The sequence below is a fragment of the Python bivittatus genome, unplaced genomic scaffold, assembly GCF_059951505.1.
Source record: "Python bivittatus isolate LINGU-HERP-01145 unplaced genomic scaffold, Pbiv_v1 ctg000700_np1212, whole genome shotgun sequence".
Classification (NCBI taxonomy): domain Eukaryota; kingdom Metazoa; phylum Chordata; class Lepidosauria; order Squamata; family Pythonidae; genus Python; species Python bivittatus.
This window is the reverse complement of record NW_028277098.1, coordinates 70,507,754-70,631,371: the sequence shown is the minus strand read 5'-3', so window position 1 is coordinate 70,631,371 and position 123,618 is coordinate 70,507,754. Positions and strand designations below refer to the sequence as shown.

Sequence of the window (123,618 nt, the reverse complement as noted above, 5' to 3'; positions counted from 1 at the left end):
TAACCAGGCTTTCTACTCTGCATTTTTCCTATATTATATGCTCTGAAAGGAGTTACTAATTAGGAATCAGTTGCTGGAACACTAACTCACAAAATAATTTCAGGCATATTGTTAGCAGAGGAAAACAAAACCAAAGGAGAACTGATATTAAGCCAACAGAGGCTGCCTATTAATTCTGTGATATAGATGGTTTCTGTGTATCTCAAAACAAGCTTATTTCCATGTAGCTCAGCATTCCTTCTACGGTGGGCCTCTGTCAAATGTCAGAAGGAGAGCATGCTAGTAAGATCTACACTTACCAGTCGTCTGCAGCTGCCTCATGTAAAATCCTCATTCAGGTTAGGATCCCAGAGGATCATCAGGAAGCCTGGAATAGCCAGAAAGAATTAGGCAGCACAGCAAGTTGTAGAAGAAGATGGCACTCTCTATAGCTGACGATTAAAACTCATCATGTCTGAAAAAGCAAGATCTGGTGATAGCAGCTTTTACTAGAAGGCTCTTAAGCCTTGTTCCCAGTAATGAGAGGTGGGGAGGCAGTGGGGGAGAAATGGACAGCTTTAAGTGCTATGACTGAGCATGCTCAGTAGCCTCAAAGAAAAATGGGTATGGAGAAGTTAAAGAATCTAGAATATTGGAGAAAAATGTGGAACAAGAAGCCACATTTTTCTTTTAATTCAAAACATAAAATCTCCACAAAATACACCAGATATTCCTCATTTCAGAATGCTCCAATCCCATAGCAGACTTTAAAACTTTATGATCTCAGAAGCTATGAGTTGATGAGCTTAACTCTGTGTATATTGGCACTTAATATCTCAGTAAGCATTTTTCAAAAACACAAAATAACTGTCTCCAGTTTCAGTCTTTTATCTCATTCCTTTTAATGAACAAAAGAAGTTCCCTACTGCTTAGGAGTGGTTTGTTTTCTCACTAAATAGACTTGGAAAAAATAAGGATGTGTATTCAGGAAAAAAATCAGATCATAAAACAAAATAAAACGGAAGGTCATAAACCATTAGGGAGATATTGATATATGAGTCTCTGCTTTCTATCACAGTCTTTAAAATTTAAATAATGTGCTCTTAACTTAGCAGTTTTCCCTTCATGTGTTATTGTTTGTTTGTGTATATACAAGAAATGGTATAATTCAGTATCTTTAGGGGAAGAGTTCAGTCATCAACTCTAATCCGCTGCTCAGTGCAGGAATTCAAATTAAAGCATCAAAAACAGATGGCTGTCCAGCCATTTACTAAACATGTGCAATGAAGGGAAGCTGACTGCTACCCTCAGATTATAGTGAACTATAACTTCCCATTATTTGGAAACTACACTTTTACTGGAAGACCCTAACATTGCATTTATCTTTTTAGCAGCCATATCACATTGCTGACTCATATTCAGCTTGTGATCAATTACACTTCAAATTACAACTAAGGTATTTCCCCATCTTATTTTATTTCTTTTTCCTAAATGCAGAACTTTACAATTCTCTTATTTTCAGCCCTTTTCCCTAACCTATCAAGATAATTTGTGATTTTGTTTCTGTCTTTTAGCTGACCCATCCATCTTCAGATCTGATCACTGTTTCCTCCATCTCTTCATCTGTGTGATAGATTAAATAAAAATGTTGAAGAATACCAGGCCCAGAACTGGACCCAGTCTGATAAAGAACCATTGATAAGCACTCTTTGAATATGATTTTGGGTATAATTTGGCCACCATCTATACAGTCACATAATTGTATTGCCTCTAGCCCAAGGTTAACTATCTTGCTAATCACAATGTCATGACCTACTTTGTCAATCACTTTGCTGAAATCAAGATATATCACATTTACACATTTTCCACAATCTACTAAGTGAATTACCTAATCAAAAAGATGAAAGAAGTTACTTTAGCAAGACTTCTCATTAAAAAATCTGTGCTAACATGCATTAATTACCACATTGTTTTCAGAGTGATAATTATTATTTTCAAGGTACAGAGTGATTAGAAGCTTCCCAGGTATTGATGTCAGCCTTTGTCTATAGGTCCCTGGATCCTTCTGTCTTCCCTTTGAAAATATTTGCTCACCTCCAGCCACTTCAGTATTTTCCAGAATTGCTCAGAGATAAGCCACAGTGGATGTTTATGTTTGCCATATTTTTGCCATCTTTCTTGAGCAACCGATATGTGATTCTTTCCCTTTATTTTGAACCTATTTGCTGTTCTTAGCATCCTTTGCCAACCTCAGTTCATTCTGAGCTTTATTCTTTCTGATACCATCCATACAATTCCAGGTTATCTGGATGTACAATTCCTTGGTGATCAGTCCCTCTTTTTTAGATCTGTTTGTTTTTAAATCATCACTAACCCTTTATTCAATTACACTGAGTTATTCTACTTCCATAATGTTTTCAGTATCTTCTCTTTTAGGAATTCCCCCTCATCTTGAACTTCTTTTCACATGAGTTTCTCTTGCCATAGAATCCTGATCACTTTTTTTCATCACTTCTTTGAAGTTCAAGATACATGTTCAACTTCACTCATGTGAAATCAAGAACTTGAGTACTACTTCTTCACTTTCATTTAATGTTCTTTGCTATTTCTTTGGCTCCTCACAGATGTTGACGTAATTAAAGTCCCATGTTGTTATTACTTCCTACTCTTTGGAAGATCTGCAATTTCCTTTTGGGAAGCATCTTCTGTATCTTCTTGGTTGAAGAGATGCAAGTAATGCAGGTAAATAGCACTGCTTTAATTCATTCTTCCACTTATTTAACACCTTGATTACAGCAGCTTTCCCATACTTTTTTATGGTCATGAGTTTTATTTGAAGTTCATACTTCAGAGATTTCATCTCCCATCCACCCAGGATTCAGCTAAAACTTCCTAGCACATTTCAGTCAAATGCCTTTTGGCTAGTTTTTGTGAGGTGCAAACCATTTCCTCATCCAAAATAGTTTCAAAAATAATCTTACCTATCTCCAGCATTTATGTTCCACAATTTATCTGTAACATTTTTCTTTCCTTTCTCATCCTCTTCTATGGAATAGAAAGATGGATGAGAACACGACCTGAATGCTTACATTTTGAACTTCTCATTTCCAGTTGTCACTCTTGTCTATTGGACTTGCTCCTTTATGTGGTTCTCTCATGGAAAGCTGCTATGAACTCCTGTAGTAGTGCTTCTCTATTTGATCTGATAAATGTATCTTCTTTCTTATGAGCTGAAGTGTGCCAAGCCATTACTCCAATCCTATTACTTTTTTCTTCAAGCCTTACTACTAGTTTGCATTTGCTGCAATATATCAGGCTGTTTTCAGGCAGGAATGCAAACATACAGCAAGTATTGTGACTGCAGAATCATGTCTGTTCATTGTTGCTTCTGTTTCTTAAGGCAACATGAGTAAAAAGGTTTTTTATTTCTTCTTACTGCCTTCTCAGGCTCTCAGGTTAGCCAAATACTTTTGGGTAAAATCCTGTTGGGGATAAACTCTCCCTCCAAACTCTATTGCCAAGTTCCTGATAGCAATCCCTCTTTGCTCACTCATTTCACTCCCTCCCTAATAAAGAGTATGTGACTGAAAGTCTAAATGTAGAGTGCAAAGGTATAACCCATACTGAAAATGTCACATTTTAGAAATAAGGCATCTTAAGGAAATAATATGTAACATACTGATACTAATATAGCTCAATATAAAACAAGTAAAAATCCAATGTTATAACCAAAATGTTATAATCTACATTAATTTAGAGACATTAAGACAAACATTATTTAAATACAGTTTTTAGGATTAAAAAAGGGGAAAAAAATCTGCAGTTCAGAAGAAGGTTAAATTGTTAAAATGACTGGAGAGATAGCCAATCAAATTTTTTATGTAGCTCCTGAACATAGTTTCTAGGAAGTTTGTAGACACTTCTTCTCTTTCCACCTTCAAAAGAATCTCAAAACAAGTTCTGGAAGAACATCAGAATTAGCCTGGGAATTAGACTTGGATGTCAAAGAACTAGTGAATGTTGTACGTGGGAATACGTAACAAGGGAGTTGCTACAGTGATATTACAGGTGCATTGAAGAGTGGAAAACAAAATAGGAAATGACTTTATTTTCCTGACTCTTGGCTGGTCTATTTGTCTGTTTACTTGATATTCTTTTTTACTTGAATCTTAATGTTTCCATTATAATGTTGCTGTTTAATTTTACTAGTGACAATCCACTGACAACAGAGTGACAGTCTAATGAATTTCTGATGTTCTGCAGAAATGTGATACTGGCAATCTTTCCTATTTCATAATCTCAGCAAAACAATCACTCACCAATAGTAAAGAGGGATTTCAGTGGATGAACAGGCAGAGAATATAAGTTACATCAGTAAATGGATTAACTACAAGAGATGCAAAGCTGTGTCAGTCTATCAATCACACAAACAAACAAACAAATTATATTGTGGGGGGAAATCCATCAAAATCCTGGAATAATAAAGCTAAGAGGTTTACCACTAGCTGCACTGGAGGGAGAAACTTACCAGGCACATCATATTATTTCCCTCTCCAAGGCTCAGGAAAGGAAAGACTACATGAATGCATCCATATAGGGTTCTTTTGGTAACAATTCAGAAATATTTAGTATTGCCTTTTTCTAGATCTTTTTTACTTCCAAAAATTTTAAAAAATGTATTTCTGGGTGGGCTTCCATCCAAGTTTCAACCAATCCTTCTTAGCTTTTCAAATTCAGCCCAAGTCAGCTGTACTAGGATCAGTTTAAAGCAGTGTTTGTCAACCTTAGCAACTTTAAGCTGTGTGGACTTCAGCTCCCAGAATTCCGCAGCCAGCATTGCTGGCTGGGGAATTCTGGGAGTTGAAGTCCACACAGCTTAGTTGCAAAGATTGAGAAAGACGGGTTTAAAAAGTAGGTTTTCACAAGAACTAGATCAATTGATTCTTATGAGCAGTGATCCAGCATATCCAGTTTCACAGTAAAACTTTCCCTCCATCAACAACAAAACAACAAATTGTGAAGTAAAGGGATTTTCCAGTCCCTTCAAAGTCTTTAATTAAAAGATTGCTTTGAGATCTGAAAGGAATCACAGGATAGTCCAGCCCTCCCGAACTGGGGGGATTTTGGTGTATTGGACAGCAAACACTATCATTCCTCAGCATTTATTCATGTGTATCTTTTCCTAGTAGAGGCTGCTATCACCTTTTCAGCATCTATACTTATACAACCATGCAAATCTTCAGATTTGAAAAAAAAGGAGGGAAAATTAGTAGTGTCCAGGCATCTAGAATATTGAGGTGGATTTCAAGAGTTTTAAACATTAGTCTACTTAAGTTGTATCGCATTTTCAATTTGGAAATGATGCCAACCCACTAAAATGATATGTAAACACACCCATATCTCACGCTCAAGACATAATCAAAAAAGGAAAACAGACATAAGTAGATTGAAACATGGAACTTGAGGCTCTCTCAGTCTCATGAAACGCTGGGATCTAAACAGGCAGTGCTTAAAGTGGAAATTCAAAGAGTTTGTTTCCAGCCTTTTTTGAAAAGCAGCATTAAAACATTCAGCTGTACTAATAGTGAAAGAGCAGTTGGAGGAATTTGGAAGCCACAGTTCAGGTGCTCAGTTTTACACACGCAGCATGTTGTGCACTCAGTACAACATGATAATGCAATGAGTCATAGTGCACACCTTGAAAACTGGGGACACACCCTGAGTGCTGAGCTTGTTCAAAGCATTTTTGTTCTGTTTCTGGGGGCCCTGCCAAAGCATTGATTGCAATCACAGGTCTTGCTGGTCCTACTTTGTTGCCAAGATGCTTGGGATCTTTAGTTGGAACTTGTCAAAACTTTTCCAGTTGGTGGAATTGAAACATTCTTGTTCACAATCTCTTCCAGGATGGGGTTTATGTTTGGGCAAATAATAGGATATTTTAAGATAGTTGGCTGTGTCACCAAAGTATCCAACTCAATGCAGTCCTACTCATTGAAGAGAAGAGATTGTAAGTGGGATAGATATTAGACATAGATATGCTCCAGCTGCAGAAAGATACTTCAAAACACACCCCTAATTTTTTTTTAAAAAAGAGGAAGTTGCAAGAAAAGAACTTTAACAAATGACTACATTGGGAGGCAAATCGATAATCTCCAAACCTTCAAGCGACACATGAATACATTCTTATTTGAAATACACAGTGTCTAAATACTGTCAAAGCTATTGGTGAGCTACCCTCCCTTCATTCTTTTTCAGAGGAATGCATTGGGAAACAGCAGGAAAGAAAAGAAAATTAAGTTGGGCCAGGAAACATTTTAATAGAAATTTTCCTCAAGGAAGAATTTTTTTAAAAAAACTTCAAAACAACAAAAGGGTATGCGTGAGAGATTTTAAATAAATTCAAAGAAATTTCAGGTCTTTCTAGTTAATTTTTTAAAAGCAGAATTTTAGCTGGACAACCATAATTTTGCTAAGCCTGATCCAATAACAATAGTAAAATTCCCATTTGGAATCCTATGAACATTATGCTAAATCCACAAGATTTACTTCTGAGTAAACATTGTTTACATTTATGTACTTTGGTAAGAGCGCTAGATGAATACAAAAACTGACTACTATCTCAAAGTGGATATTACTCTGGGTATAAAAGGACAATCAAAAGTATTAAAGGATGAGAACAAAACCAAATCAACAACTGTTGACCAAAATCAACAACTGTTAGGGGTTTTTAGCATATTGTATATAGATGCAAGTGAGCAAAATGATTACTAAAATCTTTTTGAGGATTTTCAGGATTATGGGTTGCTGTAACAGAATTCACACATTGCACTATGTGGTTTGTTTAGATTTGTCTTGATGTGTTGTATGAGCACATATATCATGGTTTTCAAATTATTTATGATCACAGATTAGCAATAGAAACAACCAAATAAAATCAAATGGTTAAAAGAAAAGGAAAGAGAAAAGTTTGTCAAGTTAGGTTTGATGTTACAGACAGTCCTCGGCTTACATCCATTCATTCAGCAACCTTCAAAGTTAGGGCAGTGCTGAAAAAATGGATGTATGACCAGTCCTTGAAGTTCTAGCCATTGCAGTACCCCCGTGGTCATGTGTGCATGTGAGTGCAGGGAGGCCAAGGGAAGGAGGGTGCAGTGCAGTGTGCAGAAAGGCCAGGTGGGTGGAGTGGGACTTACCAGAGCAACTTGTGACCTTCCTTACCAACTTCCCCATTGACTTTGCTTGTGGGAAGCTGGCAGGGAAGGTTGCAAATGATGAGGACGTGACTGGGGGATGCTGCAACCATCGTAAATGAGAGCTGGTTTCCAAGCACCCAAATTGCGATCACATGACTTCGGGGGTGCTGCGAAGGCTGGAACATCAAGGACTGGTCATAAGTACCACTCATTCAGCACCATTGCAACTTTGAATGGTTGCTGAATGACTGGTCTCTAAGCAAGGACTACCTGTAGATGGTTTCATGGACATATCGTGGTTTGTAAACTAGGGCTCAAAGTTTAGTGCAATATGTGAAGCCAATCAATTGTGGTTTAGTCAACAAATCATAATTAAACAATGTTTGATGTAATGTGTGAACCCTTCCTTGTTAGCTCATCTCAATTTCTTATGGCACTGTATAGCCCATAGATTCAAAGGGAATAAGCAACTATAATGAGACTTAACGATTCATGCTGGAACGCAACTGATAACCTGCTTCCATCAGGCTGATGAAAGATTAATCCCTGCCTTGTCCTGCAGTCCCTACATGCAGGTCAATCTGTTCTGGAGGTTTAGGAGCCACTTAAAGCAGATCTGAGGAGCTCTGGGAGCTGTAAAACAAGGTGAAGAGAAGAAAGTTCTGTTACAGGAGCAGAAGTCTATTGGTACAGCAATGGATTGTGTCCTAATAGATTTATTGTAGTCCAGAATTCATTCTATCAGAAGCCCCAAGTATTGTCATGGGTGTTTAGATTATATCTACAGCCACTTATCGGAAGAAAGGACAAGCATTATTACAAAGTGAGGCCAGAGGCCTAGGAATGCAAGAAGTAGGTGTGTCACATTACCATGCAGAGTAATGTACTCACAAGTGCTCTGCATAGTAATGTGGCACTCCTATCTCTTGCATTGCTGCCTTGCTTTTAAGTAACACCCCCTCCCTTTCATAATTACCTTTACCAGTACCAGTGTATACACCTATATTGCAGCCAAGTGACAATAACACCTCATGCATCAGACAAAGCCTTTTCTTTAAGGAGTCCACAGGATGTTTATATGGTGATAATGATGGTATGATGAGGTTTTCCATTATATGGGTTAATTTAAGCGAGATGGGCAAGAGGGTGAATAGATAGAGTCTGGCCTATTTCACTCTGGTCCCTTGCCTTATTGATTTCAGAAGCTAAGCAAGCTTAGAGTGGTTAGTACTTCCTTGGGAGGGTGGCTGCTTGGGAACTCCAGGGTTGTTGACTAGAGTTAGAACTTAAAAGAATATCTGTGAAGAAGGCTGGGACAATCTACTTCTCTACACTGCTACAAAGGGTGGGGGGCGGGAACTAGATAGATGCAGTTATGAAGACCCCGTTACTGAATGTGGAAGGTATGTTGGAGTAATCATCTAGCTACTGACCTGCCAGAGCAGGAGTCCATTACCATAGCATCCAGCCTCTGTCTAACACTGTATATTGACCTCTTAGGCATCAGCAAACACAAATGGGCTAGAATATGCTGAATACAAATTGAGGGAAGCTGGATTGGGAGAAGATCAGTGAGATTTTAGGGTCAAGTAATGGATGTCAAGGAGCACAGGGACTAAGATTAAATATAAAGAACACCAAAGTAATGACAACAGGTACAGCAAGCAGCTTCAGATTGACCATGAAGACATTGAAGTGGTGGATAGTTTCTGGTTTTTAGGATCAACTATCAATAGTAAAGGAACCAGCAATGAAGAAATATACTATAGGCTAGCTCTTAGTTGGCTAGCAATGAAGACCCTGGAAAATATATTCAAAGCTGTGAAATGTCTATGCCTGCAAAGGTTAGAATCCTTCAGGCAATAATTTTCTCTGTGGCATTCTATGGATGTGAAAGTTGGACTTCGAAGAAGCAGGATAGTATTGACACTTTTGAACTTTGGTTTTGGAGAACACTCCTGAGAATACAAGGGATAGCCAAGAAAACAAATAAATTGATATTCTGGACACATTATATAGAGACCCAACTCCCTTGAGAACTCAATAATGCTGAAAAAGGTGGAAGGAAAGAGCAAAGGAAGACCATCAGCAAGTTGAATACACTTAATTAGAGCCATGAGGGGTGCACCATTAAGGAGACCTAAACGACCAGGTTGGGGACAGATAATCCTGGAGAACTTCTATCTATGTGATCACTAAGAATTGGTACTGACTTGATAGTACATCAATCAATCAATCAATCAATCAATCAATCAATCAATTTATATTATTTATAGTGAAGCCAACTTGGTTGAGAATGAAAATTTTCATGATTTAACTTTATATTGCTCTAACCAGATATAGCCCTGTTTGTGTAGTGCATTCAAAAACATGAGAAGCATAGTGAAACTTCCCTGTTCTCCCTCAACACAGAAACATTTTCTTGTATTTCCTTTATTCTAAGACAACCTGAGATCCCAGAGGTACCTGCATCCCCAAAAGCCTGATATGTGTACCCTTAAGACTTATACATTGGTAATTTTCAGGGTAATAGGAAGGAATTAAGAAATACATTACTGTACAGTAATTATGTTATGTATATTTAATTTACATTGTGTGCTTTTTCCTATCTTTGCAATTTTAATTGTGTGTGTATTTCTGACTTTACTGCAAGAGCAACTTAAATGTTCCTCCTCTTGCTCAGTTTCCCTTGGTCAATAACATACTGAAAATGTAATGCCAGAGTGAGTTTTGAGTATTTATAATATTTTCATTTATTTATTAATCAAATTTGTATAGCTGCCCATCTCACAAAATGCAACTCCAGGTGGCTTACAACAATCCAATAAAAACAACACATATATAAACAATCAGTATAACAAATATAGAAATCAATATTAAAAGATAAATATGGTAAAAAAGAAATATACAAACCCTAAGCAAGAGAGAATAAGGATAGCTAACTCAGCAATGGAGCCATCTATGCATGTCTCCGGTTCTCTGGGAGCTCCAGGCCTGATGACATAACCAGGTCTTGAGGGACTTCCAGAAGGTCAAAAGGGAGGGGGCTAATCTAATATCAGTGGAAGAATGTTCCACAAGGCGGGCACCACAGCACAGAAGGTCCAATGCCCGGGACCCACCAAATATACATCCCTCAGCATGACTTCCCTGCTAGATCTGATGGGGTGGGCTGATATAATTGGAGAGATGTGGTCCCTCAGATAACCAGGTTCCATGCCCTGAAGGGCTTTAAAGGTCAAAAACAGCAAATTGGTAACCAATGCAGCTCGCGGAGCTGAGGTGTAACTTGTGCTGTTCTAGGAGCATGCGTAACTGCCTGTGCTGCTGCATTCTACACCAGCTGAAGCTTCCAGATACTCTTCAAGGGCAGCCCCATGTACAGCACATTACAGTAGTCCAATCTGGAAGTGACTAAGGTATGAGTGACTGTAAGCAGGACCTGCTGGTCCAGGAACGGGTGCAACTTTTTTTCTGGTGCAGCACTTTATCCATGATACAACACTGGGCTGCTCGCAGCATGTGTAATATTTATATTAAACCCAGTTATTGTTGTGAGATGTGAAATACATTCATTTTCTTGTTTCACAATTCTTGCTCCATACTTTTTGGGTACTTTTCATAATGACAGAAGGTAATATATTTAAATGTGTTATTAGTATTCATACCGTAAATCATAACAATCTATGAATCACACTTTTTCTGGTTCTCTTCACTGCTTTACACATATTAGGGCAGATAAAGGAGATCAAACATATGCTATAAAAATCTGCAGTTGTTGATCTTTGCAGATGCCTTCACCACACATGCTAGCATTATACATACCGTATCTGATACTTGTGAGACATTTCCAGTTTTCAGACTCTGAATAGCAGTCCAGCTGGAGATCTAAAACAAGGAAAATGTTCAGGACTCTTTTTTGTTTTTGAAAGAGGCTGGATAGCTTCTGCACAATCTTACCACCTCCTCCCTGAAACTTTGAGCTCTTTCCATATCAGAGCGCCTTTCTCTGTGGCTTCCCTCTCGGTCCTGACTCTCCACTTCCTCCTCCACCATTGCTTCTTCTTTCTATCTTCTTTGGTCCTTCTCCTCTGCTTGGACTCAGCCATTGTGCTCCTCATGAACCCTTGTTAACTTTCTTAGTTAGGTATAATTATTATTATTATCATCACCATTATTATTAATACAGGGGATGGGCAGGGAAGAGAGGAGAATGTTCATGAGGAGCACAGTGGAAGATAGGAATGAGATGGGTAAATGTCTATAACTAAGTGCTGTATGTGCAAAACTGTGCATTTGTAGGTGGCAGAGTGAATGTGTGGGACTTTGACCAGGGAGAGCTAGATTAAAGTCTCCAACTGACAACAGAGATCACTAGGTGCCTTTGGCTAGTCACCCCTCTCAGCCCAAACTACACAGGGTTGTTGTTGTGGAGATACACTGGGGATAGCTTCCATATAAGCCACCTTGAACTCTCAAAGAAAAGGCAGGTTATACATGCAAATGTAAATACATTTTTTGTGCTCTGCTACCTGCAATATATTAAGTAAAAATTACCTTTCCGAAGTGTTTTCTTTTTTTGATGTCCCAGTATGGTAACCCTACATGTATGCAGGGACACAAAACATACAATACATGCATATACATCTAGGCAGCCCGTGCATGTATAAACCAAAGCCCAAAAAGTGTTTTGCAAGAGGTGTGGGCATGTGTGTCATACTTGTTGGCACTGTGTCTTTTTCTGGGCTCTCACAGTAGCTATGTGATAACATGCATGAGAGTTAAGGAGGCACCAATAGGGTGTGACAAAGCGCTTTGGAATGGGTGTGTAGATGTGATATCGGCACCTTCTTAAATGAAGGCATATTTTCCTGGGATCATGAAGCTACTCTGTGATCCCAGGAAAAGACACCCTTTCTGTAAGGAAGCACTGACTGAGGCAGTACGTGCGCTCACCTGCGTCTTTTCAGCTTGGGATTTGCTGCGCAACACATTCCTAGTGTCCTCCATATAACAACATCAGTTGTTCAGCTGGGTGGCTATAGAACTCAAATATATAAGTAAAGAAATGTATGTATCACATCTGCTTATGCTGGCTATGGATAATGGGAGTTGAAGTCTAAAACATTTAGAGTGCATCTAATTATCTGCTGCAATATAGTCCAATAACCATAATATTTATCTTCCTCTTGATCTTTGTATACACCTGATGCAGTCTTTGAAATATATATATATATACGGTATACAGAAATACACTTATACAGTGTGTGTGTGCACGTGTGTGTATTATGCCTTTTCCCCAGCTTTTCGTTTCTATAGATGTATCTTAGACTCTGAAAAGTTCAGTGAAATGCACATACGTAGCTTCAGATGAGGTGCTCATAGAACTGCCCCCAGTTTATTCACTGGGTTGGTTTGGCTCATGAAACCTTCCTTCCAGCCATAAGGGAAGCACTTGGGAGAGGTGAACATGGCAATGGTTAGCTATTAGGCCTCAGCAGCACATAAATAGGTAGAAGAGCATTGCAGGGGGCCATGCAATGTAAGAACTTCTGCAATAGCACATAGGGTGGTGGCGCATTGCTCTTGTGAGGAAATGTACAGGCGGAAATGTAAGCTGTGCTTAGGTAAGCAACAATTCAAAATAATAAGGTAGGTGTTTAGGCAGTACCCCAGTGTGATGGACTCATGGTGATTGTGGCTCAGTAAATATGGGGAGGACACTTGCTTGTTTGCTCTCTTCTTAACAGCAACAATATTGACTCCTACAGATAGTTGTGCGTCAGCTATTTCTTTAGTATGATGAATCTGTAGCTTAGCTAAGTAGAAGCCTCCCAAACCGAGTTAGGATATCCTGAGGCTTCAATGAGTGTGTTGACCTTTCTGAGTGTGCCTGCAACTGCCTCTCTCCCCACAATCAACATTCAACTTGGATTGCCCCAGGATGGGAAGATGAGTGCAGGACTGGGAATGTAACTTAATTTTGTCCAAAGGTGAAAGAGGTGCGCACGTAGTCTTAAACACACGCACACACATACACACACACACAAACAAAATTTGAAAGAGCCTAGCTTTAAAATCCTTACCCTTATTCTGCTATAATTTATCAGATATCATAGTGACGGGCACTGCTTTGTTGGTGTAAACATTGCATATCATAATATAGAATTCATTGAGCTTTTTCCCATCTTCTCTTCCAATAAATTTGTAAAGACACTTTTTATACACACACACACACACAGAGATGCACACAGCCCTAAACCCTGTACTTACCCAGAATGAAATTCAATAGGCTAAATTACAGAGGAAGCAAGCAAAATGCAACTTATTCTATTACAGAAACTTTATTATTTTTCAGAATGCAAATGAATCTAACTCCAAACTCCTGCCTTATTTCTCTAGGTTCCTGGTTCCCTCTCTAGCCAATGGAAAAGGTGTTGAAAATCAGTGGCACATTTTCCCACCATTTTGAGATCATAAACATATGGAAACTAATAAAGCCTAAAATAGTCTTAACCTAGGTAGGTAGGTAGGTAGGTAGGTAGGTAAGGAAGGAAGGAAGGAAGGAAGGAAGGAAGGAAGGAAGGAAGGAAGGAAGGAAGGAAGGAAGGAAGGAAGGAAGGAAATCCCTAAAACTTCCTGAAAAAATTAAAAATGTTTCCTTCATTCCCATATGGCCTGATTCCCACAGTTGATCCCTGTGGGTATGAGAATCAAAGGAAAAGGATTCCATTTAGAAAAAACTATTTTTAAATGAGCTAGAATTCTGGTTTGATTCAGTGATTATGATCTTTCACAGCAGTATATTGGGAAATTTAATCTGTGCAAGTTCTGTCCTGATACATTCAACTATTTCTTCCTGGGATCTACAATTTCCAGTGCCAGGAATGTTAGAAGCTTTCCAGATCACTAACTTATTTATTTTCCAAGCATGTATGATGCATGTGTAAATGAATCTGGAATATTTCCATGCTCCCTTTAATTTTATCAGATGTATGGTGATATGATTACCATACCATCAAGTCATGTCTATATTTTTGTGATTTTGCACAGAACTTCAAATAGCTAATAGTTGCCTTCAAACAGCTAATAGATGAGTTTCCACCACACATTCTTCTCCCTGGCTGTGAATCCAGAAAAAATCTGCATAGACATGTACTGTATTTGTGTATATTTGTCTGGAGATTTCACATACACAAAAAACCCACTTCTAACAGATTGCTCTAATGAACATTATTGATGAGGCAAGATAGACTGTAAAAAATGTAAATGTGCCCTAGAATGTAGCAGCTCCACAGCCATAGTTGTAGAGCAGCAAATGTGCATCCAGAACCCCTTCTGAGTCACTGCAATCATGGTGGCATGGAAGCATCATGACAAATCTTCATCTGGAAGTCTTTTTGGTGATATGACTCTGGGCCTGCACTACAGAAGCATTTCTAAGTAGTCCTGGAGGGAGGGCAAAGAATGGTGAAGGAAAATCAAGACATTAGAAGAACCAGGAACAAGCTAGTAAACCTTTGGGTGGACGCCAGATGAGAAGATGCTGCATCTACCCTGGTTTAAGTTGAGCAAAGGAACTGGGAGACATGGGGCATAGCATGAATTGCCTCCAGTGAAATCTTTGCCAAAGAAACAGTGCTTGTTCTCAAGATCTGGCTATGAAAATCATGCAATTGATAAGATTTACATTGAGAATAGTTAGTATTCTAAAACCATGTGATTTAGAGTTCCTGATGCATAAAATCTCATTGTATCCTGAGCTGCGGAAGTTTTGAAGAAAATTATTGTTTTTGCATAAACTGAGCAGTCTGAACTAGATGTATTCATATTTCAGACAAGACAAACAGGAACTAGGGTGACACAACTAACTGGAGAACTAGTTGTTTGCAGTAACTGACCATATGCTAAGCAGATTTTTGCCATTTTCAGTTTCCTGAATTTCTGATTGAGTAATAACAGGGATGGATGGATCAGCAAATTTCAGCTTTTCTCTGTTTCTAATTTTTATAAATCTGGCAATTTCAGTTTCTCTCAATAACTCAGTCTTCCATTTATAATTTTGTCCCATTCCTCCACTTGCCTGAGGTTTTTAAAGTATGTTTATTTGTGCACATTTCTCCAAACAAATGCATTTTTGTTTGTGTTTTCCTAAGGGTTACCTTGGGCCAGTCGCTTTCTCTCAGCCCTAGGAAGAAGGCAATGGTAAACCACTTCTGAAAAACCTTGCCAAGAAAACTTCAGGGACTTGTCCAGGCAGTTTCCAAGAATTGGACATGATTGAATGGATTAAAAAAAAAAAAGGATTTTGGTACAATATAGACTTTATTATAAACAACTTCTTCTTCTTCTTCTTTTATTATTATTATTATTATTATTATTATTATTATTATTATGGTTGGTTGCACAGTCAGCCAGATGTTCAGACCAGACCTGGCACTTTCATCCACCCATCAAGTCCTTCCCAAGGACCTGGGATAGGCAGATGTTGTTGTTTGATGGTGTTAAAGGTATTGTCGCAGGATATAAGCTGTTCCAAGTAAAGGTGCCTTTTGTAATGGACTGATGGTGATTTTGTCAATGCCATGGTGTTCAAGTGGTGCTCCAGATGTTTTGGGATTGCACCTAAGGCACCTATAACTATTGGTACTATCTTTGCTTTCTTTTGCCTTGGTTGTTCAGGCCTTTATATTTTGTGATTTTCTCCAGTTCTTTCTATTCTATTCTGCTGTCTCGAGTTATTCCAATGTCCACTATCCAAACTTTTTTGTCTTGCTTATCAACAATTGTTAAATCGGGGGGGGGGGGGGGGGTTGTGTGGCAGGTGCTTGTCTGTTTGAATTCTAAAGTCCCAGAGCACTTTAGCTTCTTCATTTTCTTCATTTGTCTGTTCTGCGGTCCCACCAGTTCTTGCTCGCAGGCAAATAGTATTTCTTGCAGATATTCCAATGTATTATGGTTGCTACTTTGTCATGCTGTTGTCTGTAATCAGTCTGTGCAATCTTCTTGCAGCAGCTAATTAGGTGGTCCACCGTTTCTTCAGCTTCTTTGCAGAGATGGCATTTGCTATCTGTTGCTGTCTTCTCAATTCTGGCTTTATATGCATTTGTTCTTAAGGTTTGGTCTTGTGTAGCCAGAATTAGCCCCTCTGTCTCTTTCTTCAACTTTCCTGTTCTTAGCCATTGCCAGGTCTTGTTGTTATCTGTTTTACCTGCTATTTGTGTGTGTGTGTGTGTGTGTGTGTGCGCGCGCGCTGGCCATGTAATACTTTGCCTTGCCATGTTGCTTTTCTATTCTTCATTTGCTCTTTCTTATAGAGCAGTTTGGTTTCTTTGGTATTCAGTAAGCCTTCATGGTGTACTAGCTTCAGTGCATCTTCTTCACTGTCCTTCAGATATTCTTCCAATGCCCTTTTTTCTTCTCCAACTGTCTGGTGTACTTGTAACATTCCATGCCCACCTATGCTCCTTGGTAAGTAGAGTCTGTCAATGTTGCTGAGTGGATGAAGGGCATGATTCACTGTCATTATTTTTCTGGTATTCCTATCCAAGACTTTTAGTTCTACTTTAGTCCAGTCCACTATTCCAGTTGTATATCTTATGACTGGAATCACCCAGGTGTTAATCGGCTTGATGGTATTTCTGCCACTGAGTTTGGACTTTAAAATCTTCACTCTTCTGATGTATTCACTACTAACCTTTTTCTTGACTTCATTGTGCTTGATGTTGTGAACCTGAAGGATGCCCAGGTATTTGCAGTGATCTTCTTCATCCAGACTCTTGATGTTATTTCCATTGGGCATTCTGATTCCTTCACTTTTCACTATTTTTCTTCTGTTGATGGTAAGGGTGGCACATTTGTCCAGTGCAAACTCCATTGCAATATCTTGGCTGTATATTTGGACAGAGTTGAGCAGTGATTCCATTTCAGATGGTGTTTTTCCATACAACTTCAGATCGTCCATGTAAAGGAGGTGGGATAAACTGGCAGATGTTTTTGATGTTTGATAGCCATGGCCTGACTTGCTGAGTATTGTTGACAGAGCAATCAATGCAATGACAAACAGTAGTGGTGATAGTGAGTCTCCTTAAAAGATTCCTCTCTTGATGTTAACCTCTTCCAGTCTATCACCATTGATTAGCAACTGTATCTTCCATTGTGCCATTGATCTTTGCACAAAGCTTCTGATATTTCTACTGACTTCTGTTATTTCTAGTCACTTGATTATCCAATCATGTGGCAGGGAGTTGAATGCCTTCTTGTAATCAATTGAAGCTGCATTCAAGCTGGTCTTCCTTTTCTTGCAGTTTTCCAAAATCATCTTGTCAATTAGGAGCTGATCTTTTGGTCCTCCGCTGTTTGGTTGGTTTCCTTTCTGCTCAAGTGGAAAGAGCTTGTTTTCAATTAGCAGCTGTTGGACTGCATCAGCTACCACACCAGTTAGCAATTTGAAAGTTGTTGGCAAGCAGGTAATTGGTCTGTAGTTGCCTGGTGCTGCCCCTTTTGCTGGATCTTTCATTATCAGGTAGGTTTTGCCAGATGTTAACCAATCTTCAATTTCAACTCCAACTCCTTGCAGTATGCTGTTAAACTGCTTGGCAATGAGTGGGTGCAGAGCAGTCAGATGTTTCAACCAAAAACCATGCAGTTCATCTTCACCTGGTGCTGACCAATTCGTGATTTTCCTTGCCTTTTTCTCCACCATTTCTGCTGTTATTACAAGTTCTTTTATTTCAGCTTTTTAAAAATTATTATCCACCTCCTTTATCCAAGCTGCATTCTTGTTGTATTTCTTTGGGTTGTCCCATAGCTGCAACCAGAACTGCACTGTTTCTTCTTTGTCAGGTGTTGACTGGTTCATTGCAGTCTCTCCATTGATGGATTGGTAGAAATGTTTCTGATTCAGCTGAAATTGGAGATTCTGCCTATATTGTGCAATTCGGCCTTTGTATCTGCTGATATTCTTGGCTACCCCTGTTATTTGCTGCTTTATTACTTCCAGTGTTTCCTTGATCTTCCTTGTTTCTAGGTGATATTTCTTGATCAGGTATTCTTTGGTCTTTTTGTTCTTCAGCTTCTTTTCTTTCATCTGTTCTAGCTTCCTTGCGTCTGATCTTGGCATGCTGATCTTATTTTCCAACCTGATCTTCCATTTTGGTGGTGCACTGTTTGTCTTTTTTTCTTGTTTGTTGATTTTGCATCCAAGGTATTCAATTATAACTGCAGCCATGCTGTACTTCAGTTGATTTATTTCTTGTGGTGAGCTGGTGCTTATATTTGATATTACACTATTGGCATTGTTTAATACTTGTGCTAGCTTTTTCTTTGTAACAAGCTTCAATGCAGGCAACCTTATTCTGTTGTTTTTGTGCTGTTCTAGATGCTCAGTTATTCTTTGTTTCAATTCCTGTTGTTTTTTAGTTAGAGGGCTTTGTTCTTTCTGAGGAGAAGGCTCTACTGTCTGAGCTACTTCTGACAAGGTTTCAATTTCTTTGCCCTGGGTTGACCTTTGAAGTTCTTCCAATTCTACTTCTATTAATACTTTATTTTGTATTATAAATCAACGCTGATCTGCTAGCCTCTGTTCTGTTATTTCTGATTGTGGATGTTGTTCTTTCCAGAAATGGTTCATTCTTTTCTGATATCTCCTTCTTGTTGGACTTGATTTTTAATAGCAAAACATTATTTCTTTGTTTTCAGTCTTTGTATATTTGCAACAGGTAAACAACTTTTCTTCCATTAGTTCTGTAGCTGCTAGCCCTAGTTGCTGAGCCAACAGTCCTGAGTCTCGTAGCCCTCTTGTCACCAGATGTCCAGGAACTAGAACACCTAGTGTAATCCTTGTTGACTCGGGAGATGATGATGATGATGATGATGTTGATGATGATGATGATGATGATTTAGTGGCACAATGCATTGCAAAAGTTGGAGCTTTGTAACTTTCACACAATTTCAGTTTGTGTATTGGTTTAAAAATGTGAAATTAGAAATATCACAGAGATTAGAATTAGAATTAAACAAACAAACAAATATGTGTGTACTGTACTGTATTCTGCAAAATACTTGCTTCCCATTTAGTTTCATACTCACTGCAATAAGTTAACAAGGGAGTTCATGTTTGGCTTCTATAAATTAAGTCCCCAAAGTCAGTAGTCTTTTCTGATCTTTACCACAAGATTTGGTGCAGCTGCTTGGCCTGTATACATAAACAGAATTCCATCAGAATCAATCTACATTTTTTACAGCACATCTCTTCAGTATATCCTTAACCTCATTCTGGTTTGATTTCTTCAATGGTTTGAAATGAAGTTAAAATATTTGTTTTGCATTTGTCATCTCTTTTTTCAGTATATGCATAATTGTGTGCATGCGTGTGTTGTGTGTGTGTGTGTGTAAATTTCACTTTCAGCAACATGTTAACGCATGTAAATTTGGGATATCATAAAGAAAGATGCTATGAATCACAAAAACAATCTCAATACCTTAGGTAATGAAACTAAACAGACTGCTTGTGCTTGAACTACGCCTGCTGGTTGATTATTACATCATTACTTGTTCATCTTATGTTAATGAAAATGAAGAGATAGGAGCATGGTGACTCTGTGCCACTGGTGATGCGATTTGGGCATCAGATGAAAAATTGCCAGAATGCATGTGACAGGAAAAAAAAAAAGGTTTAGTTGTTTGGCTTATTGCTTTAAGATTATACCTGCAAGAGCAGTGGTACATACTAAACTTTCACTGATTTCATAGAGAACTTCAAACAACTGCTCTCTCTTCTTATCTCTTCCTATTCTCCCTGCAGCCAAAAATGGAAGGTATCCAACTAATTATGTAACCAGGCACTCAGCTCCACAAAGAAATGTGGTTAACACTGTGCTGTCTGACCCTTGGGATGAAAAGTTTGCTGAAAGGATATTTCCAAAGGAGTAATAACAAAGTAGGAAGGACATGCTGCTATGTAGCATTCACTAGTAAAGAATGGAAACATATTTATGTTATCTGATAGAATGATGCTCCTTTTAACTGAAAATCTCCTGCTTGGTTCTGGTTGTTTGCCTGTCAGAAGGGCAATGATTAAACAGGAACCAGTCTCACAGCTGGGGCTGCCTAATATTCAGATTTCTGTCTGGCGGGAAGGCCAGGAGCTTGAGATTGCAAAAGTATATTGCTAATGCCCTTCTCTCCACTGTGTCATGCATCTTGATCATGGCTATTCCTGAGCAAGTCATGATCTTGGTAACTATGCAACAGAGCCAACAGTCAGTCTTTCAAACTTTGAAGTAACATTTCAGCTTCAATATTTAGGGCTGGGTACTGGCCCAAAGTCACCAGTGAGCTTCCATGACTGAGCTTTGACTTGGACACGAGTCTCTCCATTCCTAGTCCAAAAACTTAACTTCTGCACTACATTAGGCTCAGTTGTCTATTCTTATGCCATGCAGAAAAATAATCCTAACAGCTCTTATTCAGTCTGATGACAATTTGTTTTCAGAATTTTTTTTTCAAAGAAGAGATGGTTGTAAAATTCTCATGGGTGGGATAAAGTTTTCAATTTATTTTCAATTTATTCAATTTTGAGGTGGCCACAAGGTTTTCATTGCATCATCATCTGCCCAGCAATCTGCAGCCTCCATGGCATCCCACATTTCAACTAAATCCCACAGGAAGAATTTATATGGGAATTCCTCCCACAGCCAGAGAGCCTGAAGAGTGAAGAAAAGTTACATAAAAAAAAAAAAAAAACAATTTGGCAAAAGTATACTGTGCTATCCCTAACAACAATGTTAGCTGAAAAAAATCCACTAAGAAAGAAACTCTCAAGCATTCTGAGAATAGGATACAAAAACAGAAGCCTCTTTCACAGGTAAAGAAAATTTGCAAGTCAGGTCTTGATATAGCTCCTCTTTCTGAAGCTTAAGCTCCAGATATTCTGCCTGCCTGATGCTAGTGTTGCTGCTTAGGAATACAAAATCTTCGCTTTTATTTTTCTTTTTAGAACATGGGCACAACTCATAAAATGATTTCAGCCAAAGAAAATAACACTGCAAAGTACAGAAGGGGGAAAAAAAAAACCTGCTTACATTGTTAACCTGCCCTGCCTTTCTGAAAACAAACCAGATTCCCTGACATTGGGAAACAGCATCCTTTCATTGTTTTCAAAGTTGGGAAAAATTAAAATAATGATGTACAGGCCCTTCCTTGTCTCTAAAAGGCATACCACCTATCCCAGTACCAGTAATTGCCCTGTGTGTATTTATGAATGCATTTACTTTCTTGCATGTCTCTGAATGTTTCATCACCATTATACTGTAACCCTATGACTTTCCACATGTAGTGAATGGTGTATCAGAAAGATTGTCTTGCTGTTTTGCATAGATGATGCAGCCCAAGCCTCAACCATTACTGACCAGCATTTAAAGTTGCTTGAATGATAACAAACAAGTACTGCACCACTCTAGCTTTTTGTTATTTTTCACGCATGAAAAGATGTCCAATTAGCACACATCTGAAGATGTCCAGTTAGTACTGACTAATCAGGGACTGAAGTGGGAGTCTATCTCTATCTATCTATCTATCTATCTATCTATCTATCTATCTATCTATCTATCTATCTATCATCATCTATCTTTCTACATGACCAATCCAAATAATGATTGCCTCCCTATGTAAAATATGACCCACATATAATATAAAAAAGCTATCACAAAAAATAAAACACAGATGTGCATCAAAAACACTCTAGGACCCAAGGGCTTGCTGAAATAAAAATAATTTTGAGGGTCTTTTAGAATGTAAGGAGGACAGGAACCAATCGCTCTCCCAGGGGAGGGTATTCCATATAGCAGGGTGCTAACATCAAATCTCCTGATCCAAGTCCCTTTAACCTCCAATGGTGGGGGGAACCTGGAGCATCCTCTCCCTCAGTACTTGTACCAGATGGGCAGAACTGTGTTGAGCAAGGTGTCCTCTGATGTTTCCTGGTGCCTCATCATAACTATTCATGACCCTAATTTTGGTGGCATCAATAATTTCAAACCATTTTATTTTACAATGGTCTCTAGTGTATCTCTTAGGAGAATGGATTATCTCTCAGAATCACTTGACTGCTAGTGACCCATATATGTTAGATAAGTATTTTATTTTATGCGACTTTTGTGCTTGGCCCCAAGTAACAAATGATGGACATAAGGCATTGAAGCATGAAAAAAGGCATAGGTTGAGAAAGCTGTAATATCTTATTGTTTATTATATAGGAAAAAGACAACTTACTAGTAGCACAAAATAAACCACTCTGTATCCACATATTACAATTAAAACTTCATAAAAAAGATAAATGGCATAATAAAATAATGGAGGGGGCAGCCTTTTTCAACACTGTGTCCCCTGGTGTGTTACACATCCACTCCTAAAATTCCCAGCTATCACACCTAGAGGGCACAACTGCAGGAGGCTAGGCTAGGCTAATAAATTAAGATTGTAAATTACCATGCAAACTGGTATTCCAAAAATTGATAAATGAAGATTGTCAATTTATTCCCACATCTGAAGCACACAGTATGGTCATCTAAAATCTGTAAACTTCATTAGTAAAGCTGTCTAAGGAGTCTTTAAGCTTTTCAGTGTCTTTCATACTATATATACTGTATACAGAAATATATGCTGTATGTATAGTTTTCCAATTAAGAATTATGCCTAATTCTTGTGGTTACCAGTACATTAAATATTAATTAATACTATTATTTCCTTCAACAGATAAATAGATTCTTTTAAGTTCAGAATAAAGATAATATCCACTAAGTGTATAGATTTTAAATAGAATATATTTCCTATATTTTTCAGTATATGGACAATCAAAATAAATGCATTCAGATGAATGTGCTTGATATCTCCCATAGACATCAGTGACATCCTCATTTCCTCTGTGTCCATTGTTCAGACTTTATTACCCTTAATCTTGCAGCCAAATTTGTTCTACAAGCAATAAATATATCAACAGACTTGCAGGAACCATAAGGATTTTAGAATTCTGTAAAAAAGACTGGAAACCCACTAAATGGCTCAGTGGGAACAGAGTATATGCAGCAACTGTGGAAGGGTGACTTACTGGGAATGAAACATTTGAACAAGGTAGGATGGAGAATGGAATCGATGAACATTTTGAAGGAGTGCATGGATGGCTGGAATATTAAACTGATACTCTCTACGCAGCTGAATTTTGTTACAGATCTCACTGGTACATGCTAATAGGGAATTAAATTGTCTTTGTGTTGTGGGCAAACTAATAGCAAACAGACACAAAAGGTTAGCAAGCCCAGAAAAAAAGACCCCTGAGATGTTCAGACATTCCAAACATCTTTAGCTAGAAGCCACTCAGTGGGGCAGACAAAACAGTATTAGGAAGGTTCTATGGGCACCAAATGCTGATAGAATGCTTGAAAAATGGTGAACCAATCAGAAGCAGAATGGGATGAGAGTATTCTAAACACCAATGCTCCATATCACAACATATTGTTGTGTTCCAGTGGGAGTGTTGATAAATTGTTTTAAATAAATATTCCTTCATGTTATAAACAATCATTTTTGTTTATTGGGGGTATATGAATATTCAGTTTGGAGAGTTGATGCCAATACAATCAAATCACCAAATTAAACTGGATTTCTCAATAGAATTGGATGCCTCCAAATTGTGGGCAACTTGGATGACTTCACACATGTGTAGAAAGTGTTTGATTTTACTTGAAGCCTGCACTGTTGTAGTTAATTTCAGTGATTTGGATCCAACTTTTATTTATTTATCAAATTTATAAGCCACCCATCTCACTGAACAAGTGACTCTAGGCGGCTTACACATAAAAAAATGATAAAAACAACACCAAATCTTCGCACAAATATATACGTATGTATATATATACAGGGTTAAAAGACAAGGAAAGCATCATCAAACCACCAACCACCCCCAGTGCTGCAGGACCCCATTCGATCCTCATGCCAGGTGGCAGAGCCAGGTCTTCATGTACTGGAAAGCCAGGAGAGTGGGGGCCAGCCTCACCTCAGGGGTCAAGATGTTCCACAGGGCAGGCGCAACGACAGAAAAGGCTCTCCTCCTCGACCTCTCTAGTCGGAATTCTTTAGCTGACGGAGTCTGCAACATGCCCTTCCACTGATTTTCCATTCTGAGTTGGAAGCCAGAATTAAATCACAAATCTGAACCAAATTGCCAGTTTAAATATGATTTGGCTGATTTGCTTACCTCTATTTTTTTTTTAATATATAACATAATTTAAATATCTCTTCCACTTTTAAAAAGCAAAAAGAAAATTTACAAGGAAAGTTCCCCCCCCCCCAAATTTCACTGTCGGTTTAAATATATACAAGTGTATTTTACTAAAAGCGAATCTACTGTATGTTACAATAAATTTAACTTGTAAATTGAAAGTGTTAATTAGCAAATCATAAAATAAAATAAAATTTCGTAGTAGTTATCAGCTACTAGATCTTGGCTATTTGTGTTTTATTCTGCTATATCCATTATCTATTCATATAAAAAACTGGTTTCAAGAAGAATAAACCTGGGTTAAATAATAATTTAAATGTCTGTCAGGTAAATTAAAGATCCAGAATCTTGTATTATATCTTGTTTTTGGATCCAGGCTCAGTCATATAAAATTGTCCAGCTTATACTAATCATAAGCATAGCCCAATTTCACTGCAGAATAGCACTGGGCAATGTTTTATATTCCAGGACCTTTTCTTATTTATTTATTGCTTTAATAAACACTGAAGCAATCTTCTGTGATGAACCTTGCAAATTTTATACCATCTTGAAGTGCTCAAAATCATACTATTGACTCTGTAGGCCCATGTGGAACTTCATGCAACCACTTTTTTTTCTGACTAGAATGCGGTTTCTCTGCTTCTCTGCAGGTACCTGCACATCTTGCTGGGTCTTGCCCTTACACACTCCAGCAAAACTGTGAGGATCAGCTGGTATGTGATATATTCCATCCTAGAATTCCTAAGATAGTGCTATGTAGTGCTTCTTCCTAGGAATGTGATTTTGCTCATTCGCTTCCTCTATTCCTTAGTTACTAGAATCAGAGTGCTCAGATCTGTTATGTGCATAGTTTATATGGATTTGTTTGGAGCGTCCTAACTTCCTAGCCCTAAGAGCGAAGTGCAGGCAGATTGTCCTCTGATTGAGCAATTCAGCCTTGCTCTGAAATCTTGGTGGCTTTCAGGAATTATTAGATACATTACACAGAATCAGCTCCGTAAACATTGCTATATCTGTACTGGCTTGTTGTATTCTGCCCTTCTGAGCTCATATCTCTGGAGCTCTGCTGCTTGTATAGGCTTGGTCCTCCTTCCCATGCAACCAACAGTAGCAAAAGCTGGCACACTGAGCAGCAAGAGAAACTAACATTACAGTAATAAGATTTATGGCCTTTCTCCACTTGCAGTTATAGCATCTTTTTTCTATCATGCTGTCATGACACTGACTTCATTTTCTCTCCAGCCCAGGAACTGAGACAGGCTTTAGCACTATCTGTATTTTCACCCTTTCTCTGTCATGGTGCAAAGGTAGTCTCAGGGTATATAAAACCTGGCATTTGGAAGGAAGTGAGGCGGCTGCGGGGACTTGAAACAGAAGCAATAGAGGCAGGAGAGGGATCTGCAGTGGGAACAGAAAATTTCATAGTTCTCTGCTCACACCACGACAGGTGGAGAAGAATGGCCCACTCGCCATCATGTAGCTCACCCAGGGAGCTTGGAAGCACCTGAGGACAGGAAAATGAAGCACAGAGGCAAATGTGGTGTTTTTATCACAGATTAGTTATGTATCAGCTTTCTAGCTTGTCTCATTCTGAATTAACGCAAGATTAATTGTGCGTTAACTTGACATTATTGGGTAACCCAGGCAAGTGGTATACAAAACTGCTAAAAGCATGGTTAGTTGTCTACATGCCTTCTGTGTTCTGCCATGCCATTAACAAATGGTAGGGTCTTGTTTGTAAAGATTGGCTAGAAGAAGATATTGCTATTTTATACACTCTAATGCAACCTAAACGTTCATCAGGTTTTCCTGGATATTCTTTGCATCTGCATCTGTTCTGCTTTATGTTTATTTCACTGTGATTTCATGCCAATGGTTTTATTACTGTATATTATTAGATGCTGCCATGAATAGCCTATATAATAAATAAACAAACAAACAAATAAATAAGCAAAATAGGATATATATGGTGGGCTATGTGCCAAATAAATACATGAACAATTATTAACCATCTTTCACTATATTAATTATATTGTTGTAACATCTCCTCTGACAGTAACAGACCAGAATCAGTGGGCATACACAATCACTTTATTAGGTCAGTATCTAATATTGTATCAGGGAGTAACAGGGAGGGAAAGAGAACAATATTAGCATTGCTGCCCATCAGAATCAATGATGATGTCAACATGAAGTCATGTGGGCCCTGACATGGTGACATTGTGATGCAAATTATGCACTTACATCATGATGCAAGTGCTGAATTGGCATCATGATGCATGAGATGTCACTTGCCCTCCCCCTGCGCATAGCCACAAATATTAGGAAGGGAAAAGACAGAAGCATCTTCAAAAATGTTAACTGTGAAAATGAAGAAGAACAAAGGGAGAACTGGTTTTTGATACGTTTGTTGCTTAGACCTGCCATTCGTCTGACAGCATTTGGGCCAAAGCTTTTTTTATCTCTAACCTGCACAATTTGGATGACTCTGTTAAAGGAGTGTTCTAATTTCCAGTAGAGTATAAATTGGGAGAAAAGAAAGATACTCCTTTTCCTAGCTTGTTAAACATAACAAGACAGTATTCATTGCTATTTGGGACAAAATCATTAAAACAATGAACAGATTCTGTTTTTCTCTTTCAAAAAGTAAAATTGCATAATAAATCTGCCTGTATTTTATGTTCACTTATTATATGCAAAATTAGAACCATGAAATGGCTTGAATTTGAACAAACTAATATTTCAATAGCATTTTGATTTTATAATTAGAAAAGCATAAGGCTCTCGTCTCCCATATATCAGACTTGAGAAAGGAGAAGTAGCTGATCTAAACCTTGCTCTTGATTAGGGTGCCACCCTTTTCATGATATTGATGTTCACATTCTTCTTTAAGTAGATGCTGCAATATGTATTGTTTATGAGGATGTTGCACCATTCCTGGGACGCAGTCACTTGGAATTCACATCCCTTTGTCATAAACCAAACAGCAGGATCTGTGATTTCTTTGGGAGTGGAAAATCTTTTGGCCAATCAGTAATTAAGAACTGCTCTTCTTTTATACATTGGTATAAAGGAGAGTCCAAAACACTAAATAATGGTTTCTGAAATAGGGAAAGAAGAGATAGTATCGGCCTAAGTTTTTTGATTAGCAGGGGACATCTGAAAATGATAGGTCACTCTAGGAAGTACAAAATAATGATGACAACCAGCTTTCTAATCACTAGAACACAGAATTATATGAAAGATATCTTGAGTTCCATCTAGATCAGCATCCTCATCAGAAAAAGGTTATAAAAACTTCACAACCGAATGAAAGAACAGGCCCAAATAAATTTTGCATAAGACATTTTCCATGTGAAGCCTCAAATAAATTTTATTCCTGATTTTTTAATTACATTTGATGCATTGACCCCATACTGCATAATTATTTACCATTAGCCACAACATGCCGAGCATGCCAAAAATTACACTCACCTGAAGCTGAGGAAATGAGAGCACAGAGTTCCACCTCACTAAGATGAGGAAAAGGAACTTTAAGTGGCTTGGATGACCCAACCTGCCCTGTCTGGTCTCTGCTAGATGAGACGTCTTAGCAAGTTCCCTGCAGTAGCGTGAAACAAGTACAAAGAAAGGCATAATGCATGAGCGATCTGCCTTGCTTTCTTAATTGCTGTTCCACAACTGTGGATCCAAATTAAATGAAGAGCTTGCTAAAGAACAGGCTGGGGTTGCCATAGTGTTTAAACAAGACAGACAAACAGCTTATCCAATTAAAAAAAATAATCTGAAGTTTGTTGAGTCTAGCAAAACTTCATTCATTTCAGTGGCACTTGTGTTCAGGGAGTGAATACAAAATAGTAGTTTTAGATATTTAGGAGCAGATGTGGCATGGCACTGATCACATTTGGAATAAATCTAAGCAAAGGGGGGAGGGGAAGCGTAACTCTTTTTTGACCCATCCTCCCTTGGTGCTGCTTTGAAGCTGCTGTTTGAAGTTCAAACAAAGTTCCCATTGGTACCAGTGGAAGTTTTCCTTGAAATAGAAATCAGAGCTTTAAAGGGGTGATTTTTGGCAGGGGGATAGGGTGCTAATCCTTTAGGCTACACTTAACATACAAAGCCATGTACATCAACTGCTTTGATATGCTTAATTACTGTATCATTTGGGTGTTACCTGTTTTAGCAGCAGCTAGTGAGACTCAGTTTGCAGTCTTCTGTTCCCAGGAAAACCAAGGAGGGGGATTATGGGAAAAGTGGCCCCATCAATCAGATATGATTGTGTTTGATGGTGCATTCAGGGATAGAACTTGGGACATGGCAGGAAAACATCTAGATCAGTGTTTCTCAACCATGACAGCTTGAAAATTGTGGATTTCAACTCCCATGCTGGCTGGGGAATTCTGGGAGTTGAAGTCCACACATCTTCAATCTGCTAAAGATGAGAAACACTGATCTAGAGAGACAGGCCACTGAGACATTCAACTAGACAGTAAAGAATAAGCACAGATGATGATATGGAGTGATTAACTATTTATTTCAAATACATAGGTCCATGCAGTGGGGAGGGAAGACAGTCATTCTGCTAGTGTGCAGGGAATATGCTTAAAATGTGACACCAATTCTCAACAAATGACTTCACATTCCATTTCCACCACTGGCAAATCTCAGTTACTTGAGACATGGTGCTTTATTCTCAGACCTTCCTCCCAAACTAAGACAACAACAGCCTGAAAGATGTGGGGAGGAGAAGACCAAGGCAGGGTTTGAAATAATGAGAGACAACACCCAATGTCTGAGCTGGAATGCTGGCATGAATGGCAAGAACTGAATGGTAGGAGCTGAATCTTGGTCTAGCTGTGGGCTGTGTTACTTAAAAGCAGCTGGGGAAACTCCCCATGTTCATTTTGTCTTTGGAAGCCTAGAGATACACCAGCCCTCAAATTTGATTGGGCGGCAGCCACCATTGTTCTTAGAATTCTGGCGAGGATTCTCCACCCATCCTGAAGTTTCTATCAGGGAGAACCGTTTCGCTTCATCTCCTATGGCCTCATTGAGCATGTCCTGATTTAAGGTGAAAGACCTCACGTGGCTGCCATGGGAGGCTTATGATGCAACCTCTTGCCTCTTTCACAGGATTGGCACTGGGTGTAATTAGCTGCTTGCAAAGTATTGGGGAATGGCCAGATGAAAGGGCGGAGCAGCAGACCCATTTGGGTCTGTGAGATCAAAGACGGGAAACAGAGCAGAGTCAGAAGGGAGTTGCACTTGAACAGGCTTTCTCTAGTCCGACAGTAGCATTGCATAGACGGAAGAAGCCAAAGCATTGATTGACATTCTTTGGGTGGAGAATTAATTAGAACAAATAGGAAGGTTAATTTCAGTAGTGGGATGGGGCTGCTCCCTGAATTTCTTGAAATTCAGCTGAGTCTCAAAGAGAATTACCTACCAATTCTACATTAAACTAGTTAACACTTCCATTTCCACTGCTGGAAAATCTCATTTACTTAAGAGATGAAAATAATTTTATCAAGCTACTACTTCATATCACCAATTACCCAAGTCTCTGGCAATGTACAATGATAAAAGCCATAAAATCAGCGCTATTAAAAAAAAGTATTGAAATGTTCAGCAATTAAAAGCCTGTTCAAAACCTTGAAAAATCCAAGAAAGAGGTCAGTCTGCACACCCAGACAGGGAATGCATTCTAGAGATTTGTGGCAGCAACAGAATAGCCTCTGCCTAAGTTGCCCCATAAAAACTGCAAGTCATATAAAATAAAGCATTCTCTTAGGTAACCTGAAGCCAAACCATACAGAGCTTTCAAGGTCATAACCGGTAGTATGTATCTCATATGAAAACATATTGTGCATTACTTGAATCATGGAACATGAGAATTGGAATATACCTTGAGAGTATCTAGTCCAACCCCCTGTCCAGTGCAGAAACCCATCACTACACCATCTCTAACAAATGGTCATCTAGCCTCTGTATAAATGCCTCCAATGAAGGAGAATCTACTCTCTTCCAAGGCAGACTGTTTCATTGTTCAACAGCTCTTATTATTAGGAAATTCTTTCTGATGCCTAATTGAAGTCTATTTCCTTGTAACTTCAACCACTGTTTTTTGACTTGCCTTCTGTAACAACATTGAACAATCTACCTCATCTTCTACATGACAGCTCTTTAGATACATGAAGATAGCTATCATGTCTCCCTTCTCTTTCTGGATTAAAAATACCCAACTCCAATGATTCCTCATGAATTTTCCTCTTCCAAAATCTTACCATGCTCATTGATTTCCTTTGCACATGCTCCTGGTTGTCAAAGTCCTTCCTAAACTGTGATGCTCAGAACTGCACACAATATTCTAGATGTGGACTAAATATCACAGAATGGGGAAGAACATTGAGTTCTCTTGAACTTGGCACTATTCTTCTATTGTTTCAATCTAACATTGCTTTTGTTGTTGTCGCTGCAGCACTCTTTGCTAATGTTCAGCTTGTGACCCACCAAGAAACCCAGATCCTTTTCACATGTACTGCTGCCTGGTACGGTTACCTCCCTTCCTTTACACATGTCTATGATTTTTCCTACCCAAATAAAGAATTTTGCAGTTGTCCTTGATGAAATTTATCTTGCTGATTTCTGTTCCTTGTCAAAATCCTCCTTAATCTTGATGTGGTTCTTCAAGACATCAGCTGAACCCTCTATGTTTGTGTTATCTGAAAATTCATATTAAAAATTATATATTTTTACCCTACATCCAAATTGTTAATAATTATCTTAATCAGTACAAAGCCCCAAATGTAGCCCTGTAGTATGCTACCTCCTTCCAACTTGATGCAGAGCCATTGATGTACACTCACTGGGTATAATTGCTCAAACAGTTCTACATCCATTTAATGATAACATAGTTCAGCCACATTTTGCCATCTTCCCTGTTAGGGTTGCATGGGAGACACTGTCAAAGGTTTTGCTGAAGTCAAGGTACAATATGTCCTCTGTATTCCCACAATCACCTAAACTGGATGTTCTATCAAAAGAGGAGATCAGGTTGATTTAGCATGACTTGTTCCTGATAAACTCATGGTAGTTTGTGCCAAGCAATATAGTTTTTCCCCAAATGCTCACAAACTGCTTGCTTAATAATGTGTTCCAAAGTATTTCCTGGTATGGACATCAAGCTAACATATCCATAATTACCCAAACCCGTTCCCCCCCCCCTTTTCCCCTGTCTTTCATGATTTCTCTATAATCATGGAACAGAACTTTGAGACGTTATCTGCAAACTTCTTCAAGACTCTCAGGTATAACTGATCTGGACTTGGGGACTTAAACTGGGGAGAAGACTGAAGCAACGCTGATTAGCTCTGTCTTCTCCCTGTCACCTATTACCATCCTACCATCTTCTCCAAACTGTGGTCCCATCCCTTCCTTTTTTCTACCGACTTAGCCCCAAAAGCCTCTTTTGTTGCTTTGACCTTCCTTTGTGAACCTAAGTTTCTTTTGTGCTTTTGTGTGTAGCCTTCTGACTCTCCTTCAGCAGATATTAGCTGTTTGCTAGAAAACCTCCTTGGTGATTATATCCATCTTCCATTTCCTATGCACGTCCCTTTCAACTCTAAACTCAGGAGACAGCTCCCTATTTGGATTAACAATCTTTTGCACAGGACAGAAAATACATTAAGTGAGTGATTCATTTATGGGAGAGGTTGTGGTATGTCCCTTCCCAGAGGGTTAATACTTTAAATATTCTTAAATGGCCATATGAGAAGGGTATGAATCATTATGTGGCACTTTCATTTATACAAACACACACACACACACACACATTATATGACACTTTCATTTTATATATATATATATATATATATATATATATATATATACACACACACACATATACTTTCCCCTCATTTTCAAGTTACATTCCAGTTACAGGGGAGAATATTTTTAGTAAAGGTATAATAGACTTTGTAAGAGTAAATCATGAAAAGTGGGCTAAAAAGCTACTAAACATCAACTTACCAAGAAGCCTGCATAACAAAACATCGTGTCCAGCACATGAACTGCAGCATTTACACTCTCCCTGGTGACAAAATATTCCTTCCATAAATGTTCACTTGTTGGGAGGCCATAGCCAATTCTTACTTCATGTTAAGACACTTATATAACACGTTTGCAAAATGTTGCTGGTTTTTTTTTTCTTGTTATATTTTCCCGTTGACATCTATATCATGTGATGTGCACTTGGCTAAATAAAGTGTGTGTATAAGCCAAAGCAGTAATAAGATGGTGGTGGATCTTCTGTAAAAACAAGGATTTCTCTAAACTGTAAGTATGGGTTTGTTGTATACTACTAGGTTATTTAAAACCTTGGGATCTTGTTTAAGAAGTGTCCTTTTGAAGAACGTTTCTGCTGAACCAAACCAAACCAAACCAAACCATTTTTCTACAACTGCTACAGAAAAAATATTGTAGAGAAAGTTAAAAAGTGCTTTATTACAGTTAATTAAGCACTAGCCACTCTTCACTGGAAGGGCAATCTACTTTATTTATTATTCTTTGTTTTGGTTCTTTGTTTTTGTTTTGCTATTGAAGTTGCTTTTCTTTGAAGAAATTGTTAGAATGAATTTGGGGTAGACTGTCTAATACCTTATTGTATCCAATAGATGCGTTATATTCAGTTCCTTAATTCTTCTTCAATATTATCTATAATTTTCATTTCCAGGTTAGTTCGTCACACTGCAGGTAAATCCTGTTTCGCCTACCATATAGACATTTTCAGCAAAAATGACTGTGCATTGTGGTCACCATTTGCCTAACTCACATCTGTTATATTAGATTTCATTCATGCATGAGCTGCTCATACAAGGAATACATTCTGAAGGGATACACACAGCAAGATCACTCTATCAAGAAAGTTATCTGCAGCTGTTTCTGAAGCATAATAATATCCTGGACATCCAAAATGTCTGGCAGTGTCCTCTGTAATTATGTTCTTGGGTTACAGTGAGACAGGAGCACTATTAGACTTTGATACAGTGGAAGAAACTTCTTCAACCAAGGAAGCTTCCTAGGATTCACCAGGCACCATGGTCATTGTTGGGAATTCTGGAAATTGAAGCCCACATATCTGGGGGACACTAAGTTTAGAAAAGGCTGCAGAACAAGTGCATATATAGCTAGCCTTTCTGTTTCTACTAACTCTACAACTTCTACCGCTAAGTCTTTCTCATCCATATGCATTTGGTAAATCTGTATCATTCAGAAACAAGAAAGGATCGATGTGGAGATAAAAATATTTGGCATGATTTCAATCTGGGCTTTTTTTTCTTTTTCTTTTATTCATGCCACAATGCATTGAGCTTAGTTATGGTCAGTGTTGTCCAAACTTGGCCACTTTAAGATGAGTGGACTTCAACTCCCAGAATTCCCCAGCCAGCCATGCTGGCTGGGGAATTCTGGGAGTTGAAGTCCACTCATCTTAAAGTGGCCAGGTTTGGACAACACTGGTTATGGTAGTCAAAATGATGCCAGTGTTTTGTTTTTGTTTTTTTAAAAAAAGCTGGATACAGTACACTGTAACTTTTTCATATCCATTAGTTACCATTTTTGCCTGTTAATGCACATGTGAAAAGGCGTTCCTTTCTCATTTAACAACAGTCAAAAGAACAGAAGCAAATTATTCTGCAGCATTCATTTTTTCAGGAGGTACCCACACAGCTTTTGAAATTGTAGGCAGTCAGGAGTTTAGGAAGAGTCCCCCTAGTGGTACAATGGTAAAGGTTTCTCTCTTCCTGAATTTTTTCTTGTGTTTTTGTAACATTTTGAGGCAGCAGGCTCTAACACTGAATCTTATTCTTCTAAATATAAATTCTGGAGATTCTGCATGTCATCGCCCTGGTAGAAATAATGTGATGATAAACTGATGCACTGAACAGCTGCAATGCACATACTTCAATAATGTATACACAAGATTTGTATCCTAGAGTTGTGCTTGGATAGGATTCCAGAAAGATGCTTCAGAGCTGCTAAAATCACCACAATTATGTTTTGAAGTCTGTCAAGGATTCAGGAGTAGGTACATCTCTATTTAATTTTGAGTGCAGACCAGAAGTTTGCATTATTGCCTGAAGATGTGTCATCGAATTGCTCAGTCAGTCAGCCTTGAACCACTACAGGTAGTCCTTGCCTAATGACCACAATTGGGACTGGAAACTTGGTCGTTGAGCAAAGTGGTCATTAAGCGAGAGGCCCATGACTGCTTTGCTCAACAACTGCAATCTGGGCACTCCCGGTTGCGGTCGTTAAGCAATCTCCCGAGTGGTTAAGTGGACGGAGCGAAAGAGCTGTCTGCTGAAGGATTTCAGCTCTTTTGCTCTATCCTCTTTCCCTTCCCCTCTCTTGGTGAGCTGAAATCCCGACAATTTCGGGTCCCTGCCTTTGTGTGGCTGAAAGGGGAGGGGAAACCTTGCAGCGGTGCAAAGGCAGGGACCTCAAATCCTGAAGTTTTCAGCTCCGAAACTGCCCACTGCCGCATCCCCTCCACTTGCAACCATCCCTGCCAGCAGAGAAGATTGCAAATGGCGATCACATGATCACAGGGTGCTTGGCAACTGATTGTAAATGCAAGCTGGTTGCCCAGCATCCAAAATGCGGCCACATGACGGGGGGGGGGGGGAGGCCCGTGACATTTTACGAAGGCCAGAAGTGCTTTATGGGCCGTAAAGTACCCTTTCCAAGGCTATCATAATTTCAAACCATCATTAAATGAATGGTCGTTAAGCAAGGACTACCTGCATGTTATACATTTCATTTAATTTTAGACTTGTATTTCACAGTATGCATTTCCAGACATGAGGGTCGGAGTGTTAGAGCCCGTGGTATGGTTGTTGTTGTTTGTTTAGCTTGCTCTGGCTCCTCAGCTGTTTATGTTTTATATATAAAGTTGTACTGTTTGTAAAAGTTGTAAGCCACTTACAGTCCCCATTGTAAGATGGGCGGCTCTATAATTCAAAGAAATGAATGAATGAACGAACGAATAAATAAATAAAATTATTGCTTTTGGCTTTCTGTAACTCTTGTTAATCTGATTTAAGATATCATATGATAGTTAACTGCACAATTTAAAAAAATAGCCAAGTATAATTCATGACTCAGTAAAGAAATACAATACTTCTCTGGCAAGGGATGTTATTTTATTGAGACATTTGAGAAACAATCAGAATGCAACTCTCTCTCCAGAAACACCTAAAACACAGTCTTATTTTGATTCTTTTGATGACGCTAACATTGTTAGCTGAAAATAAATACAGTAAATAAAACACTGATGAAAATTTTCAGTTCTGCTTTATACTCTTGTGTTCCATTACTTTTTAATCTTTTTGCAATTAAATACAAAGTCAGGTATAACTAAAGCAATATTTGAAGCCAATGAAATATATCTTATAAGCTTTGTTATTTCTCTAGATGAAAGTTTTCCAAACATTTAAAATTCTAAAAAATACATAAATCACAGTTTCCAGCAGAACCACTGTGGGTAGAACCAAAGCATTTGAATTCCAGAATGCCTTTCTGCTGGGTGGGAGGGGTGGGGGGGAAGTTGTAGCACTCTAGTCCTACCTAAGTAATCCATTATGTCTGGTTGAAGGAATAGCTTTGTTGCTGTGACCCATCACTGGGGATGGTGCTTCTTCTCCACTTGTATTTCTGACATTCCATTCGTTTCCATTGAAGTCTGCGATATACTTGGATGCTGTTCCTTCTACTTGGAATAACTATGTGGATATTTTCAAAAGCATTCACACCGTGGAAGATAGTAGAAAAGAAAAGCTAATGTTTTCCTTACACTTGTGAGACCAAGTAGACAAATCCTTCAGAACAGTGATGTAAGAATAAATCTGCATTTATTGGACACAGTGCTACTTCTACAGGAAGACATTATTATACTGCAGGCTGTATGAAGATGGTTCAGTGCAGACTATACTAATATGTAGGTTCTACCATAGGGAAAAAAACAGAAAGAAATATAGTTGAAAATTTCAGATGTTTATACACATTAAAGAAAAGAAATGAACAAAAAGATGATTACATATATTGAATTTATTATTACAAAAATGGAATAAAATCTATAAATTACCTAAAATGATCAAAATGCTAAGCATTCTAAGGCTCTTTAGCTAGCCAATTTTCTGTAATACTGGACAACCCATGATCCATTGGGTCATCATTTCAGAGATATTTCCTTACCTAAACAGAGAAACAAAATGACCAAGGGCAAAAAAGCAGTGGGAGTGGGAGTGACTTATGACTTGCTGCCAGCTTCCCCATTGACTTTGCTTGTGGGAAACTGGCAGTGAGCATCAGAAATCCTTCCTTCCTTCCTTCCTTCCTTCCTTCCTTCCTTCCTTCCTTCCTTCCTTCCTTCCTTCCTTCCTTCCTTCCTTCCTTCCTTCCTTCCTTCCTTCCTGTATAGGCTTGCACCATTTGCCCTCCCTTCACGACCCTCAGGAGAGCCCCGATGAAGCCTCCTCCTTCTTGGCTGATCTGCAGAATTGCCTGCCACTTTGCTGGGGGGAGGTGGAACAAAGAGAGCTGTGGACCGCAAGGAAAACTGCACCCCCGCTCCTCATTCTGGCATGTTCCCAAAGGCCCACTCCCTCAAGGGGGAAGAGGGCTCACTCATTGACTGCTGGCATCCCCCAGCCAGCCCTAACTTGCCAGCAGGCATTTGAGTCACTCTCTCATCTTCCTTCAGTACCCACTGCTGTTAAGAGATTTAAAATTTCAGCCTCGTTTCCAAAGCAGCCAATCGCCACTCGCCCACTGGGCCTTTCCACCAGCCAATTGGATGCAGGGGACAGAGGGAGTTAGGAGAGGGGTTGGGGATACGCATGATGATCACATGACCTGGGCTGACCATGGTGGCACAGCAGTGCAGCAGTGGTGAAGCAGCCACAAATTTCCCAAATTTCAATTTCACAGGAGTAATGGATCCCAGATTTTAGATACATTCTGTAAGTTAGCCCATTTGAGGTACCTTGGTTCAAAAATTGCCCTATAACACACTATTTCACCCAGTTGAAGGTTACAAACAAAAGAGTTTTAGTAGTATATAAATATTGAGTTGCCTTCTCATGATGTCTGGGGCTGATGGGATCTAATGTATTCTAGCTAAAACTTGAGGATCCCTCTCTCTGGCTTGAGATATTAATTCTAAGAACACTGGGGATCTTTCTTCAAAGCAAACACTAGTTTTTTAAGAGGGCTTTCCCCCCAAGAACTTCAACATATGAAAAGGGTTAATTAATCCTTTCATATTTGCTCACTCCCCAATAGTAATTGGCATGGTACCAATATCCCACCATAGTTGAGGACATTGGCATTTTGTATGCAGATGTAAAGAACCAGTTAACATCAGGGCAGTTTAGCCTTGAGATTACTAAAATAACTTTTCCAATCCAGATTTACTTCAAAGGTGCAATCAAGCAAAGCTAAACATGTTAAATAGCTAATTAATTTCAAAAGATTATATATATTCTGACATTTCTTCCCATGCTCACATTTATTTTGCAATAATACCCATTTGCATTTCTTATTATTTTTGGAGGACCATTGCTACTGATGGTGAAGTCATCATTGATGATGGAATCAGTTTCATCATAAATTTTTTTATGATTGACCCAAAAGAGAGGAATCAGGAACTGAACTAAATAATTACTGGAGCTGAATTTATTCTTGATGTTGAGCCATTATCCTTTTGTCATGAATACCCATTTCCTATCAATACTTTTCAAATATTACCATCTTAGATTAATAGCTGAATTCATGAAAAGATTCTAATTTGGAGCAAAATACATCCACTATTTCATGTGAGAAGTGGACTTCAATTACCTTTTAATCTTTACCTTTCACAGTTAGTTCAGCTTTGCTGATTGCTTGGCCTAGTTCATTGATAGCCAGCACCTTGTATTGGCCGCCATCTGATGGTGTGACTCCTTGGATCATAAGGGAACAGACCCCAAAATCATTTTTGCAGATGAAGGCAGGATCCTGAGAAAGATTCTTATTACCCTTATACCAAGTGACTTGAGGGGCTGGATATCCAGTCACAGCACAACTCATGTGACAATCGAATCCTAAATTCACCACATGTGGTTTCAGTTGGACAAGGAATCTTGGAGGCTGCCCTCGGTTGATCCCCCTATATTTTGGAAGTTGGAATTCAGATTTATCTGGAAGAGGTACAAAAATAAAATCAGGGGAATAAAGGATTAAGTTAATAATTAAGAGACAATCCTTATACCCTATATTTCACTGTTATTTCTATTTGACATATAACTGGCAATCTTGGCTTAATAATGATGAATTACAATAAGTTATTTGCCATTTCTGGTCCCATTAGGAAAAGTACTGAACCTCCATCAATAAACCATGCAAGTCCATTCCAATATTGTTCTATGTCCATCTTCAATTTATAACATATTTTAGTTTATATTTATACATTGTTGAACATAGTTTCTCTTAAAATACACTTTTTAAAACATGTATTATCCCAAATACACATTTCTAAAGTACCCATTTCACAAATATACATTTTTAAAATACACGTTGACATTTTGGAGCAGTGTGAAATCTCAATTACACAGTTACGTACAAATCTCAGTTACATTTCAATCAGCACTTTTGTCCGAAAAGCCTTCCCCAATCTAATTCCTTCTAAATGTATAGGCAGTTTAACCCTTAGAATTCCCAGACAAAAAGTTGGCTACTTTGGCTGGAAATTGTAGTCACCGGAGTCCCAGCACAGCTAGAGGAACCCAGACTGGAGATTGTTAATCTGGGAAGTGCTGACTAGTCACTTTGTACTGAAGTTCCAGCAAACATGGCCAATGATCAAAACTTCTTCAATATTAGATACCCAAAACTTGCCTCAGGAATACCCCAGGTCATACTGCACATGGTTTCATTTATGATACCATGAATTCAAATAAACACAAGCCTGAAAAAATACGCTATTTTAAGAGTCACGTTAGAGATGAACTGTTTTAACAACGTGATTCATTAAAGCAGCAGTGTCTTTTTTCCAGGCTCACAAAAAAATGTGCTTTAATGAATGGAGGTGCTGTTTTTGAACCGTGCACAGCTCCCCTAATTAAACTTATCTATATTTACCTTTTTCTTTTTGAATAGTCCAAGGCTTCACTGTTTCAGAAGGCTTGCTGACCCCTACACAATTTTTTGCGAGAACTCTGAAGAAATATTCTCGACCTGGGATAAAATTTACAACAGTATATTTGTTGGTGTAAATATGGTCAGCCACCATCTGCCATGATCCTTCGCTGGAATCACGTCTCATGACCACGTAGGTTAGGTTACTCTCTCTCTTCTCTGTTGGTGAGGGCTCCCATATCAGAGTCACAGTCCCAGGGACCTTCTCAATGAGTTGTATAGGACCAGGAGACTCTGGAATATCTGCAAAATAAAACCAAAATCAGGAAGAATTTCTAAAGTGTTTCTAAAGTGGAGCAATTTGATTATATATGGAATAGAAAGGATGTAAGTATATAGAAGAATGAAGAGCAGGTCCATGGACCTGTCTCTCATCCTGAAAGTTTCCTTTGATGGAGTTAATCAGATAAAAATAGCTCTCTTCAGCTGTTATGGTCCTGTTTTTCAATGTTTTAAATCACCTGAGGCACTTTTACAAGTAAGCTTCAGTACACATTTGCCATCTAAATGAAGCCAGAGGCATGGCAAAATGAAGGGGTGTGACCAGCTGGGTCACATGTACTGTTCTCAGGCAAAAGTAAATTATGGGGGAACCAATCTTGATAGGGTTAACATATACTTAAAATTTGGTATTAATACTTGATATTTGTTATGATTAAAAGAGAAAATAAGATCAACATATACTTTACAAAACTCACACTTTTTTCTCTTGAACATGGTACATCAGGTCTTTTCAACCTTGTATCTGTCAGATTTGTTGGAGCTACAAATCTCAGAATTCCCAGATAGCATGGATAGGAAATTCGGAGAGGTTTAATCCCAATCCACATGGAAGGTGCCAAATCAGTGAAGAGTGAATTATAACTTAATCCCTATTAAAATATGTTTCTGTACTACTTCTGCTTGTGTTATCTGTATGACTGACGATTTTCAGATTGCTTCAAACTATTGCTTACAACAAGTTACCATCGTCTTTGTTTTAATTAGTTACTAGATCAATTTATAAAGGCTGAGGCAAGTAACAGTCTCAAAATCTTCAGAGTGATATTTTAGTAGATGGCAAGTCACTCTTCCGATCTAATCTGAATGGGCAGAGGCTCTGTATGAGATAGGCGACTTTAGCTTGGAGCTTCATATGGAAAGAAGCCAACTTATACCACCTTTGTCTCTTAGACAGAAATACCTGTTGACAGTTGGTACAACCATTTTTGTGAACTGTAAATGAAGGGGCTGCCAGACTGAATGCTTGCAATGGGTGTCTGATTCCATTGCTGACAGTTGTCCAAAAAGGCTTGTCAGGCTATCTGTTTCATGATCCTTTTTTTGGCACAGCTAGATATGCTGATGTACAGCTTCTAAATGTCTCGGAGCCCATATGCACTCATGGGTAACGCATGGCTGGTGCTCTTCTTGCTGATGGGTTGTTATTTAAGGAGTATTATGATATCTGACTAATTTTCCAGGTGAGGAGATATGATTACAGGCAGTACATATGTAGCTGCAAATTCCCTTGTATGATCTTTACCTAGGACTTGGACTAGGAAGCTGAATGTTTCCTTTTTCCCATGCTCAGTTTGGAGGCTGATGCCATAATGTCCACTGTCAGAAAGCTCAGCTCTTGGTATGATGAGTTGGCTCAATCTTTCTCTGGTGGCCGTTGTGGCCTTTGTCGGCAGAGAAAGCCCATCTTTCAGCCAAATCACTTCAGAAGATGGGGATGCCTGATAAACAGGAAAAAGACATTAAACCCAGGCCTGATTTTAATGTTTATACATGGCAGTGCTTTTTTTTTTTTTTTAATCTAGGTCAGAAGTGGCCAACTTCAACAGTTTGTACTATGTGGCTTCTTCACTTCTTTTTCTTTACAGTGGCATAACAGCAGTTGATGATGGACAGACTGGAGATATAACCCTATGTTTCTTCCATTCATATTGACATGAGCTTATAGGCATTTACATTTGGATAGGCAAAACAAGAGCTTCTTAATTCACTTATATCAGCAAAGGAATACTCCACAGACAAAATCTAGAATTCCAAGTAAGCATGAAAGACTTTCTTTCAAAAAAGATAATTTAATGCACATGCACAGAGATTTTTACTGCATTGTCATTAGCACCTCAGTCATAAGTTTCTTTAATTAGGAGTAAATACAAATGAGATAACTTATTTTCTAGCAAATATGTTGTGATGCCATGAAAAATCGTTCTAAGTATTATAGCTTCTCTTTCATTTCAAGGATTACTGTAAAACAACATATAAAAATTATTTCTTACAAAAATGCCAAATCTCTACATTGCTACATTTACTGGCACATAAGAAAGCACAGAAACATATACATTATATAAGAAATGTATCATATGTTTCTTGCAAAGGCTACACTTACTTCAAAAGGAACACGCACATGAATGGCATCTCCTGCTTTCACATTCATGAAGCTTTCAACGGTATCCTTCACTAAGAACTTGGGGTAAACTGGAAATAAGTAAATTAATAAATAAAGTTTTGGCATCATATTGTTTAGTTCAGTACTGTAAATGCAATATATAAAAGGCTCAAAAACACCCCCACTGCAAATTCTGCAGGACCCACACATTTCACCATCTAAGAAGCATGCACAACAGCTGAATATCACCTTCTCAAATTACCTAACATCCCATTTGATTTTAAAATCATTGTGAAAAAAAATCAGTTAAATATATGACCGTTCTACACTTGTTAAATATTAATGGGGAGAGCAGTGTTATGTCTTTTCTTCAGAGTCAAGTGCAGGCATCTGCAATAATCTAGTTAGAGTCACTGGTCTGAGATGGGCAGCTACATTAAATGAATGAATGAATGAATGAATGAATTAATTAATTAATTAATGAAATCTCCATTAAAATGCTTCCCAAAGCTGTGAATGATGAGGACTATTGTCCAATACATCTTGAGGGTTTCAAGTTGGGAAATGCTCTAGGTATGATGGTTGATCTAAATTTGTCTCAAGTATTCATCTTTAGTTTCTTCTTCAATATAACTGTGATGTGTCCTCTCCAGTTCTCTCTGCATTATACTGGATACAACGTCCTCTGGTTTTGGCTTTCTTTGAGAAGTCTCCTTCAGTTTTCTTTCAGTAACACTAGCCTTTTCTAGACCCATTTAGAACAGCTGCCATCCATGATTTATCAGGCCATTTCCTTTTCTCCTTCATGTTCTTCTATAACCTAATTATTTAATAATTAATTTATAGGACTATCCTTAACTTACCTGGTCCTCCATTGGAACTGACCTTTCTGTCCTCATCCTCATTACATTGAATCAAATCATTTTGTTCTCCAGCCTCTTGCCCACCTGTTAAACAACAGCTATATCATAGATTTCACATGCTTTTCTTTCTCCTTTCACTATTCTTTTAGTATAATTTCATATAAATAGAAGTAGCCGTCATAAAATTTCATATAAATAAGATATTCCAGAATTATTTCTATAAACATTTAATTTCCAAAGCAGAAATGGCATAGTTTGACTCACCAGGAGGAGGTGCTGCCTGGACACAAGTATCAATTTCAACTGGGTCACCTAAACCACCATCGCTAATTGCTCTCACACGTAGGAAATATGTCTCCCTGGCTTTTAGTCCTCTAACTGTATACGTAGTTGTTTGTATTGGGAGAGCATTACACTGGGTCCATTTCAGAGTATCAGAGTGTTGAATCTCAACAATATATCCTTTGACATAACTTTCTTCTGCTGATTCTGGTTTCATCCATGATAAGGAGATGCTACAGTAGTCAGCATTAACCACTTTTAGATTTTTCACTGGACCTGGAGGCTCTGGAAAGAGGTATGTTAATTGATATGTCTAAATTTCGATATCATTTTGGGGTTACTTTTTTTTACATTCGGTTTCCCATTGTTTCCTTTTGCTCTGTTAACTCTTTGTAGCATATTCGTCTACTAAAAACCAGCAGAAACCCCTGTTCTTCATTCTTTCTTTCCCTTACCACAGTACATTTGTCCTGTAACTGACTTTTTCCTACTGTTTATAGAATAACTTCAGCATTACAATTTACTGAAAACCCAATATCATCTATTCAACAGCAGCCAGACAAATTAAATTTTATATATAGATTGTCAAGTACAGTACATCATTATTTGGTATATAGTATTTGTTCACTGATACATCTTCTCATGAACAATTCCTCATGAATGTGGTTAATAATTATCCTGTCCTTTGGTAGAGTAGGAATGTACAAAATGGAGAGGGCCTTTCCTGGAGCATTATATTTTGGGGCCAGAATGTGTCCAGAACACCAAGAACTGTTTCAGAAGAGACCCTTCTAGAAATGGGTGAACTACTTTAGAATGCTTAAACCAGCAAAAAATGGGTTAAGCGAACTTTCTGGAGAAACACACAACACTTTGGGAAGGGACATTTCTTTTTAGCAAATACCTGTGAGAGAAGTAATCACATGCCACTACTTTGTGTGAAATATCTCCTTCTATCCATGTACTACCTTTGCAGTTTTTCAGTGTCATGACTAATAAACTGCTTATTGCAAACTTAAAAACACAGTTGTATGGAAAGTAGCATAAATATATACCGAATAATAGACAAGTAAATATAGAAAGGAGGTAAACAACTTACTAATAGGATCTCGAGCATAAACAGGTTCTGAAGGTGCACTGGCCTCACCCACACCTGCGTTATTGATGGCAGCCACACGGAATTCATACTGCAGCCCCTCCTTCAAATCATTCACTGTATATTTCCTGTCTATAGCATAAATGGGCTAGTTTCATCATATATACTCTCTGTGTGTATATATATGTAATTATTATCCTGTTAACTTAGATCACATACTTCTCTAATATTTGAAATTAATTTATGTATATACTTCACCTTTGGTTTGTTGTGAGGTGTTTTGAGTTTAATAAAGAGGAAAAAACTGAACTAGTAAGAAATATCTATGTATATTGGCTTAGCTATGAGATTGGGTTGCAAACTGTTGTCTGAAAGACATCTTTCTTCAGGTTCTGAGGTCAGAATGCAATATAACTCCTTTGTCACACAGAATTACAACTTTCCTGACCAGATAACAACAATATGCTCTATTCTTTGCATCTGATTCTTATGATCCATTCTGACCAAATTTCAATTAATTTAAAGCTGGGGAATAATAAATAAGATTCTGTAGTATCCATGCTACTATAGAAATATAAGAATAATAGCAGTCCAATTTTGTGATTATTGAAATAGAAATGTAAAAAGAGTCTCCAAGATTGGGGGAGAGGGGGTAGTTACACAAATAGGAAACTTCTCCTATGACTTTAACACATTATTATCTATCTGATCATCAATGATCTTCTGACTTTAAGTTTGAATAGACAGAGATGTAAAAGGTAGCTGGAGAGTATGGCAAGAATGACAGGGAGAGAGCGTGTTTTGGGATTGAGGACTGGGACTAATCTATGATTGCAGAAATTGAAGAAAGTCCTAAACCACAGATGATAGATAGATATCACATATATTTGAAACATATAATTCTGCTGCTGCAAAAAAAACCCCAAGAAAAATCTCCAGATTTTTTTTTAGGGAGGGGGGTGGGTAATATGTATTCACAGAGCCAATATAACGGTGTACTTAGTGCCATTTCTTTCTTGTTCTCTATACAATCCCAGCTAATCAGAGACTGAACAGTAAATATGATTGTGTCTGGCCACTTGAATTCACCTTTGACAACATCACAATCCCACACCCACTGAGAGGAGGAGTATGAATTGATTTGAACCCAAGTAAAGAATACTTTATTCTGATTAATCTTTGCAGAGGTAGTCCCTACAAGGGAAGGAAAATTCATTTATAGAGACCACTGAGAAAAAAACAATTCTTTGGACAAGTCTGCCCAGACCAAACTTTTTCAAGTGAAGATGCTTGTGATATCTGTCCAATAACTTATTATCAATTTCAGCATGTAATAGAACTTAATTCACTAATATACTTTCCCAAAGCTATACTGTTAACTACAAGATACAAATGAGAATTCCAATTCCCTTTGATTAAATCTTTTAGCCTCCTCCTTGCTCTAATAGAAACTTATGAATTGTTTACCTGTTATGGGCAAAGCAGTGACAGATGTCCATATGTTGCTGCCCTTCTTGCGTTTCTCAACTGTGTAGCCCAAGATCCGGGAATTCCCTATTTTATGTGGTGCAGACCATGAAATTGTGATGGCGTCTTTGTTGGCATTGATGATTTTAGGTGGAGCAGGAGGGCTTGGGGAAGCTGAAGAATTATTTCCAAGATTTTAAAATTATGTTGTTTCATAAGACTAAGACAATTTAAAAAAAAAACCAGCTCAGAGAGGATCTGATTTTAACTGACAGATGTCTCAAATAGCTCTCATAAAAACTCTGCAGATATTCCTCTGCCCCCCCCCCTTATGCAAGAGGGACTGGGTCACCTTGAACATGGCAGCCAGCTGACTGTCTGCAGATGTGATTAGAGTGAAAAATAATTAGGTTTTTTTATCTTATTACCATAAGGTAATATTTAATCCTAAGCCATGCTTGGTTAGGTTTGCCCTGAATTTTCTTCCAGCAATGCTCTAGGAGTCTCTTCTGCTGTTTCATCTCTGGAGTTCTAAAAATCAGGGAACTCCCCATGATCCACTTAAGGGGGAGTCCACGTAGACATTATCTGATACAAGGCCATCATTGCTCTCTCATTCAAAGTGGTGACTAAGGCCTCAGTTGAATCATGCATCAGAGCCTCAGGAAACACCCCAAGTTCCCTCTGAAATCCAACAAGATCCATCAGATGCCTGGGGGAGACTGATCACATAGGTCCTTCCTTCCTGCGATGGGGAGCAGCTTCAGTGAATTCCAATACGATCAGAGAGAGATTTGGCCATGACAAGAGATGTGGAGGTTTTGTTTATAACTGTCAATTTAAGAGCTTTGTTTTGTCTTATTCCAAGAAGTAGCATCAGTTCAAAATTGATTCTGGAATACACTGGCTCCATATTAGCAAACAGAATATTAGATATTCTAATATTAGAATTGACCTTCTAATACCAGGTCAATTTTCACCTCATAAACATACAGATATGAGGATAATAACATTAATATTATGTTAGGAAGTTTCTGTAAGAACTGCCAAAATAATGCATCTGATGAATTGCCTAAAATGCTCAAGAAATAATACATATGTGCAAAATACTCATGCGATTGAATGGCAATGTTCATGTTCAGTAGAATGCAGTCAACATTTCAAATTAATGAGAAATTCTTGGGATTTTGATAGAACATTAGACACTGTCATGATAGTTAGACAAACGTACATAAAGAAAAGGACAAATCACCTTTTGCAGCAGCCATGACTTCATCAGATTCCAGGGCCTCACTAGTACCCAAGGAATTCACTGCTTTCACCCTGAAGTAATAGCTTGTGTCATGTTCCACTTTGTTGGTGGTGAAAATAGTACAGCTTCCACTGGTTTTTCCCAGTGTCACCCAGGTCTTTCTACCAATCTGTTGTCTCTCAATAATATAACTCTGGATTGGTTTACCACCATCATCTCTTGGGGGCTTCCACTGAATAGTAATGCCATTTGTGGAACTGTCCACAACCTCTATGGGTCCTGTTGGTGATTGTGGCTTATCTGAATGGAAGACCAAAACAGAGAACATGGACAAAGTCTTTGTTAAGATCAATCAAAGGAAGCTGGCAGAATCAACACAATTTCCCTCATCTTGTATGAATGAAAGACTAAGGCTGAAGACAGGTAAACTATAAAAAGAGAGCTCACAATACTATAAATGCACTATTTGCTCCCTTTATCATAGTGAACTAGTGAATCAGATGCTAACAAATCAAATACTAACAACTCATTCTTCTCCATCTCCCCTTGCTCATCTGTCTACTACTGCAATCTACTTCTATCCGAGAAACAAAAGTATTCTGCCCCAAGTGGAAGAAATTTCCATCCCACGTTCCCAGTATGAGGTCCTCTTTTCCTGAGAAAGAACAATATGCAATAGTAATGGCCAAACAAATGAAACATGTGGCCAAGGGAAGAGTACAGAGAAAATTGTTGGTATAACTATAGCACTATATACTATATAGTATATATACTATATATTGTATACCACTGTTTCTCAACCTTTCTTCACACATGGCCCCCTTTTGACCTTGTTTTTCACCTGTAGCCGCCCTGTCCAAGTCCCACTACTGGATATGGACATGGGACAGTAACTGATGCATTTTTTGATGCAAGACAGTATTCGCAGTATAATACACTTTGCTTTTCTGTGGCCCCCCTCAGCATGTGCTGTGGCCCCCCATAACATGTTTTTCACCTGTGGCCCCCTTGAAATATCCTAGGGCCCCTAGGGGGCCACATGGCTCCTGGTTGAGAACCACTGCTGTACACTATAATGCTGCAAGCAAAACTCTTGTATCTGTCTTTGATCATATTCAGAAGTATTGTATGCTTTATTTAACATCTACTTATTTATATCCTGCTTCCCATGAAGAAGCAATAAAAATTCTTCCATTTACAAATGTTTAACAGTGCCTATATTTGAATTCCTTATAAATACTTCATTCTTTTGTATATTATAAAGTTGCTTGAAAGTTCTCTCACCTATCACTTCCAGCTTGAGAGGAGCTTCAAAGCTTCCACACTCATTCTTCAATTTCACCTTATAATCTCCAGTATCCTTCCGATTGGTGCTGGATACAGAGAGTCGAGTAAAGTTGTCTGAAGAATCTATGTTTATCCTGTCATCATCCAGAAGTTCATGGTCATCCTTTAACCAAGTTACTTTGATTGGCTTCCGACCTTCAAATGGAATTTTGACCATGGCATTTTTTCCTGCCTTTACCACAATAGGTTCCTTCTTTAGTTTTTCCAGAAGTGTGGAGTCAACATTTGGAGGATCTGAAAAAGAATACATTGAATAAGCCACTGAATGTGAACATAGTTTAGGGCTTGCTACTTTTGACCATTTTTGAAAACATCACCTGGCAAAACTTGATATTCAGTGAGTGTCTGCCAGAACTTTATTACCCACAGAATTTTTAAATTCTTTCACGATAAACATTACTGAAAACTGAAAGAAAGCTAGGGGTGGATGACACCCTCCAATTTTATTTCCACTCAGTTTCTAATGATTCCAGTCTTGTTTATCTCACAAATGTTAAGTTTATGTGCCAATAATCACTTATTTTCTCCCAAGATACACACTCTTATAAACACTATTACTATTCATATTTTTGCAAGCTTTTTTATGTCAGGTAATTGAGTTCTTATGCTTTTCAATAATATTTGCATGCTTGTGCATCCTTTTGCTTAATATCTATATTCTTATATACATTTTTTAAGTTGTGAAATGCACTTGAAATTTCTGAATAATGTCAGTATTTGACAGAATTGCATTTTGCATATATGTCTGGGAAATACAAATGGAGTAAATTCATATAGGAATTCAATTTTTTTTGTTTTTTAACTTCCAGGGAAGAAATAGCGAACTGAGCGAAGCCAACAAACAAGGTAGAATAAAGAGCTGGTGAGTAAACCAGCTCTTCATAATTCCTTTCCAGACAAAAGGACTTGAGATTGCCCACAAGGGCTCCAGACAGTTGCTCCTCAGAGGAGACTGCAAGACAGAGGTCTCCAGTGAGTTTAGAACTCTGGGAGACAAGGGAATAACTATCTTGCTCAAACCATGGTCAGCACCTTTAAAAGGACACTAGGTTCACATACTTCCTTTTCTAATCACTTTTAGAAATGGCTTGTTAATTGCTTTTCAGCTATTAGGAACCTTTGGATCAACAGGTTTTACAGCACAAGGTGAGTTTCCTTCAATCCTTAGTGAAAGAAGTTTTAAATACAAGTTTTAGGACTTTTTTTTTTTTTTTTAACAAACAGCAAAAGGGCGATTAGAACTTTGATTTTGGAAAGTTACAAATGGACTAAGGGTCCAGATGGATTGTAAATAATATTTTGGAATTATAAGAATCCTTCTCATTGGAAAATGCTTTTGTTTTGAATTCTTTTTAAAAAGGCATGATAGGATGGGACTTTGAAGGTTGGACACTAGAGGGAACTAGAAGGAACTAAAGATTACAATTAAAGGAGAAGAACACTTAATTTTGACTTACAAGTACGGAAAAATATTTTAACATTGGACATACTGAAGGATATTTTTGAACAGTGGACTCAGAAGTTAATTTTAAGAGTGTCTGCCTTTATAAATAGACTGGGTTTAAACAATGTTATGGGGGAGAAATAAGTTTTACCTGACAAGATTGAGGCTGATCTGAAAGTGGATTTAAACATGATAGGCTACAAGAATGATATGGAAAAAGATACTACACTGGACATACAAAAGAAACCAGCTGATGTCTCAATAATTAAAAGGGATGTACAAATAACAGACCAAGAGAGTGACCTGGATAATTTTCCTATATTGGATTTACAAAATGGGCTTGTTAAAGCTTTGAAGGATTTTGTGAAAAGGGACAAAGAAAAAAATGAAGAAATCAAGTTCTAGGACGTTATTTGAAAATCAAGATTGTTAAAAGTAAAAGGAAGGAATATAAAGTTGGTTTATTTGATCAAGGTTAAAACAGATATGTTGTTATCTCTGGTAACCCTTACTGGACTTTTGTTGACATCAGGACTGAAATAATGACACTTTATGGATTTGTTTTTAGATAAGAGATGAGATATGGGAAGAAGGGATCATTTGTTATATTTTAAGAGAAGGTAATAGTTTATTAAAATTGTTTATACTTATTGTGATAAAGGGGAAGTCATTTCTTTAGATATTTCTTTTCTTTTTCTTTACTATATTCTTATTTTTCTTTCTTTTCTGTCCTTTTCTATTTTTTCTGTACCTTCTATTTTTTCTTTTTATTCTTTTCTTTTTTTAGTTTATATTAATTTTTATTGTTGCAATTGTAATTTTTAATAAAATTACTATTAAAAAAAGAATTCAATTTTTTTTAAAAATCTACCACTCTTACCAATAGAACACAAAAATCCCCTAGCCCATGTCCAATTCCTTAACATTTTTGTTAAGATATAAGAAAAAAATTCCCAAGAGGAAGCTAAAAAAATTGGTCCAACGTTATAACTCAGGGAAGATGCTGTTCTAAGTATCTGGAGCGACATAAAATAAGGTACAAAGATAGAAGGTAGGAGGTATGGCTATAACTCTGTAACTGAAATAAGATTCAAATATAAGAGTTGCTGGGAGTCGAGAGTTATGCAAATTTAATAAATAAATAAAAATCTGGACAGGTTTGAATAGTGGGCCCAAATGAACAGGATGAAATTTAATTGGAAGAAATGTAAAGTCTTACATCAGGGGAGAAGGAAAAAAAAGAAAGAAATGTATGAGTATAGAATGGGAGAGACCTGGCTTGGCAATAGTATATGTGAAAAGAACCTGGGTGTTGTAGTAGATCACAAGCTGAAGCCTACAGTTGAATTTGCAGAAAAGGAAAATGCTATTTTGGGATGTATTAACAGGAACATAGAGTCCAGATTATAGGAAGTCAGTTGTCTCACTCTGCCTAGGTCAGGCCCCACTTGGAATACAGTGTTCAGTTCTGAGCATCACAATCTCAAAGGGCCACTAACAAACTGAGGTGAGTTCAGAACATGTGAACTCCAAGATGTTGAAGGGACTGGAAACCCAGTGCTATGAGGAACAGTTAAAAGAACTGGGGATAGTTCGTCTGCAAAAAAAGAAGACTGGGGTAGGGGGAGATATGTTAAACTTTAGATATCTGAAGATTGCTATTACATAGAGGAGGGAGTAGACTTGTCACTCTAGAGCAGTGTTGTCCAAACTTGGCCACTTTAAGATGAGTGGACTTCAATTCCCAGAATTCCCATGGCTGGCTGGGGAATTCTGGGAGTTGAAGTCCACTCATCTTAAAGTGGCCAAGTTTGGACAACACTGCTCTAGAGGGTAGGACCAGAACTAATAAGTTAGATATTATGAGATAGTTCCACATGGTAAGAGCTGTCAATCAGTGGAATAAACTGCTTCATTAGTTTGCATGTATCTGTTCCCTGGAAGTATTCACACAAAAGTTAAAATGCTTTAGCAGATACTGAACAGGTGACTTCTGAGATCTCTTCCAAATTTATGATTCTAAGTGTAAAAGGAAAGCAAGGGATGGGGAAATAAACCTTTGGGCAGTAGACAGCATGAGAAGGAGTGCCAAGAGCAGTAGTGGACAGTCATGGTAGAAAAGCAAGCATTAACAGCAAGAACTAGAGGCTTGACATCACATTCAGAAGTGATAGATATGCACTGTAATGAAGTGGGAAGAGTGACGATACATGATCAAAACAACAAGAGAGGAAGGGGAACTTTGAAATTACTATGGCTTCCTCCTTTCAATTTATTAGCCTCTGATTTAGAATTTTGGTTCTAGTTTTTGCAACCATTTATAAAATATTACAGAAATGAATACCCAGTAATGATTTATCTTCCAAGTGATGCTTGCTGTCAGCTTGTGGAATATTGAGATTTTGATCCATCTGACTTATTAATTCAATGACCTCCCCATTCCCTCTAGCCTTATGAACTCACAAAGTCTTATACTAAAGCTGGAGTGGGCAACCTGTGGCCTATGGCCATAGATATCCTTCAGCCTAATTTTATGCAGTTTTCAATCTCATATAAAAAGCCGTCTACAAGTGGTCAATTACAACCTCTGGCAAGAACCATCTATGGGAGCCTGCTGTGTGGGGACAGTATCAGAGAAAGCAAAGAGGGTGTCAGAAAGCAATAGAAAAAGATTTATAAACAGAGAACGGTTTATAAAATATTGGAATGGGTCTCCCCAAAAGTGCCTCCTTCTTAAGTTCCAACAACGTATCATGCCCCCTCATATTGATTGCTTCTAAAGGAAAGGAGGAAAGGATTGCCCACTCATGTATTAAGGACATGATTAACCAGTGGCACTTAGCCATTGCTATTTGATCTACTAAATGGTAACGTGGTTAGGCTCACCTTCAACAAAAATAGATGCTTCTGTGCAAATGCCTTCAGCTTCAAATTTATATTTTCCAGCATGACTATCTTCTGCTTTGTCTATTATCAGTTTGTGGACTAGGCCATTTTTCTCAGTGGAGACTCCACTTAAGCCTGTAACCTTGTGGGGAAGTTGAAAGAATGCAGGAAAATATTTTATTTCAAAAAGTATATGCAACATTGCAAAAGCAATGATTCAGTCTAGTACAAAGTTAAATTCATTACAGACACCGAGAACCCTGAAGTCAGACATTTTCTCTGTACAGGTTTCAAACACAGGACAGGTTTCAAATAAGTCTTAACACTTGTACATGTGCCCATGAGAGGGACAATCTTCAGTCACTGATAGAATTCACTGATCTTTTTTTTTTTTTAAACAAAAAGCATTAATATTTTTGAATAGTTTCATTCATTCATTCACTCATTCATGGATACTATTTTTTTTTTTTAAAAAAATGTCATTGCACGATTCTGGTAATTCTTCTTGCTTCGGATTATATTCCAATCTAATACAGATGCATTTCTGCTGTCAGTAATTCAACTCTGTAACTTCTACAATTAGCAAGTCTCTCATCAAGCTGTATGAAAATAATGCTTGGAAGCACTGTTATTTGTCCTGCTGCCTGCGGAGATTAGATAGCAGATATTTCAGACAGGAGGTTTTGGGTAGCAATATCCATATTATGGAATTCCATCCAGAGAGAAGACAGACTGTCTTATTACTACACTTTAAATTGGTAGTAAGGAGCTGTTCCACTGGGATTTTAAATACCTATTTTTAGATGTTATTTTATATATGGTTTCTGGTTTTGAGTTTGATGGTATTGTTTATTTATTTATTTTTGTATGTCACCAAGAAGTCTAGTAAAAGAAGAATGTAATTGTGACCTCCAGACTGGACTACTGCAATGCCCTTTACATGGGGCTGCCCTTGAAGACTATTCAGAAGCTTCAACTGTTGCAGAATGTGGTGGCGTGGGCAGTTACCACTGCCGGTTACTCGGTGCATGTGACACCACTGCTGTGTGAGCTGCATTGGCTTCTGGTGTGCTTTTGAGTGCAATTCAAGGTGCTGATTATCACTTTTAAAGCCCTTCTTGGCTTGGGATTGGGTTACTCTCCCAATTGTCTCTACCCACCCTACCTGATCAGGAAGGAGGGGCATGCTCCTGGTACCACTGGCTAAGAGTGTTGGCTGGCGGGGCCAGAAAGAAGGACTTTTCTGCTATGGCACCTGCCCTTTGGAACATCATCGCCCTTGATATTAGATTGGCCCCATCCCTGTTGGCCTTTGTAAGGCCTTGAAAACTTGGTTTTGTGCCCAAGCCTGGAGCCCTGGGTGTAGGATAGAGAAGTGGTGTCTTGGCTGCGTGGATGATTGATTGGATAATGCCTGTCTGCTCTGTGTTTTATTTTTATTTTTTATATTGTACATTTTAGTTATTTTACTGTAAGCTACCTAGAGTCATGTAAAAGTGATATGGAGAGCTATATAAATTGAATGAATAAATGAATAAAGCATGAACTAATAGACAAACAGTGAATTCGTTTTATTTTCCTTTGTTTCAAATTATGATGCATTATTGTGATAGTATGCTTGTTCATTATCACTGGTACTATCAATCTCATTCCAAAATAAAACTTCATTGGATACAAAGATGGAAAAAGAGAGGTCCTTCAGGTGAAGTCTGTCACAAATTAACAACATCATACCTTGACTCCATCTTTAAACCAAGTTCCCTTGAGCTGATCATTGTTGAGACTGCAAGACAACTCAGTTGGTTTTCCTTTCTGAGCATGGACATCAGATAAACCTTGGTTCAAATGGCAAAGTGGTTCTGAATAGTCAAGAGACAGAAACACTCATTTTAAAAAGATGGATTTTAAAAAAGAAATATTATACAACATGTGTTACAAATGCACATTAAAATGCCCATTAAAAAAAGAATACAAGAACTCATTCATAAATATATAAATACCTCTCGTGTCCTCTTCGAGCAGTCTTTCTCCTCTCCCTTTCCTTGAAAGATCAGCTGGTGTAGATCCACTGGCCTCTAAATCAGATAGCTGCCTTCTTCTGTCACCAGCATGAGATACAGCATCATAAAGGCCAGAAGACTGGCCATAACCCAGGAACTCTTCACCAGGTATGTCTGATTTTTTCTCATGTAGTGATCCATTAGTACCTCTAACTCCTGTACCATCTTCACAAAGTGCACCATCTTCATTATAGTGATAATTGAACTTCCCTTCATCATTAAATTCTATCTCACTAGCAATTGTGCTAGGTAATGCACCATCCTTCCCATATAGCCCACTTATTCCCCTTATACCACTCATACTTCTACCACCCAGCACTCCATTTTTGCCATAAAGCCCATCTAGTCCTCCAGCAACATCATTTCCAATGAGGTAATCATTTTTTCCATAAAGTCCACTTGCATCACCAGCACCATCAAGTTTACCTAACACCTCTCTATTTGATATATCATTCCTTTCACACAATCCAGCATCTTCTCCACCTGCCATGCAAAGAAATCCACCTACTCCCCCAATATTATCAGCTCCACCAGCACCAGCTCCATGAAGTATACTGTCTTGGCCGTAGATTCTATCAATAACAACGTATCCAGTTGGGCCTGCCCTACATAAAATACTATGTCCACATACTCCCCTAACACCACAAAGTCCATAAACATCTATTATATTTGGCATTTTGTCTTTGCCATAGTTTCCATCTATCTTGCCATTGCCACCAGAGTTATTAGTGCCTGCACCTAATGATATGCCATCCTTGCCACCCAGCATACCAGTGCTCTCAGTACCACTGTTGTCATAGAGACCACATACTGTTGAGTTATGACATCCAGTAGCGCATGTTCTATTTGGTATGCCATCCTTATCATAAGATTCACCCATGCCTCTAGCACCAAGTTCTTTCCTGCCTGTGACAGCTGGCATATCACCCTTGCCATTGAGTTTACTCCCAGCATAAGCTCCATCCAATGCACCATCCATTCTAAATCCACTTTCTTCCTCAACAGGAACAAGTCCAACAGTACTTGTATCACCTGGCATGCTGTTTTTGACATAAAATGGAGCAGTGCTTCCAGCTCCAATGGGTCCGTTAGCATCAAATCCAGTTAGCATGTCATCTTTATCATAGATCCCAGATACTCCTCCAAGGCTAACAAATCCATTTGACATTCTATCCTTACCATAAATTCCAGCTGTTTCTCCAATACCATTAGCTCTACTAGCTAATCTTTCACCATCACCAAGTTCATCATCAGTATTACCAATTATCATACGATCTTTGTCAAAGATTCCAGATCCACTAGCATCTACTGCACCCAGCATATCACCTTTGACATAGAGCCCACCTACTTCCCTAACACTACCACCACCTGCATAAAACCCACAGGGCATAATATCCTGGCCAGACAGTCCAGCAGTACTTGCTTCATCTGGTATATCATCCTTTCCGTAGAATCTACCAGTGTCCCTAGCATCACTGAAACTTTTGTCATACAGCATATCATGTCCACTAGAACTACCAATTCCACAAGTGCCTGCTTTACTTGGCACGCAATCCTTGATATGGAGTCCACCAGTGGCCTCTGTACCACCAGATCTATTAGCTCTGCTACTTGGTATGCCATCCTTGTCACTGGGTCCAGCGATGTTCACAGCACTACCATATTCATTAGCCCCAATTTCATCTAGCAGGGCACCCTTATCGTACAGTGTACCTATTCTACCAGCACTACCAGCTATACTAGTGTCTGTTTCACCTGGCATGCTATCCTTGCCTCGCTCTAGCTTACCATCTTTAATATTCAGTCCCAGTTTCCCAATAATTGCAGGTCCATGACAACTAACTCCATCTGGATAACCATCCTTTCCATAGAGTCCACCTATTCCCCTAGTACCATCAGGTTCTCCTAATGCATAATCTTTTCTATAGAGCTCAGGTATGCCCCCATTACCTGGTCCATCAGTACTAACTCTGTTTAGTGCACTATCCTGGCCAGAGACTGTAGCTATATCCCCAGCCCCATCTGATCCACAAAGTTTTCCTAGTGCAGTGTTCTTATTATTCAGTTCACCTATACCCCTAGCATCATCAGATCTAGTAATACAATCTCCATCTTTTATATCATTCTCCCCACTGAGTCTGCCTGTCTCCCTACTATCACCTAGTTCATAAACATTTGTTTCCTCTGGCTCACTATCCTTTTCATAAAGTCCATCTATGCTCCCAGCATCAACTCCATTTACTTCAACTTCCTTGCCATGGTGTTCACTGATATCCCTAATAGTATCAGGTCCCCTAGCAACAGCTCCACCTAGTGTACTACCACTTATGCTCCCAGTACTATCTTGTCCACCAACACCTGTGCCTCCTAATAGATCATTCTTGCTATATAGTCCATTTATGTTGTTAGAGCCACCAAGGTTACAAGCACTTATTCCTAGTGGTACAACATCTATATTATAAGATCCATCTATGCTCGCAACACCATCAGGTTTAACAGCTCCTCTTAGTATATCCTTCTTGCAACTCATGCCCCAAGCACTAGCATCAACTATCATACCATCCCCGCTATGCAGTACTCTTATTCTTTTAGCATCATTATTTCTATCAGAGCCTGATCCAGCTGACATTCCTTTTGATCCACAATATACAACTATTCCTCCAGCACTAGGAAATCTACTAGTAACCACTTCAGATTCACCTATCATTACATCTTGGACATAAATCCCACTCATTGTCCCACTGTCACCAACTTGGGATGCTGTATCATTATTGCCACAACTACTTTTTGTGCCATCAAACTGAGGTCTAAGCCTTTTAGCTCCAGCTTCCTCTAAATGATTATCTTTGTCATAAATTTTCCCTGCAATTCCTATATCACCTTCTGTTACATCAAACTCAGCTATTATGCAACCATCTCTATAAAGTCTACCTCTCTCCCCAACTTCTGAGAGCATATTATCCTCGAAATAAAGCATACTCGCACCACTTAACCCACCATCTTTAATACAGAGACTTCCAGTACTGTCAAACCTGGCTCCTGATTGATCAGAATTACACAGTACACATTTCTTGCCATAAAGTCCTTCTATCTTTCCTGCTATGCCAAATCCAACTCTAGGGCCATCATTACCTCCCACAATGTATTGATTGCTATTGACCTCTGCACTGCTTAATATGGAATCTTGGAATCTCAGAACTGATCTTCTGTTAAATCTGTCCCCAGGATCTGCTCCATTAAGTGTGGAAACTTGTCCTTCTGAAGTTTGCCATCCATATGTATCTTCAGATCCAATACTGAAAGCTAAGATAGCATTTTTCCCACACTGGGAGGCCTTGCCAGTCAAACTACCTATTCCTCTGATATTTCCATCTAGCACTGCATTCTGATAAAATCCTATCTTCCCATCACTTCCTAAAGATCCATCTTTTTCCAGACAGCTATAAAGCTCTGCATTGCTATCTTGGCCATTCCCATACTGGGCATCTTTGCCCATGCTGAAGTCTGCAAGGAGATCTTGATCTTTCTGCCTTTCTCCTTGGTGAAGTTTCTTAGCATGCTCTTCATCTAATGGTTTGCTCCATTGTCCAGCTTTATCACTACTGTCCTCTTCAGATTGCTTTCTCTTTCCTTTAGAAGCTGTATTACAAATATACTGATGGTTAAATTGAAATGGCAAAGCCATTTATTTCTTGTAGTTTAGTGCAAAATAATTCAATTTAATGAACAAAACACCTTAAATAAATAAACATCACTCCTCCTAGTTTTGCATTATGATATTGTGTGGGCCTTTTAGTGCCATATCACGATCAGTAGCATACAATTAGTTTTTTAAACAGTGAATGAAATTGTAGCCCATTTCTCATTTATAAACATACTACAGTATTTAAAAAGTAGCAAAGTAACTATTATTTTAAACACAGATCTTCAAATTGTAAGACGCTGTAGTTTCTATATTACATCTTTAAGAATGGTTTATATGAATAAAGGATTAATTTATCAATGACCACTGCTATCAGATTTACAGTAGAGTTTCTATAGTCAGATAGTTTAGGGATATGCAGTGATTCCAGTACTGCTGGAAATACTGCACTGCACCAAGCAAATTATGATTTTACGTTTTTATAAGCATATGAAATCCTTCAAAGAAAACAATTTATTTAAGACCAGTACATTAATAATGTTCACAAAGCATGCTCAGCAGCAATTCCTAAGCAAATGTTATAGTTTAAAGGAACTGGAATAAAAGTCATAATGACTAAGAAACCTTCAATGTTTCTTCCAGTATCTTTTTCATTTAAATCTCTTTACAACCCATAATTAGGCACTTCTCAATGAGATCTTGAATATAGTACTGTTAGATGCTGTTAGAAGGGAAAGGGGTAAATCTGCAGGGTTACATTGTGAGAAATCAAGATTAGATCATCACTCACATTCGACCTCAAGCCAAGTACTTGAAGACCAGCTTCCAGTGTCAGTGGTGTAAGTCCCTTTGTCAGAGGACTGGGTGTTTTTGATGCCTAAATGGTGAATAAGGCCATCATTCAAGACTGAGATATCATAATTGTCATTTGACTCTAAATGATAGTTTTTGTGAAACCACATAGCATTGATACAGACTTCATAGAAGGTGCATTGAAAACAGCATTTTCTTTCTTGTGGCATTTCATTCTCACTAGGTAGAAAGCAAAAGCTTACAGGAAAGTCTGAAATATTGAATTAATGCTAAATAGATACACAACAGATTCAAAATGTGGAGCAGAAGAAACTTGTAGGTGGAAGAAACATGGCAAATATCTACCTTTCAAACTAAGCTGACAGTATTCAGAATTATAATGTAGGTTTTCACAGCTAATATTTAGTGGTGAAATGACTTCCTGATAATATTGTTAACAAAACATCAGCACACATTCATTATTTCAAATGATATCTCGATAACTCATTTCACCCACAATTAGGATTTCCAGCATGCAAACAATTAAAAGTGTTTTAAATTACGTTATTTTGTCTGTGGAGTCCTTGGGGTTCTCTGAGCTTGGCTGTTTTCTTGCAAACATTTCATTACCTGGCTAGGTAACATCTTCAGTGCTAGAAGGGAGTGCATGCCACTGTATATAAACAGAGAGCAAACCCCACTCCCTTCTAGCACTGAAGATGTTACCTAGCCAGGTAATGAAACGTTTGCAAGGAAACAGCCAAGCTCAGAGAATCCTAAGGACTCCATAGTTCAACCCTGAGCTACACATATTCGCTTCTATTGGTATTATTTTGTCTCATTTTTATATTTAAAATTGGAAGCATATTTTGTTATAACCTACAAATATTATATTACGAAGGTGACTTATTCAAATTTCAACTGCACAATATATTAATGTGCATAAAAAGGTTTTAAGCTCACATTTTGAGAAAAATATCCACAACTATGCAACAAGAAACTGCCTGAAGCCAGTCTTTTCTGTCTAAATTAAGCTCCCAATTTATTCAACAGCTTTCTGTTAAGGTTGGGCTCATTTATGGAACTAAAGGTTATTTCACTTACTCTGAGGCATTTAAGTTTTGATTTTGTGCATAGTGAATTACACTTCTGGGCATATATACTTACTGTATGCTTTCAAAAGGCATGTTTATGGCATGTACATATGACTTGTTCATGTGACATTTTTCATAATGAATAACCTAAAGAACTAATATACAAGGATACCCTAAAACCTTGGCTTGAATATTTTAATTGTTCACTTTAACACCAGTCAGGCTACAGTATTATGCATCCTACAATCCTGGCATTAAACACAGGGGATTTGTTTCCAGGTTACATGCATAAGATTGCGTAAGTTTGATTATAGATGAGTCTAGAGGTGTGCAAGATTGCTTTTCCATTTGTTTTTGTATTAAATCTTCATTCATAGAGTTATTCATTTGTTAAAAATCACATTCATTTTCATTATTATTCTGTTATTGTTCATCATCCTGTTTTCTGCTTTCAGTGGGAAACAGAGCTGAATGTTTATTATCTGGACCTCTACATTTTCCTATCAAGCTGACCATCATATGAAACATGGCAAATTTCAGGGGGAAAATGGGGAAACCTTTTAAGCTCATTTTTTAAAAATAACATAGAAATATTCAGAGATGTCAGATTAGTGTATATCTAAACTACACATAATAAAGTTGGGAAAATGCAGATTTTCTGCACAATTGTGCTAAGCAAACTGCACTTTGGCTTAATGTAATATGTGAACCGAGATGTAGTGGCAATCTCACAATTTGGCACTAATTTTTTATACATTTATGATAGTGAACATAAAAGAGGGGAGGAAAAAGAACCTTTTGTAACTCTGAGGAATATGAATATTGTTTTTAATATTAAAATACCACTGCTTTTTGATATGGTTTGAAGTTTTGCTGGCCTCTTGGGTATACTGAAAGGCTGATGTTACATGACATTTACCAACTGCTGTTCCAGAAGTGTGAGCACGCAGAGAGCGCTTTTGAAATACTAGAGGCTCTAGGCTAGACTGGGAAGCTTAAAAAAAAGTTATAGAAATAACCTTATTCTATAAGTTATAGAAAGCAGCAATGGCAAATGCAAATTGCTTTCCTATTGTTGTCAAAAAAAACTTACACAGATTTGTTCATGAAAAGATCAGGAGCTAAGCCTGACTAAGAAGACTATTTGCTTGTTTTATATATTTATTAAAAGCTGATTTAAAAACAAAACCAAAACAGAGCAAAAAAGCCTGTCCTATTCTATGGCAGTTTCACAGCACCCGGTTGTCCTGCCCTTCCTGGATTCCCTATGTCATAATTAAATTAGCAATCTCTTTTTCTTTGTTATTTCTCATCCACCCCTGTAATTTCAATCTGAGAAAATGAATGCTAAACATGAGCAACAAATGAATATAAGACATTTCAAATGTATCTATATCTTTAGCATTTATTTCTTCACTAGTAACAAATGAAATGGATCCTAATTTGTCTCATATTTCATTTGTTATGAAACAAATGCACACCCATGAGTAGCCTTTGGTCAGGAAGCCTTACTTTCTGCTTCCAGTTCAGTGGAGAAGACAACTACATCTTCTACTTTGATCTGATAAATGCCAGCATCTTCTGGCTGCAGATCATTGATGGTAAAATGATAGTTTTTCCCCTCTTGCTGCAGGCAGTACTTTAAGTTGTCATCATTAAATCCAAAATTGATCTTCTGGCCATCCTAGAAGTAAGATGAAAGAAGAAATGTACAGGCAAAACTACATCCTTGTAAAATAACTAATTACTTTACAAAGAACATGTAAAATAACCAATCTGAATTATAATTACTTTAAGAAAAGCCTGGTATACTCTTAATTTGTTATTAGCCATATCTGGATTGTCTAAGCTACTAAGAGAGGCTTTCCTCCTAAAATAATAAATTGTGAACAGGGAATAGTAGTCAATTTACATTGTGAAGAACAGAAGACTGCTATTGAAAAGAAATGAATGCATGGGAGTACAAATGACTCAAGAATCAGACTGGTATTGAGCCTTTTGGAAGGGCTGCTGGCCTGCTGAATTTTAACCCTTTTTGTAACATCTAAACTGGATTTGTTTTTCTTTCCCTCTTTTTCTTCTTCCTTCTTTCCCTGCTCATTTATCTCTTTCCCTTTCACCTCCATCCAATTTTTAAACTGTTCTCTCTTCTAATATTTGTGTTTTATATATTACCATAAAGGAAGCCTATATACAAAATCATACTGTCAATGTTGTTTCGGAGATAAAATTCCTACTGTCAAATGAAGTGCTCCATGCTAATCTGTTTGTTTCCTTAGCCATTCAGCTTCAGTTCAGCCAAATTATTCTCTCATAAAGTTACTGTGTTGAGTTAGCCAAACCATTATCCTTCCTTCCTTACTTTGTAGAAGCAAATTTTGCTCTCCAGGTTTTTCAGTTCCAGCTCTAGGCCAAATGAAGCATTTCTTTGCTCTTTATTGACTTTCACATGCTTCAGATTTGCAATACTGTAGACATACTGTAAGAACAAGGGAGAGGTACATCATTTACAGATATTATATATTTTTAATGTACAATATTAACACTGCCAAAAGAGAACTAAATCATTATTGTCAAAGCAACTTTTGTGATAAACTCCATTTGAAGCTTTTAAGACAGGTTTCAGTACAATTCCTTCTCAGTAGTATACACCAGGGCTCCTCAACCTTGGCAACTTTAAGACGGGTGGATTTCAACTTCCAGAATTCCCCAGCCAGCAAGACTGGCTGGGGAATTCTGGGAGTTGAAGTCCACCCGTCTTAAAGTTGCCAAGGTTGAGGAACCCTGGTATACACTATGGGAAATAGATACAAACCTTGGGACAGGATAATTTTTTAATGATTACTGGTGCCTTTGCCCATAAAATGAAATGAAAGTTTGCATTCTGTTGATAGATTAATTAACAATGACCTGTGGATGACAACTTATCGAACATTTATCCAATCAGGTCACAGGATATGAAGCTAGATAAGGATGCGCTAACATTGATTATAGTAATAAAAAAGATTGGTCTTACTTCATCCTGCTTATCCTCTCTCTCCCTCTTCATCTCCTGAAGTTTTCTCAGCATCCCACGGAAATCAACAACACCATACTTTAAGCAAATCTTCTCATAATCTTTCTTCTCTGCAGTTAGCAATAATTGTCCAATCTGTTCCATATCCATCTTTTTCTTTGGAACAGCTGAAGGCGCTCTACAGGTTAATCCCCAAAAGACAAACCCAGACTGTACATGAATTACAAGAGACCTACAATTCCTTGTGTAATTGTGGAAGAAGCATGTGGGGGAGAAGTTTGAAGCGCTACTTTCCATTATAACCTCTTTTTGGAAACACATGCAAATCCACTAGGAAATGTCATATATTTTGCTAAAATGTTGTATAACTGTCTACCGTTTGGCAAGCTGTTTAGTAGCAAAGTTTACAATGGCAGTCATATGGCAGACGTATTAATCACAATGTATTGTTAGAAGCAAAACTAACTCAGTACTGAAAACCTAACTTGGGGAGGTGATGGGCTTTCTACTAGTTGGAATTATCGAAAAGCAATTAAACCTTTATCAAAATTATTTGACATCTATCCATACAGAGTTTAGATATTATTTAACTAGTTAGTAAAATTGTGTGATCCTGTAGGTATCTTTTGTGAAACAGAATCAATGGAAGAAAAGAAAGTCAATATTTAAGAGGAAAAGTTCCTAAATTGCAAATAAACTCTATTGTTGATTGATTGATTAATTGATTGATTAATGTGCTATCAGGTAGAAGATATATTATTGCAAAACCCTTTGTTAAAGACAGTTCTCCATTACTGGCACAAACAAAACAGCAATAAACCAACATTTTTTTTTACTGGAATCGGAACTTCTGTCTGCCATTGTTGTACTATCATTGCCAGGACATAACAAAAAAGAAAGACACCTATTTAACAAGAGGCATTGTTGAAAAGCTCACCGTTTCTTTAATGTTTTTCTGAAGTCCTGAATCTCTTTCTTTAGATCTATAAAAGATTTTAAACACTGACATGAAAATTGAGCCTACATAACAAGAGATGTGCATACTTCAAAAATGATTTGGAAGAAGTGCTTTGGATCTCCATGTGAGCCTAAAATAGTGTTTTCAAAACTTGGCAACTTTAAGATGTGTGGACTTCAACTCCCATAATTCTCCAGCCAGCATCTTCAACTTCTGGGAGTTGAAGTCCACACATCTTAAAGTTGCCAAGTTTGAAAAACACTGGCCTAAAACAATAGTGGCTTCTTAGAGAGTTGCATTAGCAAGTCAATTCCTTAAAGCAGCAGTATATTTTCTGGACTCTCATGGAAATCTTCAAAAAGTCAGATTCCTTTAATGAACAGCAGAGATGTGCTCTGTTTTCAAGAAGTAAAAAAGGCACTTGATCCAAATCATATTTAAAGGGTATACAGCTGCTCATAATTTAAAACTTACTAAAATTGGTTGAAAATTGCCAAGTAGTCACTAAAGATCTGGGTTAGGTCTTCTAGATTATCATTATTATGGCTTTTTTGGACAACATTTTATGACAACCCACCTGCCTGTTGTGCAACAGGAAGCTGTTCCGTTTTCTTCTTGAAGCCTACTGATCAGTTTTGATAAGAGATGAAAGGAAAGGAAGAAGAGACAGTGAGATAGAAAGAGAATCCTTGATTAACAACACCGTTGTAGGAATACTTGCAACATAATCAGGTCATGCAGAATTCATAATGATTATAGTTAGTGCTTACACAGTCTTCAGTGAAACAAATTTATGTCACTTATATTAAAACACTTGGAAATTGGTGGGAAACAAAGCTTCTTTAGACAACTTATATGGATGTTAAATAGTGACTTTAGTTTATGAATAGGCAGCATGTGATGCTGGGCAATGTAAAAAAGGAGCAGGCTTTGGTCATATGGTCACAACCACACCTCGGCTTTTTTGACACAAATGCACACACATACCGTGGAGGCCCCTGATTTCAGCCCAAGTAAAGCACGTCACAGATCTTTTGCTCAGGCGGATTGCAGCATGCTAACATGATTTAATTACCCTCTATAATTTTGAGACCAGCAGTACAGGTCGCTTCCCCGTACTCATTCACAGCAATGCAACGATACAAATCAGCATCATCTGAAGTAATTTTGTTTATCTTCGAAAGGAAAATAAAATTGGGAACAGGGCAATGAATAAAATTACAGTTTCTTAGACTGGTATAATATATCTCTCACTCTTCTCTTTCCTGAGTAAAAAGGTTGAGCTGCTGAGTTCAGGGAATCCCTCCCTCCATCTATCTATCAACTATCATTAAAAATTAAATGTTTACCCTTTCTTTCTGTTTGTATAAACACACAACTTAATGTAATGCATAAAGCTGTGTCCATCCCTTTTATCTCTTTATCTTTAAAACAATGCACACTACAAAACTCAAAATAAGAAATCCAATTTAATATATCTAATGGAGATTAGGCCTGATCTCCATGCAGTACTGACTTCTGGCAGTAACTAATATGCTACAGAAAGCAAAAGACTGGTAACATAGACTGAGGAAACCCTAGACTGAAGCTTGATGTTAAGAGCAAGTTGAATAAGTAGTCCCATCCGAGATCCTATATCTCAATCTGCAGAGACTTCAGCTCTTGAGACCAACTACTCTTGAGCAATTAAAGGAGATAATAAAGAGACAATATAGTGCTGAACTCTGGACCAGAAAACACTCCTTGGTGATATACTTCTCAGTAAGGAGTAGAATCTAAGAAAAATCAAACCCAAGAAGGAATATAAGAAAGATCTGTTTTAACCGGACCAAAACCTTTCTTCTCTCATACTTTGGAGTTGGGGTCAGTGCTAGAGTAGGAAGGATGGGAAGGCTGACATGTGCTGCTATGACTTCATGACGGGTTGGGGCAGATCAGCACAGTTTCCTAGACTGGCTTTGGATAGAAAGTAAAGGTAGTTGCCACATCATATCACTTCTGCTTGCTACTTTTCTTGACCTAAAGGATGGATGGAATCATTCTCAACGTGGTAAGAAAAATGTTTCTGGTATTCTTCCCTCATTTCTTTGTGAGACCATCTCTAGAATGGCCTAGAATGGAAAGTGGTATATCATAATATAATTATCACCTGATTACAATGTTTCAAATTCTTTTTAAATTATATATAATATAATCATGTCAGATTTTATTATTATTCTTACTGTACAAATCCAATTAGCTGATTATTATTTCTGGGTATAATTTTATATAGCCTTTCCTTCTTATGGTGTTCTCAATAAGGATGCACTTAATTTTGCAATTTATTAGTGCATTATGTGCCTTCTAATTCTAGCAATATTCTTGAGTTTCAATGGTATTTCATCCACTCTTTTATTGCTCAGATATTTTAACTGATCACCTGGCTAAACCACCAAGTTCCAACAGGCTTTGGTATTAGTTAATCTCACTTTTCATTATTAATCCAGAAGAGATATTCTCAGCCCAAGAGCAGGGTAAGCAAAGTGATTTTGCAACATTTAGTTCAGGAATTACATTAACTGTAATACCTCATCTACAACATTAAATGAACCAGAGTCGTCAGTCCCTAATATATTACTTTATTAAAAATTAATAGTGAAAATATATCAGCATGTACAGCTATATAGTTGCTAAACCTTACCTGCAAGATAAATTCATTTGTGCCAGGATTAAACGATATATGGTATTTCTGAGAATCATCCATTTCCTTATTATTGCACTTCCATAACACCTTTGGTTTTGGTTCACCTTTGACCACAGCTCTGAAAATAGCATTTTTACCTGACAAAAAGAAACAAGAAAAATATAACCTGCTTTTCAGTGGGAAGTAGAAATCTAAAATAAAAAAATATTCCCTATGGAACATTAGCCTTCAGTTCTAAAATCCCACTGTGCTTATTAAAAAGAAATCACATCTTCAAAGAGCAAGATGGGAAAAAGCATAGCATAGGGCAAATGTCCAACAGTGAACCTTGTTTCATTTCTAGCATTTAAGATCCCCCTGCTCTAAATCAGGTATCAGGGACAAACAAAAACATTTAGCATTTATCAGGAGTTTTTACACTGATCTATAATAAATTGGAATTGCTATTCAGTTAGAAACTAAGAATGGAGATAACAAATCCTTAGGAAATCTCACCTTCCTGTAATGTTACAGTAATTGGTTTCCGCTCAAAGTCAGGCATGCTGTACCCTTTAGGAATATCTTCTACGAACTGTGTAATGACCACTCCAGGGATGGCAGATTTCTTCAAAGATTTAACTGGAAAGTAATAAAGGTTGACCAGACAAAGTAAAGCTATTAATCAAAAGATGATTGGCAGCTCAAATTTCCAGATATTTATTTCTACAAGATTGCCAACTTGTTTGCTGTTAAGGGAATAGCATGCATGAAAATACATACTGAATTTTTAAAGATATACAAACTAATTAGACAAATGTACTAACTCATTATGGATGTGGAAATCTGCACCAAAATGTAATTGATGTACTAGAATCCTGTAGCCCAAATTGTGAATGAAAATATGAAGCTCTCCTAAGTCTTCAGCCTCTTGACCACTCCCCCTCCTATTCTTTCCACTACCCAACATTTTCTGCCTCTAAACCCGGCACAAAACTTTTCTTTGAGCTTAATCAGGTCTTTACCTCTGCACAAATAAAACCCCCAATTATCAAAACTCTGGAACTGTGACATTATATTGGGAATATTTATAAAATCCCATTCCACCCCTGTACTACCAAAAGCCTATAGAAAATGAGGCTTGTAGAAATAAATTGAACCTAATTTTCAGTCATATTTTATAAAATTTAAATGATTTATGAAATATATTAAATTTCAAGAGTCCTATACTTCAAACATTTCTGGAAATGTTCTGTTAAGAAGATCACATGTTTTAATTAATATTTAATATTTAATTCAAATTGAATCAAACTGGATGAAAACATGAACTGGAGCTTGAAGAACTATATGTACATCCAAGCCACTGAAGTAATGTTGAGTGAATTCTTTCCTGGAAGAGCTAATTGTCTAAGCTTCCAGTGAAGGCCTCACCTCCTCTCCAACCTGCCATTGTTTTCTGTCAACAACTGGAATTCAGCAGTTTGGTGAAATCTACCTGAAAATCAAAGGTAATGCCTCATTATTGTTAGTGGAAATATCTAGCCATCAGCATTTAGGAGAAACTGTTTTAAAAGATATCCTGTGGATTACATATATACAAATAATCATACTGAATAAATTAAAAAATGCTTATAACATCCTATCCAGAATTGGACACTTTTTAGAGCTATGTACTTTAGCGGTTAGGCTTCTTAGCAGTGCTGTGCTAGCTGGGAATTTTAATTAGCAAAGTCCACACATCTGGAAATTGTCCAGGCTGGGGAAGATGGGCTCAGAATTCAAAAACTCTAAAGCTGCAGTCCTGAATGTACTAACTAGAAATAAATTCTACTGATACCAATCTTGTCACTTGATTTTGATACTAATTGCTTTGGGATGTTCAATTTTTTTCATATATTGTTTTAAACCCAGTCTGGCCTAACTATTCATAATCTTCAGTGTTGGGGTTTTTTTCCCCCAAATGTTATTGCCATTACAATTCCCTGTGCACTGAGATGGAAAGTTGGATTTGCAGAAATGCTTATATAGCTCATAAATGGAGAAACTGCCAGGGATTCACGCTGCCTCAGGGATTTCATCTTTAGCATATTTTAATAAGCCAGAAACTTATGAATGTTTTTCTTTAATGTCTGTTTTTTGTTAGTTGGACAAATTTGTACTGTAATGAGAAAAGAACTGGGAATAGCTAGCACATAAAGACACTAGGTGGTGCTAGAGACAATTCAAAAACAGTTCACCTGTTTAGAAACATCAGCATCTTAGAGACTAATGCATTTATTAAAGCACTAAGTTCTGTGGCACATTGATAATCAAAACTATGGAGTATTTCTGAAGCTGATTGATGAACACAAATGTACAGGTGAAAAAAGAAGCAGTGAAGTCAGGGGGAAAGAAACTGTGAAACTTATGCAAACCTTCAATACACATCAGATAATGCTAGGTGGTATTTGTAATATGGATCATAATAAAGCAATATGGATGATAATAAAGACACTTTGGTATTGTTAAGCTAATTCTCACATATAAAAGGGAATTAAAACAATTCAGGACACAGGCAGTAACACGAAACTCCCTGATAAATGATATAATTTGATTCGTTCTTTCAAGAGCATCACATAGCAACCACAGAACATTAGGAGGCCCCTCCAGGTCACATCAAAAGCTGCCAACATCAAGGCTGCCACCCCCTTTTGATCCTGTTCAACCAAATGCGGATAAGAAGCCCACAAGCAGAATATGAAGGCACCATCCTTATTGGCTCTCAACCAATGGCAGCGACAGAGATTCAACATAGGCTTTTTAAAAGGCATTAAAAGATTGGTAATATTATTTTCAATATATTTCTTAATGGTTTCAACAAAAACTGGATTTTTCATAGCTGTCGCATACTGGGACCAATATTTTTACTGAGGTATCCAACTTGATCCAAGCTCCCTTTTTTGTCAGTTAGAGCCAAATAAACCATTAGTGTATTTTTTTCTGGGTTCATCACTTTCTACCACTTGTAATTGCAAGCTTAATGCCCATTAACTGAGTTTGGAAACCCATATGGAGCAGTTTGTTTTTACCATTTTGAATAAGCTGCATCCTCCACAAACTTAACCACCTCACTGTCACCCCGAAATAATTTATGAACAAAGAAGATACAGACCTTTGGGAAAAGGACAGTTCTTACACCCCTTGGTTGTGACCCCTGCCGTTAAATCCTTGTCTCTGCTTCTTTTCTTTAACCTGTTATTAAAGCAACCTGTTTTAGGTTTCTTATTGCTGTTCAGGATCCTCTGGTGAAAGACTGTCTGGAGCTTTTGAAAGCAGCATCTCCCAGATCAACCCACCCGTGTGACTGACATTCTTAAAGCAATGTCATATGTATTTGTTCTTTAACTGTTCTCAAGTGGCTATCATGAACACCACCAGGCGCGCAGCTTGAAGCCTCAGGACTATTATCATCCCTCCAATACAAATGCACACATACACAAACAGCCTGGGTCTAGTTCCTTAGCCGTTCCAAAAATTTAATCTGACAAAAGAGTACACGGAGTGCAATTGTATGCCAAATTTACTTTTTGGCCTAAGTCCAGCTTTTTTTCTTTTTTCTCTGAGCCTAGTCTGTTTGTAGTGTGATCCTACCTGCTTAAAGCAGTTGTGAATTTCAGTCTATTTCTTTCATATGACCAAGCACATTTTGCCAGAGTTAATAAAATGGATCAGAGAAAACAACTGCCATGCAATAGTCCTGTTGTCCTCTGTTGTTTCAGGATTAACCTTGCAGTGTTCCTGGGGAGGAGGTCAGATTCCCTACATTCTCTACTTTTTCCTAACACTTAACTCTAAGAGTTTGAGAATCATATATTGAGTCATTTGATGTGATTAAGGTATCAAGGAATCTTTCAAGGTTGATCAAGCAGTGCTGAGCTAAAATAGTACATGATTAATGATCTAAGCTAATACTATGTGTCATTTCATAGTGCCTTCTGGACTTTGATCAGCCAGCTTTTACCTCAATTGGTCATGATCTATGCTTGATTGCATACTCTTGTAAATGACAGCCAATTAATATTTTAGCATAAATCTGCAGGATTTGTAATAAATGCCATAACTGGATACTTAACAGTTTCAGGTTTTACAAAGTCTTCCTGCAAAATCTACACATATATGTTTACTGTGGTTAGCATAAAATAAACACCATGGCAGCTGAATGGATTCTAACGGGCAGAATTTAGAAATGTCTATGGGCAGGTGGACATTCTCCTGAAGCATGCAATGTTGATGGAATATTGAGATTAGAGTTGAGTCTTGCAACTACTCTGTATCTGCTCTCTCTTGGAGTAGCAACTATTGTTCATTGTGACTTATAACCCTATGCCCTGTAGATGCTCATCAAGTGAGCAGAAGTGGTTGTGCTGTTCTTGGGTTGCCTAGACCATTCCAATGCAAACACAGAGTTTAGCATACAACCAAGTGGCTTTAGAAGACATGCTAAAAATTAACAAATTCAACATTCTGTATGTGCTATTGGCTTCAGTGTGATCACTTTCTTGGCAGCTACAAATAAGTGCAAGGTACATCTCACCTCATTCTTAGGAAACTCTTTGTAGAATTTGAGAACTATTCCCAGAATTGTTTCAAACGATAGAGAGCTGCTGTCAAAAGTGAGTCCTTTATCTGAAAATGTAAGGATTGATTGTGCCAGAGAGATGCATCTTCTTTTGAAAAAGATTTCATGCGCCAGCCATTTATTACATGTCATTATCTCAAGACATTCAATTGAAAAATGTTCATTTGTCTTTTAAAAGTATGGTAAGATGTCATTATCGAACAGTTATTTGGTCAAACCATGCCTGTTCCTTGATTAAATAATCCTATGTATATATAGGATTGCAGCTTTATTAAATTAATTATATTAGTTGAGATAATATTCAGTTATCTCTGAATAGGAGTAAAAGCATCATGCTCAATACATATTTTCATTTTGATATTTTGTCAGTAAACAAATTAAATTGTCGCAGATCCTTTTCATATATTTATGTCTAATGGGATAAAATCGATGTTCATTTTTATCTGGGAAACAGTTTTTTATGTAAAAAAGCTGTTAACATTTCTTTTCCTGTGTTTATTTTCCAGTTTCATATGGGAGTAATTGGTATATGCTGTACCAAATCAGATGTGATACATATGAATCAATCTAGTTCAGATATCCAGGTACAGGAATTATTTATGAATACAGTTTGGCTGATGTTAGAATGCTGGTGAGTTTGTACCAATTCCAGTTTCACAGTGAAGGATGGAACCATCTTTGAAATAAATAGATCTGAACTTCATCCCAAGTCCACAGGCTGAAATACTAAATAACAAGGAATTGTGCATTCTGCACTGCATCCAGTGTACAACTGACAAATGCGTGTTATGTGTTTTAACTAAGACTTTGCGTGTAGCTTCTAAATAACTGTGAAAATGCTCTTGACATCGATTGCAAAGTATTCAGCACACTTTGAAAAACAGGTGGCCAACTTGCAACTTATAGACCAGAGGCAAGAGATGTTTATTTAAAGAGTTCTAAAATTTTAGCATGCCTTTTACTCTTTTCTCCCAGTAAGCAATGGTTGACATTCCAATATCCCTACGCAGCTTAAGTAGTTTCTGTATTTGTCTGCCTGTTGGTCATCATGAGTAGGGATTAAAATCTAACCTCACAAATACAGAAAGCAGTAACATGCAGCTTCCAGATTATAAAGTAGCTCCTTTCTTTCCCTCAGTTAAACCTAATTTAAATGACTGGTCAGCACTCTTTGTTAACCTGATGCATAATTTAAAAGAAATAGTTTGTTTTTAAATCTGGCACTTAAACTTGTGCCCTAAACATCTTGCTCTTATGACTTCCAGTTGCTTGGGTCTGAGCAAGCTCTGATGCCTCTAAAACAAGTTATCCTACTCTTGTCTCATTCTAGAGAAACAAGTGATATCAAGGCAGGGTTCAAAAACTTGCTAAATGCATCCTCATCTCCTCCCTTGCAACAGCAAGTAAAGACATTAGGCAAAAATGTGTGAACGTGCTCTTTCTGAAAATTAACCTAGGTTGATTTTCAGTTAATCCTCTGCTAAATTGCTCCATATAGCCTTATATGGCTACCACTCCTGATCAGATGGCTTCTTGCTCCAGCTAAAATTAACACTGCATATTCCAAATATTTTGTGTGTAATATGTCTGGCATATATCTTAACAAAATAATAATATAAACAAACTCAAAAAATAAAAATATAAATATGGTTAAAACCAGCTTTTCACCCTTTTGGAAGAATGGATGGTCTTGTCAATTTTGCTGCTCTTCTAAGACTTCAAATCCACTCACAAGTGTAAGCAGCCTTGCATTCACCAGAATTTACAGCACATGGCTTCATGTACTGCAGTAATACAGTCATAGAGATTCTTAAACTCAGTATTTACAAGAGCTCTCATGTCTCCCTTTGGATCAATCTTCATCGTTCATTAGACACTTGAAATCCACTGTAGGTATCTTTGAAATCCAATTACAGAGTTATTTTTGCATTTTGAATGTAACAGCTTTTAACTGCTATGGTTATGTATGTCACGGTATCTGACCAAATATTATTTTCAATTCATTTTTAATAGTTGCACTGACCAATTTTAGAGCTTTAACTATGAAGAACCAATATTTGATAAGGGCAACAAAATATCAGAAGAATCCAGACCAGAGACTTTATATGCTGCTATTTCAGTGCTTTGTACTCCCCTTTCCCCAAACCTCTTTTAAATTGGCACAGGAAGGCGGGGAGGGATAAAGGGCCATCAATGTGAATTCATGCAGAGTTCAAATAATACCAGTACTAACCAGAAAGTGACTCTTCCCTTACCCTTTTCAATTTATATACCCCCTGCAGATTCAGAAACTTTGAAAGGGCTGTTTTGAAATCCATGCATTTTTCTTCTATTGAAGTTACATTATTTGCTGTGGACTAAGTTAAGGTCATCAGCTAAATAATTCCACTGTCATGCAAGAGCAATCTATAAGTCAGGTAGGAGTTTCTAAAATTTGTGACTCACCTTGTTACTCTTCCCTTTGTCTTACAAGCATCTTGTAGGCTCTCTGTTGCAGCCAATGCTGTGCAAATGAACTATCTAAGAACTAAATCAGTAGAAGCCTTTTGACTCCCCTCTTAGTCTCTCTCTCGCCCTCTTCCTTTCATAGGTGAAAACTTGTCAGAGTTGTTGGCCTGTAATGTATCTTTTTTTTTTTTTTTGCTGGAAACAACATCTGCACTTTGGCATTATTATTTCAGTTCATGCCAGAGCATGCTGCATAAATTCAAAGTTAACTTAATTTTTGACATTTCATAAAACAATTTGAAGGATTAATTTTCTTCGAATCTGATTTTTTCTTCCACTGTAGCCTTCAGAGCTTTCCTCTTGTAAAACATCTAAAATATATCCTTGTAAAGTACACTGTCGCTTGCACAAAAAGGGAAGACTTCTGCAGACTTCAAATCTCTGGGGCAGCCACAATATATTGGAATCAGCAGCATCAAATTTCTGGAGATCAGAAGGCATACTTGCAAATTATGGAGGAACAGAATAATTAATATTATTTATTATACATTTTCTTAAAACCCTTTTAACAGCTGAGGTTTTAAAGGATTTGTTTTATGAATGAGACTGTAAAAGAAATTTACAGAGGGCAAATTTTAAGAGTTTGCATATCCCATTTTGACTTGAGAGAAGGGTCTAATTTGATTGTTCGTAGAAGTGCATTGGCCACAATATGCTCTGTTGGCTTCTAGGTCTTTTTCCACGTTTCAGCAGGTGCACACAAAAGAGCACACAGCATATGAACTAGAGCAGCAGTGTTCATTTGTAGCTATTTTAAATAGCATGTCAGCCCTACAAGATAAATCAAACTGAGAAACAGACACCACATAGGCCTAAAACTATTTTATTAGAATGACTGTAGTGACAGAATCTTGCAAGTCTGAAGGTGCTTCCCCTCCTCCCTCTTTTATGTTCTGAAGAATTGGGGGGGGGGTGCCTGTCTGAGATGTTTTCATAAACTTCTTTGTATGGGCTTATGTATGGGCCATGTTTATCTGTTCATTGCCTTGGCAACAGATCTTCCCTCTCTCCATCAAGGTCATTCTCTATACCAGTATTTGTCAACCTTGGTAGCTTTACGATGTGTGGACTTCAACTCCCAGAATTCCCCAGCCAGCATGGGTGGCTGGGGAACTCTGGGAGTTGAAGTCCACACATCTTAAAGTTGCCAAGGTTGAGAAACACTGTTCTATACTTTCTATATAGCATTACAGTCTGCCCTGAATCTAACAGGTTGATATACATTGACAATAAAATGTATTTATTTCAAGACATAGTTTTGTACACAGAGTACTGTACTAAAAATCTGATATTGACATTCACCTGGACTGTCCAAAAAGAGTTTATCTCTGTCCCTACTTTTTAATCATACACAAGTAAACAATGATGCTCAGTTAAGTTACTTAACAAACCTGCCAGATTTTTCCCTACAACACAGTCCTAGGATTATCTTAGAAGTGTTCTATATTGTTTGAGCAGGTGACAGCACGTGGCCAGCCTTGGCTTATTTCAGAAGCTAAGCAGGGTTGAATATTTGAATGAAAGATCTTCAAGGAACTCAAGGGCTATAGAATACCCTGGGAAATTGGAAAAAAGCTTCCCAGAAAAAGATAATGGAAATATGTCCCTCCTATTGACAAGAAAACTATATGAATATGTATATAACATCCAGCTTAACGTGGAAGAAAACGTATCTTTGGGTTGAGCATGATTTCTGGTGATTGCATCTATGCAATTGTATTGATAGTTATAGAAGTGATTTAATGTTACCTCCTTCCAGAACACTTCTCTAGAAGGGCCAGTGCCACTCAGTTTCCCAAATGAGACAAGATTGGGTAGGTGTTGCCACCTGCTAAGGCACATACAATGTTTATGCTTACCTAATAGTCCCATTGGACAGAGAAATGGGCAGTGGAAAGAAACAGCTGTCAACTTTACGGTAATGAGGGTCCACTCATGCCTAACAAAGACCCTTCTTTTTTCCTAATTTGGAATAAATACAGAGGTACTGGAGTTTTTGGTACCACCTAGATTACTGTCAAAATAATATCTACAAAAAATACAGAACCAAGTTTCTGCATGGTAATTTGTCTGAGTTTCTCTCTTCTCCATAGGATCTACAGTCCTAGATCTTTAGAGCATACCAAGTGATGGCCTTTTCATAAAAAAAACCAGTATACCCAGGCTAACGTGTGTGAAATCTAACTCTGTTCAAGAAATTGTATCTTTGGCCTTTCTTGTTTCGTATGAATGTCCAAATATCTGAGTGCAAATACTATCTTATATAAATTTATTTCAGGAAGGCAGCTTTTCACATGATTTGGTACATCATCATCATCATACAAATCCACTGTGTCCACACTGCATTTTGTGATTTCTCGTCATTTAGCACTCAGCTTTAAAGTTTTCTTGTGGGTAAACTGTATCTTTAGAGAAACACAAATGTGTCAATAAATGGTCTGTAGGATAATTTTGTCTTGTCTTGTCTTGTTCATTTTTCATTCTTAAAGTGTTTTGTCTGTATTTCTATAAGTTCAACCCTGCTTAAGAAGCAAAAAAAGTACTTGCAATTCTGTGAGAAAGAATATTATATTAATGTATTTTACATTAATGTGTTGAAATTATAAAAGCACTGATAGGAATAAATCAAAATAATAACCAACAGTCCTTCCCCAAGATGGACACCAGTAAAGGAAATGCACAAAAATTGATACTTGGCCTGAAATGAAATGCCATGTGTGAACTCAAGAGCAACTTGGCAGTTCAGGCAGTCATTTCCTCTTCTCTCAGCCACTTCCCACAGCTTCTTTTCTGAGGACCTCAGGTCCCTTAATTGCTCTTTCCTGAATTGATTTCTATGTCCTTTGGACATAGAGGCTGCTGCAGAAATGACTGCAAGTAGTAATGGAATTTAATCCCAAGGATTTCCCTGTACATTGTACCATTTTTTTAAAGATGTTAGGAAGAATAAATTCTTTTCCTTCTTGTTACTAGGCCAAATGCCATATTTCATATAAAAATGTACAAATTCATCTCTAAATTTATTATATTAATTTATTAAAAGATTGTCCCACATTCAACCAAGGGATGAACCAAATGATCTGCAAGGCATCTAATCATATTTAATTACTAAAATATTATATATGCATAAACACATATATACAGAAACAGAATTAATGAGAAGGAGGGAGGGGATCAAATGAAAGGAGAAAGGGAAAAAAAGTAGATCAGCCCAAGAATAGAACCCTTTCTAACTTAGAGTTCCTGGGTGTCCAGTGGACTAATATATAGATATTACCTCATCATTCACATTAAGTCTGTCAACAGTAGCATCCATTATTCCATCGAAGAAGAGAAAAAATCACAAACCAGCCAGTGAGAACTGAACATGGTCAGAAGGCATGACAATTAGTGAAAGGTGGGGGAGAACAAGGGAGCAGTGGAATAGAATGGCTGGGAACTAAACTAAAAGTATTCACATTATAATAATTTGATCTTACTTTTAATAATGGGTTTTGTGTGTGTGTCCCTTTGAGTCAGCGTTGACTCCTTGCAACTACCTGGACAAGTCCCTGCAGTTTTCCTGGCAAGATTTCAGAAGTAGTTTGCCATTGCCTCTTTCCTAGAGAAAGTGACTGGCCCAAGGTCACCCAACTAGCTTTGTTCCTAAGGCAGGACAAACTCACGGTCTCCTAGTTTCTAGCCTGGTGCCTTAGCCACTACAGTACACCAAACTGGCTCTCCTAATAATGGTAATAGTGTTCTTTAATGATTATTTGCTTGATATATTTTAGGACTGCTTTTATTCTGCCAGTATTAACTAAAAACATTAAGCAGCATGTTTCTACATGTTTACTGACTCCCTCTTATGGGTATTACAGCCTTTGAAAGAGTGATGCACAGTACTAAACAAATAGCATACCGTGTGAGCAAGGGACAGCATGCCTTGTGAAATTAGTTGTGGCAGTACTTGCATCAAATTAAGGTGAAGAGTGAAAACTAAATCTAGTTGGAGATGGAGTAAGATGAGAGTTTAACACATACTTAATACATATTATACTGGTACAAAACATTCTTGGAAAAATGATTAAAATGTTAGAAATTGGGGATACAAAAATTTGACACAAGAATTAGATTTTGAGACACAAATCCTAAAAGTTGAATGGAAGTGAGTATGGAAGAATCCATTCCTAGGTTTCCCTTCAACAATTTTGCAGGAAACACACCTAAAAAGATTTTACACCATTGGTATCTCACTCCAGTTAAAAATTTTATATATAATAAAAACATTGGGGTGGAGGGGAGATCTAAGATATCTCTTTACATGTATGGTTGAGAAATCCAAAAATAAGTAAATCTGGGGACATGGTATTATAGGGTACAACAATTAGTAATGAAATAATAGAGAAACCATATCTGGGCCGTCTATCATTACCTTTTGGTAAGAATATTTATATAAATATTTTTATATAGATATTTATATTTATACAAAAAGTGAGACACAATTAACATTCTTATTAATAGCTGCTAGATTAGTAATAGCAAAATACTGGAAATATCTAAAAAGGGCACTGAAGAAAAAATGGTATGACAGATTTATTTCTTTGATGGAAAAATTAATACATAATTTGGATTTAGTTGAAGAAAATCAATATTTTTTTCTGTATGATATGGTTTTATCAAGCACTCTAGTAATGAAAACAGCAATCAACCACCAAAGTGACCTTATGAGAGTAAGGAAGATATAAATGTGAACTGAATATATGTTTATCGATATTAAAAACGCCATTGCTTTGTAAGATGTTAAAAACATTTTGATTTGAATTTGTGAGGTGCATAAAATGACATAAAACAAATACACATATATGACTGAAACAAAGGGATCTATGAATATTATTGTCCCAGAAATTCTGCACATAATTGAAGGGCCCTTTACAAAAGATTTCACGTTTCCACAAAAGAGAGTTTTGTGCCTTCACCCTCCTTCAGCTCGCCTGTCAAGCAAGCCTTTACAGCTGCTTTACTGTCCAGTTTGCAGATCAGAACAGGAATGGCTCCATGACTCCAAGAAACTATATTTATGGCAGTTTGTAGCTTCAAGGAAACTCCTCCAGTAGTGTCATGTGGTAGTGCAGATGTGAGCACAGTTGGCTCCATAGTTCTTTCAGGGCCAATGACAATGGAATCCACTAGCCTAGCACCTGTTCCAGAGCAAACAAAGCATTTGGATTGCAACATACAAAAGGCTAGCCCTAAAATGTAAGAGCGCCATGGCATGAATATAACTAATTTCATTTTGAAATTTTACAAGACTTCATTTCTATTGATAGATTCCAAAGAGAAACAAGGTTGACATAATGTTTAATAGCACCATAGCATGAAAACAACTCATTCAATTTTGAAATTTTACAAGGCTTCATTTCCATTGATAGATTCCAAAGATAAATAAGGCTGGCATAATGCTTAAGATAAATGGCCCTCTTTTTGACTTTTTGTCAAGATTACATATCACTCCACCTTACACTTTAGAAACATGAATGTATTTCACCAAGATATATGTGTGGCTATTGCATATGCTTAGTGTACATGGTATAAAGGCTAGATGTTGGGCTGAGACTGGAGAGACATACTATAGGATGAAATCCCTATTCAATCATGAAGTTCCCTAAATGACTTGGAGATAATCCCAATGTACCTCACAAGGCTGTTGATGTGAGAATAAAATAGGGGGGATACTTTTTGTGCCACCTTGAGCTCCCAGAGGAAAGGCAAGATATAAATATAATATCAGCAAATATGGTCCAAGAGATGCAACATTTTGATAATCAAAGAGACTGTCAAATCTGATTGATAATATACAGGGGGTTTTTAGGACATTTTTAATGTATGTTTGTATTTTAATTATTTATGGATTTTAGCCACTGTTGGAGGGATTGGTGTGTTTTTTCCTTTTTGTTATTGTGAGCTGCCCAGAGTCACCCATTGGGGGAGATGGGCAGCATACAAGTTTAATAAATAAATAAATAAATAATAAATAAATAAATAATAGAGTATCAGTATATTATACCATATGTGATCCCTGCTTAGTTTAGGACTATGTGAACAAATAGTTGGACCCGATCAGCCAGGGTTCAGACTTGGACATGGGATTGAAACTACATTGGTCACTCCTCTTTGGGGTGGAACTAACAAGTTCTTTGGATCCTATTAGACCTCTTGTCCCATTCACTTCCAGTCTCAGCACAGCCCCAGTAAAATATATGACTGAGTTAAATACAGCAAAAGAGTGAAACATCTCTTGCTGACTGTCCCTCTCTCCTTCACTGAAGAGTGCATTTTTTTGGCTTTGCGTGACTATAGTGCAAGCTCAGGAAAAGATTTTTTTTTTTAAGGAACTACTGACAGGTAATTACTTATTCACTTCACCGATATTTGGTCTTTGGTCATAAATCACTTCTTGGCCTTTTGACTAAAATCAAATGTAGTGAACAGTACAGTGAACACACCCATGCCAGATGTGAAGCACCTTTTCCACTATGGATCTGAACAGCTGCACATCCCTAGTTCATCTCTACCAGTTCCTAGACTATAAGGAGCACCTGCGCATTTTGTTTACTAACCCTGGATTTGCAGCATTATTTATAATAGATGTGTATAGATCTGCTATCTATTTGGTTTCAATGTTCTTTTAGTTTTTCAAAATATTAATGTAAAAATCCATCTTTCTTACAACTATTTTCAAAGCCAACTCATAGAAAAAGCATGAGCAACCCCAAAACTATATCCAAAACATAAATACTTCAAAATCACAATGTTTCATGCCAATTTGGATATTACCTATTATTTCCCTGGTACTAACAACTTTAGCCTACTTGTTTTGTACCTGGGGTATCAGGTGGACAACTGTAAATTCCATTCACATCTGTGAGAAACACAACTCGCTTAGGAGAGAATTTCTTAGCTAGAACCTGTCATAGGAAAAATTAAAACAAAATTGCTTTATACTAAGTCAAATCATTGGTCCCTCTAGCCTCCAAATTCTGTCATGACTAACTAGCACCAGTCCTTACAGTGACCTTCCACAAACTAATATCTACTAACGAGAGATGCCAGAGAAGGCACTGAAAGTCACATTGTCCTGGGAACGTAAGGATTAATTTTAGGGAGACTTGTCTGCTTCAGAGCCACAGGATGACTTCTTTGTAGCAAAGCCTTCACACTATTTGAGATTGTGAAGTCTTTCACATAAAATAGTTATACATTTTCTCATTCAGGTGTGACATAGAAGAATACTTAAAAACAAACAAAACAGGACTGCTTTTATTTGCTTGTGGTTGATGGTATTAATGGTTTGTCTTAATGTGTATACAGCTCTGTATTTCTTCAGGTTATTTCTTGCATTGGTGTATATTTTACCCAATTAAGAAATATGACTATACCTGTAGGTCTGCTTACACACAAAAAGTCTATTTTTTAATCAACCTCAATTTCAATTAACTTTGAACTGCAGTCAACCTCAACTTGGCAATATTCACTAAAAAGAAAAAAAAATCAATCTGAAATAATCAGGTATATCTGCAGCATACACATTTAAAGAGTAGAGCTCAAATTTCTTGTAAGTACATTGGTGAACTTACAAGTCAGGTCATTCCCATATCTCACCTCAATAATTGTATCTCCAGATAAGATACAACAGTGCTGTTCCAAGTCCAGGGCACAATCACCATGTAATACCGGGACATAACCTGCATCTAGAACATCCTTCACTGCATCAATACCAGCCTGGGTGACATTCTTGCATGTTGTTTTCCAGGTTCCAAAAGGCTGGAGAGAAATAGCAGACAAACAATCCTGTTAGTGTTGATTAGTCGGAAGGAGTTACCATTTCTGAAATAAGAATGATAAGAGCATGAAAATTAAGGCATTTTTAAGCTATTTTGGTTCTGATATGTTACTATATTCAGGAAATGCCTTTGCCTCTTAACATGGATATAGCATTGTTTATTAAACTGTAAATTTACCAGATACCCTGGCAACCTGAAAGGCAACAATATACAGATGCTAGTATTATATAAAGGTATTTAAATTTGTTTCTGAAATTAAAATACAGGTGTGAAACTGCCACTGAGAGCCAGTTTGTTGTAGTGATTAAGGCACCAGAAATTGGGAGGCCATGAGGTCTTGTTCCACCTTAGGTACAAAGCCTGTCAGGTGACCTTCGGCCAGTCATTCTCTCTGTCAGCCCTAGGAAGCAGGCAATAGCAAACCACTTCTGAAATCTTGCCAAGAAAAATGCAGGGACTTGTCCAGGGAGTTGCCAAGAGTCAACACTGACTCAAAGGCAAAAACAAGCAACTACCATAATTGGTTAATATATTATGACCTTCTAATAACAATATACTTCAGCAATTTATTTAGGGCAGAAAATTGAGGTTTCTACATAATCAAGAAAATTCTCCAAAATCTACTTTGAAGGCAGATTCTCAATTTCTTCCCACATATTCAAACAGCAATGAAATTAACATTTCTACCCTAGCCAAATCATCAAATCCTAACTCCTCCCTAAAAAAGGCAAACAAAAAATATAGGTCCCTTACCGAAATCCCCACTGCTGGAACTCCAACACTAATCAATTGTTCTGTCACCAGATGGTTCAACTGTAGGGGGAAAACAGTGAGTCTGAACATCTTAAAGCTCTCCTGCCTCAATTTCTTCTTAAATTTCCATATTAGTTCAGTAATAGTACTCCTAGATAACAAAAGTAGGACCCAGGGTGAGAGCAAAAAAACAACCAAATAATCAGATAAGGCATCTGCCTTTTTACAGATACTACACAGAGAATATCTTAAGCACCAGATCATCTTATTTTGCAAACAGTGTTGTTCTTAAGTGTTCTCACAAATGGACATACAATAAACCATCCTGATAACCACATAGCACATATATTGTGGATATGTTGGTGATGCAAGCGAATGCTCGTTTTTCAATAGAAGTGTTTGTCAGCTCATAGGACCAATCAGTGTCACCCATTCAGTTGATCTGATATGGCTTTCAAATCCAGTTGTACTGTCATCTGCTTCAATTTGCTGGTTGGCAGTGTTGATTTATAATGGAACTATGTTCCATGCACAGATTTGTTTGGAAATGGGTTATCCAACTTATTAGGCTGTGTCAGAGCCATCCTTATCATGATTGCTGAATACTGATGCCAGACCAAAAGGGAATGTTCTGAATTGAAATTAAACACTCTTGTATGCAATCTGAGGAGTACCTGATTGTAGGGTTCTAGTTAGGATGTGCAGATAGGCCTCTCACAACTCCATAAAATCTACAGTAGAAAGTTGTCAAGCAGGATGGTTTCTGTTATTGACTTCAATGTCATCCTGAGGGGCATTTATATTGGTTCTTCCCTACTCTGTTTGGCTATTGGATTGGGGTTTGCACTATTGAGACTGAAAGCCCCAGAGAGAGGTATCCTCCATGTGCTTGTGTGAAAAAATGTAAACCTGGCCTTGGAAATGGGAAAGGAATGAACAAACTGTTAGGGGGAATTTCAGAGAAGATTATTCAGTCTTAAGAAAGAGGATATCATGACAAAGAAACTTGAAGCAACCCCACCTTGATTTTTTTGGTAGAAGAGGAAGTAGACAGTCAGTCTCTCAAGATTCTGTTACCCTACCTTTCAACAATAAATATCATTCTTGGAATCCCTGGTCCGCCTGTTGCTTACCTTGAAAGAAGACTGACAGCTTGTCTTCTTTCTATCTGAAATAAGGTAGGGTATTTGGGTTTTGGTATGAAAAGATGATACAGGACTTCTCTTGGACCTGCTTTCCTCCATCCTTGGGGTGCAGATAAATGATTTTTTTTTACTTAATTAGGCTTCCACAAGCACTTATGGAGGTCTTGCATCATATCCTGAGGCTATGGTGATGATGGAAGAGATAGCTGCAGCTCTTTTCCCAGAGAAGACACTTCATGACTCTACTTAAGTCATTGGGGTCTGTGTGCATCTTCACATTCTTTCAGAACCACTTATTTTGAAAGTTAGGGATGTTTCTCATCACCTGGGGATCTGAGGCTGGAGACCTTAAATGTGAGGTCATAGTCTTCTTCTGACTTTCTCTCTTTTCCTGTGAATAGGTGGGTAATGAACAGAATATCTCTGGATGGGCTTCTGGAAGTGGAAGAGGTTGACTCCCTATAAGACAAAGGTATGTAATTCTGCTAGCCAGTTCCCAAGCAAATCTTATCCTATCTGTCTAGCAACTGAGTTGCCAGACAGAGCATCAAAAAGCTAAATTGCCCCTCTCTCACAATGTTAACCCCCATTCAACATGCCTCCAGATCCAGGATCCTCTGGCTCTCCTCCTGCCATCCTGTTGGTGGAATAAAGGGAGATCTGGTAGATTTGCTTCCTCTGAAAGAATAAGAGCTGGTATTTCTCTCTTTCTAGCCTCCATCCTGGAGCGAATTGCTGGAGAATTACCTTATACGAGGGTTCAGATTTCTAGCTGGTCAATCAAGCACTCTCTACTGGCATTCCTTCTTGCTGACATGGGGGGCAGGTGGGGGGACTGTTCTTTCACTCTGCCACAGGGTTGCAACAGCTGGCACCACTTGTCTAGTTCAGCGAGGTGGCTGTGGCTTTCTGCCCTGCTATATTGTGGGAGTTGTTGCTCACCTCTTCTGTGCTCTGCTGCTTTTGGAGAACTGGTTGGGCTGTTCTCTTGATGCTCCATCCCCAGTCTCCTTGGTCAGTCTTCCAGCTAAGCCACATGGCTCTCTCAAATGCAAGCCTTCTGCTGGAATATCCATCAGTGGGCTCACGGCTACCAGGAGGTCCTTTGGAATAGTGGAGGAACACTGGCCTTCTTCTCTTCTCCCTCTTTTATTCTCAGCTCCCAAGATGGACCTGATGGAAAGACCCTGTGTCCTCTAAAGGATGAGTATAAGATGAGACAAAGGTTTCCTGCACAGGCAGGAAGAAACCTTAAGCCATCCCTATAGTTTGAGGGATAGTTAACCTTTTCTGTCAGCTCCCTCTCCAGTGAGTGAAAATGCTGAGTTTTGCAATAAAGCTGTAAAGCAGGCTGATCTTCATCATTACCCCTGAGCCTTGTGTTCAGTTTTTTGTCTCTCAGTTTTGAAACAGAAATTAAGGTGTGATTCATGAAACTATGGGAATTCTCATAGAATTCTTCTCTTCTCATGTTCTTTGTTACTGGAATTGGTAGAAAATGGGGTGGGGGGAGTGGGGGAGTGCTCCAGGTTCTATTTATCACTGCAAAAAACTATCTGTAATGAGAAAATCTGTTCTGCAGTAAAGCAAGTGGCAATCAGCATGTATACAGAATGCAGACATGTATTTCAAGACGCATATTTTGCATTGATTTCATATATCTGTGAAATTATATATCATTTAAAAATTTCCACACCACATGCTCTCAATTCATCCATCTGTCAGACTTCAATGCACCTCATATAAGGAACCCAGCAGGGACTACAGCACAACCCAGGAATGAACATGTGATCTGAGAACATTTACAAGATGCTCAGTGATGTTGTTGCATACTGCTTGTGGAATACCTTGGTGACAGAAAGCCTGGTCAAACATAGCCCTTGTCTCAAATTGTCACCTGCAGTTGATCTTCCTGATGTCCCCAAGGCAACACCATGTTCTCTTGCTTGGAAATGCCCAAAGGACCTGGAATGGCAAAAGAGAGTGATTTACATCTGAGAAAGATGTTTGGTTCTCAGCAAAGCTGTTAAAAAAGCAATAGTTGTGCACTGTTCCTCTGACCCAAAGAGAAAGGCTATAAATTAACAAATGGCAAGTTCCTCAAGATTTCTTTTATTTGCTTTGCCATAACTGCAAAGTATAAATAAACTGTCTCAATTCACATGACCAGCTACTTGTAGAATTTGGCTTCTTGAATCTAAAACCTTCAAAGAGAACGTTATAATGCTGAAAAGGAAAATGGGCTGAAGACTACATTTCTGTATTTCAAGTTACTATTTTTCAAAACAGCATGAATGGAAAGCTCTTAAAATATCACATAGTGTTATTTTGTCCCTTACAAATCTGCTATCTGTGAAAACACTGGTCTGAATACCAGACAAACTCTTTGTTCAAAATCTTTAACTCCTCACTAATTTCTTCCTCATCAAGAAAAACTATTTTTTTTCCCAGTGAAGGGGGGAAAGGGGAAATTTTCTGATAGATTACTTTCAGATGAGAGAGTTAAATGTACTCTGTCTCTTCTCCAACCACATCTAATGTCATCCTGCTGTAACAGCTACAGCACATAAACAAACAAATATTAGTAAAACATACTTTGTGTCTCATATGTCACATCTACTTTGGCCCAAAGAATGAATGAATACTTAACTGCTTAAGTTATTAGGTACATCACAATATGATGCATAACATGAGGTTTATTCGTTTTCTGCAATGAAAGCTAAGAACTTCCAAAATGGGAGAAGAGGGCGTATAACCAGACAGAACAAGCAAATCTACCCAGCACAGCCCTGGGACCAGCAATTTCTCCTCTCGTTTTTCAGTGAGGATTTCATATGCTCCACTAAATTTCCAGAACTCTTGGATAAATTATTTCTGTACTTTCCATATCCTAAAGAAAAAATGAACGAGCACCCTGCATAGGAATTACTATTTCATACCCTTGAATAGAACCAGCTCTATTTTAGTTTTTTTGTTGAAGCATACCAATTGGTTGGAGACTTCTCAAAGGGTTCCTAATTTTGATCACCTGTACTGTACATTATCTCCAGAATTAAAGACAACATGCCTTAAATACCAATCGCTAGGAAGCAACAGTAGAAGAGGCCTATCATGTCCAGCTTGTGAGCTCCTTGGATGCATCTAACTGACCACTGTGTGATACAATGTGCTATATATGTAATATTTTTCTGTTTTCCAACATTACGGTATCTCAGCTTGGACTATCAGTTCTTTTGAATAGCCAGTTTTAAGGCCTGGTCTACACACTCAGTATGACTAAGTGATAGAATGGAATATGTTCAGACTAAAGATGAAGGAACATACTTTTAATGGAACTTTAATAACTATAGAGAAATTATATTTATATGTTTGCGTGTATACACACACAAACCACACACACTAGCATAGCAGATGTTGTACAGCTTTCCCTCATTGTATAAATAGTTGATGGGTTGGTTTTTAATGCAAAATGCTCAAAAGTGGCATCTCTACTGAAAAGTACAGTACAGTCTAACATCTCGTAAGCTTTCTAAGCCTCCTCACTAAGGCTGCTGGAAGACCACACTCGGGCAATGCAATAGCTTGACTTACTTGTTTCCTGTCACTGAGTTAACAATTGCTCAAGGAGGAATGTGGGAACCATCTCCATTCCCCTCTCTCACACTGCTATATCCTCTGCCCCCCCCCCACCTCATTATCCGTGCACTGCATTATTTAGAATACCGTTTGAGGATTAAGCATATGAGGCCCAATGACAGAAAGAACTCAGTTGTTTTTTGTTTTATATTTACTCCCCACTTTTCTATAGGAAGGAAAAAGGAGAGAGATTTCTTAACTGCTCCAGCTTTCCTTACTAAATAGCTAGCTTTTTGTAGCTGAAAGAAAGAATGAAAAGTGGAAATTATTACATTTTAGAAGAGAGCTCAAAATGTATTTATTTATCCAGGCCTTTTAATTGTTTCAATTGTTTTAATGATTAAATGTTTAATTCTTTTAAGTGTATGGTTTTAATAATGTTTAAAGGCTTGTTTTAATTGTATTCTTGTTGTTCTAAGTGTATTTCTATCAGCCACCTTAGGCCATTAAGTTTGGCAATATATAAATGTTCTAATTAAAATTAACAATAAATAAGAGTGGCTATAGTTCTGGGGTGTTGCACAATTTAACTTTTCCAGTCCAATCAGAAAGAATGATAAGATTAGAGTTGGTATCCTATCTGTGATAAGAACTCTCCTCTTTCCCTAATCCTAACTGACTGAAAGAGAGGAACTTACTTTTTGGATGCTCTCCATAAAAGTACATAGTTTCCATCATTTGCATACAACTTTGCAAATGATTGCAATTGGCTTAGGCAAATATAACAATAAAACGGTCATGCACAATTTGTATGAACTAAGTTGCAACTTAGTTTATTGCACTGAGCACAACTAACCCTAAGATTACAGAAATGAAAACGACAAAGTATGTTGTAGAAAATGCTGAACAAACCGAACATGATGGGGCAAGGACTAGAAAATAAATGATTTCTCTGAGGAGGAAGAAAATACAGATGGCTTTAAGTGTGCAGAGGTAGACAAGGATTCGTAAGTGAAATTAACAGTCCAGGAAGTATAAATCAACCCACAAGAAATACAGAACGGGGGATAGTGTCCCCTATTTTTTGTCCAATGCAAATCCACTTCTCTGAAGGGAGGCAGTTTTCTGCCTTGGCAATGAATGAAGCCCAGCAGACTCCTGTCAATCTCATTTATTAAAGAAGATTTGGTATCCCTAGATGCTTGAGGGATCTGTTGGTCACATGTGTATCTTCATGACAGTGAAAAGATGAACACTCATTGCTTTAGGTCAGTGATATGCTTCATGTCAACACATGTCTTCTCCAAGCACATCTCACTTTTTGTTCTGTATCCTTGACGCTCTCTCTTTCCACGTAGCAGATGCTTTTATTTTAAGAACATGTCCAACGTGTGGCCTAAACAGACCTCTCCCCTATTGAGCTAAGGAAAGAAATGGTGCATTTCTTGGAGCGAGAGTGTAGGGCACGGTCATGCACAATTTGTATGAACTGAGTTGCAACTTAGCTTATTGCACTGAGCACAACTAACCCTAAGATTACAGAAATGAAAACGACAAAGTACATTGTAGAAAATGCTGAACAAACCAAACATGATGGGGCAAGTACTAGAAAATAAATGATTTCTCTGAGGAGGAAGAAAATACAAATGGCTTCAAGTGTGCAGAGGCACACTTGGAGCGAGGGGTAGGATAGGGAGACCAGTGTAGCATGTGCAGTCGAAGCCTAATTGATCTCCTATTTATGTTCAAGGAGAGTTTATTCTCCATCCAATGGTCTGCAGTAAATCTATACAAAGCACTCCAAGGATGCTTCCCATGATGTGGGAAGCCCTCAAAAGGCTAAGCTGAACTCTCAAGAGAGGACAGGGCTATGACACTTTAAGCAATGAATTCAAAGCAGCTCTTAACTAAGTTCTCCTAATATTTTGTTCAGCCCTACTCTGCACCACTGAAATGATGCTTTATTTGAATGGTGTTACTACTCATAGGGAAAAGCAGAAAAAATAGAAGCAACGTGGGATTAAGCCCTATACAAGGGATTTGCCCTGGTACACATACAATTTCATTCACGGTATTCTGTTATGGGAATCTATCTGATTTTTTCTTTACTGTTTTGTCCTCATAGAACTGACTTCTATGAGGACAAGCAGAATTTATTATGAATGGAATCCATTTGCAGAAACTGGTTTGTTACCTTTTTTCCCTATTCTCACATTTCATCTTAGACAAGAGATACTTGTCTAAGTACTTTATGGGGAGGATATGGGCAGCCCTTATTTGCCATATATTTCAATAACACATTTCACTGTTGCAGTTATAAAGCTCTACAGCTCTAAATGATTGCATGACTTCTTTAAAATTATCTGCAAAAATGGTCTATGTCTCTATGCACATGAGGGTATGTATCTCTGCAGTCACACAAGCAGGAAAACAAAATACAAATAACAGCAGTTGCTATGAGGAGAGAGAGCATATAACCATTCTTTCCTAAATGGAATATAATAATCAGTGTTTCTCAACAGGTGCTTCTGAAGGTCTTTCCTCCTCCTCTCCCTTTCTTTTGCCTTGCCCAAGGAAACAGAGTTAAATCAGTATTGTATTCCTCCCAGTCCTATTTTTCCCTTGAACTTTATAATGACTTTCCATGCATCTTTTCTTCTTCCATTTTCCTGGTTCAAAAAATTACTAATAGCAACACATGCCCAATCATAAGTTAATCACACGGATTTCAATGAATGATTACTCTCAAATAAGCTCACATTTCTAACAGGATATATCAAAGAATCCTGCCTGGGATCTTGGAAAATCTAGCACCTCTCTGAGTAATTAATGCTGTATTAAATCAGGCTGACTGATGGGTGCTGCTTTCATGACAGCCTTGTGGGGGATTTTTGAAATACAATCATCTATCCAGAGTCAGGCTGGTTAGAAATTTACAGAACTGTCAACCCTTCATACCAGCTTGCATGACTTCTGTGTGCAGCCAAATGAGACAGATGTAAATTCCAAAAATTTATTGCAAAAAGATGACAGAAGCCAAACCAGCTAAAGAAAGCCTATAAACCACATCCATTTAAAAATCAACTTTTGATTCACCATCAGACAAGCATAAGAGATAATTTTAAAAATGGGAAATGGAAGTATACCAGATACCAGCTTCTATATTTCTCACCATGGAATCTACAAACTGCAGTTACAGAAAAGGACAGAAAAGGAATGTAACTTTTGCAAATATGAAATGGGTGTACCAAAGTGGACAAACTCTCAAGTCATTTTATCTTGCTGCTGCTGCTATTATTATTATTATTATTATTATTGCTGTGAACAGGTGATATATGCCTTCTTAGACTGCTATCTAGTTGATGGAGGACTCTGAAATCCTTTTCTTTTTTATAATTGTTACAAGTGTACTTGGAACTTTAAATTGGACTATGGTTCTTTAAAGAAAGGACTGTCCTATATAAAGTTAAGGCATATGATTATGCTATTCCTGCATTTATTCCTGATTAATATATGTGTGTATCACAGCATACATTATCAACAAAATCCTTCAAAAAGAAATATTCTTAGTTTGTTTTAGGAATAATTGTCTGCATGGAGTAAAAAGCACCAGGTCAGAGGTTCAGGAATGGAACAAATTCTGGCAGTTCAGATATCAACTCCTGTTGGAAAAACTACTTCACACTGTGAAGGAGAAAGTTACAAAATAAATATTTTTAGTTAATAACAAAGAAATATGTGTGGTCTATTGTTATTGAAACAACAGCTCTTAAGACTAGAACAATTTCCATTTTCAGCCTATTGCCCCCACTGCAATTTCCTCTGAAGAGTTGGGGGAATCCACCAAAGCAGTTTGAAAGGGTGTAAGGGGCAGAAAAATCAGTTAAGTTGCCCAAATGGAAAGGGTGATATTCACTTAATGGATGTAGTTAGATTTAACCTAATAAAATCAGCAATGCAAAGTAGTAATAGATGGTCTATACTGAACAGAGTCACTGCTCTGGCTACTTTGTGCCTCTACCCGCTATTTATAAATATTAACCTTCTCTGCTAATATTTGCAAAGGCATGCAGTGAGGAAAGGAGCGGCACTGAAGAATGAAAATGCTGGTTATCCAGAAAGGGACTGAAAACATGCACCTGTTGTGAAGGAGCAGCCAAGTCTTAGGTCACAGTACCACAAATATTCTCTCGTCATGACGGCCCCTTCCTTTCCAAGCATGTTTTATGTCCCCATTATGTGCTATTTGATCCTCTGCTAATGCCACAATTACAAAAAGGCCATGGAGATGTGCTTGATTGCTTGTCAATGGGATAAACACCTTTGCTACAGGGGGAGATTGCTGAAAAGGTTCAAGTTTCTCATTTGCTTACCTGCCTAGTTGGTCCTTCTCAGCAATCAAATGAATGGAATGTTAGTCGCAGTGACCCACTGCCAGCATCACCACATTCCGCCCTCAATTACAAGAAAGCAGATAATGTAATTGATTATCTCCCCCTCCCCCTGCAAGTACATTATGGCAACACTGCATCACTGCTTGGCTTAATCCTTATCTAACTATCCATCTATCTATGTAAAGATTGGTATGACTGCCCATCTTGTGGGCCACCCAGAGTTGTGTTTTAACTCTGGGTGGCTCACAATAGTAATAAGACCTCCAACCAAAAAACCAAAACTAAAACCAAGAACTAAAAAAGAACTGTTTTGCTTGTTACTTTGGTTTCCTGTGGGAATGACATAGGGACAACATTTGTAAATGATCTGCTTGGATATACATGCAAGGAAACTTTAAGACTGTTCTGTGACAAGAGATTTCAGCAGCTCATAGAAGTGTTTCCAGTAGTGTAACCACGGACGCTAATTCTCTGTTTGAAGAACCTTCCGAACAAGCTGTGACGGGCAAGCACCATTTGCACAATTCAATTTGGATGGGCATATTAATGAATGAAATATAGAAAATCTCCAAGAAAAAGCATATGATCAAGGCTAATTAAAAAAAAAATTCTGGGAAGAAGAAATGAACGGCTAGTATGACATTAAGTATCCTATATTTTAAGAAATGGCTGAATTGTAAACTTTTAAGCGAATGGTTCAAAACAGAGGAATACAAAAGGGTTGTTCCACAGGGTTGTAAAAAGAAGGATACTAAGTGCTAAATGCAGCCCATGTATCAAAAATCCCTTTTGTCAGTCAGGGCTGTCAAGACTATTGTGTTTAAACAGGCATTGCAGGTGGAAGGGGATGAATTTTGGTGTTATGATTTCTCCCACCCCCCACCTTTATTGTGTTTGATTTATGGTGTTTAGTGGTAGGAGTCATACCAACCGGGTGAGACGGTGAGATAGAATTGCTCACAGTTTCTATTTCATGGTGCTTGTTTAGTTTACATCTGGCTTAAAGGAAAGGACAGAGGGGCCCTGAAGTTGCTGTCAATAATTAGCAGCTCAACTGCTGACTAAACCTGGTCAGGGTTTTCTCTACTACAGTGAAGCCTACCATATTCCTAGTTTAATAAGTCTAATTGTTTTAAATTAGCATCTCTCTATATAAAGTTGCACGCTATGCAAACTGTTGTCTTTTTGGGTCAGTGATACTCTTCCCTTCCTTCTGATGGTGCATGCAGCATCTTATTTCCAAGAGGAATTCATTCAGGAATGCCCTGCTTTCTGAATTACCCTGTATTCCAACCCTATTAAAATATTTGGAGGGGAAAGAAAGCCCATCAGTGAAAGGAGAGTTATGAACTGAACAAGCACAAAGAATTCAACATTCCAAATGGAGCAGCAGAACAGCTGGAGATGACAGTCCCCAAGTAGAGTTCATTTACCAAAATATGCTTTACCAGAGAAAGCTGAAGCCTCCAAAACACCCAAATGCTATATCATCAGGAGTTCTGGGTCTATAGAAATCACTATTATTCCCTGTATTTCCCTTGGGTCAGAAGAAAAACTAAGGATCTTTAGAAGCAAGAGTTTCTAAAAGGAAAAAGGCAGAAATAACAAAAACTATCTATTGAAAGCAGAGCATGTTCAACCATTACAAGCAGAGGTGGCTCTTAACATTTTTCAATTACATACCTAAAGGCTCAACTATGCACCTCAGGGACAGGGATGGAGAATGAGAGCTCAAACCTATGTCCCTCAGTAGCAAGAAGTCAGAACGCAACATGAAACAGAAGAGTAATTAAACAGTTTAAATGAGGATGGAGAATTTTCAAGGTGTCATAAAAAGTGACTAACGTAAATCATATTTGATGATACGGTCAAACACAAAGTAGATACGAAAAGAAGAGGAAAATGTAAATGCAATTTACAAGAAGACCAATTTGAAAGAAGCACTGATTTCGTATCCATGGCTGGTCATCATTTTTAAAATGGAGGGGATATTTGTTTCAAACTATTTTTAAGTAACAGATGTTATGAGATCACCATACACCCCAAAAGGACAGGCAGGATGGCTGTCACTGTTCTGTTCTGAAAGGTTAGGATGGTATGAAAAAGGCGCAAAGAGAGGTCAGCAAGCTGAGGGGATATTTGTAGATAGCTCCATGTGCTACTACAACCATATGCAGGCATGTCCCATGACGACACTGCCATTGAGTCTGTAGAATTTCTGTCACATAACTAGCCCTCTATATTGGTTCTCAGGCTGCATTCCTTCTAGCCACTCCTAAGTAGAGCACCCAGTGAGTTTACTCTACCCAGTAAGAAAAAGACATAGGAATGACAAGACTCCTACCATAATGTCACTACTGCTGATGCATACAAATCAGTAACAAAAGTTGCCTATGTAGGTTTTTTTTTACCCACTAAATAGATTTGAATCAACTGACTAGTAAGATTAAACAGTAAAACCAAGTGTACTTGGCTGTGGTTGCATATTCTACAAAATAAACAACTCTAAGTGGTAGTCTATTTTTTTTTAATTGTATCATGCTTCTCACCTTCTGTTCTCTTCCTTTTCAATTTCTAACTTCTAACTTTCAAGATGTAACTTCTCTTACTGCTTATGTGAACAAGCCAACAGTGAATTTTGGGAGGGAATGACACAAGTATACATATATATATAGACAGCCAGTTTGGTGTAGCAGTTAAGGCACCAGGCTAGAGACCAGGAGACCAGGAATTCTAGTCCTGCCTTAGGCACAAAACCAGCTGGGTGACCTTGGACCAGTCACACTCTCTCAGCCCTAGGAAGGAGGAAACAATAAACCTTGCCAGGAAAACCGCAGGGACCAGCCCAGGCAGTCGCCAGGAGTCAGAACTGACATGAAGGCACAAAAAAACATACATATGTATATATACACACATACACATAATATGCCTACAAACATCATTGTTTCCTTGAACAGCTCAATACCATGATGTTCTAGCATCATCTGGTGCCAGAAAGCTTTAAGAAAAAAAAAAAGCACACAAATTGATCCAGATGGCATCTTCATTAGCAACTAGATATACCAGTAATCAAAGTGAAGAGGAGACACATGAGCCAATGACAAAGCCCAATGTGTGTTTCCGGATTCACAAGCATGCAAGCATAAGCGTTTGTCTTAGAAAGGTACTTCTCAGTTAGGACATCATACTGAGAGGATCTTTGGACTTTACTGATATGCAAGCCAACAAACAGACTTTCATGTTTGGAGAGAATTACTACATAAGAGAGCCATGTTTCCTAAAGATCAAGAAGACAAAGGAAATCAGCATCTGTGTTAACATGAAGGGGGTTTCCCAGTAATAAAGTAGTACCCTCCCTTGTTGAAATCCTAGCAGTTGGCATAAAGTACCCAATGAGTCATGCCCATTATCTTGTTTAAGGGGGATATTTGCCCTGGATCCCATACAAGGAAGGGACACTATCCAAATAATTTCATTATTTTAATTTTAATATTTGAAATGACCAGATGGATGCTTTTTATTCAAGGGTTTCCCCATACATTTTTATTTATGAGGCCACTGATTTCAGAAGAAAAGAACAATGAAAGAAAAATGCATTAGAAAAGGGTGCAGTGAGCAGGGAGAGCAATGGCTCAGATAAAGATTCCACCCCGAGATCTCTCAGAGGACAGATCTGGCTTTGCCTGTGCCGAGGACTTCAGGATAATAAGATTCTACTAATATTTGGATACTGAAAAAGAATCAGATTTTTCTGATTCATAGAATCAGTAGATTTACATTAAATCTACTATTATATCAGTAGATTATGTCTCTTAAAACCACACATTCACAAGTCACAAGGCTATTGCAACTCAGGAATCACTCATCTCCTTCCAAATAAGGTTTATAGAAATGGAAAACTAGACAGCTGGAGTTCTCTCCATAAATTGTCCATGATATCAAACAACTTGTGGATTCTCTGCTTACCATCACCTCAATGTATAATTCTATTACTCAGAACTTCTTTCACAACCCAACTGTGGTTTATTCAATAAACCAGCACTAGAGCAAGCCATGGCTAAATATAGCATGTGACCCAAGTAAATTATCCTTATTAAAAGATCTGCATAGGATGACAGTATATGCAATGGCTCCTTGCCCTCTGAAAGAAATGGCCAGTGGGAAAAAATATACCAAATGCAATGATATCACATACACATTTCTATAATTAGATCAGGAATGGATTACAGCTGAGGTGGGAACCCTGTAGCCCTTCAGATGTAGATGACTGATATCTCCTGGCAGCCTAGCCAACTTGATCAATGATCTGGAGGGCTATGATTCTACACTGCTGAATTAGACACTTCTAGGGAGATACCGAGGAGTGGACTTAGGCCTTTTTCACTTGTTAAATTTATATCCTTTCCTTCAGGAGCTCAATGTGGCATACACAGCACTCGCGCCTCCTTGAGAAGTAGGTTGGACTGAGGGACTCGAACAAAACCACCCAATGAGCTAACATGGATAAAAATGGACTTGAACCTAGGTCTTCACCTTAACTGCTGCATCACATTAGAGGCAGTAAGCAGGTGAAAAGAGAGGTTTAAGCGCTGAAAGAATTAGGAATATTGCTGTCAGGCTCTGCGCAAGCTAGAAATCAAAGCATAATTGAAATGTAGAATAGTAATGCATAGTTGATAAATGTTAGAATGGTTAATTGGAGACCCACTTACTTGTTCCTGCCATAAAGTCAGGAGAGAAGAGGGAGGAAAACATCCATAGCCAGGTGCAACCGTTATCTTGGCTAGAGGCGCCAACAAGGTCAAGCAGTCATGAGACCAGGAGAAAGGCGCGAAGAATTTCAAGCGGGAAAGGAGAGCAGAAGAGGGGGAGAAAGGGGGTTAAAAGGAAAGCTTTTGGCTGGGGAATTTTAGACTCAACAATCTATAGATGCTGTATGCTACTTCTCAAATAAAGAAATCTTTGATGGAACCAAATAGAGTCCAGAGGATTTAGTGAACTTGGGAACTGAGTGTGGAAACTCTGACAATTGCCTGCTATTCTCTCCAGCCTTGACAACAGGATTCATCTTTATCATCCTTTTGCATCTCTTCTCCATTTCCAAAGATTCAAGAAGCTAAATCCAAATGCCCTAGTTGCAATTCTTGGGAACCAATGTGGAATTCTAGTGTTTAAATATATTTAGGCATGGCACAAAATTGATGGTGGTTCACAGCCTGATGCTGCTCACCAGAAAACTGTTTTCTGACACAGAGCCATTCAACTCACCCATCTGTCTACCAAAGGCCAGTTATCAAACTGTCTCTGCTTGCTGTGCTGCATATTGGGAAATCCACTTTTTTCTGCTGCTACATCAGCAAGAAAACCACCTGCTCCTGATCTTGATTAATGGCAATTACATGTTAAGAGATTCTGGGCACTCTGCAATGGAAGAATGGGCTTTGAATATCTCAAGCCACTTGTACATAAGGAATCCAAAATGCCTTAACAGACAGTGATTAAATACAGCTCCAGGGAGACCTGAAATTCCCCATCAAGTCCTGCTGTGTTGCCTCATTGTGGTAGGGGTGATCTTGGGAGGATAAGTGAAGAATGTTGGGAGTATATACAACCTATCAAGGTCATCCAATGTGTGAAGGTCATCCCAGCTGCCCACTAAAGCAGTGATATCAGGCAACAGTGAAATAGGAAGATGCTGAAAACAGATGATCACTTCAGTGACAATGGCAAAGGCATCATTTCATTCTATGAGGGAGAAATCAATGGTAAACCACTCCTGCATTTTACCAAGAAAGCCACATGGAGAGAAAACAAAGTGATTGATAATATAATGCTGGATGATGGGCCCCTTAGATCAGATGGCGTTTAATATACTACTGAGGAAGAGCTGAGGATCATTCAGAGTTTATGACATGACTAAATTAAAACCTTCCAGACATCCGAATGCTGATTTTGCCAGCCTGGAAAAGGGAAATGTTCATTCTACATTACTAAATGTAGAATGTAGGCATTTTAAAGTAATTGAATTTATTCCTAAATGTTTTTAAAACTTCATTTTGGCATTCCATTGTGTTTCTTCTGTTCTTTGAAGCCAGTTCAGGAGCTGATCCACCCACAACTCGATGAAAAATCAGGAAGAGACAAGCCCATAAGCAAAATAGATACTAAATTCTCCGGGGTGTGTGTGTGTGAACCATTCATTCATTCAATCAATTTGGATGCCACCTGACTCCAAACGACTCTGGGTGGCTGAGGGCAGAAATGCATGTTGCTTTCGCAGTGGACAGTTCTATACTGCATGTTCTCTCTGTTCAGAAATTGTCATGCTCAGCTACACCAGATAAAAGTTCCCCCAATTACAAATTAATGGAAAACATTTCTGAGGAATAAAGGATTGAAAAATATGAGTACTATAAAAGGGAAAAAAAACTGGAATTATTTTACTTTTTTCATTTTTTTTTACTTTTTTTCAATTTTTCAGAAAAAGATGTGCCCACCAAAAAGTGACCTGTTCCTACCCTATTAGAAAATTACTATTATCATTGACTGATTTACTGATGCTATTGGAAAGACTTACATCATTCACATCCTATCTTATGACTGAAAAGTATTAGTAGAGGAGCTCTTCTGCATCTCTGATGAAGTCAGAAGGGAAATTCAATCAAAAGCACCCAGCACTGAAAATAACCACAAGTGAACAGCTGAACTTCACAAGCTTGATGACTTCACTAAGGTCCTAAAAAGAAGGCAAGACATTATAGTGTCTAATCCTGCCTTGATTTTAGAACCCAAGTCATAATTTCCTCTCTAGAAAAACAATCATATAATCTAACATGAGAATGCAGGGCAAGTCACTGAGGTAACACTAGGGTTATCCTATATGGACTGCAAAATCCAGATGACTCATAATGACTGAAAATCCAGAGGATCATAGAAAGAGTTAGTTTTCTGTAGTTTTTTGCTTTTATTAAGAATATAGTATAAACATTTTACTAAGGTGATTAAGCTGCAAAAGAAGTTTTAGAACAAATGTTTTATAAATTGAAGCATGATATGTTTACTTGCTTAAATTTGACACATGTATTTTAAAACTTGAAGGGATAAAAATACTCATGCTTTAAAGTGAAGAATAGAATGCTTATAAAAGTACAAATTAATATGCAACATCATAGAAAAAAATAGGCTGAATACTTCTATAACTTTTTGCTGCCATCTAGAGGTTGGCTGGATTTGTGCAGCCCGGATAGAATAGACCTAGATAGCATACTCCAGCCATTCTGTATTTAGATCCTTCATCACTCTTATTAAGCTTTGCTCTCATTTAAGTTTTAAGTTGCTACCTTGATTTTAACCTAATAACCTAACCTTTCCCCTGGGGGGAAGAGAGCATTCTCCCTAGCTCTAGATTGTAAGGAAGTTTATAATCTAGCCTGAGGTATTTCCTGCCAAAATATCACAATATACTGCTGGCTGAGATACATCAGGACAACACCAGAAGAGCTGCGTAAGGAGTGGGCAGCTATATAAATTGAATTAATAGATGAAATACATTTTCAAAAAGTGACATCTAGACTAGGTTCACACATTGCACAGTGGTGGATATTTTGTTTGTTAGCAAACCCAGGAAGGGCTGGGTTCATACACCGCACTAGCTAAAAGCCATTGCTTACAAACCTCAATGGCTAAGTTCATACAACTAAAGTAACATCAAACAAATCATAGCACAATGTAGGAAGCCAGTCTTTGACTCACTGGTAATAATTGCATACTATGCCCAAAAGCCAGTTAGGAAAAGCACATTCTTTGGTTCTGAAAACTTCTGAAATGGTTGGGGACAGTAACTGAAAGATCTTCACACCTGTTCGTGAGGCATGTTCTGAGCGTTGGGCTAAGCCCCTGTGCATCAAAGCACATTTCTCTCAAGAGCTAACATGCTAGAAATCTTCTTGTTGGCTCCAGTTCAGTGCCTTAAATACTTCTATTCCAGTGCTGATCCACTCCCTAAATACTAACCCTTACTGTAATCCAATCACAGCAGGCAATGTTGTGCTGGTTCCATGCCACCAGCATGCCATTCATTACAAACCTTGCCATCTGGCTTTGTTCTTTCCAAAGTTAATCCATGCCAATCAGCAGCAAATGAGAAACAGCAGGCTAGCGGGTAGAAAGCTGGAGATAGAGTGGTTGCTGATATGCAACCAACAGGAAGAGTAACTTGCTAGAAAAAAGAGTTTTGTCCAGCCTTCTCCAAGTTTGGCCACTATGTATATTTGGACCACAACCACCATAATCACCTCTCAGCATAGCTGGTGAATTCTAGATGTTGTGGTTCCTCCATACCTCTTCAAGCATTCAGCTATTGAAGCATGTGATTTGGGGCCATCATAAAATCTGGAGTTCTGGATCAGCCAGAGAGCTGTAAAGTTCTAGCCATCCTAATACAGTACCCCTTCAGATCTTCCAGGTGAATGTGAATATTTTGAGTCAATAATTCCATGAGGGATGTTCAGAAAACTCTGTCAGAATCAAAGAGGAGTAAACAGAATCTATCCAACTTTTACAAAATTTAATTCTCCTTCCTATAGTCAGACTATGCCATTACTGCTTAGCCTATATCTTACTCATGCTTATCTGGGAATAAGCCCCACTAAACCGGTTGGTCTTACTTTTGACATGCACAGGACTGCACTGTCTGCAGATTCCTTTGGGTCTTTAGCCCTGTTCAAGGAGCCAGAACACTCATCACATGAACATTTCAGTTAAGCTCCACTTCCCACCAATGTCAGTCAACTGACCCTAACTGCCCTGTGGCATTTGCATGTTTAATGCAAGCATGTGCAGGAGGAAAGCCATACACATGTCTGGCTGTATGCACACTGACTCACACAGAAATCAGAACTCTGCAATATCTTGGGTCTTGGGTCATATGGAACAGTTTCTCTCCTTTAGGAAGGAAGATGACATCATTAGGGTGATTGTTGGCAAGGGTGGGTGTAGGAAGGTTATCTGAATTTCTCACATAGCAAGTACTCCAGGTTCATAATGCCTAGGTAAGGCTTTTGATGATTACAAGCCATCAAGACAGTGTTGACACTTAGCAACCATATAGATAGATTTTCTCCATGATGATCTGTCCCTAACCTGGTCCTTCAGCTCTTCCAATGGTGCACTCATCACTACTGTAACTGAATCTATATCCACCTTGCTGTTAGTTGTCCTGTTTCCTTCCACGTTTCTGCATGAAATAACAGCAATGTATTTTATCAAAGATGACAACTGCTGCCACCTACTGGAAATGAAACTTCAGTCTTATTAAAACAAACAAAAAATCTTTAGGTCAATACATTTACTCTGACATGATGGAGGCCATATATAAAAAATTATGCCATAATAAGCAAGAAGAAGCTGGACTTATCACAACTAACCAATATAATCATTTCTCTAGAAATCTTATGCATATGTACATTCTTTAAATAGCAGAGATATTTAATCAGATAAATATGATTAAATATCATCACAGAAAATTTCAGATTTTAAACTAGAAATTTCAGACTTCATACTTATAATTCACCCTGTTGGGGGGGAAAAAAACCTTTACAAATTTGCCTAAGAACAAGACAAAACATGAACAGTTGATAATGCATTCCTGAATCTCAGGCCAGGCAACAGACATCCAATGTAAGTTTTTCATATTCATAAGCTTGGGACTCCAGAAAGCCAAGGAAGAAAGGAGATCTCACAGAGATTATTCCATGGACCAACACCTCCTTTGGATGGCCCTTCCCAGACCTGAATACTAAATTAGGCTATTTGTATGTCTAGCATTTTAGGAAAAGTGCGATAATGAAAACCCAATATAATTATGCACTGTTGATAAAACGAGCGTAAGTGACAATGTCAGCAACAGAATTATCAAATGCCAAGGTAAAGAAAACAATATGTAACATGTCCCTGAACTATAACAGGGCCAGAGGAAATAGAGAGAGGTAGACAACATGTGATCCTCCAGATATTATTGCACAACACTTCCCATCATCGTTTACCACTGCCCATACCACTTAGGACAGTGTTGTCCAAACTTGGCCACTTTAAGATGAGTGGATTTCGACTCCCAGAATTCCCCAGCCAGCATGGCTGGCTGGGGAATTCTGGGAGTTGAAGTCCACTCATCTTAAAGTGGCCAAGTTTGGACAACACTGACTTAGGACTAGATGGTGTTAGAATTCAGCAATATCCAAAGGCCCCCAAGCAATGTATCTGATCCTTCAAGAAAAGAACTATCTATTTTCCAAGTCTGGGAGTTATTCATCCACCAATCTTATCAGGACTTGGCCAAGTCTTGTAGGATATCAGAAAGATATTTATTTGAAGGTATGTAATGACTCTCAATGGATTTCAGAGTAATTTCCATTGTCAAGGATAATCTCAGTGATGCACATTGCCCGTCCTTCTTGACTGGGTTTCATTCACCATGTCTGGATGAGGGAAAGAGTCAATTTACTTCATCAAAGCTATTGCACCAAAAAAAAAAAAATTGTTAGACACCAGACATTCCTTCAGATAAATACATTTAGGGACAACCTGTAAAGCTTGGTTTCTTCTGTGGAGCCCTTGGTGCTCTCTGGGCTTGGTTGTTTGCTTGAAGATATTTCATTACCCGACTAAGTGCTCAGGGTGGACCTCCACTGAACATCAGTGCTCAGGGTGGACCTCCAAAGTTCAACCCTGAGCTACATATATTCTCTTCTGTTGGTTTCTTCTGTTTGCCTTCTTCGCTGTTATCCATGTTTCACTCAGCTCAATTTATTGGCCCTCATCCACCCCACTGGAGCAGCCCCATCCTGATCTAAATCTGCCTAGCTTCTGTTGTTTCTGATCTAACTATGAAATAGAGTTGAATGTCATCAACATCATTGTTATGATCCCAATCAGCTCAAGCTTGGAACGGCTACTTGAATTTGACACCACCACCACTGCCACTTACTTTCCATGTCCATTGATTCTGGGATTATAGAGCATAATTTGCAGCTTGCTGTCTCTGTAAAGATCTCATGTTAATACTTTCTTTCATTTCAGGAGCTTTGCTGCCATTAATCCTGTGCCATAAAATAAATAACTGAATACCAGATAATCCACCACTTTGTGAGGTTTATTCAAGAAGTAAATTTCAATAGGAGGAAACTCAAGGCCAGTAAACAAACACATCATATGCTAAATATAACTTAAAATATCTGAAGCATCAATTTATTTCATTTTAGTAGCAACAAGCAGACTGCTCTTACTATTTGACAGGATGTGATGATACATTTTGAGATTGTCAATTAACATATTTCTATATTTTCATTACCATGCCAGGATATGAGAAGAGAGGGAAACGTCATTTGACTTTTGACCTTCAGAAAATGAAATATTTTGAGACACATCAGAGAGAAATCTATTCCGCAAAGGAACATTTAAGCAGAAAGTTGTCACGGTATAGCTGAACATGTAGATCAGAGATCTCAAATTTGTCACCCACAGGTGGCCCTCCAAGTAATTTTCTGCAGCCCACATATAGATAACAGGAGAACAAGGGACAGAAGTTGGGCAGCACCTTGGTAATCTTGAACATACACTATGAATCCTCCCTTAGGTTAGCCACTAAAATGAAGCTCTGTGCCTGGGGACAGCAGGCCAAAAGACAACTGCATCCCTAGCCTTGCATCAAAGTGCCATCACAGCCACCACCGCTGTGGTGCCACCATGGTTATTTGTGAGGCTCCAAGCTAGGACACTGAAGACACCTCAGTGCAGCCTTCCCTTGGCCTGTTTGATCCAGGTTTATAGCTGCATTTTCCCTCGCTACATCCAGAGCAAGAAGAAACTTGGCAGTGCCACTGGAACAGGTCTCAGCCCTGGCCCCAGCTGTGACAACACCTTAGTGCATGGTGAGGATCTCTTGCCTGCCCTATCTGGGCATGGAGCTGTTTCTTCTTGGCTTTGCATCCATTGTGCCTGACAAAATCTTCATGCTGTTGCCTTAATTCCAGCAGTGCTTCTCCTGCTGCCTGAACAGTACCTGAGTGACTTTCCTCTCCCTACTTTTCTCCATCACTTGCCCAGATTTTTAGAACTCTGAAGACACAACTGATCTGCCAAAGGGCACATTGGCAATGAAGAAGCATCTCAACTCCTTTTAAAGAAATATTTAACTCTCAGGAAATATCCACAAAGCTCTCTACTATGATGTAAACCGAGGAGTTTTTACTCCATTCTTTGTTTGCCATTGTAAACAATGTTTGCTTTCACTTCAAACACATGGTAAAGTTTTTTTTTATTAAATAAATAGGCCATTAGTCATCAGGAGGATGTGAGTCAAATATCACATATGTTTATATATCAAATATAGCCTGCTTCATATTTACTAAATTAGAGCTGCTGAGTTTACTGCACAGAAGTGTGGTTCATGCCCCTTGCAACAATTTATTGGCAAGAAAACATTTCCAGCCAAGAAGAGTCACCTGAGAAATTGTATTGTTAGAGGTTTGGACCCTGATTAGGGTTATTTGAAAAGACCGGACCACTTCAAAAATAAAATACTCAGTTTAGGCTCAAATCCTAAACTTGATTTAAAACCCCAAACCGCCATGCTTCCCCATTAGTTGTAATGAGGAACTACCAAATGGCAACGGCTTTTTTCCCATTTGATAGAATGCGTTGATTTAAACAATTTTAATCTACTGTCCATTAAAAGTAATTTGAAATTAAGCTACATTTTCAGAAATTGTATTTCTAATGGGAGAGGGATTCATGTCAAATAGGTGTTGTTGTTTTTTTCCTTTAAAGAGAAATGCCAATGTCATTTTTTTTTCCTGGCAAAAGTGGAAATAATTTTCAGGCATAGTCCTGAAATCCTGCCAAGTTTCATATGATTAGGTTCAAGGGTTTGATACTGCTATTCAACAACAACCAAACCAAATATTGGTGTTCTGGCTAATGAAAAATGTTGCCAGGTCAGTGGCCGAACTGAAATGGCAAAAAAGCAGCTTTTGTGTGATAAAGAGTTTTTATTTAATAAATTAATGTTCAGTGGCATACCACTACGTTCTTCATTTTCATCATTTTCAACTCACCAGACACTTTTGTATCAGTGCGTGGAGAGGATTTAATGAGGTGGCCCTTGAGCCAATAAATTAGCTTCATGCGGCACATGGGACAATTTGAGACCCCTATCCTGTGCCTGATCTAGGCTATATTTAAGCCTGTAACGTGGCAGAGGTACCACCAGTCAAGACCACTGAACTGGATTACTTTTCATGAAACATAACCTACTCTAGTAGGCTGAGAGAAACAGAACACTGGGGCAATTTTACATTCAGCTCCAAGAAAAAGGACAAGCATTCAAGGCACTACACTAGAGGTGAAGAAACCCAGAACCAATTGAATTCCCTTTTCATCACCTAGGATCCATTGATAACTACCAGAAGCTCCTGTAGAGGACAGCACAGCATTCTATAGAGGCCTAGCAGATTTGAATTCTTCCTGAATCTTAGCAAGGTTATTTTAAAAGGGACAGCTTGTGACTATCAGTATTGTTTTTCACAGTTTTACGTGAAAATAAAAACTGGCACGCACATGTTTATAAAACAGTCCTTAAAATATGAGAAGTGAAATAGCTTTACTTCACTACATTGCATGTAGCTTAATGCTAATGAAGGACCAGCACGGTTTAGGAACACTCCATTAGTGTTAACATGGGGCATAAGGCCACCCACAGGTCACCGCAGCTGGGTAGGAAGCCCTGCTCTGCTCAGCTTGGCACACTATCCATGCCCCACCACTGGGGTTAGCAATCTATGATTTAGGATTAACATCTTCTCTGAATCTAGCCCTTTATGGTTTCTTCAATAAACCATGGTTAAGCAAACCATGACTTAACAGGAGTTATTCCCATACAAGTATGCCTAAGTTTGTAGCCCTAGAAAAGGGTTGGTGCCCCTAAATTATTCCACACATTCCCTGGGAATAAATCCACAGAGCATGTTGAGGACTTATTTATAAGAAAACATACATAGTTAGTCTCCTCCATTTGTTATTAACTTTGTTTTCTGCCTTCTGAACTCTGTAATCCAGAGATTTTTCTCCCTTTATTTTCCACTGTTTTTCCCATCAACATTACGAAGCTTGCTGGATTATCAAAAGCCATGCAATTACTAAACTAGAAAAGTTTTAAAAAACATTTGTCATATTTCTTTAAAAGGTTCCTTTTTTCCCCCTTTTCTCAAAGCATGAGGCCAGTCCATGCTGCATAGTTTGATTCTATGCACGTTTAGCAGGAAGTCCCGTTAGACGCAGCTCAAGCGCATTCCCCTGCTGCGGTCCCAGGAATAAGATTCACTGGGCACAGCGGGGACCTCCTAACAGGCAAACATATGCACGGCTCCATTACAGGGTTTATCTGCTGCCGGTGCAAATTTAAACATAGCTCAACCGCCCTCTCAAGTCAAGGGGACTCACTCCGCGGCCTTCCCTAACGTGGTGCCCTCCAGCTGCGTGGGACTTCAGCCACCTTCATCCGCAGCCACCACGGGCAACAAGCATACTGTTTGGGAATGATGGGAACTGAGGTCCAATTTATCCCGAGCCGCCAGATTAGGAGGAACTGACATCGCTCCCTTGGCGCCCTGGCTCAGAGGGCCAGAATCCTCCGCTGCGCCGCCCGGAGTTCCTACCCGGCGCCGTGCACGATTATGCACCGTCTTTGTCCAGCCTCCCAGAGCTTAGAGACGACAGCAGCCGCCCTCCGCACGGACTCCGTTTTCAGCGTCTCCAACTGGTTTTTCTGCGTCAATGCGCTGCCTCCTAGTTTCAGGATGCAGTCTACGGCAGCCATGGCGCCGGCTTTCCCGCCCGAGCTTCACCCGCCCTCCCTGCTGACAGCACATCCGGCCAATGTCTCGTTAACGCTTTACCTCTAGCACAACCACCTGGCGGCTGCAGCGCGGGGGACGGGGTGAAATTGGGGAGAATTTCAAAAACGAGTACTGAGTGCAGCATCGAACAACTTCTTAGTCGCTTTTGGGGGACAGTTTGCGGGGTTTTTTTTGTTTTTAACTTTTCCTCCCTAATATTGCTTTAATAGAACGCTGCTCTTTCTACCTTTCTTTTCATAAAATCTTGCAGACAGCTGAAGACAAGTTGATTCCGGGTGTAATAGAAATGCACTCTGCAGATGTTCAAAGACACGACTGTATTTTGTCAGGTTCGTTTCCAGAACTGGAACCAGGTTTATGCATTTAGATAATCAATCCACAAGGAAACAAAATGACCCTAAATACGGAACGCAATGCATTTGCGAATATTAATCTCGTGTTGCCTTTTCCCCCCCATAAATTACTCATTCCACCAAAATCTAGAATATAAATCGGGTGGGATCAGAAAACTCACGAACATTGATTGATTATGTGCCTTCAAATCGGTGTCGACCCTTAGCGACCGCATACTGCAGGCAGAAAGGATTGCTTAAAGCAGAATATTTCATAAGGTCTTACTCATGCTGAAACAGTGCAGTGGAAAAATATTCTGCACATGTTCAGTGATGCTCTAGACAGAGCGGCCCTATTAATGGTAAAAAATAGGCTCTGCTCGGCCTTCCTCCTTCTGCTGTTGCGATGGTCTCAAATGCAGCAAGGCAAGGATGCATTTAAAACTACCCCAAATTCCAAGCAGGTCTTCACAAGCAACGAGAAACTAGCGTTGAAGTTACAGATTAAATCGTTTGGGCAAACGTACTGCACTCTTGACGCAGTCCAACTCCAACTTTGGCAGCTTTCAGAGGGGTGGACTCCAACTCCCAGAATTCCCCAGCCAGCCATGCTGGCTGGGGAATTCTGGGAGTTGGAGTCCACCCCTCTGAAAGCAGCCAAGGTTGAGAAACACTGCGCTATAGGATAAATCAGCAAAACGACATCGCGTCTTAATCCCGCATCCTGACATCATGGCAGGAACAGCCGCGCAGCCGTTTCGTCTCGCCTACTTTAAATGTTTGGACGTCCGACCTGGATTTCAAAGAGGGCAGCCTTTCGACTGGATTTTTTTTTTCCCCTGTCAAAAACGTTTCGGAAATTATGAATAGCCCCTTAGTGCCAATCGCGAAAGAGAACTAGTTGGTTTATAGCAACGTCTGCTATGGTGATGTCAGCAGAAAATAACAGCGAAGAGCGGATTCGACTGTTTCCAGGAGCCGGCGCTGCTGGGTGAGTGTCTTGTTCCATCATCGCCAGTAAGATAAATCCCAGTGTTGGGAGAAAATGGGGAGCGGTTTCCTTAGCAGCCTTTTGTGCTGGCGGTAGCTCAACGTGGAAGAATCCGATCTCTGCGAGCATGTTTCTCTGGTGGCGAAGGTCCTGAAAATGGTATGGTTTGAAAATGGAATTTAAATTGCCAGGCAGAAGGTGATGGGCAGGTAAGCAGCTATGAATTGCTGCCGTTCCTTCAGGAGTCATACCAAAAGGCACCCTTATTTAATTCGGGGTGTGTTTCATCATGAGCGGTCTACCGTCTCTTCACATTTTCATTTACACGAGAATCCAAACTCTACGTCATGGACAACAATTACTTCCGTTGCAGGTGTATTGCATGGCCGCTTTTATGGGAAGATGGAGAGGAGCCTCCAAGATTGATTTCAACTGGAGTTGGCATTGAAAGTTGGATAGCCTGGGAAAGCTGGCCATTGCACAAGATTTTGGGGGCTTCATGCCCCTTTCCCCTCCGGTTATGTTTTTTATTTTTATTTTTCCTTTGGCAGAGGGAAAATACCTCCTCTTCATCTTCCTTTCCTTTAAATTTGGAGCACCCTGCACCAAAAAGAGGAAAAATGGTGTAAACTTTTAATAGGTTTAATTAAATTAATGTTGAAAAAAATGCTTTAGTTGTCTGCGAATCAGAGAATCAGGGAGGAATACATGTTGGTCTTTCTTTACAGTACATGCTTTTGGATGAGGCGAGAGAGTAGAAATCATAGAAGTGGGGAGAGAGATGGGGTTGGGGGGAGATCTGTTCATGATTACTGCAGTCCCGCTTCATGGTCACCCAGTTTCTTTCAAGGCATCTCCATGGAATGATTGGAGTAGGTCATCAGACGCATCCCTGCTTAATGGAAGCTTGACCTGAAATATTACATTCAAGCTATGGCTGGAGATGGTGTCATTTCCAAATCAGCAACTGCATGTGAGATTCAGCAAAGCTTTTCCAGCTCATGTTGTGTGGTTGTTACCGCATTCCAATTTCTACTTACTTACTTACTTATTTATTTATAAATTGAATAAATAAATAAATAAATAAATAAATAAATAAATAAATATTGGAATGCAGTTAATACTATCCTCTTAAACTAAAGCTTTATGGAATAATATAAGTGTCTTCTTCCTGACTTTTGCCCATATAATTAGTATCCACTTCTCTATCCTGTTCAAAGGCAAAAAGAGTGACTGGTGGCAAAAGCGTAGAATTTGTCTACAACTTCTTAAACTGAATGTGACTTTCTCTGGGATCACGTGGCAGCTGTGGAGGGCAGTTGTGCGATCCTTGGAAAAGGTGTGTCTGCTTTAAGGACTTGCAGACAAGTGCTATTTTAATGCCCTTGAGGCTTCAAAGCATGTTTTTTCCTCTGAGTCTGAAGTGCTGCATAGCCCTTTCAGGCAGTATCATGAGAGAGACTAAGATTGGGAGGGTGAAGCTCTAATTGTGTCCCCACTTAAACCTTGGCAAGGCTCAATCATACCCTGACAACACCATGTTTTTGTCTTGTTCCCATGACACTACCTTCACCTCATTCCCACCCAATGAGAAACACAGGCTTAAGGCTGGACTGGTATAAATAAGCATTTTCACCTTTATTCAAAGGGCACCCTCAAGATGTCTAAAATCTAATACACTTAGCCACCCATTAGCTTGGAAGTTATGTCAGGTGGCCTGTTGTGTGTATAACTGAGGTATGTCTTGGGACAATTGGGTGGTAGGAGCATTCCCTCCCCTCTAGTAGAGGAAATAGGGCCTATATTGGAAAAGACCCTGATGCTGGGAAAGATTGAAGGCAAAAGGAGAAGGGGATGGCAGAGGATGAGATGGTTAGATAGCATCACTGAAGCAATGAGCATGAAACTGAGCAAACTCAGGGAGGCAGTGAAGGACAGGAAGGCCTGGTGCGATATGGTTCATGGGGTCACGAAGAGTCGGACACGACTTAACGACTGAACAACAACAACTGCATTTGTCATTTCATTTATTTATTTATCCAATTTATATGGCCACCCATCTCAACAAGTGTCTCTGGGCAGAGAACAGAATTAAAATAAAATAAAAACAATTACATCCATTACAAAAATTAAAATACAAAGCAGCTGAGAAACATCACACCCAAATCACTAATACAGCCAAAAGTGAACCATTTTCAGTCACTCCTTTCTTCTTTTCTTGAGATGTCTTAAGAGACTTCATTACCCAATAACTAATCAGTATTAGTTTTTCCTCCCTATAGGACCTAATAAGTTGAACAACACAACTTGTAGGGCTATGTCTGCCTTGTATCTTCCCATATCTTTCTTTGTTGCACATTGTTTTAAGTTGGGAGTAGCCCAAGAGAGAGATGGAAGGAGGAGCTGAGAAACCAGCTAGAGTTGCCAGAGAGAATCCATCCTGAAGTCAGACCTACCTCATTCATGCTATAGCACCCCAACTGGTGGATGCTTTCCCTGCTGGCTGGGCCACGTTAGAAGGGGATGGCAGCAAAGCCAAAGGAGACAATTACTTTGCCTATAACAACTGACACATTCACATATCAAGACAACCCTATTCAAGAATGACTTAGTCTTTTTATGTTTTATGCTTTTATGTTTTAGGTTTGTATATATACATATAGTTTGTTTTTTTAACTAAATTAACATGGATATTTATATTTTTAACTGTTCTTGAGGTTAGATTTTAATTGTGAGCCGCCCAAAGTCACCCTCTGGGGGAGATGGGCAGCATATAAATTTAATTAATTAATTAATTAATTAATAAAGATTGGCAACGGGGACAGCAAGATTTATGCTGGCAGTTTTTATGCCAGCTCAAGGATGGCTAGATAGCATTTCAACTCAGTATTGGGGAAAGACCCTCAGTCAAATATTATTGGGTCCTTTGGGAATGTTACTGAAGTGATCTCAGCCAATGGCTGGAATAATCATAAGTTTATGTATCTTACTTTTGTGTTTTTTAAAAAAATATTTTAATCAATTTATATGGCTGCCCATCTCAAATATATTACTCTGGGCGGCTAACAATATTAAAAAGTAAATAAAAATAAATACATATACACAAAAATTAAGACACAGAGCAGCTAGGAAAAAAATCACGAAACAACCAATCTTGATAATTCCTGCATTAGTTTCTATGAAATTTGATATGCTTCATCTCTTCATTGTGTTGCAGTTTTCCTGTGCATTTCATTTCATTCCCATTCTGATAAAACAGAAACAAAAACCAATATGGCATGGGGCCTCTCCCCTATAACTTCAACCCGTCCCACCTGGTCACACAGAAAAGGCATGCTTCGGACCCCCTCAGTAAAAGAACTCCATCTAGCGGGGTCCAGAAGGCGGGCCTTCTCTGCGGTAGCCCCTGCTCTTTGGAACATTCTGCCCCTGGAAGTGCGATTGGCCCCCTCACTCCTGGCCTTCCGAAGGACCTTGAAGACCTGGTTCTGCCACTTGGCCTGGGGTAGGGAGGGAATATCTCAAGCAGGGAGATGGCTAGCCCCATAGTGGCCAGCTGTCCCCGGGCCGATTTTCCATCTTCTTGGATTTTCCTTTTGTAGTATTGTTTTAATTCTATATATATTTATAGTTTTAATGTCTTTATAAGCCTCCCAGAGTCCCCTACTGTGGGGGAGATGGGCGGGGGAGAAATCCAATAAATAAATAAATAAATAAGTGCCATTAGTCATTTATGTTTCTGCCATATTGGATAAGAGGGCAGAACTTTGGTTTTCCGATACAGCAAAATTGGGAACAAATCAGGGCAGAGCACTCCCTGGACTGACAAGATGGACTGGGCTGCTCCTGATGTCAAAATGGCTTGGATAGACTTCATCGAGCCCTAGAAAGAACATAGCTGGGGGCTTCTGAATTGAGGGCAGTCTGTGCAAGAAGTATTTCCTCTGGCAGTGAGTCTGATACCTGGAAGATTGTTCTGGTGAGCAAAAAAGGATTTATAGACACTGCATAAGAAGTGGGGTGGATTGTGTACTGCCTTTATACTAGGCAACATTATTCAAGGGCTATTGTGGCTGTGCACAATGGAGGGAAATACACAGGGTGCTGACTTCATCATTCTATCTTATAAAGAAGTCTATGCCAGACACTGCTTAGGAAGGGGAATCACTTAGGAACATTTACATTTACACAAAATCTTATCCAAATACTATAGAACCAGTAGAAAAGTGTATGTAGCTCAGGTTTGAACTATGGAGTCCTTGGGACAGAGAAGATAGGTGGTTTGAGAGAGGAGTGAAGGAATCCGTTTATGCCAGAGTGGAAAATCCTTCCCTCAGTAATGGTGGAGGCCTCAGACACAACTTGTCTCCCGTTTTTCATGCTGCTCTTTCACCAGTCCCCTGGAAGATTAAGACCACTCCACAAGTTCACCAGGGAGACAGCACTTAATGACCCACTTGGGGATGAGTGGGCATGTATACATTACATATACTTCAGAAGTTTCATCCAACTCAGTATGATTCCTTTGAGTCCATCCAAGATTCAGAGCTTCTTAAGCATCCAGGAATATCTTGGACATATCTTACATAAATACAATCTGCCCCAGCAGACTTTCTTAGTTCCCAAGAGAGTTTCCTTATACATCTATTGATGTTTGCTCTGGACCCTCAGAGCATAAACTGCAAGCAATTTGAGATGCCACAAAACCTGTTGTTTTTAAAACATGCAGGGAAACCATCTAAAACCCAAAGAGCATTGAGAAGGAGCAGAGCAGTCCCAATAAAGTGTGTAAACAAGACAAAGCTATGTGAACAGAATTGTACATTATGGAGAACACCCTTGATGTGGTCTAGTAGTTGAAGTATTCAATTCACATTCCTTGTAGATGACACAAGAGTGTTGTGATCTCTTTTAAATGACTGGACTGGCTTTTCTCTGTCCAGCTGTTTGATTGTTTGCTGCCGAAAAGCCTGACACTTTCCAAAATGTATAATATGTAAATGCGGAGAGCACCTAAGATAGATATGGTAGATTTCATATATAAGATCAAATATCTTGCTAAGAATGCTTTTGCTTTTCAATGTTTCAGTGAAATGGAACTTGGAAGAGATTTGTTTTTACACTGGAAATTTTTGAAAAACATTTCAAAAGTAAAAGATGATCTAATTTAACTTATTAATTGCTCTTTTTGTTTCTATTTGCATTTTGATAGATAGCTGCAGGGATCTCAGCCTTGCTTTTTAATTAAGGCTGACCACTAATTAACTTAGACTCTATCTTTAAGCTTCTTTGAAAAGTGAATATTTTTTTCCTACAGTTGTAATTTGCATTACTGTGCAGTTCATACTGCTATTAAAGTCATAAGATAAAGATGCATTTTAACCAGTGTAGCTGAAAAGTTTCATTCTTTTGTGAACATGGGAAATAAGTTAAACTGTGGCCTCCAGATTAACTGAAAGGGTCTGAAATTTGAAATAGTGAAATTATGATTCAAATGAATTCATCTTCACTATATCTTGATACTTTTTTTTTTTACTGTTATTAGATTATTTGCTGCTGTTATTATGACCTGAAACTGAATATCCATCTTCTGCAGACCAACCAAAAATCTAATCCAACTGCAGAAAAGCACAGGGTGTAGCATTTGGTAGGATGATAATTTGTAATGAGCTATATTTAACATCTATTGCAACATTAGTTATATTCAAATTGTCTCCCCTGCCAAAGCAATGGGAAAAGGCTGATTTTCTCTTCTCCTCCACACCCGTTGCAAGTCCTTGTCCACCCTCCAAATCTGCTCTGAAGGATTGGCTTTTGATATATGTTTTTAATGCTTCATGTTTTCAGGCCCTAAAAGGAGGGGGTATCTTCAAGATTACGCATATGCTGAGAAAACCAGCTAGTCACATTTTAGCAGAGGAGTTGTGATGTGTATAATGCTACAAAGAACTGGCTGATTTCTGTTCTTTTTCCCCCTCCAGGTAATGTTCATTCACACATCTGAGAAATCATGAAATTGGTGTCACTTGCAGCCATTTTCTGGTGTTTCTTAATAACATCATCTGAAGCCAAGAAGGTGAGGGAGGAATACAGAGAGAAAATCTGTTCATGTTTATATTTAATGTTTGTTTTTGGATTAATGTGATAGTCACACCTACCTATTTCAGCATAGCATTAAATGAAACCAGGCCAATATTGCTAGGTTCAAGCATTTCACTAAATCATGGTTTATTTTTATTATAATTTGTTGATGCTACTGTTGTGCAATTCAGCTATAACATACATACATAAATACCCATTATGCTATTCCTTTTTTTTTTTTTTTTGGTCAACAGTGTTATACAGAATAGAAAAAAAGTAAGAAATAGTAAACCAAAGAAATCAAAGGCATAAGGGAAAAGATGGAAAAAGAGAAGACATAGCTAAAATTAGCTTATACTTCTTCATACATTCCTATTCTTGCATACCATCCCTTCTTCCACCCTGTCCATATACTGTACCACTTCATGCACCCCTTTTAGTTCCTTAAACTTCTCACCTCTTTCTTTTTGAGGATCTCATCAAATCCATCCACCACCATTTCCTGATCTTCCCCTTCCTTTCAATCTATTCAATCACCCTTCATATATTGGTTTTGTAATCTGATCATCATTCATTCTCTATACATGATCAAACCACCTCAGCATACTTAAATTGATTTCACACTGGTCACTCTCTTTTGTATTCAGTCCGCATTCATTCAGCAGCCATTCACTTTTTATCCTATTTCTTCTTGTTTTACCTCGCACGTTTCTTCAGTATTCCACTCCCATTGCATTTACCTTACTATTATGTTTCTCTTTACATACCCAATTCTCACTTCCATATAACAAAGTGGGGACAAGCACATTGTTTTATACAGCCATTTTTGCTTGCAACAGACCTCATAGCATCCACTATCTTTGACCAGCATTAACATTTCTGTCCATTTTCTCATATTCAGTAAATGTTCTACAGAGGTACCCAAATTCATCTACTTGCTCTAATTTTTTGCTATCTACATAGCAAAACTTGCAATCTTTCATTCTATTTTCCTTGATAAACACTATTATCTCAGCCCTTCATATGTATATAGTTTTAGATCAATGCTCCTTATTGTATCACATAATCTAACAGCCAACAACATGGTATTATCTGAACACAAAAGTACATGTACATTCATGGCCCCAGTCATCACACCTCTAATGTCACCACAAACTTTCCTTATCCATAAATACATTAATCAACCAAGGGGATATCATACACATATCCTTATCTTATTCCCTGTTCAGTGTTTAACCATGTACTAAGCATTCTATGTATTCTCACGCATGTTTTAATCCCATTATGTACCAGTCTTATTGCACTCAGCAACTAATATTCAGCTTTATATGTTATTGAGGTCAAACGTGAAGCTGCAAGAGCCAAGATGCAGTTCAGGAAGATCTGAAGGATCACAGGTTCTCCAGCATGATATGAAGCGACTGGGGAGAGCACTGTTAGGTCTTTACTTTGCAGTGGGGCAAAACAATTGGTCACACATTGTTTATTCTATTTGTATCCTATTTCTCTTCTGTAGACATTTGAGGACATCCGCTGCAAGTGTGTGTGCCCGCCATATCGGAATATAAGTGGACAAATTTACAAGAAAAATGTATTGCAGAAAGATTGGTGAGACAAATTTCAAATGTGATTCTCAAAGCTCATAGAAAGAATGCAAGATGCGATTGTTCTAAAACACATCATCAGTATAGGAAGACAGTTCAGCAAAATGAACTGAAGTCTCATACTTTCTGTCTGTTCAAATTGGATACTTTCATCATGTACATTTTAGTTATTTGTATACTGATCAAGGGAATTAACTTAGTGATACAATAATGATCTCAAAATTAGGATCTCTCCAACTGCTATCATATTCATGTTTGATATCCTATCCTATCCTATCCTATCCTATCCTATCCTATCCTATCCTATCCTATCCTTTTATTTTATTTTATTTTATTTTATTTTATTTTATTTTTATTTAACTCAGATTGTGAACTAGAGAAATGTTCTAGAAATGGCCAATTTTTTTACATCTGTAGTTACTTTCTGTTGTCTCCCTAATGATATTTGCAAACTTTTGATGGACAAAGTAGTGTTTTAGGCAGAAATCAACAGCTGAACTACAGTGTCCAGTGTCTCTCTTTATTAACCATGTTGGCTGCTGGAAGATGAAATTCTGCAATTCTGGGAATGCTTTGGTGTTGTTATATAAGAAGTATAAGCCATATTTTAAAAAATAGTTATAGAAATATGTTCATAGGAAAAGTGACTCAGTAAAATGTGATATTGGTCTAAAATTAAACAATCCAAATAAGCCAAGGAATACATGAAACCTTTTTTAATGGGTACAGACTCTTTCTCTCCCTTTATTCAAAATATGCAGCAATTAAACCTAGCAGTTTCCAATTAACTCTATTTTCTGTTTCATTTAAACTGGAAAACTAGTTATAACTTGGAGCAAATTAGGCTCTTAAATCAACTTCAGACCATGGAATAAGACCCTAGTTTGATCTGAATCTGGTGATCAGAATTTCCCAGATTTGATCAAATTCAAATATATTTAATTGGGGAATCTTCATGCTGTAATGAATGGAGAAAGGGTTCATGCATATATTGGCTTATTAAGCCAATATCTGATCATCTAAAAACAGTCAATTTTTTTTAAACCATTCAGTTGTGTCTGAATCTTGGAGGCTGCATGTTTTCTTGGCAAGGGTTTTCAGAAGCAATCTGCCATTGCCTCCTTCCCAAGGCTGAGAGAAAGTGACTGGCCCAAGGTCACCCACCTGGCTTTGTCCCTAGGTGGGACTAGAACTCACGGTCTTCCAGTTTCTAGCCTAATGCCTTAACTACACCAAACCGGCTCGGAAAAACAGTCAATATGTCCAGCTAAATGTTACATTAAACTCTGTATCTCTGGAACAGGTGAACTGCCATGTGATAAAACAGATGCCTATTGTTGCTTCTTGTTTCTCACAATTGCAGTAATTGCCTGCATGTGGTGGAACCTATGCCAGTACCAGGACATGATGTTGAGGCATATTGCCTACTGTGTGAGTGCAAGTATGAAGAACGAAGCACTAGCACCATCAAGGTAAAATATCGGACTATCTCTTACACCAGCTTTCTCTGTCTTCTGTCTTCACAGAATTTTGGCTGTTGCCAACTGTCAAGGCAACTGAAAAGAGCTTCTGAAAATATACTCACAACGGAAGTAGCGTTATGAGACTGAGGGAAAAGCGTCTAAGTTGGTAGTTAGGCCTAGTTGGTAGTTCTCACAGAGGTCTTATCCTGTAGTTAAAACTTTGGCTACAGAACACATAAAGCAATCACAGATGTTGCATAAGCGTCAGATTCTCTACAGAGGCAAGTACAGGCACTGGTAGACTCATCTTAAGTTCTTGTCTTTGGCTGCCTTTGAGAATCATATCCTAGATTTCTCATTAACAGATCAAGGAAATAATTGAAGTCATTATTTTAGTTATATTTGCTTTTGGACTGCTTAACTCTGCTGTGAAAGCTGTCATTTTATTCAGCCTTTTCTAATCTGGTGCCTTGGACAACCCAGTATTCTGAGTCTGCATATTCTTCCAGCAGATTGAAAAGGCATCAGATTGGGGAAAGCCAGCCTGGTACCTTTGTCCATACTTTGATCTTATCCTTTCCAGCAATGCTGATTTTTTAGCTGATTTCCCTTTGTGCAATACAGATGTTGAAGCCTTGCTTAAAAATGTTCTTTTATCCAGGATCTTTGATGACATTTTGCTGCTCTGTTCATGCAGATCATCATCATCATTTACCTCTCAGTGATTGGAGCTCTTTTACTCTACATGGTCTTTTTAATGGTAGTTGACCCATTCATCCGTAAACCTGATGCCTATACCCAGCCCCTGCGCAATGAAGAAGAGTCAGAGGTGAGCATGATGCTCTTTAAACAGGTTTTCTTTCATTCAGATTACCTGAATCTGATGCCTTCCATATGTTGGACTATGGTTCCCACAGTCTCTCACTTAGTAGACTGTGGGAATTAAAAGTTAATGCATTTGGAAAGCCTCACATTGTGGAAGGTTGCTCTTGGAAGTGATCACGCTGTTAAGTCTATGTGTTCAGTAGAGGGGTTGGTAGGTAGAAATCTCCATATCTATTCACATAAAGTTTTCTGTATCCATTGTGACAGAAGCCCTCCCATCCACAGAGGACACCTTGTTCAGTGTGCAGCCCTTTCTCTCTATTTACGTCTCCTACCCAATGCACGCACAACTTTCTAGACAGCATAATGCCTGATGAGATTTTAAGATATGCCTCAAAATCTGTTTCTAAGATCAGCACTCAGAACTAACATTTCAAAGCTGGAATAGTGCAAATGGGTTCGGACTGCAGTTTTCAGAATTTTGGAGGTCACTGGGGTAAAGAAGGCTGCTTTAAACAATTAGTGACATAAACGAATCTAGGATTTCATTCTAGATTGTGGATTACATCATTGAAGCTCGGGCACATTAAACATGAGCACATTTTGCTTTGAAGAAAATATTTTCTTAAAATCCTAGAAGGTTGTGCATTAACTGTGTTTTCTCAGACAACACAAATCACACTAAGCCATAATGCAAACCCAAAAGGATTTTATTTAGTATGTCATTCATTCATTCAGATTATATCACTGAAGTCTAGTGACATCCTGTAGTGCTGAAAGCAGTGCCTGAAATAAGGCTGGTTCTTTCAGAGCAGGAGATTCTTCTGAACTACAGCTTATTATGATCAAGGGTGAGGGGAAGCTGGGAATTGTACTTCAGGAATATCTCCTACTTCTGCTTTAAATAATATTGCAACAATGGAATATAAGGTGCTTGTATAGCTTATGGGAAATTTATATTGTCAGGGGAAAAAAAGTTACCAGGACATTTCACCATAATTCTTTTGGATGTGTTTTCATAGAATATAACTAACCATTCTTAAGGGTCTGAAGAATTCCGCAGTACCTTGAGATGTTTCCTGTTGTTAATGATCAGTAATTTCATATTGGTATTCATGGTGTGTATGCACATATACCCTGTACATTCTGCTTTAAGAATTCTTTCATGTATCTCTGTAGCCCGCGGTGGACCATTACTACTGCACATCTGAAATGCTTTTTCTTTTAGATGTTTCTTATTCTGTTACTGCAGGATCCCCGCTCCTTGACAGCTGTACGTCCTTCGGCCAGTGCCAGAGCAAATACGGTGCTGGAGAGAGTGGAAGGAGCCCAGGAAAGGTGGAAGCGTCAGGTGCAGGAGCAGCGGAAGACTGTGTTTGACCGGCACAAGATGCTAAGCTAGAGCTTTTGTTCTAGGCATGAGCTGCAGCTGCTGGTTAGCTAGGCAAAGCTCTGTTAGTCAATACAGACCCCAAGCCTGTAGTTTAAATATCTTGCACCTGCTGTTTCTGACTGGTTTTGCTTGTTGTCCTCCTCCCCCAGTCTGCCCAAGAGAATAAGCTGCATCTGAAGCCAGCTACTGGCTACACATCCCATTGATGAGGATTGCCACTTGCTTTATTTGTTGCTGTCAGGAAAAAAAGTGACTCCAATATAGCTATTTGACTTTAAAAGTTAGAAACAATTGCATCTTACTTTGGGTTCTATAATCTGCCAAGCATCAGTCTGGTTTAGTGATGAAAAATGTGGCATGCTTTTATTTGTTATCGCTTACAAATCTGTGGTTTGGCGTTTAGCTAGAACTGGATGTATTATTAATGAAATGGGAATAGCAACATCCTTTTCATTCCATTGACTGTATGCCAATATTTGATCCTTCACTGTTGCAAAATACTTACAGAGAAGTGGCTTGGATCTATCTACAAAAGATTGGTTTGAAAAGTTGGCACCAAACACAGAAATATAATAAGGGAAATTGGTTTAGCATGAGGGAGCTACTGTACTTGGCTCATAAATTCTTACAGATTCTTCCTTCCAAGGATTTTTTTCAGGATAGTTAACTTTGCACCAAAGAAATATGGAGAGATTATTTAGCACTGCATAGTTAATGCTAAGCCATGGTTAACATATCACAAGAATGACTGGATGAGCTCTGTGCTTCCCTCTCTCCTAAAGAGACCAAACCAAGAGGTTTGTGGATGCTCTTTCACATGCAGATTTTAAAACAGGCAAGTGGTTACACAGAATACAGATTCTTGCATTTTTTGCTTTGGACACAGCGTAATTGCTGGCTAGGTTAGATCTCAGTTTTCACAGTACCTTGAACATGTGGAGCCATTGCTGTTTACACAGTTTCATATGCAAATGAAGAATGCTTTGCACATGTTAACTATTTAAAGTCCTTTCCTTCAAGATTTATTTATCTGCACAGGAAAGAAATTTAGTGGATTATTTTGTGCAAAGAAAATTGTCCTTCTGCATGTGGCAGTCTATTTCAATATGCAGAACTGGATTCCACTATCAAAGGACATTTAGAGAAGTATAGTCTTAGATTTTAATATCGTTTCAAAGAGTGCCAGTTCATATCTAAGTATTTTTACACAAATGATATTGAAATCTGTTGTAGTTATTTTGTTGTAAAAACTAATGCAAAATCTATAGAGGCAGTACCTTTATTAGGCTGGGAGAAGTTTTACAGAGTAGATGTAGACTTTCAAGTGCCTGATGAAGACTTCTTGGAAACTCAAAAACATGCAACTTTTAAAATAAAATTTAAGTTGGCTTAATAGAAAATTTCCTGCATGAATTTTGGATTTTTTTGACTCTGCCAACATGGCTACAGTTACTTACTTATTGCAATTTTACAATGCATCTGACAACAGCTTGTCCAGATGTATGGGACATCACATTGAAATTTGTTTTTATGGTACTATGGCAGCTAGGTCTATGCCACCTATTAAGGGAAAGTAGTATTAACAGTATGTAACTGTGAAATGTAATGTTACAATGGTCTCTCAGATGCAAAAGATACTACCAAGAGATCTTGAAGGATGGACAGTATTTTTTCTGCATGAGAAAATATTTATGTATTAAACAATCTAATTTATTTATCTCTCTTAAAGTATCTCTGGCAGATTGGATCAATCTTTGTTACTATGCAGCATCTTTTCATTAAACAAAGAAAGTGTGTGTAACATTGATGTCAGGCATGATTGAATACTTTTTGTTCAGAAAGAGGTATCATGCAAGGGTTCAGAGAATGTGTAGAAATGGAAAGAAAAGAGTCTAAATTCATCCTAAAATATATGCTAGGGGTACCATATCTGGGCTGCAAAAATCCAAATGACTACTAAATGCAGGAAGGAATTAAGAGTTTTTTATATCTCTTTGTTCCCCTCTATAATTATCCATATTTTATAGCCCAGTTATGTCTAAAATACAGTATGCACACTTCTCACTAGCTGGTTACTAAGCACGGATCTGCAAAAAATATATTATCCATTGTTTACATGGAAGTATGTAGTGAAGTATTTTACTTTATTTACTGAAAACATTTACAAGCCATTTTTTAATTCAAATATTCAACATGATGTACAAAAGAAGAAATCAGTAACAGAAAAAAGTTAGACTAAATAACAGATCTTCTAATATGTCAGAAATTAAATTGGATAAAACAAGATCACTAAAATAAATCATGATACCAACAATATTATTCATACAGTACTCCTAATAACTCCAAATACTTCTAATACATTTTGTAAACTACTGGGTTTTGACTTGCCTCTTAAATGGTAGAAGTATAGGAAGCCATCAAAACATACTACTGGTGTATTTAGCTTAGTACTGTCCATGCTACTATGAAACTAATGCAATACTAACAATGGCCATGTTAGTATGAGATGATCAAAGGTGCCATCTCAAAGAAAGCAGATGGAAGACTGTTTTACAACTGTGATTTGTGGTGACTTGTCAGCATTTCAGGCAGGAATTTCTCCAGTCTTATGTAGAAATTTGGGGGACTGAACCTGAGATCACTTTTGTGGACAAAGAATGTGTTCTAGAACTGGGTTACACCCCACTTCTAAAGGAAAGAAATTAATGTCTTATAGTATGTTGGGAAAAGGTTTTCCACAAAAGACCTGCTGCTTGCCCCTCCTCCCCTCTCCTCCCCCCACAAAGTCATCTGGTAGGATATTCAAAGAAATGGCAGGTTTGGGATTTGGTCCTTACTAACAGGAAGTTTAGTTAAGGTATTAAAGTGGTTGGAACTTTAATGTGGTCACACATTGTTAGACTTCTAGATTTTAACTAAGAGCTTGGTTGAAAACAAAATGACTAAAACCATGAATTTTAGAGAGGCTGATTTTAATAAATTAAGAAAAATAGGGAGATGCTATGGGAAGAAAACCTGTAAGGCAAAGATATTATAGTCAGCTGGGACTTCTTGAAAAGAAAATTAAGGATAGTACAGTCTCAAACAATGTCAATGAAAATACTTAGGAGACGTCTAAAAGAACCAATGTAGTTGAATAGGCAGCTCATGAAGAAGCTAAGACTAAAGAAGGATGTTTACTGGAAGGAAGGACTTGCAACCAAAGTAACCTATAAAACATCTCACAAATGTATGATTGAGGTTAGGAAGGCAAAGGCAGAAAATGAGCTACAGCTGGCAAGAGAGGTAAAATCCAGCAAGCAGGGTTTCTTCAAATGGGTCAATAGGAAAAAGACAGTGGAGGTTTACTGCTTTCTTCAGATGGACAAACCGATGACCAAGGAAAAGCAAAGGAACAGAACTCTCTTTACAACCAAGGTGATTTGAGTAGGTCAGTAAGGATATAGTAAAGGAACTTCTACTGTAGCTAATTTGAATGCCTTCCAACCACCCAGCCCTGATGAAATACACTGTAGAATACTGACAGAACTGAGTGAGGAGCTTTCAGGATATCTCTAAATTATCTCTGGAGTCCTGAATCACTGGGGAGGTGGCAGAAATCTGGAGAAAAGACTTGGATCTCTTTTATCTTTTATTAAAAACTTTAAAAAACATAGAGTATTGAGTTGAGCCAACCAGGTTTCAGTCTTACAGTAGGCAATATGGAAGGAAAGGTTGAAAATTTGAGTGTTCAAGCTTTCTGAATAAAGATTCCTTGCTAATAAATAACACCTTCCCCCTAAAAAAAAATCCAATAAAAAGCATTAGGTGTTAGATTTAGATGTCTGACATAGGCATTTGCTCAAAACTTCACTGCCCTTCCCCCTGCCCCCAAACTCTTATCACAAAGGAAATCGAATGACAGGATCAAAGTGCTCTATATGAATACTATCTACCTACAGATTCTATTCTATTTCTTTTGGCAGTTGCATTATTTTGATCTCACTCACTTGCTCCCTCATGTGGTTTCTGCTCAGGTCTGCAAAACAATTGTTTCCTGTAATAACATGACCATTTTCTTAGTCAAATTTAATTGCCAAATAATCAAAGTGATGCAATTTACTACCATTCCTTAACAGATTATATCTTAAAATGTGAATCCTGCAAGATGTTCCTGCTCTGTTTATTCTAATATAAAATCTGAATAGCCTGTTCTGATAAAACTTATATTCTCTCTCTCCCCCCCCTCTAGAATTTCCACTAGCATATGGTTAGAATTAAGGATTTGAAGGTGG

At 38.2% G+C, this 123,618-nt stretch overlaps 3 protein-coding genes across 13 annotated transcripts; 1 reads left to right on the top strand and 2 right to left on the bottom strand.

Moving 5' to 3' along the window:
• Positions 1-35,629: 35,629 nt before the first annotated feature.
• Positions 35,630-70,283, bottom strand: IGFN1 (immunoglobulin like and fibronectin type III domain containing 1). Of its 8 annotated transcripts, none has more exons than XM_025169971.2 (25): positions 70,078-70,281; positions 68,358-68,421; positions 67,446-67,568; positions 66,948-67,087; positions 65,343-65,442; positions 64,845-64,892; positions 64,247-64,292; positions 63,310-63,487; positions 62,656-62,772; positions 61,806-61,977; positions 59,198-59,284; positions 54,705-58,403; positions 54,439-54,563; positions 52,705-52,846; positions 48,312-48,608; positions 47,028-47,327; positions 45,776-45,949; positions 44,312-44,440; positions 43,195-43,497; positions 42,931-43,014; positions 42,068-42,156; positions 41,210-41,405; positions 39,628-39,927; positions 38,347-38,687; positions 35,630-36,452 (listed from the first exon to the last, which is right to left on the bottom strand). In XM_025169971.2, exons 2-24 carry the CDS (start codon positions 68,374-68,376, stop codon positions 38,350-38,352), a joined length of 7,206 nt encoding a protein of 2,401 aa, XP_025025739.2. In that variant the 5' UTR covers positions 68,377-68,421; positions 70,078-70,281; the 3' UTR covers positions 35,630-36,452; positions 38,347-38,349. The 8 variants fall into 8 exon arrangements, with proteins under 8 accessions (XP_025025739.2, XP_025025732.2, XP_088010665.1 ...); XM_025169964.2 differs by having other exon boundaries at positions 38,361-38,687; XM_088154539.1 differs by having other exon boundaries at positions 64,845-64,889.
• Positions 70,284-74,030: 3,747 nt separating this feature from the next.
• Positions 74,031-106,649, bottom strand: LOC103049702 (uncharacterized). 2 transcript variants are annotated; one of them, XM_007421157.4, is made up of 6 exons: positions 106,455-106,649; positions 85,621-85,738; positions 82,629-82,688; positions 81,694-81,855; positions 80,915-80,999; positions 75,933-79,232 (listed from the first exon to the last, which is right to left on the bottom strand). In XM_007421157.4, the coding sequence occupies exons 1-6, from the start codon at positions 106,613-106,615 to the stop codon at positions 78,976-78,978; spliced, it is 843 nt and encodes a 280-aa protein (XP_007421219.1). In that variant the 5' UTR covers positions 106,616-106,649; the 3' UTR covers positions 75,933-78,975. The 2 variants fall into 2 exon arrangements, with proteins under 2 accessions (XP_088010666.1, XP_007421219.1); XM_088154540.1 differs by lacking the exons at positions 75,933-79,232; positions 80,915-80,999 and adding an exon at positions 74,031-74,475.
• A 1,038-nt stretch (positions 106,650-107,687) lies between these two features.
• On the top strand, positions 107,688-120,744 carry TMEM9 (transmembrane protein 9). Of its 3 annotated transcripts, none has more exons than XM_007421156.3 (6): positions 107,688-107,978; positions 113,960-114,054; positions 115,576-115,667; positions 117,027-117,135; positions 117,824-117,955; positions 119,204-120,744. In XM_007421156.3, the coding sequence occupies exons 2-6, from the start codon at positions 113,989-113,991 to the stop codon at positions 119,351-119,353; spliced, it is 549 nt and encodes a 182-aa protein (XP_007421218.1). In that variant the 5' UTR covers positions 107,688-107,978; positions 113,960-113,988; the 3' UTR covers positions 119,354-120,744. The 3 variants fall into 3 exon arrangements, with proteins under 3 accessions (XP_007421218.1, XP_025025728.1, XP_025025723.1); XM_025169960.2 differs by lacking the exon at positions 107,688-107,978 and adding an exon at positions 107,988-108,137; XM_025169955.2 differs by lacking the exon at positions 107,688-107,978 and adding an exon at positions 108,034-108,187.
• Positions 120,745-123,618: the final 2,874 nt, after the last annotated feature.

What these genes read in the sequence shown, in the direction of transcription:
- IGFN1 (XM_025169964.2), bottom strand. An exon ending in TCCTGTTGCACAACAGGCAG is followed by an intron (nt 64,293 to 64,844) that starts GTGGGTTGTCAT and finishes AATCTTTTATAG; the next exon opens with ATCTAAAGAAAGAGATTCAG. An exon ending in GACTATTCAAAAAGAAAAAG is followed by an intron (nt 38,688 to 39,627) that starts GTAAATATAGAT and finishes TACCTCTTCCAG; the next exon opens with ATAAATCTGAATTCCAACTT.
- LOC103049702 (XM_007421157.4), bottom strand. Translation starts at nt 106,615, where the DNA reads ATGGCTGCCGTAGACTGCATCCTGAAACTAGGAGGCAGCGCATTGACG. An exon ending in CTGGAGATACAATTATTGAG is followed by an intron (nt 81,000 to 81,693) that starts GTGAGATATGGG and finishes TTCCTATGACAG; the next exon opens with GTTCTAGCTAAGAAATTCTC. An exon ending in TTGTCCACCTGATACCCCAG is followed by an intron (nt 79,233 to 80,914) that starts GTACAAAACAAG and finishes GCTCTGGAACAG; the next exon opens with GTGCTAGGCTAGTGGATTCC.
- TMEM9 (XM_007421156.3), top strand. Translation starts at nt 113,989, where the DNA reads ATGAAATTGGTGTCACTTGCAGCCATTTTCTGGTGTTTCTTAATAACA. An exon ending in CATCATCTGAAGCCAAGAAG is followed by an intron (nt 114,055 to 115,575) that starts GTGAGGGAGGAA and finishes TCTCTTCTGTAG; the next exon opens with ACATTTGAGGACATCCGCTG. An exon ending in GAAGCACTAGCACCATCAAG is followed by an intron (nt 117,136 to 117,823) that starts GTAAAATATCGG and finishes CTGTTCATGCAG; the next exon opens with ATCATCATCATCATTTACCT.